Genomic DNA, 144,179 nt, shown 5'->3' with positions numbered 1-144,179 from the left:
TGACCCTAGACAGTGCAGGCTGTGCTGCCCCACCAGGGACAAGTAGTACAGGAGCTAGTCCCTTGTGTCTGAAGCTTTACAAAAAATAAACAACAGATTTCTCGAGCTTCCACAAACAGAATACACTAGCCAAATTTGGCCTCCATGATTCCAGTGCAATTCCACTGCCATCAGCAAAGAGTACAATTTGTACTGGGACAGCACCGTATCAGAGAACAAAGCTAACCCCTTGGTGTGGATATTTCAGTATAAATGCACTTTTAGATTGGATCTGATATATGTAAAATCCACCCTGACCTACATGATCGCCAATAAACTGCTAGGAATTCAGCAGCAAAAAGGAGTTCTCAGGAGAACAGCAAGTGAGTTCAGTTTGAAGTTAAAAAAGGTAGATGTGAAACTACTCATGAGGAAAGGGCTTATAAAAAGAACTGATGGCACATTCTAAATTAGTATTGGACAATTCATAAAAAGAAAATAGTTGTTTATTATACAAGTAACATTAAACACTCTATTAATGTTATCAATATTGTACAACACAATAAAATACTTTTTTTTTTCTGTTCTCAAGGTCTTGAGCAGAAAATAGGTCTGGTGGCTCAAACACATTTCTGGGAGACAAGAAGTCTGGATGTTGTTCCTGGTTTTGCACATATTTCCTGTTTTTCTTTTCACAAGCCACTCAACTGCTCTGTGCTACAGTTTACTCAGCTGTAAAATGGAGATGCTATTTCTCTAACTCATTACTAGAGCTTTTAAAATTTTTAGATGGGGGATATTAAAAATTTCTATTTCTGTGAAGTTGAAATGTTTTGCAAGAACATGTGCATTTCTTTGAAATTTCCCATTGTTCAATGAGAATTTGAAATGAAAATCTTAGGTATAATTTTTTTAAAGGAGAAAAATCACACTCTCTTTTCTTTCCCTCTCCATTCTTTTCCAGTGGGAGGGGGTAATACAAAAAGAAGAGGGGGAAAAAGTGTCTAATTTTCCCCCACTGTCATGAAACAAGGATTTCTGTCAAAGGAACAAATTATGAAAATCTTTGAACAAAATGAGAAATCAATTTCTTGATGTCTTTAATGAAGTATTTCCATTTTTTAAACCAGCTCTACTTACTATGTTTTGCAAACCATACTGGGACCCTTGGATGCAAGGTAATTTTAAATCATTATACTTAACCTATGTTACTGACTGGTTTCAAGTGAAGAAAAGAATTTTGATTTCTTAACAGTAAATTCATAGGGCAAAAATACATTATGAGTTATTCTCACTGCAATCACAATGATTTCAGTGGAATCGCACCAAGGATGGATTAGCCCAGTTGGGTTTTAAATTATACAAATTCCTCATGAAAAAGCATAATGCCTTGGAAGAAAGATAATTTGTAGGGATTTTGCCCTTGGTTACTGTGCTTATGCAACTAAGGGAAGAGAACAGAGAAAATCTCTCTTCTGTGGAAGACCTCAGTGTAATGTGGCTGGGAGACTGGCTCTTGTATTGGCCAAATACATACACTAGGACCCCAATGTGGCAGGTTTAATTGGTTTGAGGATAGGTTAAGCCTGAAACCCCCAGGCCTATGTGGTGAAGTGTACTACAGATGCTACTGGAAGGTCCATTTTGTTCCCTTTAAATGGAACAGTAAGATGCTCACTGAAAATTATGCAAACACAATATATCCATAGCTGCCCTTAATAAAAGGCACCCTCTACTCTTTCCCATTGCTTGGATGCAATAGGCCAGGTCAAAATTCAGCCCGAATATCATAATTCATTAGCTAAAGAGAAGTATAATACGATAACACATATAATGCCAGTGTTAAATTACAGATCCCTAAACATGCATTGCCTCAAAATGTAATTATTACTCCATTCATTAAGCAAAAGAGATGATACTAGCCAGGGATGCTGGAACAATTTGTATAGTGGAGATGCTGAGAGCCATTGAACCAAACTGTAAACCTTGTATTTAATAGAAACCACTTCAAGCCAGGGGATGCTGCAGCACCCCCTGCATCCCTAGTTTCAGAATCTATGATACTAGCTAGAATGAATAATAATGGTTTCATTAATAACAATATAGATTCTTAAAAGAAATATTGGAGTTATGTGTGTTAGTTTTTCAATTTTTAACAAGTAAATGGAATTCCTATTAATTACTTGAATTATAATATACTTCTCTATTCATTTGTTTAAAATGTGCCATTTCTGAGCTCTGTCTATACGGACATAATTGTATTATTGATGCACTTTGATACAATGTGAAAAATATAAACCTCCCAAACTCCATGAATATAAACATTTCCACCATACCTTCTTGCCAGGCAGGAAGTGTGTATTTGTTTGGAAACTACCTAGCATGTTTTGGGGCACTATCACAATCTCAATGACAATCCACTCAACCCTTCTTTGTGGAAAAAGCTCTAGGGAGAATCAATAGTCTTTAAAGCATCACGTGAAGGTCACCAAATCCAGAGTGTGGTAGATCAAAGGTTGATGTGTGTTCTGTAGTCTAGGACCAGGTCTACACTACAGACCAATATAATCACTTCACTCAGGGGTGTGAAAATCCACACCCCTGAGTCACATAATTATACTGACCTAACCCCCTGTGTTGATAGCACTAGGTGGATGACACAGCTTCTCTTGACATAGTTACCACCTCTCAGGGAAGTGGATTAACTACACCAACGTGAGAAGCTCTCCCGGTGGTGTAGCAGCATCCTCACTAAAGTGCTACAGCTTCACTGTATGTGAAGACAAGTGCTAGGTGTTCTCACTGACAACATTACTTTGAGTAACACAGATGATCATAACAGCCATAGTATCCTGCAGGAAGAGGTCTCTGGGCCAATGTCATTTAGCCTTCATAGATTAAAACCAACACCTTAAATTTCACTTAAGAATTAATTCATGGCCAGTTGAGAGCAAAAGTATAAAGCAGGGGTCGGCAGCCTTTAGCACATGGCCCATCAGGGTCAGGGCCGGCTCCAGCTTTTTTGTTGCCCCAAGCGGCGGAAAAAACCCCCACACTGATTGAGCTCCCGACGAAGTGCCCCCAAAGAAGAAGAGATGGAGTGAAGGACCCACCACTGAATTGCTGCCGAAGACTAACGCAGGGTGATTGATCAGCTGCCGAAGACCCAGCCATGCTGCCCCAATACCAGACGGAGTGCTGCCCCTTTCTATTGGCCGCTCCAGGCACCTTCTTCCTTCGCTGGTGTCTGGAGCCAGTCCTGATCAGGGTAATCCACTGGTGGGCTGTGAGACATTTTGTTAACATTGACCATCCACAGACCTGGTGCCCCGCAGCTCCCAGTGGCCGTGGTTCACCATTCCCGGCCAATGCCATGCCGCTCCCCGCAGCTCCCATTGACCGGGAACGGTGAACTGCGGCCACTGGGAACTGCGGGGAGCCAGGCCCGTGGATGGTCAATGTAAACAAAATGTCTTGTGGGCCGCCAGCAGATTACCCTGATGGGCTGCATGCCAAAGGCTGCCAACCCCTGCCCTATATAAATATTATATACAGCATATAAACTACTTCTACTTAACTTCTTACCCATTACTGTATTCCTTTGTGCTCCCAAAATTCCAATTTACTTAACTGAGGATTTGCAGTGTGCAAGGCTGGATCTGCAGTTTGTAAAGCATACGTTAATATTCAGATTTTAGACACACACACACACACACTGATTTTGATCAAATATAGCTAAAAGAGTTGTAACACAGACTAATTAAATCTTGTATGCATCCCTGAACAAATCTTAAAGGTACAACACCCTGAGGAACAGAGTTCCTACTAGAAATGCTGACAGAGCCTTATGAACAAGCATAATTACTTCAAATATATTAAGCAAATACCTTTAATCAACAGCTGAATGGTAGTATGCTGTGCTAATTATTTCTGGTAGATGATGAGAAGACTGATTGCAGTTTCCTAATTAGCTTGCTTTTCCCCCCTTCAGTAAGTTTCTTATCACTTACATATTTCCTTATTGTGATAATTATTATCTTCCTGCTCTGTCAATATTTTTGAGTCATGAAACTTAAGAAGTCTATAACATACTTCTTAACCTCAGTGAAGAATTACACAATCCCTATTAAAACAAGACTTTCTCTGCCCCACCCCCCAAAAAAAGGATTTTAATGGAAACATTGGAAGGTGCAATGTTCTCTTCTGACCTGGGCATAGGCAGGAAATGGTTTTCCCATCCAGTGAACATTTTCAAGATTTCAGAAAGCTTTCCCATGATGCACTGGGATGAAACAGACCTTCTGACATTTTTCACGAAAAATGGGAGACAAGACAGCAGCACCCACCCCAGAACAACAAATAGTGTGGTGGATAGGGCACTCATGAGATACTTGGTTCAAGTCCCTGCTCCAAATCAGGAAGAGCAGACATTTTAACCTGGGTCTCTCATATCCTAGGTGACTGCTCTATCTCCCAAGTTATTATCTATTTTGATATGAGGCTGTTTCTTTTTTACTAGAAATTCTATCCTGGACCTGAGAAACTGTTCTAATAAAAGTTTCCTCAAAATAAACCTTTTCCCGTAAGAAGCATTGTGTAAGACAAATTGGCATTTAGTTCAGAAAAATTGTTTCATCAAATAATTCCCAACCAGCATTAGTTCTGCTCTATTAATTTTTGTTGTGGTGTTTCCAAAAAAGACTCATATTGCATTTTCAATGCAGATGGTGTATTACATAGTATGAAAGTGTGATTGGGCACACTGATTGGAAAAAGTACCCTTTTAATTGGCTAGTTTGATCCTGATGATGCGGTCATAGGCAATAGCTATAAAGTTACTCTCATTTGAACAGCCGGGGCCGCTTAACTAAACACCTCCACAGAAAATATTGTATGTCTATTATGTTAAATGGGGGTGGGGAAAATACTGAGGAGGTAAGGGCACAGAAATTAAAGAACACTGCAGATATGGGGAGCGAAGCAAGAAAGTTGGGGATAGATGAGTAGGAGAAGAGTTTTTAACTACACCCTTTCTCGAGGGACCAGTTTTTGGCCTCTTCAACAATTTTAATTCACTAGACGCATTTATTGTTCCAAATTTAGTTTCTCTGAAACAAAGTTTGATGTTTTGGGGATCACACAGACTAGTAAGGGGTTCTGTCACCACCTGTCTTGTATCTTAGGTGGTATTTGTGCTGTGTAGTTATGATTCAGATCTGACAACAGTAGCCAGCCCACAAGCATAAGGTCTCCCCGGCTCTCACCTGCCCAGAGTGACACCAACAGCCCTCTCCGTCCCAAGTCTCCCCAAATATGTTCTCCCAAGTTCCTAATGACTAGACACTCAGATCATTCCCTCTGGTTCATCACCCCTGAAAGTGTGAAACCAGCAGTTAGCACTCCCTTTTCATACACACTCCACACAAATTGCAAGCCAGAGAGCTGCTTGAGATTTTTTTTTTTTTAGTTTTATATAATGGAAAATCTACAGATTCAAAGATGATATAGTAAGGGAAAGCAAACACCTAAAAGTTACACAGAAAACAAACATAAAGATACACCCTCAGGATTTACACTTCCATATTAGAAAAAATCCCTTTTCTAATAAGAATTACCTATTGCCTTTGAACGGTTTTCCAGAATACCCTCTGGCTATAGGAGGGATCCAGTGCTCACAGACAGCCCACATCCTCAAGACAGGCCCCTAAATTCTGGGTAAAAACCTCAGTTGCAAGCTTGCCTTTAATTACTTTCCCATTTTTTCCTCTCTTAGGGCTTGTCTACACTATCAAGCTTACAACGGAACTGTAGTACCAATGCAGCTGTGACGCTGTAAGATGACTGGATGCTCTATGCCGACAAGAGAAGCTCTCTCAACATAGCACTGTCCACACTGGCACTTCTATCAGTGTAACTTATGTCGCTCATGGGAATAGGGGGTTCCTCACACCCCTGAACAACCTAAGTGTTGCTGACTTAAGTTGTAGTGTAGACATGGCTCCAGTGTCTGTGTAGACACTGCATTACTTACATCGGCTGTTGGCTGTCAGCCCCAAATGGGACTGATATCTGGAGCCCTCTCCCCTCAACCATGTCAGCTGAGTGCCAGGCTCAAAACTGCCCTCCTCCCAGCTATCACTCATAGGGCTGCCGGACTCCAGTTGTTGGTGTCCCCTCTTTAGTCAGTGAAAGCACTCCTGGTGATGATGCACGCCACAGATAGAAGGAGCAAGTGTGGACATGAACCACCACTTTAATTACTGCAGTGGCTGTATGTTGACTTATCTTTGTAGTGTAGACAAGCTCATGGTTAGTCAGTGTGGTGTAACTCCTTCCTGACTTGAAAGCCAGGATGTTCTTGTCAATTTTGACTTGTCTCAGTGTCTTTCCATTAGCTCTAATGGTCCATCATTGTCTTTTGCTGGGCTGGACAATAGATAGTTACCTGAAGTTAGGGTTTTTTTGTAAACAACTAGCTTGGGAACTGCTCCTCCCTGTCTGACTGCTCACGGCCCTGCTGTGAGATGGAGTTGAAGTTGCAGCACAGACTAGGAGCACAATATTCTATATACACAAATATATAAATTCATAACCACAGTCTGTCTACCTATCTCTCAATAACTACTGAGTTTAGAACATTCCAAGCTTTCTTAGAAGACCTCACTCAATATATCTTTGTTGTACAATAACACTGTATACAGTCAGTTCATTTAATGCTTATTTGGGGGGTGAAACCTTCTCCCCTTGGGGTGTCTGGACCTTGATTGTCACATAACGAAGTCTCTTACCAGGAACTACTTTTCCTAGTGGGAAGATACAAATGCCACCCACAGCTGGTTTAAAAATGCATTATTTTAAAGTAATAATCCAAACGTTAGTATCAATAAGCAACTCCAAGATACGTGAAATAGTCAGCTACCAGTGCACTTTTAGGGTGGCAGAAGGCACTTAAGCCTTCCACTTCATGCTTTACAACACTCCCAAGGAATGCAGCTCCATCTTATTTATGCATTCCTACTCACAGCTTATTGTTTAGTGTCATAAGTAAGGTTATAAGAAATTCCAATTTCTGTTATGTTGTGCTATTTCAAAATAAATGTCACCTTGACATAATCCTGTGAGGTGCTGAAATCCCTCAAACCCCAGCATAGAAGATGCAAAGAAAGATTTTAGGTTCACTTTCAACTCTGCAGTCCCTTTTTGTGCTTAATTTCTGACTTAATGTAGCATAGCAGTTTTGGATTGAGGGCCAGGGCAACTTTGGAAAGAGAGTCCACATTTGGAGGCAAGAAGGAAGTAGTCTAGAGTCAGGATTGCCACCTGGTAAATAAACATCCTGACTTTCACAATAAGAAAAAAATCAAGCTAATCCCATTTCAAATCAAGGCCAAAACAAGCCAGTCCCTAAGAACCCCAACACTCTATATGGCTAGATCCCCACAGCATGCAGTCTAGGACTGTGGTGGGCCTGCTGTGCACTCCTGACTCTCTCCCCCATTTCCCCTGCTTGCCCCCCTCCTTGCCCTTGCTTGCCAGGAGCCAGACAAAAAAAAAAAAAGAAGCTACAAGCCAAAAACTAGCCAACAAGCAACTCATAAACTAATTAAGTAAAAAACAAGCCCAATGTCTGTTTTTTTTTTCATGGGTTTGGCATGTCTGGACAGGATCCAAAGCCCATTGAAGTCAATGGGAGTCTTTCTATTGACTTGATGGACTTTCATTCTGGCCATAAGAAGGAGAGCTGGTTAAAAACTGTTGAACTAAATTCTTTTTCAGTGAAAAATGCCATTTTTTTTAAAACTAACATGTTTTCTGGAAACTTTCTCTGGTCCAGGATAGAAATGGGAAATTAAAAATTTTGGAATGTGTTCTGATGCAGATTTTGGATGTGTTCTGATGCAGAGCAAAAATGATATCCTATAAAAGTTTTCACAAAAAAGTGAGACACCAATAGGTTGATGGTTATAGCACTCGCCTGGTATGTGGGCAGCCCAGATTCAAGTCCCCCCTGTGTCTGATTTAGAACAGGCCCTTGAACCTGTAGCACCAACATTCTAGTGCCCTAACTTCCATGATACTGGCTGGCTGGGGATATATCATTCAATTGTTGGGATGGTGTGGGGAGGTTGGACAAAAGTTCAAAAGCTTTCACTTTTGTTCCAGATCAGAACACATTTCAAAAACTCAAATATTTTCATAAAACAAAATTCTTGTTTTCTGGCTTGCCCGACTAAGAAGACAAGTGACATAACAACGATGGTGGTGGTGGTGGGGAGAGAATCAAATATATACATATCAGCAATTTAATTAAAAATAAAATACCAACAAAACCCATCTGAATCTCAATCCATCTTTTAATAGGATAACTTTCATAGACATTATGACAGAGATGGGTCTTGAGCAGAGATCTGAAGAAAGAGAGGGTAATGTGGGTATTAGGGATGCTGGAAAGGAAAAGTTTACCATCATTAAGATGAGAGATGACTCTAGGGACTGGACAGGAGTTTTGGTTATTTGGTTAGAAAGGAGAGGTTGTATCTTAGAAACATTATAGAGGAAGAAGTGGCAAGATTTGGACATAATCTGACTGTGTGGGATGAGAGAGAGAGTCAAATTGTGGCAGATTGATTTGGTAATTTATAAGGGAGTGAAGAAAAGATTTTGCTTAGGCTTTCCTATTCTCCACCTTTTCCTCTGTTCCTTCAAAACTGACTTTATTTACTCAGCATTTCACCATTGGCCTGCTAAACCGAGGGTTGTGAGTTCAATCCTTCAGGTGGCCATTTAGGGATCTGGGGCAAAAATCTCTCTTGGGCTTGGTCCTGCTTTGAGCAGGGGGTTGGACTAGATGACCTTTTGATGTCCCTTCCAACCCTAATAATCTATGATTTGAAACATAATACATTCTTTAAGAGGCTGCAGTTATACTAGTACATACTTGTCTGATACTTCACTTGACTCTTGGAAAATCTTGTGGTCTTTCTAGGTTCCATTTAGCAATGCATCATGTGCAGCTACTCTTCCAGTTCCATCTACACCTACAACTAGGCCTGTGACATTCACTGTGATATCTCTTGTCCTTCACTGTTGGTAGTCCATTGCTGACGATGATGTTGTCTCAATTCTCATCTATGGCTACCTTTATGACTCTGAAGTCCAAACCCTAATGCACAGAGTCGGCCGCATTGAGTGCATGGGAAGTCTATATTTATACTGTTTGATGATTCAGCTCTATGGAGCCTTTCACATGTAGCCCAGAGACTATTTTGTCGATCCCGCTCAAACCTGTTATATGCTGATATTGTTAGATACCGCCAGTGAGTCCTGTTCTGAGCCATTTGCTCAAGCTCTTTGAGGTTGATGCCCCATTGAAGACTGCCTTTCAGTTTATCTTTGAAGTGCTCATATGGACAATACTTCTTTCTTTTGCCCCGCCTCAGCTCACCATATAAGAGCTGTTTTGGGAGACGGTGGTCTTCCATTCTGATGACATGTCTGGTCCACTTAAGTTGTGCTCTCAATAGCATTTCTTGAATGGTAGTTGTGTTTGTTCTCTGAAGAACCTTAATATTGGTCACTCTGTCCTGCCAGTGAATGCGTATTATTTAACAGAGGAAGAACATATGAAGTTGCTCAAGCTGTTTAATGTGCTGCATATAAACAGTCCACATCTCAGATCCATACAGGAGAGAGGTTAGATCCACTGCACTATAGATCTTCAATTTTATATAGAGATGGATGATGTGTTGGTTAAGGACTTTTGTTCAGAGTCAGTCAAAGGCCAAGATGGCTTTACTGATTAGGGAGGCAATTTCCTTATCAAGGAAAACCAACACTCGAGATGGTGCTGTCCAAATACTTGAACTGATCCACAGTGTTTATCTGTATGTCTTGTATGAAAGTGGCTGGTGCTGGGGCATTGGAAAGAGGTGCTTGTTGGAACAAGACCTCTGACTTACTGACACTGATGATGAGACCAAAGAGGTGGAGAAACCCATCAACAATGACCTGAAGTAACCATGTCTATGGACCATCAAGGAGCAGTCATCCACAAAAAGTGCCTCAATGAGAAATCTCTCCAGCGTCTTGGTCTTAGCATTGAGTCTTTGACAGGGCTGCCCAGAGGATTCAGGGGGCCTGGGGCAAAGTGGGAGAGCTGCGGTGCTTATACTCACCTAGCAGCGGTCCGGGTCTTTGGTGGCATTTCAGCAGTGGGGGGGCCTCATCAGTCTTCAGCAGCATTGAAGGGCCCCCCACTGCCGAAATGCCGGCCCAAGACCCGGACCGCCGCCGGGCCAGGGCTTGCGGGGCCCCTGTGGGGCCCGGGACCTGAGCCAAATTGCCCCACTTGCCCCCCCCAGGCTGCCCTGGTCTTTGAAGATCAAAGAGGGAACTATCGAGTTGATAATAGATGTATATCCCCTGATCCAAATCCATTGTGGTATGGCTGAGGACACAGGCAAAGAGCAAATTGAACAGTACTGGAGCAAGTACGCAGCCTTGCTTCACTACATTCAAGATTTTGAATGTGTCAGAAGTGTCACCATTGGAGAGCACTTGCAATGTCATATGGTCATGGAACAGATGGATGATTTGTATGAACCTTCTTGGGCAGCCCAGTTTATGGAGAACAGCCCATAGACCCTCTCTGTTGACTGTATCAAAAGCTTTGGTCAAGTCAATGAAGACTGCATACAGGTCCATGTTCTGCTTTAAGCGTTTTTCCTGGACCTGCCTTACAATAAAAAAGTGTCTGTAGTATTATGACCTAGTCAGAAATCACACTGCACTTCTAGCAGACTCTCCACAGATATGTTTGCAATAAGTCTGTTCTGTAGAATACGAGCTAGTATTTTTCATGCTGTACAGAGGAGAGAAATGCCTCTGTAGTTTCCGCAGTCAGCTTTGCTGCCTTTGTTTTTGAACAGTGATACAATAATAGCATCTTTGAAGTCTTGTGTCATTTCTTCTTCCTCCCAAATGCTACTCAAGATATCATGAAACACCTTGATAGTCTTTGGGTCTGCTACTTTGTACAGTTCTGCTGGAATACAATCTTTTCCAGATGCTTTGCCAGAATTCAATCGTTTGGTGGCTTTTATGATTTCCACTGATGTAAAGAGGTTGTGATCTTCTTTTATGGGTTTCTTGGGTAATTGATCAAGGACACACCCATCAACTGTGGATGGAACTATTGAGTAGATATTGAAACGTTCAGCCCATCTCTGTATGATTCCCTCCTTGTCTTTGATGAGGGTTATGCCATCTGCTGACTTCAGGGGAGCGGTACCAGATTTAGATGGTCCATAGACTGCTTTGAGAGAGTCAAAGAACATCTTTACATTGTTTGTTTCTGTGTAATACTGAACTTCTGCAGCTTTCCTCTCTCAACACTTACCCTGCATTCTCCTCAGTTCAAACTGCAGCTTGCTCTGTCGGTACTTTAACCTATCTTTTCTTGAAATAGAAGTAAGATCATTCTGCCATTCAACAAATGCTTTCTGCTTGTCACTTAATAGTTTGGAAATGTCCTCATTTTTCTCATCGAACCAATCCTGAGGTACCCTTTTCTTTGGCCCCAGCACTGATTTAGCTATGTCAATAATCACATCTTTGAACTGGTTCCATTTTTCTGTTGGATTGCCAGTGATTGGTGGGCATGAAAAAAAAGTCACCAAGTGACTGCTGAATCTGCACCTGAATGTCGATGTTCTTGAGCTTTACTAAGCTGTAGTTTGTTATGTTGAGCTTGGGACACTTGTGATGTGAGGGGACTATCTGTCGGCATTCTGCGCACCATGCATGGCTCTAGTAACTCTGACATCATGGATGGCTCATTGATGGGTGGTAACTTAGTCGATCAGGTGCCATTGTTTGGACTGTGGATGCATCCATGTCATTTTATATTATCATTTTGCCTAAAGTTGGTGTTAGTGATGAGCAGACGATGCTCTGCATATTTGCTCAAGAGGAGGAGTCTGTTGCTGTTCATCTTTCCTACTCCATGTCATCCTATAAAACCTCTCCAGTCACTTCTGTCTCTAGCAATGCTAGCATTCAAGTCTCCCAGCAGAATGAGCTTGTCATATGCAGGACTTGGTCGGAGGATGGAGTCTGGGTCAAAGTAGAACTACTCCTTGCTTTCCTCTGTGCTAGTGAGTGTAGGTGCATAGGCACCGATGACAGTAACATGTTGTAAAGGATTCAGGGGAATCCTTGCTGGACATTAATTGGATGGGGATGGCTGTATCAGCACTCAGACTGATAAATGGGCCCCTACACTAGAGCTACAGCATAGAACATAGCTGATAGTCAATGACTTATTTCAGTCTTCAAGTAGATTTAAACATAGAAATGTGGAAATGGAATAAACCGGAGCCACTGTTTGATTTGCTCAAAAATGATCATTATGTTCATCTTTCCTTGAGTCCAGAAAATTACAAAATTCTGATAAAATAGTTAATTGTTCGTTGAAGAAAAATTTGTTTTTCCCCAAAAAGTATTTCCCAAGGTTGCCTGTGTAGTTTATAGAGTGAGTAGACAACCTACAGAACTGAGAAAACATACTAGACAGTTCCATCAATAATTGAAAGGGAATGGAGGGGAAGGTGCAGAGGAGAAAGAATATAGTTGTTAAAAATGCTAGAATAATTTTATTTAAAAAATACTTCAGGTTGTTTGGAGCCAAGTATTTCCAATTTATAATGAAAGGTGTGTTTCACATGATAGTTTTTATAAAGTCCAGGTCTCTTGGAAGAGCAGCCTTTAAATCCAATAGCAAATGAAAAAGCTTTGACAGATTTTGTAATCTATTTTTTTTTAAATTCCTTTGCTGTCTCTCTGACTCCTATACAGTACCTGAAAAATCTTTAGCTTGCCTTGTTTGGTGAGTGGAGTATAAAATGAAAAGCAAGCCACACTTTTTAATGTACAGCATAAGCAGAACAAAAGGCTTCCCTTTCAAATAGTCTTTAGAGTTTTGCAGAACCCCAGTAGGTTTCATTACATTGTGGATGAGTTTTGCTTATTGTGAGTCTAAATGAAAGCTCAAATCAGCCTCGCCCAAATTGATCAGAATCTTCAAGTTGAAAGCAAATTTGCCCATTAGCTTGTGTCTGTATAACTGAACCCACAGACTCTTCTACATTTCTGTTGCAGTGTTCTTTTACAGTCAGAACATCTATGCCTTTTCATAAAACATATATTAGCAGTCTTTGCATTTTTAGATAGTACAATATAATGGATCAGCTGGTTATAGAACAGAAAACAGTAACAATAGACTATTCTGTCAGTTCTTTAGGTACGTATTGTAGGGAATACTAAGAGGAAATCCCCAGATCGCTCATCCTCACAGCACAACAGCACAAGGGATATGAAACAAATGGCTTGGAATCAAGGAGGTGCAGTTAGTGCCCTCCCCCCAGCTTTCTGTGCCCAAGCTCTGTACAATGGGATGTTTTAAAATAACTTTTTCCCCTTGTTGGATGGAAGCACCTTCCCCAGCCTTTGTCTCCATTTGACCAATTAGTCTGTTCAGTTCTAAATTAATTTTAGAATGTCTGATCTAATAATGTTTACATTTGAGCGAGTGTCTAGAATATTGGGCACTTCACAGTCCCTATTATATATTCAGTTACTATGTTCTCATTATTGTTACCCTACAAGAGCTAAATTGAAACTGTGGGATTACTCCTTGTACCACCAAACTTAGCCTCTTCAGTTTGGTGTCAGCTTGTTTCCCAATCTACCTGACAGACAGTGCTCAGGATCTGTTTTGTTTTGTCTTGAATTTGTAACTCTCCTCCTCTCTGTGGCCAGTCTTTTCACAATACCAGTGTTGAACTGAACTGCTTCCCTTATTTTTTTTAACATTATTGCTGAGATCCCAGCAGCTTCCATTGACTTCAATACATAAATTTACACAACTCTGTGCGTGTGTGTGTGTAAAAATATATATGCGCAGTGTGGGCTTGTCTACATGATGCATTCATCCGCCCCCGGGGGGGTATAAATTCTAATGTGCACTAGCACATCATGCACTATCTGGCCTATGTGGACCCTGCTGGCACACACTAGGGAACATTTAGTGCATGTTAATGTAGTACTATTTGATATGCGACTATATTAATATATACAAGTGTACAGTCTGTGTATATAGATAGATAGATAAAGATATGGTGTCTTTGTGAATGGTCCTTACATGAATACACAGGATGGAGGATACTGGTTTTCACACTTCCCATAAAACCATTAGATGCGATTTTCAGTGATGGTCTAATTCCACTCCAATTGAAGTCAATGATAAAACTCTCATTGGGACCACAGTTAGGCCACCATTGAGTGCTTTTGAAAATCCCTCCCTTCAAAAGTTATCCAATACTCCAATATATGCTTGAGTCTAATATAAGCCAATTCATTTAGAGATTACATATTTATAAGTCCTGGATCAAGTTTTATTATTATTTATAATAGATATACAGCTGGATTGTAAAAAATGATATTCTTAAACCATAGTGGAGTGCTCACTTAATGGCTATAGCAGCAAGACAGAACAGCAGGACTAGATTAATCAAAATGCAATAAAATAAAACTAAAATTAAAGTCTAGAACTTACTAATATTTTTTTCAGAGAGAGTCTGTCCTTTAAGAACTTGTTTTGTATACTCTATCATTCTCCAACTACAGACATTCCCACTGCTGTGTTAGACATTAGCATAGACCCAGCTAGTGTCTATTTCTTTGTATGGAATAGCTTTGAAATGTATAGCACAGCCAGTGTAAATATATCCTCACTCTTATCCTCATTTGAAGATCCATGGCTGTAGAGGTAAATCCCTTTGATAGCTTATAGGAACTGCTTTGGAAGATGAGCGTGGTAACTTAAAAATATCATAGAGTGTGTATAAAACTGGACTCCAATAGATACTTCTCTATGGTGCTGCTTATGAGTCTTTTATAGGGCAGATGAAATAGGTAACAATGCCTCTGTGATATGGACCCCGACTAAATAACGTGACAAAATTGACTAAGGGCAGGCAAGTGAGCAGTATCCCTACAAATTCTAGTAAAGAGTCTGGTCATCCAGGCATGCACTGTCACTGAAGATCAATACTTCCTGAAGGTGATTCAAAGGATCATGAATGGAGACACCACAAAGAGAGAGATTAAATCTTTTCATTGTCAGCAGAAGGGTGAAAACAACCTGGAAGCTGTTCAGATGGCAAAAGAAAAAAGTCAATGACAGGATCTAGGGATGGAGAGAAAGGAACAGTACAGAGACCATTGATGTGTTTACTTTTAAAATAAGTTAGATGCTCAAAGATCATGATGATGAGCACAATATAAATGTCCAAAAAGGCAGATCTAGTAGCATTTTTTAGGTAGTCTTGTTATGGCTGACTTATCTACTGTCAGATTTAGTAGTGCAATTAACTGAACCATGCTAGGTTAAGATTGACTACTATATGTCATGAAAAATAGGCCACTCATCTTAGACCAGATATTTTCTGTGAAAGAATTCCATGAATCTCAGGCAGTGAGAAGTGTAAAGGGAAGGTTGCGACTAGTAGTACAGAGTTGCATTCAATGTACCTGAAATGGATTTTATTTTAGTTAAGATGAATGATGAATTAATTTTGCTTTGCAGAAGACTAGCTACTTGTTCTAGCCTGGAAAAAAGACATGCCCAATTTAACAGCTTCCTGTGTACAGCACCATTCGGGCCCTGAAGTGGCTGCCTATCCTACTGACAATATGACTCACATATGTGAAACACTGCCAATTAAGTGTGTCTTCCATTGGCACCCCTGGGAAAAGCCTGTGATCCACAGTGATATTCCCAGAGTCAAAGAAATTCTTCTGTTAAAGGTGATTTAAATTGTTTTCATTATGCATCAAACATCAGTAAACGTCCAATCAATTCAAAATCCAATTAAATTAGTTCCCTACCACTTATGGTCTTCCAAAAATCATAACATAGTTAAAAACTCTATTAATCAGACAGATCAGTTGCAGTTGAGCTACTAAATATCTGTGGGCCATAAAACTATCCTTCTGAGCAGAGCTAGTGCCTAATAAGTGAGAGTTATTTTAAGCAAAAATTCTACAGAGTGTTTGTTTAGGATGATAGATGAGCTGATGCTCCTAGGTATGAGGAATCTCAAAATAACTATGTTCCTTGGGGAAAACTCTTTTGTTAAGCCATTCTTCAATAATGAAATGAAGTACAATATTTTCTTCTTCTTTCCATGGGTATCTGAATTAAAACAAACACTTCTACAGAGAACATACATATACACGACTAAAGATGAACTATATATGTTATAGAATTGCTTGTAAGTAATATATGTATGTTATAGACATGTACATGTATATACTACAACGATATCTAGTCCATCCATCTAATATAATCTGCAAGATGTGACTATAATATAGCATGGTGAGCCATGAAATGTACTACTCACTTTCATTTCCCTAACAATGATCATACAAAGGGCACTCACATCCTTTTGTTGACCCCACACAAGGCCGAGTGGGTTAAATTAGGTGAATTAATCTGATAGGCTGCAGCTGAGGGAGAGTCAGGGATTGAAAGACTGAATCATAGTGGAGCCCAGCTGATTAGAAAGATGTGGATCTGGCATGAAGCGAAGAAATTGGCAGCAGACAGGAGCTGCAGGAAACATAGCCTGCAGTCAGTCCCTGGGGAAAGGAGGTGTGTTTAGAGCTACATAGTTAAGTAGTTTGCAGTTACTCCCTGGCAGGAGGGAATTTGGGCTAGTAAACTCAGAGAGGGGGAGCCAGAAAATGTAAGAAGGAGTCCATGGAAATAGCAACCGGGTCTGGAAGAAAGCATAGGGTCTCTGAACTGGAACCTGCAATAGAGGGCAGGCCTTGGTTCCCCTCCTAGCCACTAGGAAAAGTAATACCACCTGGGCCATGAAAGGGAGGCTATCATTTTGGATGGAGAGACTTTGTTACCCTGGAAGGGGGAAACATGATTAGAACCTAGCTGGAGTGCCAAATCACAAAGTGGGATCATGCTGAGTCCCAGAGAGTGGGAGAGCAGAAGGGGGTATCAGACCTGGAAAAAGCTAATCCCCAGAGTAACCAGGCACCCTAGCAGTGAGTGTCCTCTGTGACACCTTGCTTTGATCTTGTGAGTTATATGGTTATGTCTAACTCATGATACTATTACCTGTTTCCTTGCCTTTCTAACCCTAGTAAGGATTAATGGGAAATTATTTCTTGATAACTAACCAATGTTAGTGAGCATTATTAGCACATGCAAAATTATCATCGCAAAAGGGAGTCAGGGTTAAAGTCCCCTTCAAAAACCAGTCTTCTTTAGGCAAACTCTTCTACTGCTCATGTCTGATGCTATGTCATCATTCTAAAATGATTTTGTTAAGTAGCCGAAACTGAACCCCACTAAAGACCAAGCACTTGCAAAATTAGACCCTGTTCCTACAAACCTTACTCATGCAAACAGCCCCATTTACTTAATGGGTTGTAGTAGTGGGCCCTTAGCTCCTTTTTATTAGTAATTCAAGCAACAACAACAAAAATTAAACCCCCAGAAATTTCTAACTTAAAACATAAGAATATTTCCCCATAATGATGTCTCCAAGCATACCAGTTTTCAGCATTGGAAGTTTTATCCAAGAACTATAACACAGGTTTATCTTTAAATACATTTTCCTATCTATACTACTTCTGGCACACTGCTTTTACAGATATATACTGTATGTGGGATGAAATTCAACTCTGTATCTGTGTGAATGAGAGGAACTGTGATAGGTGAAACCTGCACGCGTGGTTTGCTTGTGTGAATTATTGAAGGAGCCACATAATTCAAAACTAGCAACTGAATGAAAGGCTGTGAAAATTAAAGACTTGTGGATGATAGCCCCTTTTAATTATTTGTAATTCAGTACCATGTAAGGGCTCAGTCAAAAATCAGGGCCACATTGTGCTGGGCATTGTAGAGAAATGCACTACATTGAGTTCCAGCTCCAGAGAATTTACGGTATATGGCCCTAATCCTGAAAACAGTTACACGTATGAATAAATTTAGAAACTTGTGTAGTTCCACTGACTTCACTGGCACTATTTAATGTAAGTAAAATTAAAGGCACATGTAAGGGCTGGTCCACACTAAGAAGGGGGGTCGAACTAGGGTATGCAAATTCAGCTACGTGAATAGCGTAGCTGAATTCGAAGTACCCTAGTTCGAACTACTCACCCGTCCAGACGCCGCGGAATCGAAGTCCGCGGCTCCAAGGTCGACTCCGCCACCGCCTTTTGCAGTGGTGGAGTACCAGAGTCGACCGCGGCGCTTCCGGAGTTCGAACTATCGCGTCCAGATTAGACGCGATAGTTCGAACTTCGAGAAGTCGAACTCACCGCGTCGACCCGGCTGGTAAGTGTAGACTAGCCCTAAGTGTTTGCAGGGTGGGGTGTGTGTTTAACAAAATGTGAAACAGATGAAAGAGAAAAAAGTAGGGAGTGGGAGCGAGGTAGCAGTAAACTCAGCATAATAAGCATTAGATTCAGCTTGCCATACTGGATAATAGAAAGCAGCACAACATGCAAAATAATATGTTTGATTGCTCTACAAGAAGGAAGAGTCACCACAATGGTGTACTTCCAGAATAATATGAAAATGTGCATCAATCAGAGACAGTTATGAATAATATAGGTCTGCAAGCCTACCAACATGTAGGCACCCTTTACTTAGGGTGACCAGACGGCAAATGTGAAAAATCAGGACGGGAGTGGGGGGTAATAGGAACCTATATAAGAAAAAGACCCAAAAATCAGGACTGTCTCTATAAAATCGGGACATCTGGTCACCCTACCTTTACTAGAGAAGCCTCTGAACTTTATTGGGAGTGTTCCAGGGGAAAAGCCTGTGTCCTGCAATCTGGCCTTAGAGACTTCAACTCCCATGATGCCTTGGGGAAGGAGGGAGAGACTTCCTCCTGCAGGGAGAGCAGGCATCACACTCCATTTTGTGAAAAGGAGTGAGATTTCTGCTGTGGGGCTCTGTCCATACCAGGAGCTGCTTCTAGGAAGCCAGAAGCTGCTGCTGAGAGCCTGCAGGGGCTTTGATTGAGCAAAGAGCCTCAGGGGCTGTTGGTGGCTTCACTGGAGCCAGGGCAGAGACTAATGCTGTGCCTGGAGCTGACTGAGTTGGGCCTGCAGTGAAGGACTGGGAGTAACCCCTACTCTGGTTTGGGAAAGTACTTGCAAGGAAGAGTCACAGCAAAGAGACTGAGTCTGAGGAGAGGCAGAGTGATCGTCTCACCGAACCAGGACCCAGAGCTGCTGACCTTTGGTGGAGCCAGCTCCTATCGTCAGAGGGGTTGTGCAGCTTGTTGCCTTGGCTGGACTGATACACAGAACCAACAGAGGGCTGTATCTAGCTTCAGATCTTCCAGCTCGCACACGCAAGGGTCCAGGACTCTGAAATACCAGAGGAGTGTACAATGCGGGGTGGGGTAAATGGTGGCAGTGTAAAGGCCAGTTTAATAAGTTTCATTTATTACTGGATATCATATTTGTTAATTGATTTTATTCAACTGACCCCTGTGGATTTAAATTAGTCGTGACATATAATCTTAGACGGTTATACCCTGTTTTTTTAAGTTGTTAAGTAGAGGTGTGTTAACTCCAATTTAAGTATATTGGATGTATATTATTTATAATTGGTATTTTGAGTTACACCCATGCCACAGATTATATTATTATTATTTAGTATTAGAATAGCTTTCTTCCTGGAGGTTCCCAAGTGTCACGGAGTCCCTGGGCGATGCTCTGGAATTGCTCCCCACAAAGCCAGTCAGGACTTTGGGGAGCCTCCTCTCCCTTGGAGCAGACTGTTCCCAGGGCAAGAAGCTCACACGGCTTCACCTCCTGGGTCTCTCCTTGGAGCATTTAGCATCCTCTGCCCCTCCGTGCGCTTCCCACAGCGAGCCCGCTCCGGCGGGGTCCTGGGGAAGCCACAGGGTCCTGCACCCCCACTTTGCAGTCAGACGTGACTCTTAGCCAGCCTGTAAAACAGAGGTTTATTCGATGACAGGAACAGGGTCTAAAACAGAGCTTGTAGATACAGCAAACCGGACCCCTCAGCCGGGTCCATTCTTGGGGGCAGTGAGCCAGACCCCCATGTCTGCACTTCACTCCTCGTCCCCAGCCAGCTCCAGACTAACTACCCCCTCCCGCCCCTCCTCTCTCCTCAGCTCCTTTCCTGGGCCAGGAGGTCACCTGATCTCTTTGTCTCCAACACCTTCAGCTGGCACCTTTGCAGAGGAGGGGCCCAGGCCATCAGTTGCTAGGAGACAGAATGTCAGGCCTTTAGGTGCACTGGCCCCTTCCTCTGCAGCAATCACACACCCTTCTCCCACCATCTAGATACTTAAGAACTGCAGAGGGGACACTGAGGCACCAACACAGTATTCAGAGAAAACATTAAGAACATTCCCAGTTCGTCACACCAAGGCACACCATTTAGTGTGTACAGGGGCCAGCCAGGTGGAGGCACCGCCAATTTTAAATTCCTTTAGGAGTAAAGGGACTGCAGCAGAGGGGTGAATAGAAGATTCCCACCTATCCAACAGCACCACTGGGATATTCAGGATCTTCTTTAATGTCAACAACGTTGGGCGCCCAGGCACACAGGTGAGTGTTGCCTGCTCCCAAGTAACCCAAGGAGCAAAGAGGGGTTACACACAAAATTCCAGTGCCCTGATCTGTTGGCTCAGAAATAATTATGCCTATAGTGTCTGTCTTTTGATATAGAGGTAAGATAGATCAATGAGTAGTTTCTAATAAAAGCATCATGTAGCATCACATCAGGCTACAACAACATAAACTAGAGCAGTACAAGACCCAAGAGTATGAGTTCCTGAGGGGGTTGTATAAGCCTTTTTCTGTTTAGGTTTGCATGGGTTTATACATCCTGAGTCTTGCTTTGAATTTCAAGTTTTAACTAACCCTGAAGTTCAATGTGAAAATCAGCCAAACTGCTTAATTTGTCCTGGTTTCTACCCTGGGCTCATCCAAAACTCAGATTTTGATGCAACTTAGTCTAGATAAATTGAAAGATTAGCAAATCTCAGTAAGACTTTCAGTACATGTCTTGAGTTTTAGGTTTGTTAAATTCAAATTTAGGCAAAACTTCCAGCTTTTATTATGAAAGCTTCTAATTATAACACAGATATATAGGGTAAGTGTACAAAGGAGGTGTCCCAAACTGTCTAAAAATATTCATGATTTGTTTTATTTTTGTGATGTAAGAAGTTTGAAATGGGTTGCAAGTTGCCATGAAATGAAATGAAGCTCTGTCTAAGGGTCAGAGTAACAGTGCTTGCAGATGATATCACCTTCTGATGTGACATACCAAGTTATGGTTCTGATTGAGACGAATGAGTCATTTTAGTGAAATATCTCTTGATCTCAGTTAATCATTTACACTGGCCGGCTGCACAATGTTTCATACGTTTACTGACTATACAGAGAAAAAGGTGCTTGTTTCATTTCTCTAGGTGCATAATGGATGAGAACTGAAATGATTCAGGTGGATGAACAGTCAAGGGCTGTTACTCTGTTGAAATATAGTATGGCTACCATGAAAGTAATAGAACAGGAACCCTGTGCCATTGTCCAAAGTTGGAATTTAAGCTTTAGTAAAATTCATAAAGTATATCAAGTGCTTTCTATAAAAGCAGACATAATTTAGTTATCTTCTATCAACCAACATAAATCAAGCTAGAAGTGCAGCTTCTTACTAATTTAACAATGTTTTGGTTCACATTATCTTATCTAAGCTTGTTTTTTAAAGGGACACTATCTACTTTGATAACCATCATATGTTATAAACCAGTGGTTTTCAACCTGGGGTCCGCAGACTATATTTAAGATTTCCGAAGGGGTCTGCACCTCCATTTGAAATTTGTTATGGGTCTGCAAGTGAAAAAAGTTTTTAAAACCACGGTTATAAACCAAACTATATCTGTATTTTCTGTAACTAGTAACATCTCAGATTATTAAAAATTAGAGAAATTTTAAAATTCAATTTGATTGCCACTATTTATGCTCTTTATTTTTGTCATTTTGTTTATTTTCCATGCAAATCACTGACATCAGTTTCACTTTTTATTATTGTCATTTTTCAGTTTCATTTTTTTTAGTTCAGCAAAGTCTGGGATTTGTATACTGCAGGGGCATTATTCAATATTAAAATTGACTAAACACAGAAGAAAAAAATGGCAATAGTTTCTGAAACCCTCACTCACATTAAATAGTACTGTACTCCAAGAATATTTCTAATAATTTCAGTCAGAGTACTTGTGGGGTTAGCTGCTATTCAGAGTATGGCTATCAGACAATGTCTTGTAGACATCAGTTGCAAAATTATTGTTCATAATATCCAAATAGCTAGTGACAGAAGCAAAAGCAGAACCCAGTTCTCTTCTTGAAAGCCGTTCAATCTTTAGCCTCTCCCTACTGATCAGATCTCTCATCTGTCCACACTGTTGACCGCCTGCTTTCACTGCCAATGATGCCAGCTGCAGTCACCTGCTAGCTTTCTTCTCCCACAAGCGTTTCTGTGTGCTTGTTTCCATGCTGCTCCTTGTGTGTGTGTGGAACTTTCCCTCAAAATCCATAAACTGACCACCGGACCCTCCAAATCTCTCTTGTGCCATGATGATGCCTATAAAACCCTGCCATCTGAAAATGGCTAGGCAGGTAGTGATTTGGGATTACTGCTTACTGTACCAAACATGCTCATTTCTGCAGTTACCTTATCTTCTCAATGAATCTGGTTCTTCCACCTGGTATCTCTTCTCAGACTGTATGCCCTCTGAGGCAAGGATTGTCTTTTCATTACTTCTCCGGACAATGCCAGAGATAATGGACCATAATCATTCATTAGGGCCAGTAGGTGCTATTGTAATACAAACAACAGATACTACTGCAGTCCCTGAGTCATAGGCCAGTGCTTTCTTTAACCACAGATCATTGTTGGCATAAAGTCCAAGGGAGATACACTCACTCCCCTATGCTAGGGCCATTCTGCATAGCTGGAACAGAATAAAAAGGCTACTAGAATTCCAGATCCAGTCAGGCATGTATTCTTCTGGCACAAACTTTATGCAAGTTAGGTAATGCAGCCGTATACTGGTCTTGCTTCCATCCCTTGTGTAGAAGATAGGTCAGAAGTAGGGCCCCAGGGTTGCCGAAAGTATGTCAGGAGGCCTCATCAATCCCCATAATAGCCCAGAATCAGAAGAATGCAAAAGTGTCCTGGTCACCTCCCCCTCCCTTTGCTGGGCAGCGCAAAATATACTGAGAAAGCGATGGGCCATAAAACTTGCTCAGTGTGACTTCTCACATACAAGCCTTGTCACTGGAAAATATGATATCTGAATTAAAACAAATAAAGAAACCTAATTATGGCAGTATGATTACAAATCACAAAGGGAAGGTAAAGAGTGCTTTGCAGAAGTAGGCTGAGATATCAGACCAGATGCTAAGGGATCTATACTCAGCCCAGATTATTTACTCTCTCCATAAATGAATTGTTAGTTGAAGTATATAGCTAATAGTAATACTTCTAATAATGCTAAATTATACTGGAATGAAACATATTAGGGAACACATTTAAATTGCATAAGGACCTAGAGTGCTCAGAAAACTGGGCAAGGTCCAATGGACTAAACACAGAATGTGGTAAGGATCTTCATCTGGACTCTGGATGCAAAGTTAAATACCTCTTATAACATCTATAAGGGCACCTCTTGTAAAGGGAAGTCAGAATAGCTTTTTACACAGCATTAGTAGGACTACTACAGGGCTGAATTCAGTTTTGAGTTCAACAAATCAGAAAGATGATAAACCAGAGAGCCTAATGAAAGGCTGAAAATTCCTTAAGGTTTCAAAGCATGTTCTATAGGGGTAGAGAATGGATTAGGCTCCATTTAGAATGGAGACAACAAATAAGGGTTATAGTGTAGTGATGACCTGCCAGAGAGGTGGAAAGGACTTTGCCTATATGTGGTGGCAGGATTAGTGGAGTGTTTAATAGGGTTGCAAGACAATGCAGTGATGGTGATAGTCTGAACCACGAATGGGAAATTTTGAGAAGTACATTAAAACAAACAAACCCTAACATTATGTGAAATGTGCAATAGAGCCATTCATTTATGAGATGAATTCAAGGAAGAAGCTGTATTTAATATGAAGAGAATTAGGTTAAGTAGAAAGTTTTGGTCTAACAGACACAAAAAAGCTTCCATAAAATAGAGGAAAACATTAAACTCAACAGATTTTATATAAATGTCAGATTCTAGTAACATAGCAGAGTCTATCCTGTATGTTCAGGCAGAAAGACAAGATGGAAGGTATGCAGTTTAATTAGGCTGAAACTGTAATTCCTCTGGGAACTATCCAGCAATAACTTGTACAGTGCATATCACAATTCCTTTCTTAATCTTTTCTAGCAGGTGGAAGGCTGCCATCAGCCTCCCCTTCCTCCCCACCTTGATCCCAATCCTTTGCTGGGACTTCACCACCCTCCCATCATACAAGGGTCAAGGGGCCGGGGAAAGTGGGTTGTCTCCTCACTTTGTTAGACATTTAAGAGCCTTAAACCTGTCCCCTCACTTTAGAGGATGCCTTCCCCTAAGTCCAACTCTGGTCTGTGAGAGAACTGGACCGCCTATGGAATGAATACCTGCATTGAACACCTGCCACTCAGTGACACCAGCACTTCGCTTGGCTGCCTCCCACTTTCCTCAGCTGGGTTCCCAGATATTCAACAGTTCCTCCCTAGTTTTGGCCAAAAATACATCTGCTTTCCCAGTTGGAGAGAGGGACCTCGTTGTCCCTGGAAGAGGTCAGGGTTCTGCCCTAAGGCTATCTGTGGCCTGATGAGTAAGTCAACTTCCTTGCAAAATCCTAAATTGTTTTCACCCAGGTGTATGAAAATCACTTCAGGTGGTTGCTTCCTGGCTGCCTCAGAGGGACTTCAGCTGGTCCCAGAACATGCCTCTCCTGTCAGCCCAGAACGGCTTTTCTTTTGACACCCAATGTGCACCTTCAAGTGAACTGGCCGCCCCCTCCCCTTTGAGACCAATGAACGATACTATGACTGAAGGCTGCAGTCACCCACTCATGTGATCTATTCACTTTATCCTGAAAGAAGGGATAACAGGGAAGAGTTTAGCACATTTATACCAATACCTTCCCCAACAGAGGCCTCTATACCTTTGTTTGCATTTGGATGCCACCATTGATAGGCATAACCTGTTGCATTCCTATTCCAAGACATGCTATGGATGTAACCACTCCAATCCTGAACAAATGGAATCCCACTTCACAGGGGGAACCTCAACACTATGTGCTCTTTGACATCACTGTAAACTGAAACTTTCTTTTATGAGGTAATTCCCTTCCCCAGAAGAGAGTGGTTTGGCACAGCAGACTTGAAACTAAGCAGGTCTGTACTGCTTTGACTGGGCAAATCCTAGCCTTCCCACACTCTTGTTGTACTCTTACTCACCTTGCCAGCCCTAATTGTTTCTCCTCTCTCTTTGCCCCTTGACACCTTCAGTGTGTCAGATCTCTCTCCCCCATCCCTATTGCAGATCCCTAAACTCCAAGCCCTCTCTGAATCCTTCCTTTCTGACTCCTTATCAGCTCTGATCAAGACCACCCCCTGCAATATCCTAACCAATGACTAGAGTTTTCGTATCCTTCTGCACAGTGTACAGCTCAATAAAAAACCTAGTTAACCTGTGATGTATAGTGACCCTGGTGTATAGTGACAAATTCTGAGAGGGCCCACCCTGAGCTCAAGTGGAGTGGAGTAAATACTCCCCTAGATGCAGTGGGACCAATGGCTTACCTGAGCCCCACTGGTCAACCCACCTGCTTAGGTGATGCATCCCTGTCATCTGTAACCTATCATTTAAATCAGCTTCTGAACAAATGACTGGAAGATAGCCAATATGATGCCAATTTTTAAAAAGGGCTCCGGAGGAGACCCTGGCAATTACAGGCTGGTAAGCCTGACTTCAGTACCAGGAAAACTGGATGAAACTATAATAAAGAACAAAATTGTCAGACACATAGATGAACATGGTTTGTTGGGGAAGAGTCAATGTGGTTTTTGTAAAGGGAAATCATGCCTCACCAATGTACTAGAATTCTTTGAGGGGGTCAACAAGCATGTGGAAAAGGGGGATCCAGTGGATATAGTGTATTTAGATTTTCAGAAAGCCTTTGACAAGGTCCCTCACCAAAGGCTCTGAAGCAAAGTAAGCAGTCATGGGATAAGAAGAAAGGTTCTCTTATGGATTGGTAACTGGTTAAAAGATAGGAAACAAGGGTCAGGATTAAATGGTCAATTTTCAGAATGGAGAGAGAGAAATAGTCTGTGCTGGGCCCGTCCTATTTAACATATTCATAAATGATCTGGAAAATGGGGTAAACAGTGAGGTGGAAAAATTTGCAGATGTTACAAAACTATGCAAGATAGTTAAGTCCCAGGCAGACTGCAAAGAGCTACAAAAGGATCTCACAAAACTGGGTGACTGGGCAACAAAATGGCAGATGAAACTCAGTGCAAAGTAATGCACATTGAAAAACATAATCCCAAATATACATATAAAATGATGGGGTCTAAATTTGCTGTTACCACTCAAGAAAGAGATCTTGGAGTCATTGTGGATAGTTCTCTGAAAACATCCACTCAATGTACAACAGCTGTCAAAAAAGTGAACAGAATGTTGGGAATCATTAAGGATAGGATAGATAATAAGACAGAAAATATCATATTGCCTCTATATAAATCCATGGTACACCCACATCTTGAATACTGCATACAGATGTGGTCGCCCCATCTCCAAAAATGTATATTGGACTTGGAAAAGGGCAAGAAAAATTATTAGGGTATGGAACAGCTGCCATATGAGGAGAGATTATTAAAACTTGGACTTTTCAGCTTGGAAAAGAAATGACTAAGGGCGGATATGATAGAGATCTATGAAATCATGACTGGTGTGGAGAAAGTAAATAAGGAAGTGTTATTTACTCCTTCTCATAACACAAGAACTAGGGGCCACTGAATGAAATTAATAGGTAGCAGGTTTAAAACAAACAAAAAAGTATTTTTCACACAATGCACAGTCAACCTGTGGAACTCCTTGACAGAGGATGTTATGAATGCCAAGATTATAACAGGGTTCAAAAAAGAACTCGATAAATTCATGGAGGATAGGTCCATCAATGGCTATTAGCCAGGATGGTCAGGGATGATGTCCCTAGCCTCTGTTTGCCAGAAGGTGGGAATGGGTGACAGGGAATAGATCGCTTGATGATTACCTGTTCTGTTTATTCCCTCTGGGGCATTGGCCACTGTTGGAAAACAGGATATTGGGCTAGATAATACTGACCCAGTATGGGCATTCTTATGTTCTTATGTTTTTGTGCTCAGCCCCAAGGAGAAGGGAGACTCTTAAAGGAGCCACTACCCCTTTTTCACACCAGTCCTGTATAGCAGGTGACATTGACCCGGTATTGCTCCACAGTGCCAGTGTCCCCAGTACAAGTGATTGGCTGTTTGAAGGTAGATAGTATTGCTGTGTGACTCTAGCACAGAACCATCTCACAGAGTGGAACTCTTGGTGCTCCAAAGTCTCAAAGTGAATGTCCTGAAGCACATCCTGTTTTGTCTGTCAGATATGGATGATCTTCCTGTAGACCTGAGATGTTTTACAACTTGAAGGAAATAGAGTTCATGCATGGCTGCCCATAAATGTAACAGCTATTGGTCAAGACAGTACATTATTCCCATATAGTTTAGGTGCAGTTATGCTACATGAACAAATTATTTAAATGTGAAAAATTGAGGTCTAACCTGAATTATTCCTTGGTGCTTCATAAACCTATCAGTAATTGATGGCTTGGGGATGTCAATTTGTGATCCTTTTAGATAAGGATGTGTGGAACCTTATTCCATGAAGAGGTTCTGTAAGTGAAAGTGAAAAGCCATATCTCTGAACAATACCACTGGTGGGAGGTTATGGAGGGCACAGTGTACAAGGAGAGAGATCCTGAGAGCATAGTTTTGGAGTGCTCCTAGTGTGGGCTGAGTGGGGCTCTTACCTCCTGAACATTGCTGTGAGCACAAAGAGGGATGCATTCCCAAAGAATATTGCTGACTTCCTATCTGCCCTCCTCTATTTACTACCTGCTCTCCTCTATTTGCTGAGCAGAAGCAGGGAATGTGTAAATAGAGGAGGGCAGGTAGGAAGAGAAGGGGGCCTCTTCAAATGTCTGGAATAGATAGTCTCCAAGCATATAGAGATTACTCATCACTAATCAAAAGAGGAGATTTCAGCTACCTGGAAATAAAGATGGGTACATGCATTTGGAGGAATGAATTAATCAATACATTTGTTGACACATTGTAGTTGCTCCCTTGCACAATATGTTCAAGAGGGAATTAGACAATAAATATGACTTCAGTGTGGTTTTGCACAAAACATAATACTGTGCTCTCTTCCTTCATTTATCAGATCTGATTTAATCCAAAATTTCCTGCATTTCATTTTCCTCTATCCCCTACTAGATTTTAGGAGAATGACTTTTTGAAGAATGCACGAAATGGTGGGTGAAAATAAATTAGATAAATTCATGGAAGAAAAGGAAATGGAAAGGTTCAAAGATAAGTCTTTGTATATCTAGAAGAGACTATGAATGGCATCAGATAAAAAGTGTAAAGTGATTAAATAAAGGTCAAGATATGTTAAACAAATGAAGTGCAAACTGTAATCAGCGGCTATAGTGTGAGATGTGTAATGCATCTGATAGAGCTGAGGAGAAGGGGAAAGATTACAAAACAAAGCTAAGAAAGGAGAAAGGGTAAACAGAGTGGTAAGAGAAGCACATGTAGTAAATATAAGCCTGCAGGAGACATCATATCTTCATATCTCAATGACTGTACTTTGACCCATCCCCAGTCGGGGATAGTGCAGATTATTTATTCCTTACGCCACCCAATCTTCAACCAAATTTCGCACCCCTTGATAATCTGTATGTTGTTCCCTGATAACCAGAAACGTCTATGCTTAAACTCTGTACCGTTCACTTTTTAAAAACATCATCTTAATATAAGCTTGCAGGAAAGGTGAAGATAAATAAGCCCCACACACACACTATAGAAGGAGCAACAAAAAAAGTGGGGACTCTAAAATATGGCAAGGATAATTAATTGATGGTGGAGGTAGACAAGATATTGCTTACAAAATTTATTTTTTCCCTTAGAGTTCACAAAAGAATATGAAAGAAGAGATGCCAAAAGCAATGTTAGAGACTATAACCAGGGAAGGCAGAAAGAATCCTGAGGAAAATCTGGATCATCTAATTGATGAATAAATAAGAATGGCTGAAAATAGTTAATCTTGCATCAGACAGGGTTCATCTACACTAGTATGGTGTGTTGCCAGTGGATCTGCATGGTTGTGGACCATTGGCTATGACTCGGCCGTATACTTGCCCTGCTTGTGCCATGTAATGAGAATCATAATGGAAACCTTCTGTCTGGTCTCTCAATGATTTCCCCTCCTCGCTCCTAGTTCAGTGGTACCATATCAATTCAACTGTACTTATGTATATAGGGAGCAGGATTAGTCCCTTAGGAAGTAAGGAATTCACTGTAAAAGAGCAGATAATAGAATACTTGGACAATTTCAGCATATACAAATCTGCCCTGTCCCCCATACCATACCTGGTCTCCTGAACACCTGGGATCTGCACTACACAAAGAGTGTCCACCTACATCTAGACTCTTTCTTCCTATCTCTTGTATCTCACCATGTCCCCAAACCTTACTGGTTCTGCTGCAACAAGGCACTCTACAACCACTGGGTGAGAAGGTAGGCTTTGACCCTAAGCAGCTAATGATGTATTGTAGCACGTTTTATACTTTCTTTCAAAACTCATATATAAATGGAGAGGCAACAGAAGATTGGAGGAAGTTTAGGCTGATCATCCTGGGAGGGGGGACTCCTGACACTGATATCTATCTTGTTGTGGAACACTTTCCCAAAGGAAATGATAGAGCTCTAATCATGTGGGAAATTTAAAGTCAGACTGGAAAAAAATACTTGAAAATGCATTGGAGGGAGAGCTATACATTGGCAGATGGGTGGACTGGATATCCCTACTATAATCAGTCTTTTCTTTCATGTATCTATGTGGGGTTGGAGAAGAGATTCACAGAGGAATTCACAGAGATGAATGGAGAGGAGTCTAAGACAGAGGAAAGGATGATTTGGTGAACAACAGACAGGAAGAGAATCAGTAGAAGAGGAAAGGAAAAAGATAGGGACCCTTGACACTCTTCCTTTGGGCTTATAAAATGTGTGAGAGAAAGGAAACAGTATAGGGAAAGGGGGGAAACAGGATGAGAAAATAAAATGCAAATTAAAAGATCTAAAATATTGGAAAAGGCCAAAGGAATAAGAAACTCAAAATTAAAAATAGATTAACAGGAGAAAATATATGTAATAGGAAAGAGATGGGAAGAAAGGAGTTTGTGAAAAATGATCAACAGTTTAAAACAAGCCAGTTGCACAATATATAGGGAACAGGGTCATTTTTTATTTTAATGTTACTGAATAGAACAAAGAAATTATTTTGATTAATATGGTTACTGAAATGAGACATACTATGTGTATTAGGAAATTGATTTGTAATATTCCGATTCTAACCTGTTGAGCTGGCCACTGTTGTATGTATTAGATGGAATAAAGGGCCTGTAATGTGGTATACCTGGCCCTCTGTGGCCCCCTGCTGGAGGCCCTGCAATCATACTACATCCTGCCCCAGGAAGGAAAGGAGGAGGTGGGGCCTCCAGGCCGGCCTAGAGAAGCCTCATGGAAGCAGCCAATCAAAGCCCAGCTGACTCAGATAAAAGCGTCTGAAGGGGATGAGCAGGTCAGTTCCTGGCTGGGACTAGAGGGGTCAGCAGGGGGCTGTTTTCTGGCCAAATGAGCTTGACTGGCAGCATTTACTGTACCTGCGAGAGGGAGGACCTGAAGACTCTAACCCTAAGGTAACTGGATGAAGGTAAAGGTACCAGATGGAAAGAGGTGCAGGGAAGGCAGTGGTTACTAATTAAAGGAAGCATGTCTGCTGTTTGTAGGGCCCCTGGTTTCCCCACACTGGAAAAGCAGTGTAAGCCCCAAGAAGGGGCATGAAGAAGCCAGAAAGAAAAGTACTGGCTTCTAAGGCCCCAGAGATGGGGCTGAAGACCCAGAGGAGGGCAGACTGTTTATTGAACTTTTTGCTACCTGGAAAGGGTTCTCTTTTGACTGTGTGACTTGGCTGGGGGCTGAGCCACTGGAGAGCTTCCTTGCAAGGTTGGCAACCTAGGGGTGTGCCAGAAGCAGGAAAAAAATTGCAGTACCACACCCATCTGCTAGGAGGTACTCAGAGATAAGTGCCCCCTATCACAAGGCCCAAAGACTCAAAGGTGTTACCATGACCCCATTACTGTCCAACATTAAACAGTTTTAAACAGAGACCTCAGCCTCCTTAATACAATGGCAAACTCTATAAAATTCATGCCAAAGGTTAGAAATGTATTGACTGAATCACACAAAAGGAAAAGAAGATGAGGAAAAGAGTATTGAAACTGAAATTGATTTATGTAAAATAAGCTTAATGAAAATCTGTCAAAGTCCCTTTTTGGAAGCAGTGAATATTGGTTAAAGTCTTTTATTCATTCAAATAGTCCTTCTTGATGGGGAAGAAAAGGGTTAGTTCTGTTGTTGAATTCTGAGTTGGGAATAATAGTCACTTTCTTGCTTCAGACAAAAGACAGACACAGAAGGAAGAGATGATAGGAGAGTTAAGATGGGGGAAAATATGGCTTTTGTTGATCTTCTCAAGATACAGGGTGGCTGGTCAGTCAAGGATGGATGTTTAGGGCTGACATGCTGGCTGCAACAACTGTTGCTCTGTCCCCTGGCTGGTCTCCTCAGTCAGGGTCATAATCTGGTTGGTCTGATCAGGTCCATCTCCTGCACTAGTGATTTTCAGTCCAAGCATAGCTGGAGGGGCTGTCTCATCACACACCATGCTGGTTCCATCCAGTGCAGGATCAGGAAGAGAAGGAGCGTGTGTGAGACTGACTGACTAGACAGGAAGAAGATGGGGGAGAGGGACAGAAAGGAGCACATGAGAGAGTGGAAAACAGAGCAGGATCTCACATGTATCAGGTTGGGATCCTCACTGGTCCAGTGATGATGGTCAAGCAGCCCCAGAGAAGTATCAATGTTTGGTGTCATCGCAACAATCCTCCCCCAAAGTCTTTTTGTGGTCCTTAAAAAAAAAAGGCAATGGGAGGAATAATCCATCCTTTCATTATTTTGTCCACCAATTAGGCCTAATTTCTGACACACCTGTTTTGGTTAATTAATTTTCAATCCTCTACTCCTCTTCTTTACCAGTCATAATCTTAAAACAGTCCCTGAGTGGTACCAGCAGTCCCTTTCTGTTTAAATTAAGTCAGTCTTTCTGTCTCTTCACATCTTTTCTTAGTTGTGAATAACAGATCATTGTAACAATTCATGAACCTTTACCATTTTTTCACTAGTTAGACTAGCAATTAAAGTAGGACTGCTAGGCCCCAGTTATAATACCACACAAGATGATTTGGTGTGTCTTAAAAAATGGGTAAAATCAATTAGGGATTTTGCTGCCACAAAATTAAAAGCTTATTTTTAGTGTTCATATTTACCAGGCTTAATAGAATCTCCCTGGATTCCCATGGGTACTTTGAAGGGAGGCCTGTTATGGCTTCTATTTCTCTCTGCTCCCACAACCCACCATTTTTTTATTATTGCTACTATTATTTTAAAGGAATCTTTTTTTTTTCCAGAGAATGGGGGAAAATAAAAAAGATGGCTTTTGTATTGAACTTTAACTGGTGGTAGCTCTCACAGGAATATAACTTGAAGAAACAGAGATTCTTATTGGTCTAATGCAGTGGTTCTTAACTTGGGGTGCATGCACGAGATGCGCTTTCTGGAGGTGCAAGACATGCCATATTTTTGTAGAAGGTAAATAATCGAAAACACAAATTAAGCACAGGCATTTAAGTACAACTACTTTGTTTCATCAAACCTATGTATTTATTAACATTATACATTTTTAATGATTACTGTAAAATATAAACAAAAATATATCTAGGTTTAAGTTGTACAAGAACATATTTTTTAGGTCTAAGGGGTACGAGAACATATTTTGATTTTTGATAAGGGGTGCAAGAACATATTTTAAGAATCAAAGGGGTGCAGGCTTCAGTAAAGGTTAAGAACCACTGATCTAATGTATCATTCACAGTGGGGATGTGTCTCACTTTTCTTTGATTTGTTTGGCAGCGGCAAACTGAACTTACCACAGGTGATTGTTTTCTACAAAACAAATATCCATTTCCTGTTTTGAAAAACATTAATTGAGCGTGGTTTGGAAATGACTCACAATCAGGGAGGGAAGTAGAATTGGACAAAAGGTCCCAGGTTTGGACCATCTGTGAAAGGTCACCAAATTAATATGCCATTTCTATTATGATTGCTGTAAGACTCTTTAGAACAGGTGTGTAATGCATCTTACAGTATTATTAAAGCAACTTTCCTGAACTCTGTACTTCTATCTAATTATACAGCATATAATCATAAAATTATTAAAGACCCTGCGTATCCAAGTAAACTTCCCTCCTTCCTAATACATATTCAACCTCTACTCCTAGAAAAATCAGTCTAAATAGATGAAATTTACATTGCCCTGAAAACAATGAAATCCATTAGCACGACGACATTGGCATAAAGAACAATGGTACTAATTTATGACCCTTCTTTCATACCTGGTACATTTTTGATTTCCCCCCCTCACCTCCATTTTTCTCCTCCCCTGGCAGTGTTGCATTAACTCTCTTCAGCACATGATCTTCAATACCTTTTCTGTCATACTATTATATGAACCGATTAAGCTAAATGGTTCTAGTCAACCATCGACATTGATTAACACTTGGCATATTTACTAAGTATACAACGCTTCCAAATTATAGTACTTTTAAATTTCAAAAAAGGCAATGGTTACTATTAGAAACCCATTACCGACTATCAACTTTCAGGTCATAGATGATAGATTTTCTGAAGCATCCCAGCTCTTTGGCCTCACCATCAGTCTCCAGAAGACAGAGGTCTTGTTCCAACCAGTGCCAGCCATCTTCATCCACGGCACACAGCTGAAAACTGTGGATCAGTTCACGCATTTCAACAGCACAATCTTGAGTGATGGTTCCCTTGATAAGGAAATTGCCTCCAGAATCAGTGAAGCCAGTCCGGCTCTTGGCCGACTTCAAATAAAAGTCCTTAACCAACACATTTGTCTCTCTATCAAATTAATGATCTACACGGCAGTGGTCCTAACATTTCTCTTGTATGGATGTGGGAAATGGACTCTTTATAGATGGCACATTAAGCAGCTTGAGTAATTTCACATGCACTCCCTCCACTCAATAATGAGCATTTGCTGGCAGGACAGAGTGACCAATATTAAGGTCCTTGAGGGAGCAAACACAACCAGCATTGAGGAAATGCTATTGAGAGTACACTATGGGGGGAGATCGATCTAAGTTAGGCAACTTCAGCTATGTGAATAACATAGCTGAAATCAATGTACTTAGATCTACTTACCGCGAGGTCCACACTGCGATATGTTGATGGGAGACACTCTCCTGTCGACTTCCCTGGTGGAGTACAGGAGTCGATGGGAGAACGATATGCAGTTGATTTAGCGGGTCTTCGCTGGATCCCTAAATCGACCACTGATGCATCAATTGCCACATGTCGATCCCCTGGTAAGTGTAAACAAGTGCTTAGGTGGACCACATATGTCATCCAAATGGAAGACCATCATCTCCCAAAACAGGTCTTGCATGGGGAGCTGAGTCAGGGCAAAAGAAAGAAGACTTGTCTGTATAAGTGCTTCAAAGATAACCTGAAGAACAGTCTCCAGTGAGCTGACATCAGCGTCAAAGAACTTGAGCAAATGGCTCAGAAAAGGACTCTCTGGCAGTTTCTGACAAGAACATCATGCAACAAGTTCAAGTGGGATTGATGAAATTGTCTCCAGGCTGCACACAGGCTAAAAGGGACCACAGAGCTGCATCATCGAACATCATAGATAAGGACTTGCCATGCCCTCAGTGCAACCGACTCTGTGCATCAGGGTTCAGATTTCAGAGGTGTATGCAGAGCCATAGATGAGAATTGAGACAATATTGTTCTCATGGTCAGCAATGGACTACCAACAACAACACAGATTACTGAATAATAATATGGAGTTTATCATATGCAAACTACCAGAAATACAAATGATCATATATCAAAATTTTAAATTCTGGAGTACTCAAATTGCAGTCTTGAAATTGTGGCAGGTAATCATAGCACTGAAAGTTCAGAACAGAGGGAAGGGGAAATCTTTGGTATATTAGGCTTAATTAGCCTGTGGAACTCATTGTCACACTACTATTGAAGCTATGAGCTTAGTAGGATTAAAAAAAGATTGGACTTTTATCTGGATAACAGGTATATTCATACTTAAATATTAGTCCCTATGAGCTTAACATAGGACTTCTTGCTGCTTTCTGGGGAGCAGCTGGTGGTAGCCCTTTTCAGAGAGGATACTCAACCAGATGGACCATTAATCTGATCCAGTATGGCAATGCTTATGTTTCTTTCCCCTTGGGGTAATTAACCCCTAGGGGAAGAGTCAGGGAGCTTGGTAGTAGGGAGCAGGCCTTCAGGAGAGTGCCTGAACTGAAAGTTTGTCTGCCTCCTGGTCAGGGAGGGTAGAAATGAGAAGAGAGGTTCTTAGTAGCCTCCCCCGTCAAACATTCACATAACTTCATCCTCAGTGTTAGTTGTAAATCAGCAACCACTGTTGTCAGATGTTTGGCTCCTCTGTATCCATCCCAGCTCTGTGCAGGTAGCTGGCACATCAGACCTTGAGCGAACCGCCTAATGAGCACAAGATCCATTGAAGTACAAAGGCACCTGGCCAGGTTTATTCTTGGCGAAGCATGGCAATAGCGCTTAGCAGACTCTACGAGGATACTACGACATGTATGCCTGTGACAATGGACGCAGCTCAGTGAATGGTGGGACTTTCCATTCCCCACTTGGCTGGTCAAAGACACTTCTTTTGAGATGCCATTTTATACACCAGTACAAACAAGTTACATATTGCCCCTCTGATGTGGTTAGTTACTGCCCTTTGATGTGGGTTCTTACCATCCATTACCTTGTACATGTTGGTTTGATCAGTATATCTCTATCAATAACACTGGTATCCTGACCTTATCTTTAGGAGGGGTCAATGTGTTCTCATTACCTTTGGGAAGAGGAATGTTTGTACCATACTTGGTATTGGGGTGTTCTGGTACCATCTTTCTGGAATGTGTTTGTGTAACTAGCCTATGCCTAGCCTTTCTTAGGAATGTGTGTGGTTTTTTGCAATACCAGCCCTGTTCTTGCCAGGTTTTATGAGCTTGCAAGCAGGCAGAGCCTGACTTCTGCTAACTTTGCTTCTTTGCTTTATATCAGCAAAGCTTGACCACTACTTCAGTTCAGGCCTTAGGCCTCACACCAGACTTCTCATACAAGGCCTTACGTCTCAGGCTCTCTTTCTACTACAACCACCAGAGTTGAACTGCAAGAACAATAGCTGTAATCACAGGCCAGATGCTGTGGTCCTTACTCAGCCACAGGGTATGGCCTCAGCTCTTATCCAAGCAAACTACCAGTGAAGTCTGAGAAATGTTTGACTAAGGAAAACCAACCAAACAAACAAAAAAATCCTCAGATTGTAAATTCTTTGGTGCTGAGGAATTTAGTGACTAGTACGGTAGTGCTCTTAGCCATGATTTGGGATCCTAGATGCTACCACAATACAGATAATAACAATCTGAAAAAGGGCCTCCGAATTTGTTCCATATAGAAAGGCAAATGAAGAACAATTTCTGACAATTCAGCTGGGGAAAGAGGCTCATGGAAAGAGACAGATGTAAATTGCTTTTTGCAATTTGCTGTAAAATCACTACCTTATTTAATTTTCATGATTCTAGCCAAAATGTGATTTGTTTCCCAAACAGTGCCAAGTTAGTTGCACAACCCTTGTTGCAATCAGAGCTGTTTAGCCAGTGAGCTGGACTGCAAAGCAGCAGCCGCATGGATAGTGGAGTAACTTAATATTCGCAGTGCATTAATCAGAGAAGAGAAACCTGGCTTGCAGTCATCTGTCGGGTGCAAAGAGGGGGATACCAACCAAAGACAGCATGAGAAGTACAGTGGAAATCTAGGAAGCTGATAGACTGCAGACATTTGGGGAGGGGGGAATATCACAGGGAAACACTTTTCTAAACTGTGATTTGTGATGCAAATCATGCAATTTTGAACTTTGGTAATTTTTATTTTAAAATCTATAACTGAATGAAAGCAAAACATGACACCAGTTTACATTCCTTTTTGTATTCTGCATTTGCTGTTTTCACAAGATAAATGTTAAGTAAAAACACCCAGTAGCACCAGTCAAGATTTTGCCCCCATCTTGTCCGGTGTTGCACAAGAAATAGAGATGGTGATTGTCCTGACAAGCATATAATTTACAAACTGTCAGTCACATATCTTTTTATATGGTATGTCCAGTTTGATTCACCACCTCATATCAGTCCTTCTTTGGGGTTCTGTAGAGGAATGACAGCTTCAGCTTCTAGTCTCAGCTCCACAAGGACTTGCCCGAGGGAAGTATGAATCAAGGCACTACCTGGATCTTTGTCCTCTCCATTCCCTGACCCCTAGTTTATGTTGTGCCAGCCAGCTATCCCAACTTTAAGGGTTTGTGGTAATTTGTTATATCTTTTTGAAAGTATTTTCCTTAACTATGTGGCTAGTGAGTATGGAGGAAATGGACTGGAGCCAGGACCATGGCTAAACATATGAATGTATCACATGTCTCTACTGCACTTGGAGTAACATTAGATAGCTTGAGTGAGTGTCTGTCTTCCTCAAAGTGTGTATGTCATCAAGCACACGTGAGCGAATTAATAGTGGAAGAGAAAAGGGGGAGAAAGAAAATGTGCTTGAATGTATGACAAAACTCTTACATATACATTTTCTGGAATGTTATACAGAAGATTAATTTTACTAATCCAAAAAGGAAGCAATAATTTCAATGGAATGCAGTTTTCTTTCCATGTACAGATACTTTATTAGAGCTGAATAAAGATACTACAAATGTTGATAAACAAGTTTTCTCATGCATCTCTCACAATCTACTACTGCAGGAATGGTTGAAATACCTGGGACCTTTTGTCATGAGTCACTTAGAAGAAAGATGGAAATATGAAGAGGGATTTCTTTAACATGCACACCTTATTATCAGCAATGTGGAGGCAGAAGCAGAAAATTGTGCTTGAAAGTTGTATTTGTTTAAATTACAAGTCTTTCCCCCATTCTTAATGCTCCATAGTGAATTAAAACTAAAGTTCACTGACCATTTTAAAAATGTTTCAAGAAATCCATTACACGGATTTCTTTTTTAACCTACTAGTTCTGCACTCATACTTTCACTGAGATGGAATTCCAGGGTTAGTGACTTTCTGAAAGTGAGAGTACAGGATTTTCCCAATACCAAAGGAGAAGAGTTTACCCCCGAACCAGTGATAGTCAGTGGGAAGGGCTATTTATTCAAAGAAATCCTATGCTGCTGCCATGCTTTTTGGAACCCTAGCTCCATGGCAGAGCCCTCCTGCTAAGAGCTCCCCTGAGGGTAACTAACTCTGGAATTTGTCCAGAATTTGTCCTATCCTGAGGGATAGGTTTTCCTGCATGGTCAGCCCTGAGTTGCTCTGTGCATCTGGTGGGGTGATGGTGTCAGTGAGAAGCATCTCCCCAAGTTCACCCCCTCTCATTCTCAGACTATCCATCCAGAACTGTGGAGCACATTTGGCAGAACTTCTCATGTTAAAAGGAAAGTGCTGTGGAGCCTACCCACACAGGATAGCTTGAGCCATTGCTCAGCTCTACTCACAAAAGCAGAGAGTATCATGGGACCTTAAAATATTTCCTCAATACTGTATATGGAAAACACATGTATTAGTAATTAGTTTCTTATATTCGTTTGTTAATCACTTACCTTTTTATATGCTATTTTTCCTCAAGCTCTGTTTGGATATTACTATAGGGCCTGAACCTGCAATGCTGAGCTTCCTCAAACACCACAGAATCGAGCATGCTAGTCAACCAGAAAAGACTCAAACACCTCACAAGATGGAGCACAGAGGGGCTGATTCCTGCTGCTATAGTGGGAGGAAGCCCCACAATAGGACAAAGGTGAAGTCTCTTCATGATGAAGGCGCAGCATAGGGCTAACATAGGTTCTACACTGAACCCCTATCTGATGGAGAAGGTGTGCTGGGGGATGATCAGGACAGGAAGACTCAAGCCCATAGCACTCTGGAGCTTCTGGGATGGGGAGCTGTAAGGAGTCTCCATAAGCTAGAGTAGCCTGAGGGTTCTGTGCCCCTTTTGGGCTGCCTGTATTGTGCTTCTCTGGAAGTGCAATGCAAAATCTGCCCTGTAGTTTTCAAGCTAATCTCCATGTTTAGAGTACATTTAAGGCCAAAGGGAAATTGCATTTTGCAGTAGTATACACCTCTCATTACATACTATGAGGCCTATCATCTCAATACTCAGGAAATTATGCACATAAATCTGTACACATTCTGAACAGACTAGACCCCTGTATTAGCAATTCACTGGTATTCAATTTCGTAGACAAAAGGCGAAAAAAAGAATATTAAAGTCATGCTGCATGTGACACTTATATTGCTCCCAGGCAACTGCAAAACTACATGTTCTTATCTGCAGCTTTTATTACTTTGCTGAAAGGTTAGTTTTGGCATTTGCTGAACTATTCTGTTTGCCTAGCCAAGTGTGGCTTCAAAAAAAGGATTAAATCAAAACTGACATTTTGTATACAAAACTAAGTCATACAATGCATCATTTTGTTTCTGTACTTTATCACAAAAAAACTGCACTTAAGTAGCATTAAGGCTTTGTTTTACAGATTGACTAAAGCATGAAAATCCAAAGGTAAGAATGATGTGCCATAATAAACTTTTTTTCCGGTGTGCCTAGGTGTTGCAGTATATGGTACACAACACCACAGACCAGTCTTTATTCCTTGCAGTGCACAACATTTTTAGAAGGTAAAACAGGAGAGATTTGATTCTATAAATCTATAAAGCTGTGTACTGAAGGTATGTGTATGCAGTTTTATAACCAATTATACGGATATGCATCAATGGACTTGCTGAAAGGTCGATTATTGACCAATCAAAGATGAAGCGGAAGAGAAGACTCCTGTACCTATTTAACCTGAATGGGATTACTTCTTCACTGTACCTGAACTCTGCTCCAGCTCAATGGAGGATCAAGCCCATTTAGGTTCAGGCTCCTCTGCAGAAAATGGATACTGATGAAGAGCTCACCACAGTTCCCTGATTCTTTGTCACCCAGCCCTGGAGTAGGTTAGTATTGCTCTCATGCAACTTTGACTCAATTTGTGTTGCTGCTATAAGGTCTCTCACAGACCTTTCATTCTTGGAGAATCGGGTAAAAATGAGCTTTGCTCAGTTACTTTCTCACCCATCTCTGCTCCTGACAACCCCCCTGCCTCCCCTTTTGAGGGAGGAATTCTCCAGGAATAATCCCAGTCATTTTTAAATTTGCTTAGTGACACAGTAAACTTGGCAGACTGGAGACTCTGGCCCAGATATGCTTCTTATATGACTTAAACTCAATCCTACTCTTTAGAAAAGATTGTATACAAGTGAAATCCAAAGCTATCTTCAGGTTTAGCTAAAAGTCTGATTCCATGAATATAACCATTTTGACTTCCCGCCCATTCTCTAAATTGACTCTTCTAAGTAACACCATTTCCTGTGACTATATATTTAAAAAATTACAAGCCACAGCCAGGGGAAAGATACGTGGGGAGGGGGGGTAAAGTTAGAAGTGATATGCATGGTGTTAAAAGTTACATATTGGGCAGTGGGAGTCAATATGTGTTAGGGAGTCAGAGTCTGAGGTGTAATTAACACGTCAAGGAACCAGAAAATAGTGTGTTTTATACAAATTTAAACTGGCTACATATGGCTTCAGCTGTGGCATCTGCACAACACTGGATGCAGGGTGGAAGATGAGAAGGTAAAATATTGTAAAGGCACGGATGATACAGAAGTAAAAAAGGGACTGGATCTTTTCCTCATAGCTCAAATGATAGACACCTCCTATGTATTGGCTAGAAACCATTGTGATTCTGGCAAGCCAGATGCCTGTTCTTGCCCAGGCTGCAGACATTAGATAAGAACTAACAACCTTGTAGCTGGAGACAGACCAGCTCACCTGACTTGGGTTTTTTTTGCTCAAAATACAGTAGAACCTCAGAGTTACGAACACCATGGAAATGGAAGTTGTTCGTAACTCTGAACAAAACATAATGGCTGTTCTTTCAAAAGTTTACAACTGAATATTGACTTAATACAGCTTTCAAACTTTACTATGCTGAAGAAAAATGCTGGTTTCCTTGTATTTTTTTAATAGTTTACGTTTTAACACAGTACTGTACTTGGTTCTTTAGTTTGTCTCTGCTGGCTCCCAGATTGCGTACTTCCTGTTCCAAAAGAGGTATGTGGTTAACTGGTCAGTTCGTAATTCTGGTGTTCATAATCTTGAGGTTCTACTGTAGGTATCAGTCTTATAAAAATTATTTATTGTTTAGACTCTGAGATTCTTGTAAGTTGCTGCATGCATTAATTTTACTTGTAATGTCTATATTCCATGCTATAAGGAAATATGTAAATTTTGCTTTATAACTTCAAAAATGTTTGTTATGAACTCAGGCATGGAAATCATTCCCTCCCCTGCCCTTCTAGAAATACTATCAAAATCAGATGGGACATCAAGAATCATTGCAGTACAGAGTATCAGAGGGGTAGCTGTGTTATTCTGGATCTGTAAAAAGCAACAATGAGTCCTGTGACACCTTAAAGACTAACATATGTACTGGAGCATAAGCTTTCGTGGGTGAATACCCACTTCGTCAGACTCATGCCTTCGTCAGTACAGAGGATTAGTTAATGGCTATTTGCAAGGAAGCTCATCCTGTGGGCTTGGAAACAGAATGAAGGAAATAAAGTCACAGAAAAAAATTCTATCTCTTTCATTGTTTTAACTCTGGAAGACTCTAAACTGAAGCCAGAGAACCCCAGGAACTGCCTCCCGGACCTGCCCTGAAAGACACTTTTTGAATTAACAGATCACTATAACTTTGTCACTCTTAAGGTTTAGCTGGTAACTCATTTCTGTTTATGTTTGCTTGCTTTAATAACTCATTTATTAACTTAGAAAAAGAAACCTCTAGATAATTTATTATAGCATTGACTACAGGCATTGTCTTTGGTGTAAGATCTAGGATTCCATTTGATCTGGGGTGAATGACTGGTCCGTTGGGGCTGGAAGCAACCTCAATGTGACGTGATTTTTTTTGGTGTAAGTGATTAAGTCCAGAGAGGCTGCTGCAGGGGCAGGTAGGCATGGGCACAGGGGACCCTGTCTGACTGGAACACAGATGATCACCCGAGGGAAGGTCAGCTAGGGAGGGACCTCACATTTAGGATGTTTCATTGTTTTGTATGACCTGTACTCTTCTGTGGGTTACATTATGAAGGATAAAAGTATGCAGATGCTAGACTGAACAAATTGTATGTGTATTGACTGCTTCACCACTGCTGAGTGCCCCTGAGAGACTTAAACTGCACACCTTTTTGGTGGAATTCTGGGCAAGAGGTGTGTTTAAATACTGGGGGATCTGAAGGATCAGAGCGGCTAGGCAGCTGGACAATGGGTTCCAGCACTTGGAGGGGGTGACAGATAGGTCTGTACCCTGAGAGTGTCTCTGGACCCTAAGATTGGGGCAGTGGGTGGACTCCATTCAGGCTTCAGGAGCCTAAAACACCTCTTGGATCCAGAGCACTGAAGCTTAGATTCCCCTCAAGCAGTCCTCATGGGTGGCCAGAGGATCTGGTCAGTAGACTCTGGGTCAAAGAATAAGGAAAGAGACGACATTTTTCCCCATGTGTCATTTGGGTAATACTGTATCCTTTTGGTCCTGCCATTTGCCCTTCATAATCCTCTGAGACAGGGTTAGGATACTATCTAGCCACTAATTCTCATTGGGCGGGATTGTAGTTCATGAGTGTAGCTTTAAAACAAGAGAACCTCTCTAAACTATATGCAATCCTAGCTACTACTCACTTCTACCCAGTAAGTAAAAAAAGACTTATGCTGTGGGCTAAGGGAACAGAATCAGCAAAACAATATTCATTAGTTACAAAGAGTCCAGCAGTGAACAGCCAACACAGTTCTTCCCTGGGGTGCCAAAAATGGACTCTTTACAAAGAGAAAAAGTTCTGAATACTTCAGTTCTCTGAAAAATGAATGTGCTCTAACAGTAAGCCTGAGAACAGAAGGTCAGTTGGGCAATTTGCAAATATCTTATAGATCTTACATAGCATCATAGAAATGTAGGGTTGGAAGAAACCTTGAAAGGTCTTTTAGTCCAGCCCCTTGTGCTGAGGCAGGACCAAGTAAACAATCTGTCAGAGATGGTCTAGGTTTATGCAACCCAGTGAACCCATTCCAATTAAAGTGACTCCACAGACTCCCTTGGAAGCCTATTTGAGAACTTATCTACTACTATAATTAGAAAGTTTTTCCATCATATCTAAGGCTAAATCTCCTTTTCTGAAGATTAAGCCAATTACTATTGTCCTACCTTCAGTGGACAGGGAGAACAATTGATCACTGTCCTGTTCATGACAGCCTTTAACATATCTGAAGACTATTATCAGGTCTCCTCTCCCCCAGTCTTGTTTTCTCAAGACTAAACATGCCCAGTTTTTTAAACTTTTTGCATCAGGTTTTCTAAACCTTTTATCATTAGTAGTGTATGGGTCTATGGTCAAATGTTGCCCCTGATCCTTAAGCTTCTGCCCACATGTCCACCATAAACCATTCCCCCAGAGTATTACTTCTGGGGTCAACGTTGGCACATTAACAGAAGCAAGGTGTGATATGTGACCCCCTCCAAGAACTCCTCCCACTGCCCTATACCAAATGGAATGGGTTTCAGTCCCCTAGAACCTCCATGAGAGGGGCTTTGACTAATCAGGGCAAGTTCTGGAGGCAGGGTGACCTGTCTGCAAAAAGGCCATGGGACACCTCTAAACTCCTCCCACCACCCTCAACCAATTGGTGTGGGTTTCACCGATAGACTCTTCTAGAAGGGAAATGTATACCAATCAGATTAGGAATAGCATGAGGGTGTACGCTGGAACCCTCAATCTCTGGAGCTCAATGATAGGCAAGTTGTAGATCCACTCAGAGGCCCCATTGCTGTATGGAAGAGGCCTTCTTGTTTGAAGAGCCTGTTTTTTTCTGAAATCATGGGAATGTTGAGGGGAAACATGGCATCCTTCATCACCTCCCATGAGAACTAAAGAATTAATTTTAACTCTGATGGTACTCGGTCACCTGCAGAGAAAGTGCAACAGCAGTGACAGTTCTGAGGAGGAAGGAGCTGCCAAGGGTAGTCCTTTGGTCCAGCTGTTGATAAATATGCCCAAACCTGACCCTGAGACCCAAACACTCATGAGGCAGACTGATAAGCATGATGCCCGGTCAGTGTCCACCTTCATGGAGGAAGGTGACCAGGCACGTCTGCTAGGAGCATAGCATGACTGCCAAACCCCCAGAAACACCAAAGAATTCTGACTCTGTTGCTCAGGAGGGGTTGAATAACGTGAATAGACGTTTTAGTATTGCTAAATAAACTGGGCCAGAATAAAAAACATCTCTCCATGGAAAGATAAAGGGGCTTTGTTTACAAAGGCTTGACGATTAATAGTTCTAACATGCTCAACTTAGTCAGGGTTTTCACCCAGACACACGTCATTCCTAGCAGTTGCACACCTAAAGGTTGGGATTTGTTTATGAATGCCATGGTGGAGCTGAATGTACCATCTTCCATCATGGGCAACACGGTCAACAGATGTTTTGGAATGCCTGAAGGCTTCTATCTGCCTAAGAACTTTATTCGGCTCTCCAAATCCACTGCTTAATATAACTATCCATTTTTTTGCTTCTTAAAAAGCAAAAATTGGCTAAAAGACCCAACTGTCTCAGTGTGTAATGTATCAGAGGGGTAGCCGTGTTAGTCTGGATCTGTAAAAATCAACAAAGAGTCCTGTGGCACCTTATAGACTAACAGATGTATTGGAGCATAAGCTTTTGTGGGTGAATACCCACTGCGTCTGACGAAGTGGGTATTCACCCACAAAAGCTTATGCTCCAATAAATCTGTTAGTCTATAAGGTGCCTGTCATAAACAGATAGTTAAGGGTTAAGGTCTCTTTTCCCTGGAAAGGGTTAACATGTAGTACCTGGTGACCACCTGACCAGAGGACCAATCAGAGATAAGATTTTTTCAAATCTCTGTGGAGGGAAGCCTTTGTCTGGGTGAGAACTGTTTTTGGATTTAACAGAGGACAGTCATGTCCCCAAGTTCTCCTGGAGTAGTTTCTACTAATTAATAGTGAGTATTAATTAGAAAGGTGAATTAGTCTTATGATTTGATTTCTACATTTGCAATTGTGTGTTTGCTAAAGGAAATGCTTTATTCCTGTTTGCTGATATTGCTTTTACTGAGAAAAGGGGGAGAGGGGATTCTCTCCAGAGATTGATAAGGTTATACCCTATGAGTGTCCAGCTTGGGCTCATAGAGATTCTGTATTTTTCTTTTTATTCTTTAATAAATTCTTTTCTTTTCTTTGGACTTGGTTAATTCCTTCCCTTGGGGAAATTCAGGGGAAGGGGAGGGGGAAGTGGGCTGCTTCCCTGTGTGTGTGAGATTCAAGGAGTTGAATCAGGGGGAGGGGGAAGGTTCCTCCTCTGTGAATTAATCTGTGTTCCCAAGGGGGGAAACAGGGGTGTCCCGGCCCACGGAATTGACCGGGTGGTGGCAGCCGAAGGGGAGACCTACCCTAGGATTTTGGGGTGGGGGAAGACATGCGGGTCCTCACTTTGAAACCGCCCAGTTTCAAGTGAGGGTAGACTCTGACATGGTGGCAGTGGTGTTTCGGACCCAGAGAGAGAGGCAAGGCTTTTCTACCAGAGGCACTCTGAGGCAGTTTCAGGGTTACAAGTATTTTCAGTTTTTGCAGGGCTTTCTGTTACAAAGCCTCCGGTGGAGAGGTACTGGCGTCCATTGTGATACAAGGTACCACTCAGGATTCCTGAGGTGGGGGGAAGTGCTCGCCAAAGTACATTCCCATCCAACAGGAAAAGCAGGTTTGGGGGTTGCAAAGAGAAACCCTCCAGCCAGGTTTTTTTTTCTCCCTGTGTCTTTTGAAAGGATCAGAAGACAGGAGAACACAAATCCCTAAGGAATAGACCAGATTTTTCTCAGGGGTACTGTTAGCAGCAGCCTTTCAGCTGGGCTGCTGAGTACAGCAACTCAGAGCACAGGCAGTTTACAGTTTCAGCCAGGTTGGCTGGAGGCAATTTAGTTTCCAACAGGCTTTGTTGGAAGCAGTTTTCTTCTGTTTGCTTGAGGCAGCTTGAGGAAAAGGCAAGTTTCAAGTAGACTCCTGACAGTGCCACAGGACTCTTTGTTGCTTTTTTCAGTGTGTAATGTTTTTCATGCTTAAAGATGGTAATGCTTAAAATATAAAATGTCTATATTTTTCAAAAAAATGTACTATCTATATATACTGCCTCTGAATTGGCTGTTGTAAAAACAAACAAAAACCTCCCACCAGACAGCAGTTGTCCTTAAACCCCCATAGGTGGGAGGTTATTGAGAAACATGATTATGAAAGTCATTGCAAGATAAACACATCTGGACTTGTTGAAATGTGTTTTGAGTGAGCCTAGACACACCTGAGATTTCACTTCTTTTTTTTTTAACACAAAATTCATCACCATCTGGTGATTTTGCACTAAGTTGTTTAAAATAAAGTTTTAAAATCTGGCCAAAATATAAAAACTTGCTACAATGATGTAAGAAAAGCATGCAGTAACAGCCACAGGTGACAGACCGGGGATCTTGTAACTGTTTAATGTGAACCACTGTTGGTAGCATTTTTGTTTAAAAAATTCATAATGCTTGTAGGAAAACATGCTGTTTGAGGGGGTACAAGCTGGTTCATTCTTCCATTTTGTTCTTATCCAAGGTCTTCTCATGAGATCTGTGTCTCAGGTCAGGCATGAGCAAAACCAGCTGATTTTTACCCCTCACAGGGCTACTGCCATGTAGGATCTTGAGAAAGGTGTAATTGAGCTGTTGAGAGATTTTCTGAGAAACAGCTGTACATCTGCCATACCACCACTTTTATAGTCCGTTTACCTGAGCAACTTCTTTGGAAAACCTCAAGCACCTTCCTCTTTGAACATGGGTGCTGGGTGGCCATCACAACCATCAGTCTGTCTCACAAGTGCTTGAGTCTTAGGTTCAGGTTCTGGAATATCCATCAGTGGCTGAGCTAAAGGGCTGCCCTCAGCAACACCCTCCTCAGAACTGTTGCTGATATAGTGCTTTCTCCAAAGGTGACCAAGTGCCCTCGGGGCTAAAATGAACTCCGTAGTTCTCACGTGGGTAATGAAGGAGGCCATGTTACCCCTCAGCATTTCCATGATTTCTGAAAAATTGCCTCTTGAAACAAAACAGCCTCTGCCATACAGCAATGAGGCTTCTGGGGGCAGGGCCGCCCAGAGGATTCCGGGGGCCCGGGGTCTTCGGCGGCGGGGGGCCCTTCCGTTCCTGGACCCGCCGCCGAAGTGCCCCGAAGACCCGCGGCAGGGGCCCCCCCGCTGCCGAATTACCGCCGAAGCTGGACCCGCCGCCGAAGCGCAGCCCGGTCTTCGGCGGTAATTCGGTGGCGGGGGGGGTCCCCGCCGCGGGCCTTCGGGGCACTTTGGCGGCAGGTCCCAGAACAGAAGGGGCCCCCGCCGCCGAAGACCGGGCTGCGCTTCGGTGGCGGCGGGTCCGGCCCCAGCCTCAGCCTCAGCCTCTTACCCGAGCGCGTCTCCGGCGGGGCCTGAGCTCCATCCCGCTCAGAGCCGCGTGGTGAGGGGGCGGGGCTGTGAGCTCCACGCCGAGCGGAGGCAGCTGCCCCGCCCCCTCCCCACGCCGCTCTGAGCGGGGCGGGGCTCAGGGGCTCGGCCGGAGACTCGGCGCTTGATGCGCTGAGGCTCCAGGAGAGGGGCGGAGGCGGGAGCCTCCGCTCTTCTCTTGGGGGCCCCTGCGGAGCCCGGGGCCCGGGGCAAATTGCCCCCTTTGCCCCCCCCTCTGGGCGGCCCTGTCTGGGGGTAGTGCTGCTGATCAGCCAACTGCTGAGCTCTAGATATCAAGGGTTCCGGCCTAGATACTTGTGCTATATCTATTCTGATTGGTACGTGTTTCCCTTCCATGAGGGCCTACAGAAGTGACATCAAAGCCGATTCATAGAGAGTGGTGGGAGGAGTTCTTAGAGAGATCATACCTTCTTGCGGATGGCTCACCCTGGAACTTTCCCTGATTGGTCAGACCTAGTCTTGGGGAGGTCCTGTGAGGCTGAAACACACTCCAATTGGTAGGGAGTGGTGGGAGGAGGTATTAGAGGGGTCACATGGCATCCCTTGCTTCTGGTCATGTGCCAATCTCAACCCCAAAAGTAATACCCCAAGGGAAATGCCTCTGGGGACAGGTGCAGTGGGGCCTTTGGGCTCAGGGGAAGGGTCAACAGTCAACTGATAGACTACTATCATTTCTTTTTTGTTGCTCTCCTCAGGATTCACTCCAGTTTGTCCACTTCTTAAAGTTTGGTGGCCAGAACTGGACACAGTACTCCAGCTGAGGCCTCTCCAGTGCCAAGTAGAGAGGGATAATTACCTCCTATATCTTACATACATATACTCCTGCAAATACACCCCAGGATTACATGTCTTTTTCACAGATAGATCACATTTACTCCTTCAATTTGAGATCCACTATAACTCCAGATCCTTTTCCACAGTGCTACCACCTAGCCAGTTTTTTTCCCATTTTATAGTTAGGAAAACAAATCAAATAAACAATTGCAAAGTACTATACTTATCTTTATTGAACTTCATCTTGTTCATTTCAGACCAGTTTTCTAACTTATCAGGGTCATTCTGAATTCTAATCCTATCATCCAAAGCACTTGCAAACCCTCCCAGTTTGGTGTCATCCACAAAAATTGTATAAGCATACTCTCCACTCCATCATCCAAGTCATTAGTGAAAATATTAAATAGTACTAGAGCCAAGACTGGCCCCTGTGGGACTCTGCTAGATACACTTTCCAGTTTGACAGATAACTACTCTGACTATGGTCTCTCAACCAGTCATGCACCCAACTTGTAACTTCATCTGGACCACATTCCTCTAGCTTACTTATCATGTGGAATTATGTCAAAAGCCTTATTAAAATCAAGATGTAGTATGTTTACCTCTTCCCCTTATCCACTAGGCCAGTAACACTATCCAAGAAGGAAATTAGGTGGTTTGGAATGATTTGTTCATGAGAAATCCATACTGGCTATTCCTTATAACCCTGTGATCCTCTAGATGCTTGCAAATTGATTGTTTAGTAGTTGATTGTTTCAGTATCTTTCCAGCTATCAAAGTTAGTCTGATTGCTCTATACTTTCCCTAGTCCTCTCCATTCCCCATGTTAAAGACAGATACTATGCTTGCCCTTCTCCATTCCTCTGGGACCTTACCCCTTTTCCAGAGTTTTAAAGATAATTGCTAATGGTTCTGAGATTGCTTCAGCTAGTTCCTTAAAGACCCTAGGATGAATTTCATCAGGCCTTGCTATATTGAATACATCCAACTTATCTAAATATTATTTAATTTGTTCTTTCCTTATTTTAGCTTGCATTCCTTTCCCATTGTTAATATTAATCATGTCGAATATCTGGTCACTATAAACCTTTTCATTGAAGACAGAAGCAAAAAGCCTTCTTGAGGTACTTGGTTATTAGCTGTCCTTCCTGACTAAGTAGAAGACTTACACTTTCCTTTGTCTTCTCTTGCTCCTAATATATTTTTTAAAAAATCTCTTACTTTTTATGTCCCTTGGTAGGTCCAACTCATTTTGTCTCTTAGGTTTTCTAACTTTGTCCCTACATGTTTGTGGTATTCTTTTGAACTCCTTCTTAGCAATTCATCCGTATTCCTACTTTTTGAAGAACTTTTTGATTTCCAGGTCATTAAGGAGCTCTTCATGGAGTCATATTGGCCTCTTGCCATTCTTCCTATCTTTCCTTCTCATCAGATTAGTTTGCAGTTGTGCTTTTAATAATGAGAAACACACAGTAGGGGAAGCTGCTGCTGCGCCTAGCCTACAGCACCTTTGACCTTCTCGCCTGCCTCATTGTCTGCAGTGCCAGTGGGCTGTGCCTGTGTGGGGTAAGGCGGGGGCACCTCCCATTGCTTCATACTCAGCAATGATGATTTCAGTATTAAATTGTTTCTTTAAAATTGTTTAAAACTTATACCCATATTAAATTACTTGTTTAAAATTGTTTAAAATGTCTGGCAAAAATTTCTTTTCCCTGGAACTTAACCCCACCTATTTACGTTAATTCATATGGGGAAATTGGATTCACTTAACATTGTTTCACTTAAAGTCGTATTTTTCAGGAACATGACTACAACGTTAAGTGAGGAGTTACTGTAATTGCAAATCTGAAGGTGGAAGGCAATTTATGTGAAAGTGATTATGAAATGATTGATTTCATGATTCTAAGGAAAGGAAGCAGTGAGAATAGCAGAATCAAGCCCAGAGTTCTTAAAGCATGGCAGACCTCTTGTGACCAATCAGAGCTGAGATGGGTCTGGAAACCACAGCCTTTAAAGTCTCCCAGGGCCCTGCCCCTGGGGTCTGTGTAGCGTGTGTGTTTTTTTTTCTTCTGGGAAAAAAACATGTTTAGACCATGTCTTGGCCTTATGTCAACCATGTTTAGACAAGGCATGTTTAGAGCATATGTCTGGGCCTTACCCCTAAAAAACAAGACAGGAGGTATAGTATCTTTTAAACAAGACTTTAAGCAAGTTGTTAAAGCAGCATAAGATTCACCATATGGTTACTAATAATAAAGGGAAGGATTATGGAGCAATTTAACATAAGTTTGAAATTTAAGACATGGTGGTATTTTATGATTCACAACATCTTTTATTATATCAATGCATTACTAGAGTTTATAAAGAGTTACAACCAAAGCTTTCACAAAACTATCCATACCAGGCCTGTTGTTGTTAACCCCCCAAATTATCTGAAGATACAGAAAACTATTTATGGGACACTTTTAAAATAAAGTTGACTGTGGCCCCTTTTTAGAAAAGGGGGCCAAAGGAGCTTTAGAAAGAGGTTATGAACAAATATTTATTGATGAAATGTTCATAGTGGATGAAGTCTCAACCAAGGACCAGAGGTTAAAAGATTATGAGGGTGAGACAGTTGCTGGCTCTTTACCTGGAGGATTATAACAGGACAGGATGGGATTTACAGGGTTGAAAAAGTTCAAACTGTGAAAGGAAAGGGGTAGAAAAAAGTGGTTTCTAGTGAAATGGTTGGGATTGCCCAATAAATTTAACAGTTGGGTAGAAGCCTCTCAAATCTGACATTTAGATGTAAAAGAAAACAATTACCCCTGCAATGGTGGTTGTGGGGGAATGAGTGACAGAGGCTTTTTACAGCAATTTACTGGACATGTACTACTCTGAGATTTTCCCCAGGGCAGACCAGCTCACACTTTAAAATACTGCTAGTTAAACCCTGGGAAGGTGGGGTTGATGGAAGTACAATGCCAGCACAGTTGGAACAGTGTCACCAAAGCACCGTTTTAAAATAACCTTTGGAGTGAAGAAATTGAGTTTCTTCCTATAATGTGGTTATTACTCATCCATACCCAAATTACTGGATCATATTCAGGTCAATTAGCCGTACGATCATCTGAACAATTACTAGATCGTATGATTAGTTGATCTGAACCACTGTGTGTGGTCATGGATACAGTGCTGTGTGCAGAAAAATTATACTTAAATCCTCAGCTGGCACTTACATATTTTCTACCAGCAGGGACCTTGCCAGTATTAGGGGATTGTTCCTCAATCAGTGTAAAAGAAAAATTGCCTTCTCAGCAGACATCAGAGGGTTTCAACGCTTTGTATTTGTACCCTGACATTACAGAACACCAGATGTGTGGGACTTTTCTGTACCACTACTACACTGCGTCCCCATCCACAGAAGGAACAAGAAGTTTGTAACCATCTTGTATGACCAACCACATTATATCTCTGTGAGTAAATGCCACATTACCACCATCATCATCACTGAAATAAAGACAGACTAGAAGAGCCACATCTCTTTTCGCTTTGGCAAGATGATTATCAAGCTGCAACCTGAGCTCCCAGAGAGTGGAGATGTTAAACAGAAAAATGCTATGGTGACCCTAAAAAAATTACAGGGACTCTACTTTCTACAGCAGCTATTTCAAGTCTGGGCTGGATGTGTCCTCCCTGAATATCACAGGGCACCAGCAATGTAAGGGACTGGTGTGGGAGTTAGTATCCCTCTTTTGAGAAGACTAGAGATTATTAAACCTCACATAAAAGCAGCTGCCCAGAAATAGCCAAAGATAAAACAGGCCATATCTCCTGAGCTGTCCTGAGTAGGGTGGGTAATCCAGCTGCACTGGAGAGATCAGGGCTTAGGTATATTAAAAGAAGGAAATCCCATTGCACCTATGACACAGGGGACCCCAAGCCCTTTATTTTAAAGGTTTTTGATACACAGGGCCAGCCATAAGACAAAGACTAAGAGGAAACTGGGTAGAAAAAGAAGATGGTCTTCACCTGGTAAAAAAGATATTTTAATAAACATGGATGAAATGTTTCTGTGGATCTGAAGAAAGCACAAAATCCAAACTAGACCTCTCATGCAGAACAGCATACACAAAAGTACATACATTGAGGTGGCACCTCTATCAGCCATTAGTCTAACCCGCTTGACTTTTTATATCTGGGAATGGCATAGATTATATGGATCTAAAAAACATGTTACTGTTCCTTTAAAAGAAGACTGAACCAATTCCACCAGGGTGACCAAGGTAGGTCTGGTGAATTACTCTATGGCCTCAATTTTGAGCCACTTGGGTGTCACATTGGGAGATCATTTCATAAGCCAGAACAACAACTGTTGCCCTTGTAGGGCCTTTATAGATTCAGTGCTCAGCTACAGCATGGACATCCTCACCACACAATTTTACGCTGGCCAGAGAACACAAAACAACAGAACTGGACAGTGAGAACCAAGGGTTTGAGACAGTCGAACCTGACAGCCCAGGGCAAAAATATACAGGGGTTGGAGCATCAACCCAACCTCTTTTTTCAGGAAAACATGTTGAAAGGAGTGGGTATGAAAATTAAACTGATATGCAGTAAAGATACATTCTGCTTAATCATAGAATCAGAAGATTAGGGTTGGAAGAGATCTCAGGAGGTCATCTAGTCCAAGCCCCTGCTCAAAGCAGGACCCAACTAAATCATCCCAGCCAGGGCTTTGTCAAGCTGGGCCTTAAAAACCCTCTAAGGATAGAGATTCCACCATCTCCCTCAGTAACCCATTCCAGTGCTTCACTACCCTCCTAGTGAAATAGTGTTTCCTAATATCCAACCTAGACCTTCCGCACTACAACTTGAGACCATTGCTCCTTGTTCTGATATCTGCCACCACTGAGAACAGCCTAGCTCCATCCTCTTTGGAACCTCCCTTCAGGTAATTGAAAGTTGCTATCAAATCCCCCCTCACTCTTCTCTTCTGCAGACTAACTAAGCCCAGTTCCCTCAGCGTCTCCTCAGAAGTCATGTGCCCCAGCCTCCTAATCATTTTTGTTGCCCTCCACTATACTCCCTCCAATTTGTCCAGATCCTTTCTGTAGTGGGGGCCCAGATGCGGCCTCACCAGTGCCGAATAGAGGGGAATAATCACTTCCCTTGATCTGCTGGCAATGCTCTTACTAATGAAGCCCAATATGCCATTAACCTCTTGGCAACAAGGGCACACGGTTGACTCATATCCAGCTTTTTGTCCACTGTAATCCCCAGGTCCTTTTCTGCAGAACTAATGCTTAGCCAGTCGGTCCCCAGCCTGTAGCAGTGCATGGGATTCTTCCATCCTAAGTGCAGGACTCCACACTTGTCCTTGTTGAACCTCATAAGCTTTATTTTGGCCCAGTCCTCCAATTTGTCTAGGACATTCTGCTCCCTATCCCTACTCTCCAGCTTATCTACCTCTCCCCGCAGCTTAGTGTCCTCCATGAACTTGCTAAGGGTGCAATGCATCCCATCATCCCAATCATTAATGAAGATGATGAACAAAACTGGCCCCAGGACAGACCCCTGGGGCACTCTGCTTGATACTGGCTGCTAACTAGACATCAAACCATTGATCACTACCTGTTGAGCCCAATGATCTAGCCAGCTTTTCAATCCACCGCTTTCCCCATATCCACAGAGCCAGTTATCTCATCATAGAAGGCAATCAGGTTGGTCAGGCATGACTTGCCCTGGGTGAATCCATGTTAACTGTTCCTGATTATCTTCCTCTCCTCCAAGTGCTTCTAAATGCTGAGATGGTCTGACCAACCACTTTAATCTTCAGGTTATAGCCATATCCCTTTTTGTGAAGAAAGTGTGAGTAGCCTCCCAGTGTCCAACTGGGCTAGATGGAGGCCCTGCTTACCACCAATGCTAAATAGCCCATGAACCAGGTGAACGTGGTTAGCATTCCTGCATAGTCATATCAGTAACCAGGAGACTCTGTTCATGAGGCAGTTACTCAATTTGATTCTCATTGAGTTTGTGGATAATGATTCTGTTAGTGCAAACTATGCTATAAACCCCTTCAACTTTAGACATTATTATATAAATTATGTGACCCAATATGGGGATGGTGAAGAGATATGGCTAAGCCTCTGCAACCAGACTTTGAGACTGAGCATATGAGAATACTTGAATTTGGTACTGATGGCTGGCAAACATATGAAAGATCACTCTCTTAATCAACCTATAAGAGTTTTCAGTGTTACACCTCATTTGCCTTTGACCTGTCTCCCAAACAGGAATGTGCCAATCACTATTCCCTGATTAAAACTGGGAACCTGAGAGTAGGCAGACATTTGTGTGAAGTTTTTAACAGTGACTGTCAGCATGATTGTGGGGTTGTTTGTTTGTTTGTTTTTTGACACTATCTCAGATAAATCAGAGGAGAAACATCCTGTTTGACTATATGAGTATATGAACATTGTACATCTAGCAGATTTTATCAGAGAACTGTTACACAAAAGAGACTCTCTTAGATATGTTCCCTTGTGAGTGATTTCAAGGTGTCAGGCTTTCTCACACCTCCTAATTTGCTGGTCAACAACCCCTACACACATACCCAACTGGGCGAACATTGGCTTGCCTTGTACTGTGATTGTGTTTTTCCTAGAAACATTATGATTTTTATAAACAAAAGATAACATCGTATTTCTCACAAGACAATTACAAGATCTTCCCTCTCTTTCACCTGCAGATATAACTACGTGTTTTTCTTACACCACTACAGCAAGGATTTATCTTTGGAATAGATAACTCTTCTAATCATCGATTTTTGTACAAAATGACTGGATGGTGATGGATTTTGTAATAAATAAAACAACTTCTTGGGCATGTCTAGACCCACTCATAACCTATTTTCACATGCCCAGACATGGTTCCTGCAGTGACTTTCATAAACACGTTTCTCAATAAAGCACCTCCTGTGGGGTTTGAAGACAATTGGTGTCTGGTGTTTGTCTTTTAACACTGGCTAGTTCAGAGAGATAACACATAGAGAGTACAGTTCTTGAAAAGAGTAGAAATATTTTCTTTAACGCAAAACATAAGTTTTAAAGCCTGAAGAACGTTACACACTGAGTCATTCAGGTCTATTAGTCAGTTTTTGCTTTTTTAGGAGGCAAAAAGGGATGTGATAGTGGTGTTTTTTGATCGTGCCCTGTGTCTGAGGATGTTCCAAAAGATTTGTTAATGCTGGAGCCACTGATAGAAGATGGTATGTTCAGTTCAGCTGTGGCATTCCTGAAAGCATCCCAGCCTTTAGATGTGCATTTATTAGGAGTAGAATGAGCCTGTGTGACAGCCCTCTCTAAACTGAGCGTGTTAGAGCCATTAACATCTGAACCTTTGTATGTGAAAGCCCCTTTATCATTCCAAGAAGAAATTCCTTTATCCCAGCCCAATTTATTTAGCAATTTGAGTGCCTTTTTCTTATAGCACCCTATTCACATTGTCCAACACCTCCTGAATAGTCTCAAAATGCTTTGGTGTTTCTGGGGGTTTGCTCTGCTCCTGTTCCAGTAGAAACTGACTTATTTTTCCCTTTATCCACATTCCCCTACCTCAAATACATTAGGTATTTTTGAAGCACAGTGATATAAAGTTTAGCCTTTTTGTGATCAGATAAATCTGTCTTTTGGAGAATATCCTCATGTCAGTGTCTACTAAGAGAGTCTGTGTGGTTCTGATATCTTCTTCCACTAGTGGGGGAGCCCTCAATTGCTCTAACTGGTGGCTAGAAACCAGGTACATTCTTTTTCTGCATCCTCAGTTACCAGAGGGATAACAAAACTTAACAGAAGGCCAATTTAACACCCCCCAGCCTGCTTCACCAAATGCTTCTGTCTTTTTCAAAGCCCTCTTTATTACAGTTTTAATAAAATGTGCATCTTTTTCAGCACACACACTTGATTCTGTGTCAAAGGTATATTTCCCTTTAAAGTATTGAGAGCTATTTCTGAGATGGCTGCTACTAAATTAAAGGCTATACTCCGTTCTGCCTGTCTCTGCTGTGGGGGTGATTTGCTAAGTAGCTTTATAGAGGCCAGGTTTCTCTGCTCACAACTAGACATACTTTTGGTGGCAGATGTGGTTGTTAGAGGGGCCTGCCAATAAATCATCTTTTTTACACTTAAAACGAAAGTATAATAGCCAGTCTAGAAGGAAAAGCCCTGTTATTAATCTGAAAGCATCTGCGGAGGGAGGGGTAGGAACATTTAAATCCACCACGAGATATTTGTAAGGCTTTCTGGGTATCCCCAAAAGCTTTGGGGGGCCTTTCTGCATATATTTGCCATCTCAAGATTGAGATCTGTAACTTATTTCTGTTTTTTGTTTTTTTTTAAACACCAAGTATTTTTGTGTTTCAGTTAATCATTGGTCTCTTTTCCCTGAAAGAATGCAGTCTATATTCAGGTTTCTGTGTTGCACCTATTCGGTAAAGTCCTTTCTCAATTTCATCACTTTCACCAGCAAAGTCCATCAAATAATCTACAGCAGTGGTTCTCAAAGCCAGTCTGCCGCTTGTTCAGGGAAAGCCCCTGGCAGGCCAGACCAGTTTGTTTACCTGCCGCATTCGCAGGTTCAGCCGATCGCGGCTCCTACTGGCCACGGTTCACCACTCCAGGTCAATGGGGGCTGTGAGAAGGGCGGCCAGCACATCCCTCAGCCCGCGCTGCTTCCCGCAGCCCTCATTGTCCTGGAGCGGTAAACCACGGCCAGTGGGAGCCACCATTGGCCAAACCTGCGGACGCGGCAGGTAAACAAACTGGCCCAGCCCGCCAAGGGCTTTCCCTGAACAAGCGGCGGACCGGCTTTGAGAACCACTGATCTACAATAATCGTTTACTTTATTGATTGAAAACAAGTGATGATTAAAATGATAGTGATAAAAGGATATTTACAACAACTATAACACCAAACAACATTATCAGGTTTGTTTTCATGTTCAGCAGTACAGTGGTGCAGCTGTGTTGCTGTATTGCAGGAGAAACTCTTCTGTCAACAAAGCACTGTCTACACATGGGGGTTAGGTCAGTATAACTACGTCACTCAGGGGTGTGGATTTTTCACACCCCTGAGCGTCGAAGTTATAGTTATATAGACTATACTGTAGACCTGGCCTCAGGCATAAGAAAACATTCTATTGACATTTTATAACAGGATTATTATAAAGAAACTTTCCCCACAGCTAATTGGTCCCATGAGAATAGCTGAAAAGGAGTGTTTCTAACACTCTACCTTGAATGGTCCCTTAGAATATGTGCTCACTGCTTATGCTAAACAATCTGTTTCACCTTGCATTAAGCTGTGATGCTCGGCGTATCATTCCCAGACCTGAAGAAGAGCTCTGTGTAGCTCGAAAGTTTGTCAGTCTCACTAACACAAATTGGTCCAGTAAAAGATATTACCTCATCCTCCTTTTCTCTCTAATATTTTAACTTTGGCAATTCCAAAACATTTTGAGCTGATCCAATTTGTCAAAGGATTTTAAGGTGTCCAACAGGGTATTCCCTGGTTTCATTTGCAAACAAGTACAGGCTGGTACAATCATAATAATGGATTCACTCACTTGCCTCAGGTTTATAATATAGACAGATGGTGTTAGTCCTACCCCCAAAAAGAGCACCTCTGGGCATCAGACATTTTGGCAGCTCCCAGGAGGTTGCAGCCTTCCTAAATTCTACACAGCTGCTTCCACCAATACCCTCCCATTCATGTTCCCACAGGGTTATGATTACATACACCCAACTATTGAGAAAGTCTGCCTTAAACTGGTAGTAAAGTTATCCCAATGTTTCCCAATGAGAAGTTTCTGCACCTTTTCACAGTAGTATATGGCACAATCATGGAAAAATTCAAAAGCTATGGGTTTGCCATCAATGATTGTGTAAACATTCAGAAAGTAGGGGCCCTCTTGAAGCTCTCCAAACTGAGTATGTATATTTTCTTTCTGGGTTATATACATAAGCAACTGAATAGCTGCGTAGAATAACTTTCTGCCTATAGTAGTTGTCACCTTTAAGCTTATTAGTTTGCCACCCTGAGCTATTATATCTACATCCAGCTTCTCAAATAACACTGCTCTACAGCCAAAATGCTTCTGAAATAAATGTAGTCAAACTTTACTAATTCTGGGTCACTGAGAATGAAAATGATGCTTAAAATTGTTGATTGGCTCTAGTTTTCAAGTTATGCTATTGGGTCAGTATATAGACCCTTGACTTGGGAATAGCGGAGGATAAGTGAGTTATAAAGGGAAGGGATCTCAATTTAAACCAGAAATGACTAAAATACATCTTTGACTGGATCTATGAATAAATCTATTACTGGGTTTGGACAGTACTTGCTTTTTAGGCAAAACAATGAATGATGCAATCTGAAGCTGGTATTGCATCATACATGATATGAATTTCATCATATTATTCCTAGAAGTCATGGATGATGCAATCATAACGAAGCTTACATCACTCTGCTGAACAAATTGCCCTATATCAGCTCTAGAAATCATACAGTGTCGTGCTCTCTTATTTGTCAGTGTTTGATTTTGCAAAGGGACACATTTCTGTTTAGCCAGAGTGAGCAGAGATGCCTCGTACTTGTGTGAACACTGCAGATAACTTCTGCTATGTTTGTGGTGAAGTGACTTTTGCATCACAAAAGCACAGTATAACCACTATGGTTAAGAAAGCCTATCACCGTTATTTTGGCTGCAAAATTGGAGATCAGGACAAGAGGTGGGCCCCACACATATGCTGCAACACTTGTGCAACAAATCTTCGCCAGTGGTTGAACAGGAAAAGGAAATCTATGCCTTTTGCAGTGCCAATGATTTGGAGAGAGCCAACAGATCATACCAGCAATTGTTACTTCTGCATGGTGCCTCCAGTTGGGAAAGGTGTGTCAAAGAAGAAAAAGTGGACTGTGCATTATCCAAACATTCCATCAGCTATACACGCCCAGTACCCCACGGAGAAGGACTGCCGGTTCCTGATGCACCAGAATCATTCTCACTTGAGTCAGATGAGGAAGAGGAAGAGGATGAAACTTCTGGTCCTGAACCATCAATGTCACAGGACCCACATTTTCTCCCATCCTCCTCCTCTGAACCACACCTCATAACACAAGGTGAACTGAATGACCTTGTCAGGGATTTGGAACTACCCAAGAGTAAGGCAGAGCTGTTGGGCTCCAGACTACAGCAGTGGAATCTCCTGGCAGGTGATGTTAGGGTTTCCATGTTCCGTGACCGTCAAAAGGATCTTGTCCCATTCTTCTTCATGGAAGGTGATCTTGTAGCCTGCAACAACATCGATGGTGTGATGGCAGCCTCAACATCGTTCATGATCCAGATGAGTGGAGACTGTTCATTGATTCATCGAAGACGAGTCTTAAAGCTGTTTTACTGCATAATGGCAATGTTTTGCCATCAATTCCAGTTGGTCATGCAGTCCATATGAAGGAAACCTATGACAACATGAAACAACTTTTGAGGTGCATAAACTATGACCAACATCAGTGGCAGCTTTGTGGCGATTTGAAGGTTGTTGCTCTCTTGCTTGGTCTGCAGACTGGATTCACAAAGTACTGCTGTTTTCTCTGCGAATGGGATAGTCGTGCAAGAGATTCCCACTACATCAAGAAAGATTGGCCACTCCGACAGTCATTGGAGCCTGGGAGGAAAAGTGCTCAGCATCCACCACTTGTTGAATCAAGGAAGATTTTGTTACCACCCTTACACATCAAGCTGGGTCTGATGAAGAACTTTGTCAAGGCCATTGACAAAACACAAGCAGCTTTCAAGTACCTCCGTGGAAAATTTCCAAGGTTAAATGAAGCTAAGCTAAAGGAAGGTGTCTTTGTTGGTCCTCAGATTCATGAACTTCTTCGAGATGATGCATTTGACCATGCACTGCGTGGCAAGGAAAAGATGGCATGGAAAGCCTTCCAGTTAATGGCAATAAATTTTCTCGGAAACAACAAGGCAGACAACTACAGGTTGTTGGTGGAAAACCTCCTCTAGGCATACAAAAGCCTTGGTTGCAACATGTCACTAAAGATACATTTTTTGCACTCTCATCTAGATTTTTTTCCACCGAACTGCGGAGCAGTGAGCGACGAGCACGGCGAGCGATTTCACCAGGACATTGCAACAATGGAGAAACGCTATGAGGGCAAATGGAGCCCATCAATGCTTGCAGACTATTGCTGGACAGTGACAAGAGATGCTCCATTTAATGAATACAAGAGACAAGCCAAGAAGCGCTGAGTAGACACTGAATAGGACTAAACTATGTCCATAATAGTTTTTTGCCTTTTGTTTCATAATAAATTTTATTTATATAACCCTTTTGCTGATTTTTAACGTGTTACATAAACAGGACAGGTGAAATATTATCATGTAAAGCAACCATAAACACATGAAAAGACCTAGGTTTACAATTTATGATTAAAACTCTATCTACACAATATACATAGACATAAAATGTAAAAACTTAAATATCTTAGAAACAGTAGCCAATCAGTTGTTTTAATTGTCATATTTGAATTCAGCACATCAAAATACATAATAAATAGCAGATTTTATCTCTGAAGCAGATGACTTCTCAAAAATTGTAGACCAGTGTATTTAAGCAATCAATTTGCAAACATCTAGAAGATAATAATGTGATAAGTAACAGTTAGCATGGATTTGTCAAGAACAAGTCATGTGAAACTAACCTGATCGCTTTTTTTTTTTGGAAAGGGTAACAAGCCTTGTGGCAGGGGGGAAGCGGTAGACATGGTATATCTTGACTTTAGTAAATCTTTTGGTACTGTCTCACATGACCTTCTCATAAACAAAGTAGGGAAATGCAACCTAGATGGAGCTACCATAAGGTGGGTGCATAACTGGTTGGAGTAGTTATGAGTGGTTCACAGTCAGGCTGGAAGGGCATAACAAGTGGGATCCCGCAGGGATCAATTCTGGGTCCGGTTCTATTCAATATCTTCATCAATGATTTAGATAATGGCATAGAGAGTACACTGATAAAGTTTGTGGATGATACCAAGCTGGGAGGGGTTGCAAGTCCTTTGGAGGATAGGATTAAAATTCAAAATGATCTGGACTAACTTGAGAAATGATCTGAAGTAAATAGGATGGAATTCAATAAGGACAAAGGCAAAGTACTTCATTTAGGAATGAATAATCAGCTGCACACATACAAAATGGGAAATGAGTGACTGCCTAGGAAGGAGTACTGTGGAAAGGGATCTGGGGTCATAGTGGATCACAAACTAAATATGAGTCACTAGTGTAACACTGTTGCAAAAAAAGCGAACATCATTCTGGGATATATTAGCAGGAGTGTTGTAAGCAAGACACAAGAAGTAATTCTTCTACTCTACTCCGTGCTGATTAGACTTCAGCTGGAGTATTGTGTCCAGTTCTGGGTGCCGCATTTCAGGAAAGATGTGGACAAATTGGAGAAAGTCCAGAGAAGAGCAACAAAAATGAGTAAATGTCTAGAAAACATGACCTATGAGGGAAGATTGAAAAAAATGGGTTTGTTTAGTCTGGAAAAGAGAAGACTGAGAGGGAACATGATAACAGTTGTCAAGTACATAAAAGGTTGTTACAAGGAGGAGGGAGAAGAATTGTTCTTCTTAACCTCTGGGGATAGGACAAGAAGCAATGGGCTTAAATTGCAGCAAGGGAGGTTTAAGTTGGACATTATGAAAAACTTCCTAACTGTCAGGGTGGTTAAGCACTGGAATAAATTGCCTAAGGAGGTTGTGGAATCTCCATCATTGGAGATTTTTAAGAGCCGGTTAGACAAATAAGATACCAGTCAGGAATGGTGTAGATAAAACTTAGTCCTGCCATGAGTTCAGGGGGCTGGACTAAATGACCTCTCGAGGTCCCTTTCATTCCTATGATTCTATGATTCTCCATCAATTGTCTAACAGTCAAGTAGGAGGCATAACTTTTGGCATTGTGTTCTATAAAGAAATACCCCCAAAATCACTTAGTGACGAAGGTTTTAACAAAATCCAAAACACATTCTTCACCCTTACGCTCCCACGAGCTCTTTCTTTCCGTCAAGACACATGGGAAAAAATATAATTAGAGATGTGCACCCCGGTCTCCTCCATGCACTCCATCATAAAAAATAAATATAATTTTATGATTTTGGGGGGAGATGGTGGTCTAACACTCTCCATGTAGCATAGGTGCCATTCTAGATCACTGCGGATATCAGCATCACACTGTTTATAAATACTGTCCTTTACAGTTGTGGTCTTTGTCCACCTAGAACCAACATTTATCACACAACAATTTAGACTGGCAGTCAACTTTACCCTTGATCACTAGGTCTCTGTGGGTATGTCCACTACAATTAAAAACCCATGGCTGGCCAGTGCTAGTTCAGACCAGCCTTTGGCATGGGCAGCAAGGTGATGGCTCAGGGCCACCATTCTAAGTGGGGCATCTCTTTTTCCCGCTGCTCTGCTCTACTGCCATCTGCAGCCACAGCTGCTCTTGTCCCCTGCCTTGGAGCCACCCCTAGCCAAGCTGCTACCAGGAGTCTTCTGTCTGCTGTGCAGAGCAGCGGTAGGGGATGCTGATGTTGGGGTTCCCCCTTCCTGTGCCCTCCTCCACCATGTACCCAATTACCATTGAACTAGTATTGGGGGACAGAGGTCAGGAGTACGAACTGCTGGTGACTGCTGCTGTCTGAACAAGCCTTCAGACTTGTGAGTGCAGCTCTGATTAAAGTGACAGGGCTCTGTCTCCCACACACACACAGTCTCTCATACTCCCCCAACACTCTCTCTCTCTCTCTCGCACACACACACACACTGTCTTTCTCACACTCTCCCAAAACACAAACTCTGTCTCTCTCACATAAACTCCCCCAACACACACACAATCTCTCTCTCTCACACACACATACACACACTCTGTCTCTCTCACACACACGCTTTGCCTCTCACACTCCCCACGTTCCCCCAACACGCACTGTCTCTCTCTCTCACACACACAGACACACACTCCCCCAACACACATACTCACCCCCCTACACACACACATTTCTGTTGTTGTTGTTATTACTTCTTGGTACTTCCTCCAATGCACATATATTCTCTGTAATTTTATTCTTTCAAAGTTGTTAAGGATTAGAGTACTATTATTTTAGTTATTTTGACTGGTCTGTGCATTTCATAAATTTATTTCTCTCTTATGCTTAAATTTAATTCCTCCAGTATTGAGTCCTAAAATGCCTAACCTGTCCTGGCTGGAGTAATTATCATTATTACTTTTATTATCAAATTGTGCTTTGTCGTTCATTATTTAAAGTACTACAATCAAATAATAGTATCCTTCTAGAATGCAACTTTAGCTTATACTCACCTTAACGGTGCCAGTTTTAAAAACATTAGCTAAACACATAACTTTAGACACTGGGAAGATGAAGGTTGCTTATTTTCAAATTGTATTTTTAGTTAGAGCTAAAATAACTTAAAATTTGTATGAAAATAAATGCAGTTCCAAGTCTGATACCAATAGAAATGATGGAGTCAAATGTTAGTGAGTCATGTACATGATTGTGATTAGTAAACATAAATGCCAAAGTAATTAGAAAAATAAATTCCCTTTCTTAATAAAAGAGGAAAAAACCCTTAATCACATAGGCTAAAATTAAGTATGTTTTTAGTGGAGTGAAAAACAATTGACTAAAATAGAGTAGACAATGGCAATAATACAGAGTGTGTCTGTTAGAGGAAAGTAAGCAGATTTTAAGCAGATTTTATTTATTTTTATTTTCTTTACTAAAGATAGTGTACAACATATCAAACCTGTGTTTCTGATATGTGTATTAAAGCTCCAGAACTGATATCTCAAGGCTTGGGATTGGGAATATCTTGTTATATTATCTCCTGATTGTTCTAAATTTACATATAAACTTAAAATGTGGCTTTAATTGGCATTTGTATATATTTTTTCTTTCTTATATAACAATTAGATACAGTGCTCTTGTCAGCTAATTCCTAAGTTATTACCTGCAAAAAACCCTAGAGTTTTCAGGTGCCTAAGTAGTCCTTGGAATCACAGTTAAAGTTTCCTCTCACCCCCCGAAAGCTGACATGGTGCCCCTGGTGAGACAGGAGTGGCCAGATGGCTGCATGTGGGCTGTGGGCTCTAGCAAGATGCAGCCCCCATGTGACAGCACAAAGCCCGCCTTGAGCCACTTGCTGATAGCCAAGCACCACAAACCACAGCAGCAGTGCAGAAGTAAGGATGGCAATACACCATATACCATGACATCCTTATTTCTGTGCTGCTGCTGGCGATGGCGTTGCCTTCAGAGTTGGGTGCCTGGCCAGCAGCTGCAGCTATTAGGCTGCCCTTCCAGCACTTAATTTGTGCCAAGGTTCAGCTCTGGCACCTCTTTCAACACAAACTAAACACTAGGGGAAGCAGCAGGGTCCGGAGGTGATGGGGGGTGAGGATGGGAAGCTCAGGGAACCCATGGTGGCCAGGGGTGGTGGGGGGATGCCAAAATACAAGTTTGCCCAGGCTGCCATTTTCCCTCAGGCTGGTCCCATCTGACTCAGGCTAAGTAGCTGTTTAATTAATGTGTAGACATTTTGGCTTGGGCTGGAACTCAGGCTCTGGGACCCCACAAAAATCCTCCCAAGATCATAATGGAACAAATAGATAAGGACCATTGGGATTTAGACCTACTTTGTATTGAGAGACATTCCATTTTATTAATCTGGACATGCTTGAGTCATTCACATAGATGCTGGAGGATGTTCACAGAGATATGCAACAAGTGCTGCTAATGTCCAGATAGATTTGAATAATTTTGTATAGCTCTGTTTGGTGGGGGGGAGGGGGTGAATTGAATGATCCACTGTATTCAGTAAGGAGATAAAGGGGGCCCATGAATGTGGATTATTTCTTAGACTAGATCGGTAATCTTTAATTAAGTAAAGATGAGATAATGGGGGATTACTGTGGCAGTTATAAAAAAAAGTGATGGAATGCACAGAGTAATATCTATCCCTTATAGCTGGATCACAGCTCGTAAGAGGAGGGGTTTAGTGGACTTAAATAACGACAGCAATAATTTGTGTTTTGCAGGCAGCCTTGTGGCAGTTATGGACACAGAAACCCACTTATGATACATTGTTAGATGAGGTGAGAAAGTTATACAAGAAACTAGGCTCTTCAGATCAGAAAAAAGATCATGTTCAGTGATGTGGCCTTGTTTGAACAGTGCTTAGCAGTTACCATTAAGAGGGTGCTATACAATCAAAAGGGTGAATGTGGACAATTTAAAACTAAGGAACCTGTTTATCCGAAAACATTTGTATATTGTTGCATGATCATCATTATTATGGAGTCCTGAACATAAAAAATTTGTATGGTGCCAGGTATTTTTTGAGTTTTGTTTTACTGTGTCTAGCTATCAGAAGTCATAATTGCCATTTTCAATGCTGACTGTATTTGATAGTGGGGTTTATAGATGTGTTGGATGCTAACCAGTAGTAGGGGTTTTTAGATTCTGAGAGTGTTTAGAGAGACACAGGTATGTCTGCACTGCAATTAGACACCCACAGCTAGCCTGTGCCAGCAGACTCAGGCTTGTGCGGCTCGGGCTAGCAGGCTGTTTAACTGTGGTGCATACATTCAGGCTTGGGCTGCAGTTTTCTCTTTCTAGAAGGTTGTCAACAGCTTCTTTTTGTGAATGGATATCATCCCACACTGCACCCTTTCTGGACCCAAGGTCTTCAGGGTCAGACAGCATTTGTAAGCCTCTGTTAAACTGCCATTTTGTAGGTTGTCACCCCTAGAGGCCCTCAGTTTTTTCCCCTCAACAGCAGCCAGTTTGTTTTAACCACACCCTTAATTTTTCCCCCCACAAGCCACCTACTCCCCAATACCCTTAAATTGTCTTCCCCACAATGGTTGTGCACCTGTGTTCTTCCCCCAACCCAGGCCCTTCTCAAACTACGCACAGTTCTGTTAATATTCAAACCCCTTTTCCATCATTTTCTCTGCAGTCTCAATACCCACAGCTAATCACTTGTTTAGAGCTGCAGGCTAACCCTTGAAAAACATTCACATTTTTTAAAGACAAATGATATCTTTTGCCCTCTGAAGATGGTTTTGTCTTAGAAAGTACAACTCCAAATGAAACTAAAAACTATCTATCACGTCTCCCTTCAAAGCAGTGTAATCCTCACAAAAAGCATTATTTGTCTCTAATCCTGAAGAGACCATATTTCACCAAACAGTTCATAAGGATACTGTTGTAATGTGTGATCTTTCAGTTCTTGGTTTTTTATTCACAATCCTTAAAGCATATGCCTTGTTTTTTGAATCTTTGCATTTTCACTCTTTTTGGTTTTTTTGAGGGCTTGATGTAGTGTGGACTACTGAGGAACTAGAGCTGTGTTTATCGATTTTTTTGGCTTTTTGTTTTTTAATCAGATTCTTCTGTTTTGTCCATGGACTTGATGTATTTTTGTGTTGGAAGGTCCTGATTCTCCGGTTGAGTTCTTCCTTTGCTTTATGATGTTGTTAAGGGTTTCAGAGTGGATTCCCAGTTTTTTGGAGATTGCAATAGTGATGGCTTCATTATGTCATCATTAAGAGAGTTGCTCAGGTCTGATTAGGAAACAGAAGTTCCAATTTAGAATAAAATATCTGCTTACCCAGAGGTACATGTTTCTTCTGTTTTCCCCCAACTGCCTTTGACTTAATGAAAAAGCAAAATTTTAGCTAGTATTGTTCCCGAAATCCTTTGTTTACACAAATACTCATACAGCTTGTTTAAAACTAGCTTTTTCAAAGCGGTATTAAACATATGCATAGTTAAAATTAAAATTAAGTTTTCCTAGCTCTGGTGAATTACAGGTTGAAGTTTCTGTTTCTGTGCTAAATAGACCACACTGCAATAAAGAAACATCATTGGTAAGGACAGTATACCCAGATAGTTATTCAGAGTTATAAAATAAACATTTTAGCTCCTGCAGTCCAGCAGCAGCCATTCTCTCCAGGATGATTTCTCTTGTAAAGACCGTCTCTAAAAAAAGCTCTGGTTTTTAGTCTCATATCTACCTCTTTGTTTCAAATCAAACTTCAATACCTATATTTAGCAGGTTGTTTTGAACACTACTGCTCTGAATTGATGGATACATGAGGAATTTACGCACCCACCCCCTTCCCAAACATTCCCTGTTGTGGTCTAGGAGTGAAGATGTATGGGCTGCTTTTAGTTAACTTTTAGTTAAAATATATTTTTCTATTTCAATTAAAAATAGAGCACTGCAGAGTCTTTTTACAGTGTTAAACAGTAAATCATCATACACAATCCTGAATGCTACTGAAACCCCACTTCTGACTAGGAATCTTGCAGCTGAGAGTGAATGTTTTTGTGCTTAAAGTTTTTTTGTTTTAAAATAAAAATGGTAGCACACCATCACAGTAAACAACCCTCAAATACCCTCCACTTTGAACTGTATGATAGCCTGGAGTTGTACTTATTTTTACAAAAAGAGTAGAGGTTTGTGGCTCCTTACAGCATTCCAACTTTGGGTTAGACCAGGGTTACTTTTGAAAATAAGCTTTTATTGTCATGACTTTTTGAATTGTCAGCGAGATTTACCAATGGCATTTTACAGCTCCCTAAGGTTTTCATTTAATATTTTTCAGAACTCATCACTCATTTGTGTGTGTCTCTCTGCTCACTTAAGGCTGAAGTGATCTAACCTAATTACCAATTATTTTTTAGCCATGACAAGGCATAATATATCTAACCTTGATGGGGTGTTAAGGGATCCTGGGCATCTGTTTACATCTCCCCTATTGTTCACATGATCATTGGAGGCCATAGAGCTACCCAGGGCATTTCAGAGGAGGGCAGTTAAACCAAGGATCCCAGTTCAGTCCAATGGGTTTGAGTCAGATTTATTGTTCTCAGGCACATGGCGCAGAACTGCATGTTTTATAAAGCTATAAAAAGTTTGTTTTATTTTAAACACCAGTATTTTATTTCCATTGGATTCTTCTATGAACATTTCAGTGTTTTGCTGTAAAATAGGTCTCCTTTCTTAAAGACACAGTAGCAAAGTTCTCACAAACTAGTTATATTTAAAAGACAGAGAGGCCTTGAAAGTACCAGGGTGGCTGCTTCAAACCCCCATTTTATTTTAAGGCCTTATAACAGAAACACAGATAGCTATGGAGCAGTAACAAGCCATTGTGTCTACACCTTTCCTGTAAACACTCTTGTCTTTATATTTCCTTCTGTCAACTATATGGGGCGGCAAGCCTCAGGGGGCGCTCTGCCGGTCCCCGCGAGGGCGGCAGGCAGGTTGCCTTTGGCGGCATGCCTGTGGAGGGTCTGCTGGTCCCGCAGCTTCGGCGGACCTCCCGCAGGCTGCCGCTGAATCCGTGGGACTGGGGACCTCCCGCAGGCAAGCTGCTGAAGGCAGCCTGCCTGCCGTGCTTGGGGCGGCAAAATACCTAGAGCCACCCCTGACTATATAGATTTTTAGTGCTGGAGATATGTACTCCTTTGTTTTACATTTTATTTGGAATTTTTCACTTTTTACTTTTCATGTATTACTAGGTTACACTCAGGTTTAATTTTGAAAATAAAATATTTTTAAACTTTTGAGAACTCTTGCAGTTTTCTTTACAGGTGCCAGAGCACCATTGGAGCTAAAACAAATTCCATGGCTCTCACAGGGCCAATGTTTCCTTCTCCACGTTTCCACGATTTTTTAAAATGTGCTTTTAAAACAAGATGGCATCTTTAATATCAAGGGCTTGAGGGCTTCCAGGTCAATGCTACCAAACAACCAACAGCCAAGAGTTAGAGGCCAGGTTTCCAGCCTACATACTCTCTCTGGTTGGCTTGGGGCATGAATATAAAGACATAAGAATGGCCATATTGAGTTAGACAAATGGTCCATATAGCCCAGTATCCAGTCTTCTGACAGTGACTGATACCAGATGCTTCAGAGGGAATGACCAAAACACAGCAATGTATTGAGTGTCATCCAGCCCCAGCTTTTGGCAGTCAGAAGTGTAGGGACACCCAGAGCATGGTTTGTAACCCTGATCATCTTAGCTCATAGATCCATCATGGCTATTAGCCATGAATTTACCTAATTCCTTTTGAAGCTAGTTATACTTCTGCCTTTATAATATCCCATGGCAATGAGTTCCACAGGTTGACTGTGTGTTGTATGAAGCAGTACTTCCTTATGTTTGTTTTAAAACTGCTGCCTATTAATTTTGTTGGATGATCTCTAGTTCTTGTGTTATGTGAAGGGATAAACAACACTTTCTTATTCACGTTCTCCACACATTCAAGAGTGTATAAACCTCTATCATATCCCCCTCAGCTGTCTGATTTCCAAGCAGAACAGTCCCCCTTTTTTTTCTCTCTCTCTCCTCATATGGAAGCTGACCCATACCTCTAATCACTTTTGTTGCCTTTCTCTGTACTTTTTCCAATTCTCATATCTTTTTTGAGAAGGGGCAACCAGAACTGCATGCAGCATTCAAGGTATCAGCGTGCCATGGATTTATATTGTAGCATTATGATATTTACTGTTTTATTATCTATGCCTTTCCTAATGGTTCCTAGCATTTTACCCTAGGTTTTTTGACTGCTGCTGTACATTGAGCAGATGTTTTCAGAAAACTATCTATGATGATGCCAAGATCTTTCTTGAGTGGTAACAGCTAATTTAGATCACATCATTTTGTATGTATAGTTGGGATTATGTTTTCCCAATGTGAATTACTTTGCATTTATCAACATTGAATTTCATCTGTCATTTTGTTGCCCAGTCACCCAGTTTTGTGGGATGCTGTTGTAACTCTTAGTTAAGTCTAAAATTGATTGCAATCTCAGTAATCTGCAAATCTGACAACTTCACTGTTTTCTCCTTTTTCCAGATCATTTATGAATGTGTTGAACAGTGTTTGTCCAAGGACAGACCCTAGGGTGAACCTGCTTTTTTCCTCTCTCCATTGTGAAAACTGTCCTTTATTCCTACCTTTTGTTTCTTGTCTTTTAACCAGTTCTTGATCCATGAGAGGACCTTCTTTCTTATCCCATGACTGCCTCCTTTGCTTAAGAGCCATTGGTGAGGGACCATATCAAAGGCTTTCTAAAGTCCAAGTACACTATATCTACTGGATCACCCTTGCTCATGTGCTTATTGACCTCCTCAAAGAATTCTAATAGATTGGTGAGGTATGATTTCCCTTTACAAAAGCAGCGATGACTCTGCCCTACCATAATATGTTCATTTATATGTCTGATAATGTTGTTGTTTACTATAGATTTTAAACAGTATGTCTGGTATTGAATTTAGGCTTACTGGCCTGTAATTGCCAGGATCTCTTCTGGAGTCTTTTTTTAAAAATCAGCATTATATTAGCTATCCTCCTGTCAGCTGGTACAAAGGCTGATTTAAGCAATAGATTTTGTTTGTAGTTTGGCAATGTCATATTTGAGTTTCCTCAGAACTCTGGGGGGAATACTATCTGATCCTGGTGACTCATTACTGTTTAATTTATGAATTTATTCCAAAATCACCACTATTGACATTTCAATCTGGGACAGTTCCTTAGATTTGTCACCTAAAAAGAATGACTCAGGTATGGGAATCTTCTTCGCATCTTCTGCAGTGAAGACTGATGCGAAGAATTTGATTAGCTTCTCCATGGTGGGCTTATCTTGTCTGAGTGCTCCTTTAGCACCTCAATCATCCAGTGGCGCCACTGACTGTTTGGCAGGTTTCCTGATTCTGATGTACTTAAAAAAAATTGCTGTCTTTTTTGTTTTCTGGTAGTTGCTCTTGAAATTCATTTTTGGCCTGCCTAATTATACTTTTATACTTGACTTGCTGGAGTTCATGCTTCTTTCTATGTTTCACAGTAGAATTTGATTATCGATTTTTTAAAGATGTTCTTTTTTCTCTCTTACTGCCATGGTTGCATTATTTTGGTCTTCTTACTTTTATTTTTCCTTAAGTTTTATTATTAATAATTATTACTTATTATTACTTGTTATTATTATTATTATTATTATTATTTATTTGGGGTACACAAATAGTTTGAGCCTCTATTATGGTGTTTTTAATGTTTCCATGCAGCTTGCAGGCATTTCACTCTTGTGACTGTTCCTTTCAATTTCTGTGTAACTAGCCACCTCATTTTTGTGTAGTTTCCTGTTCCGAAGTAAAATGTTGCTGTGGGGGGTTTCTTTATTACTTCACCCTGATAAGGGTGTTAAATTTAATTACATTATGGTTGCTACTACTGAACGGTTCAGCTATATTCACCTCTTGGACCAAATCCTGTGCGCCACTAAATCAAGTATAGCCTCTCCTCTTGTGGGTTCCAGGACTAGCTGCTCCAAAAAACAGTCATTAATAGTGTCTAGAAATTTGATCTCTGCATCCTATCCTTAAGTGACATGTTCCCTTTCACTCTGGGGACAGTTGAAATCCCCTATAATTATTGGGTTGTCTGGTTTTGTAGCCTCTCTAATCTCCCTGAGCATTTTAACAATCACCATCACCATCCTGTTAAATGTTACATGCCAGGAACATCTTTCCATTTTGGTTTAAGTGGAGCCCATCCTTCCTGTATAGGCTCCCCTTCCCGAAAAGTCCTTTCCCTCCCCCAGTTACTAATAAACTTAAAACCTTCCTCCCTACACCAGCATCTCATCCAAGCATTGAGATGCTGCAATTCTGCCTGTCTAACTGGCCTTGAGTATGGCACTAAAAGCATTTCAGAGAATGCTACCCTGGAGGTCCTGGACTTTAATCTCTTACCTAGCAGCCTAAATTTTGCTTCCAGGACTTCTTTCCTGCCTTCCCCTATGTCATTGGTACCTACATGTACCACTATCCCCAGCTCCTCCCTAGCACTGTACCTAAGACTGTCTAGATGTCTTGAAAGATCTGTAACCATTACCCCAGCAGAAAATTCACCATGCAATTTTCCCAGCATTACAGACCCAACTATCTATATTTCTAATAATTGAAACCCCCATTACTATTATCTGTCTCTTCCTAATAACAGGGACCCCTTTAAGTGGAGAGAGATCTTCAGTGTGAGATGATACCATTACATCATCTGTAAGGTGGAGGTCCTACTGCCCACAAGGCACCACCAATTCGCTCATGTTCCTGATTGGGCCCACACAGAGGCCTAGACTGAGACCAGTTGGTAGAGGGGAGCACGGGCAGGCCACAGAAGTCATGGCTCACCCTTGAAAAGTAAAAGCAGACACACGTGGCGCAGGCCCCAGAAGTGAGGGCTCAGGAAACATTGAGGCCTGTGTTTTCTGGACTGATGGGTCAAGGGGAAAGGTGACACTACCACCAGAAGTTTTGCCTGTGCCCTACAGTGCATGCTCAATGGGCAGGTCTTAAATCATAGCTCTCTTAGTGCCATTCCCTGACTAATCAGCACCAAACCATGTGAACAGAGTTTGACAGTGGAGTTGTGAAAATTTGACAGCTTGTGTACTCCTAAACTACTCCTTTATTCAAGGTTTCCTCACAAACTGTAATTATTTGAACCACACATCAGCCAGTGAGGTACTGCAAATTTTACAGCTGTGCAAAAGATGATTGTATCCTATCTATGCTCTGTTTTCCCCATTATTTCATGTTAACAAAGACTTTTTACCCTTCAAAATGAAAACCTTAATTAAAGGCAAATAAAGGCTGGGTCTTTTTCGACTAATAACCATTGGAATTAATAAACCTAAAACCAAATAACCAGTGCATTCTCTAGATATTTTAACACATTTTTATGTTGGTGATTACTCACTAGTAAACTAAAGTCATTGTATAAATTCGGAGTACTTCTGATTTTTCAGTTGTAAATAAATCTAGGGCTGGTATTTTTTTGTCAGTATCATGTGCTGAAAATTATTTTGAACAAGTAGATAGTGTTTTGTCAGTCACTATGTCATTAAAACTGGACTAGAGAGAACCCCTTTTAAATGACCCAATAAAGGAATAAATGTACAGCTTAATGTGAAAGACAATGAAAAACTGACCTTTTCAATAGAGAGGGTTAGTTAAATTAACATGTATTACTTGTGTTTTACTCAAGCCAATTGAGTTATTTGATCAAATATGTTTTTCATTTAAGTAGTTCTGCTCTCCCACCCAGCTTTGTTAGACCTTGTCAAGAAATTGGAGGAGGCTTTTTTTTTTCTTTTTTTGTCAAAAGCAAAATGTTTCATGGAAATGTATCAGGAATGCTGTCAGGAAGGTGTCTCAGATCCATGATGGAATTTGAAGCGGGGGATGGGGGGGAGATGAGAGAGGAGAGAAGGCCAATAAAATGGTAATCAGGGCATTCATCTGGGAAGTGGGAGAGACAGGTTCAAGTCCCTGCTCCAGATCAGGGAAAGTGCCGTACCACCAGGCTCTTGACTATTCTGGGGTGGGTTGGTCCTTTCATGTGTGTGAAGAGTTTTGAAAGGTCTCACTTTGAAAAGCTCTCATTTCTTCTGTTTGGTCATGCACTGGAATGAAAACCAATCAGGAAACCTTGAATTTTTTCTCTACACAGAATTGTTGTTTTCCAGCCAGCCCTACTCTTTATGTCACTGACTTAAATGGGTACAGAGTTAGGCCCGATTTTCAAATCGTTTGTGTAAGTTTTCCACTTGTGAATGGATGTATCCAACATTCTTGCTAGCACACTGTCTGTTCAAGTGGAGGTCTGAGTATTACTGTAAAGAATATTCATTCCCCAAACATCCAGACAATATGCAGGTTTATGAGCATGGTCAAAACAACCATTCAGAATATAAACAAATGCTTAAGAACATTATTTAACCAGTTCTCCTGTGTACCAAACCAAAATCTGGAATAATAGAGCCCTCTTTAAAGAGCACTAGTTAAAGGCATAGTTTTGTTAAGTCTTTGAGCAATGAGAAGATGCATTTAACAGAATTCGTTGCCCTGTAAAACATAGCTTGTTTATCTAGCCAGTTAACACTAAAGCAGCAAAACTTGAAATGACTAACATTATGATATATTTGCCATAATATTTAAGGTGGTGGGGCCAAACATGAGAGAGATAGGACTTTGATATTAGTATAGAGGTATTAGCATGTTTTCCTCATAACATGGCACAAGTATTAAGCACAAGGAGCCTTTATATGTATTACTTAGTAATAATGTATATATGTACTTAAATTTATATCACCCAAGTGGGCTTTCAACTACAAATAAATGCTTTTATTTTCCAACCTGTTCAGATAAATGTGCTACACTAGAAATAAATCACAAATTCCCACTCAACCATTTATTACAGCAGTAGAAAATGATTATAATATTCTTGGTCAAAAGGGACATCAATCAGCACTAAAAAATTTCCATAATGATGAGTGCATGCACTGTTGTTATAGCTGTGTTGGTCCCAAGGTATTAGAGAGACGAGGTTGGTCAGTTAATATCTTTTATTGGCCCAACTTCTGGTGGGGAGAGAGAGACAAGCTTTCAAGCTTACAGAAGTTCTAAATCTTGTCTCACTCACCAATAGATGTTTGGTCCAATAAGATGTTATTTCACCCACCTTGTCTCCATAGTCTGTTAGTCTATAAGGTGCCACAGGACTCTTTGCTGCTTTTACAGATCCAGACTAACATGGCTACCCCTCTGATACTTGTCTCCATAGTGAGTTCTTTCACTGAAGAAACAGGAAACTGTTCTTTGGCAAAGATCCTAGCACCTCAGATGTAGTCTGGGATGAACAGTTCTCTGTGCATATGGCCTGATCCAAAGCATATTGAAGTTAATGGAATCTTTCCATGAGTCCATGGGCTTTGACTCAAGCCTTAGGCTCCTAAAACAATGTTACAAAAAAGAATGCTAAGAAAGCTGCTTGCATTGATGGATGAAACCCATTTCCCATTTTTTTAAGAAGGTGGCTTTCTTTCTCTTTTGCAGTGTAGAACAGCTTTGTTATATACCGTCTGATTTTCTGTGACCAGCTAGGTACCACTGAGCCAGATAGTGGCTCAGCCTTCTCAGGTACACATAGGGGAGAGAGGGGAAAATGACAAAAAGTACCTCTATCCATTTTGCCCAGAAGCCAACCACAATGTGGTTAGGAAACAAAATGACTTCTCTAGGCCAGTGCGACCATCAGCAGCAGTAGAGCAGAGTCATGGGTGAGACCTCCTCCTCCCCACCCCCCTTTCCAGCTTTTCAGGTGCCGGGTGAGGGGGTAGCATCTCTTTAAAATGTGGTGGAGATGCCACTGCAGTTTGCACTCCAAGGAACCCCAGAAAGAAATTGTTCAGCTTTGACTCAGGCTTCTCTCATGCACAGAAAATAAGCATGAAATACAAGTGGTAGCCCTGGTGTCCATAGATGAGTATACAACAAGTCATGGAAATTACATGAAATTTCCAGATGATCATGTTTTGATTTTTCTTTGTATATTATTGTCGCTGCGTTGTTCATTCCTTTTGTTTAACTGAAAACAGATTTTTTCCTCCTGAGATAAGTCCCAGAAGCATTATCAAACTTATTGATAGGTTAGGCGGGAATCTAATCTCTTTTGTTCTTTCCTACACAGGATTAAGCTGCATTTCCAAAACACAGAGTTTGCTCTGGCAATCTCAGCAAAGCAGTGAAAGGCTAAGTGGAGACAGATCCTGAACTATCTTCTCACCATGGTGATGGATGCTCCCTCCAGACCCATGTGATGGCACAACACTATGGGAAAGCTTGCACTGTCACTGCTTTTTTGATGAATAACTATGTTTTTTTTCCTCTTTGGCAAATCAGTTTGGATCCTTTCACAGGAACTAAATTCACACAAACAGGTAGCTTTCCAGGAGAGAAGTCAAGAGAGGGAGGGGCCTGTCAAGGAGGGTACTGAGGGAGTTTTAATGATTGAGATTATCTTTAAACAAACTACCTAACCTTTGTGTGTGACTTGATCCAATTCTCTGAAGCTTTTTGGACAAGTAAATACAAACTCCTAATATTGCTGAAACAAACCTCTCCTAGTGATGTTGTTTAGAACAGGAATGTCAAACTAATTTGGAAGACTGGGCTGGATTCCATCTTGAAGTATGATTTACAGGCCAGGATCTAAATGTGGGACTTCATACTCCTCTCAATCTCCTATTGTCACTGCAAACCTTCCACTGGGATTAAGTGGTGAATACAGACTTAATGTAGCAAGTACTTTTATTTGTTCCATCCTTTATTCAGTATCACTCAGTGAGGCATGTCTCCCCTTTAGGGAACCACTTCTTCTGGCCTGTGTCTTTTCCTGCCACATCTTCTTTAGTCTGTGTTTCTCTCCCAGTTGGCCACTGTGGTCCTAACCCACTAGTCTTTCTGGGCCCTTATATTTGGGTTCTTCCCACAGCAGTTTTAGGAGAACCCAGGCTCTTTATCTAAAAGTCCTCTAATCCCAATTCTCAAGGGAACAAGGGAAAGGAAACTAAATTAAACCAAGAATAGCACCGGCTGGATTTTCCAGCCATCTGTCCTACAACTCTATGCTCACTAAAGGTAACTGAAGGTAGTGGATTCCCTGCTGTGTGCCTCTCTGGAAGCTGGAGGTGAAAGGTCTGTCCTCCCTCACCAGGCTGGGGCTTTCTGAACTGAGCGTCTCCCTTTTACATCTCATCCTCCAAATTGACATGCCTTGCAGGCATGGTAGGATGGGGGTTGCCTGAGCCCAAAGTGCCTCTTTAACTCCTTCATGCGTGGTGGAGGGTTTGTACATACTGTCACACTGAGTATGTCAGTCAGGACACATCAGCACATCATGCTGGCTGGATCCAGGTCATAGGCCTTATGTTTGAATACAAGACACATATTTGTATTTTTAAATTCTAAAGCGTCATACAGACATTACAGGCTAACTTCTACCCTTACTTACAACCTGTGCATCCCCAGGGAAATCAAGGGCAGCATTTGACCTTCAGTATTCCTTACCAACCAACAAGAAAATCAAGTAATTATCAGATTTGAAAAGTAAGGATGTGGGAGTTGCCCTCAATTTAAAAAAAAAAAAAGAAGAGCAAAAGAGAGAGCAAATGAATTGGTCCAGAAGAATGAATTATACATAGCCTGTAAAATGTAATTAAATACAGGAAAGCTGGGTATATAAATTAAGCTGAGCACTCATGCAAGCAAATACTTACATACAGTAGTTTTCTGGATTTATTCAGCTGTTGATATCTACTAGCTGAACTGATATTATTTAATTAAAATAATACCCATTACCTTTTATAATTGTGTGTGGTAAGAAATTACACTTTCTGACAAAACTGCTCCATCTGCAGCATGTAAGATTCTTAACTTTCCCAATGAGTCAGCCATCCTTTCCTTATTTCCTCTTCTCAAAAAGTTATTCAAAGAAAGTTTTCTGGAAAAGTGACTGCAACCTTTTCTCTCAATCTTGTCCTCAGTAAATGACTTAACAAGCATCGAGCAAATGAATCCACTTTCTGGAAGGTATCTGCGGAGTAGGAATGTGGCAGCTGCACAAATATAGCTTTTCACAGTTTTCAGCGAAGAGGAAACAGATCATCAAAACTTGAATGCTTCATTTTATAATGATGTTTCATATTGTGCTACTTTGAAAAGGGAAGTGCCTCTTGACAAAGTATAAAAAGCCTCCAACACTGACAGCTGATGTAAACAAAAAAGTCTTCTCCCAGGACAAGCTGAAAAGTGTGAGGCTCGTTCTCAAGCTCCTACTTCTCTAGGTTAATGTGAACAATAATGAGCATAATGACAGCTCACAAGATTAGTTTTGAAACAATTCTTTGATGCCACTTTCCAGGGAAATCATGAAGTTTTTTACCCCAAAGAAGCCTGCCAGAAGTTTCACACACCATATTAGGAGCAAAATAGAAAGTGTGATGCCTTCTGTTTGATACTAAAGGCAACGCGCTGATGGAGAGCCCTGTTCACACATGAAGCAGCAAAGAGCTGCAAAATGGTCAGAAACAGTTCCAAGACACCATAAATCCTAGGAACTATGTCTTGGTGCCATGGCCAAAGGTAAATGGAGTTGCTCATAGAACTTACACTAGGGATGAGGGACAGGGCATGGAGCACCTGCTCGGCTCATACACAACCAGCACTACAGTCTTTGGGCAACAGGAGCAGCTGTGGTTCTGTGATGGAATATATAAACCTCTGTTTTGAAGGCTTCCAAAGTGCAGCTTCAGATATCAGGGGAATATGGGTTCTTCACCTGAGATGCTCCTTCCTTAGAGCAAGTAGTCAAGAGGGGTGAGGAGTAGGCAGAGCCATGGCTTCCCCTTGTCCCTGCCCGCAGGTATATGGGATCTTGGGGGGCAATTACCACACAGGTGGGGTGCCAATTAATTTCTTTATTAAAGGAAAAAGGAAGTGGTGAGAATTTAACAATGAAATACGATGGGATGGGGTGTTTACAATAGACAATGATGGGGGGGTTCTTCTTATTGAACAGTGTAGGGAGTTCTAACAGTGGGGTACAGTAAGTGGGGTTCAGCACAATAGGATACAGTAAAGCAACTCAACTTTATATAGGAACAACTTTAGATACAGTGTGGAATGCAAAATGTACCCAAAAGAAATGCAAAGTAAAATGGTAGCTTCAATGCAAATACAAGGTATATCAGAAAAATGGAGGCAACCAATGGGGTGTTATAACCACAAGTAAAATCTGAATCACAGTGCAATGATACAATATGGGTGATAAGTGAAATTATGCAATGTAACAGTATAAAAGAAAATTAATGATTTAAGCTGTGAGGCTGTGATAGCAGATAATCTGCAAGAGTGTACCTAAAGGCTGGGTCGAGAAACAGGAGTGGGGAGGGGGGTGAATGATCAGTGGCAACTGATGAGAGGAGAGTGCAGCTGCAAGCAGCGAGAGACTCTGAAGCCCTGCGGGGTGAAGCCCAGAGCAATCTTCAGGAGCCTGCGGGCTGGACGTATGGGAGACAAGAGCAGCTGGAGCGCACTTAAGGGGAGTCTGGGAGCAGCAAGAGGGGCGGGTGCTGAACGTGCAAGCGATGGGAAGGCACGTGGAGAATGGGGGAGATGGCTGAGGGAAGAAACAGGTTGCAGCAGCGGAGAGCACTTCAGGGAAGCTGCGGAGCAGCGGGGTGAAGACAAACGGAGCAGTGTGATGGTGATCTTCGGTAGGGGAGGGGCAGCGGAGAAGCGGGAGCACGAACACAGGGGATACAGGGAGACGCAGCAGAGAAGTGTAAAGAAGGGCTAGAGGGAGGTTTAAGCAACAAGCGGACACCCCCCCAAAAAAAGGAAAGAAGCGGCAAAGGGTTTGGGAAGTCACACAGGGGGAGAAGCAGCAAGGGGTTTGGGAAGTTCGGAGGGTGATGCAGACGCGGGGGAAAAAGCAGCAAAGGGTTACAACAGGGAGACACGGAGAAGTACACAGAGGGGGAGATTGGAGCGGGGGAAAAACAGACACGGGAAAGTTCAGGGAGAGATCGGCACAGCGGGAAGACGAATTCAAACAGCAAAAAACCTTATCTATCGTCTAACTTAATTAAACTTATATAAAATGACAAGCAGCTTATACAAAGTAACAAAACAGGTACAGAATACAACCAGTCAATGGCTTTTTAAAATCTATCTTAACCAACGACTAGGCAAAACAACAAATATCACAATTCTAAGCAAAACTATAACAAGCAACTATACGGAGCAACAAAACAGCAAACTATAGCAAGGCAGGTGAAACTTACAAGCGCTACAATCTTAGCAAACTATGACTTATTAGACTAAAAAGCAAAACCTATGGTGCACCTTATGCTATGGGGAAGTTACAGAGGGCAGAGTGGTATGTGCCCAGGATACAGCTCCCAAGGCAGCCCCCAAGGAAGCCAAGGGATGGTGGCTGCAGCAGTGGATACGGCTGAAAACAGTGAGCCCCGAAGCAAAGCCCACTGGAGCAGAGCTTAGCGGCAGCACAAACTTATTTTTAGCGGCAAAGCGCCGCGGAGTTTGAGAGGTTTTAAGACACAGACCAAGTTTAGCTTGAGTCTGTGTGCTGGGGAAACAGAGCCAGCAGCTAAAATAATAAAATAAAAGTTAGAAAGTTTCACAGAGGGATTCTTACCAGTTCCCAAGGCAGCAGCAAAGGCAGAAGCAGCAACAACATCAGAAGAAGCAAGGAGGACTCGGTACGGTCTCGATAATCAGGAGGTCTTTCAGGCAGCAATTCGTTCTTCATGGGGGGGGTTTAAAAACGGGGGTACGCTCAAAAATAAAACGAGAGCGGAGAAAGGACCCCCCCAGAACCCCTGGCTGATCAGACCAGGCAGCAATGCAGGAACCTTTCTGATGTTTGTTTCAAAATGCCTGTTTTTTAAAGACAAACTCAGGCATTTTCCCGCCAGTAATCCTGATAGGCTCCCTCTGTCACAGGGGAGGAGACACAGGGAAAAACTGCAGGTGAGCACAGAGACGTGCCTGGGCAGAGTCCTGGACAATAGGTGTGAGTTCACACCTCAGGACTCAAAAGCACATGAGGCCTATGACTCATGCCCAGGATCTCAAAAACACATTAGGTCTTGCAGCTCTGGACATTGCCTACCCTACACAAAGCCCAGGTTTAACAAGGTGATAACAGGACCAACCCTTTGAACAAGACAGTGGTCCCACTTAGCACGCAGCACAAGTGGCCATCCCTTTGAGAAGGGCAATGGCTCTTGGTGAATGACTTAAGGGGCCCTCCCTTTGAGAAGGGCAGTGGCCCTGGTAAACAACTTAACAGCCAGGGAGGGGCGGCCACAGGAGGAGAACTAAAACAAAATGGAGTAAGGGGACAGCTGTAAGAAACAAAATGGAATAGGGGGAAAGCTGTAACAGACATCCCTATGTGCAGGTCTGTGGTTAGTCACCAAATTCAGGACCAACTAAGTGAATGATAAAGAATTAAAGCCTGGATCCAGCAAAGGATTTAATCACATGCTTAATTTTCAGCATGAGTGATCATAGTGACACCAAAGGGACTACTCACATGTTTAAGTGCTTTGTTGGAACCAAGGTCTAAAATTGTGGCAATTGCATTTAGTGGCTCATAGATCCTGGAAAGGTGGCAGATTAACAATCCGCATCAATCTCCTCAAATTTCCTTTGTTTTTTATTTGACTGGGTTTAGTTTTCTCAAAAATGAATGCTAAGCATGACAAACCTAATTATAACATTATAAATAAATGACAAACACTAACACAATGCTCTCTCCTTAAATTGTCCAGGTTCCATCCTCTTCTTTTTGTTACTTAAGTTTAATCATGCATCCCACAGCCTAGACAGAACTGAGATAAAAGGACATTATATCACTCTTTATACTTATCTTTTATATGAAGGTGAAACAGAAATAAATGTTTCAGTACTTGTGAAAACAGATTGATTGACTGGAGTAAAGTAAAATGACTCCTGCTTTTGAGGTTTGCATCTTGGAGCTTTCTTCCTGACAACTTTTAAAGACCACACATCCTGGGCCTCCCCAAAGGAATCACGCAGCCATGCTAAATGAGCATTAGATGCTTTGGGTATGGCAGACCACACCTAATTTCCTCTACTTGTAAATAATATTCTGCTACTAGGAGTGAAGAAAAGTTTTGTTGCTGTTGGTAGTAGTTTTATTTTATGTTGTTTTTCTAACCCAGTTGATAAGTCTGGAATAAACAAACAACTATGTCCTTGATAGGTGAGCTCCCTCTCAATATAGCTATGTTTATCACCCCCATAATCACGTACACAAATGTGGTACAACTGTTGTCTTTTGGCCACTCTAGTATTCTGGTGTCGGTACATGCTGATCTAGTCTCATCCCTTTCTCATTTATCCTTTAGCAAGCACACAGAGTTTTGCAAAGTTTTACTGGCAAAATCCTCCAGTACTCCACTTCTTGCTTCATCTTGAACCTTTTTTTTTTTTTGGAACATTTTCCACATCATGTTTCAACTCCTTGGAAGTTAAGGCCCTGATCCTGCAAATACTTATGCTTTATTTTACACGCATGAGTGTAGTCAGTGGGACTACTCACATGTTCAAAGTTAAGCAGATGCATAAATGTTTGTAGGCTTGGGGCCTAAAATAATGATTACAGCAAGTCTTTTGTTTGCTTTTGTTTCCTTGGCTCTTTACCTCAAGCTGTAGCAGCTCGAGCTTTTAGCTCTGGAAATCCTCAGGTCTGCCCCTGGTGTGTCAGACAAGATAGTGGTCATCAAATAAATTTCAGGTTGGGTGCAGAGGGAGACCAGTAATACATACTTGCCAGTGGGTTATATTATCCAAAGCACTGTCTTTGGTCCTACTAGCCTAATTCCACTGAGGAAGAATAAGACAATTGCCTTTATTTTTTAATGATATTAAAATTTCAGTTTGAACCAGAAATGTTTTTATGCCTTCCAGGCATGCTTTCTGCTAGATACTGAATAATATGCATGTCATCAATAAAACAACAACCAACAGCAGACTCATAAAAACATAACTTGGTTTTGGTTACTCTGTGTGCCCCCTCTACTCTCTCTTTTTCAGCAGCTCCTCACATTGCTGCTTCTTCAAGGCAGGGGAATCTAACTCTAGGATCAGGTGCAGGGGAAAGAGGCAGGAACCACCTGTTTGACTTCCTCTCCCATATCTCTCCAAGTTATAGGACAAAAGCTTCTCTCTGGATCAGCAGCATCTCACAAGATCAGGCCATTGTGGTTCAAGATCCATTGGTCCTACACATACTTCTCACAACATGTGGTGTTTCTTCATCCAATTCACGAAATGCCCCAACAACTATGTGGGTCAAACCAGACAATCACTATGCTATCAAATGAACTCACACAGAAAAATGATAAAAGACAAACCACGCTATCACCTGTGGGTGAAAACTTTTCACAAAGTGATCACTCTATATCTGACCTCTAAGTCCTCGTCTTCAAAAGAAACCTACACAGCACCTTCACAAATGATTGTGGGATCCTAAATTCATAATTTTACTAGACTCTAAAAATAATGAACTGAATAGGGACACTGGATTTATGGCTTATTACAACAATCTGCAACACACTAACCACCCTCCCAGCTTTTTTTCACCCTTCTTTCCCCCATATGACTGGAGGGATGTTAATTGGCCATGTTATCTTGAATAGTACCTTGAAATATGTGTTAACAACTTATGCTAAACAATTTGTTCTATGCTGTATAGTTCTAACATTCTGGGTACATTTCCTAGACCTGAAGAAGAGCTCTGTATAAGCTTGAAAGCTTGTCTCTCTCACCAACAGAAGTTGGTCCAATAAAAGATATTACCTCACCAACCTTGCATCTCTCATAATTGTCTTTTGGAAGTCTAAAAATAATAAGTATAATTAACATAATAGCTCTCTCTCCAGCTGAGAATCTAATTTCTCAACAATAATATTTTTCAGGTGGAAAAATTAGAATGAAATAAAATAATTCTTTTTCAGAACCATTTTGCAAAGTGAGGATGGTAAAGTTTGACTGCATTTTCTAATCTGCTGTGATTCTCTCCCTTTCCCAACTGTAATTCACTCTTCTTTCCTCCTTGCATTGACATCTCAGACTGAAAATTGAGTAGGTTGCATGTAATTGTTTCTTAACATATATATGCTGGTCTTTCACCAGCGATATCTTTTCATCTTAAGACATATGCTTTGAAACATTTATCCTTAAACTTGCATTTGGCATTTGAGAGCCCATTTTCCATACACAGTGGTCAATGCTCTGGCCCCAATCCTGCAAATTTAAGCACATATATAATTTAAGCATACCGAAATCCCATTTAGAGTTAAGCATGTGCATAAATATTTGTATAGTAATTCAAAAATTTGAATATTTAGAGCATTGCAGTCAATTCACTGAGACGTTTCCCTGTAGAAACAGAAAAATGTCACTTAATTGCAACATGCTAATTATTTGCCTTTCAGTTCCAACTATTCCAGGTCACTTTTGCAACATAGTGAACATTTCAACTCTTTTTGGACATTCTTATAGCTGCTTCCACAGTTGTACTCAGATGTGCAAATGCAAATCAAGCCTCTCATGTTAACAGTTTAATTCCTATGCAAATAAATGCAAACAATTAAATAGACTCACACAAATGCCTATGCTACCCTTAAGCAAAGAAACAATCATACTCCAATACTGTATTTTTTTAAGTTTGTCCTCAGAAGAAGCATAGGGGTTTGTGAGGGGTGGAGGGACGACACCTCACTCTTAGGATACTCTCTTGGCCCTGGAAAACACAAACCAGGAAGGAGACTTATACACTGCAGCCTGCAAATACATTGAATCATTTAAGTCCATTGCATAAGGGAGTAAGTCCTCAGGCTGTTTCTGTATTGTATTTCCAACTGACAGCAAACCTGACCTACAATGATGTGTTGATCTGGAAGCATAACAGCAAACAGAAGTATTCCCCAAGGAACCAAGGATGCACTTTTGTTTGATAGAGGAGAAAAAGCTCCAACTGACATGCAGACATTTCACTTTCCTATTACAGAAGATGATAAGCTTGTTCATGGCAAGATACAGAAATCACTAGAACTTTTTCCTTTTCCTGCCTCTCACATTAGCTTTTACAAAATTGGTGAGGGGAAAAAAAGTGAAACTAGTGGAAAAACCTTCAGTGATGTACATACAGATTTGAAATGTAACGGAGCACAGCACTACAACCATTGCCAGTGCATGTGGTATTTTTCATAGATAAGGACAGTTATGACCATTATAAATGTGTGGCATGTGAATGACCTACAACAGTCCATTATAAAGTATTTGCAGATAATACAAATTATCTGTTTCTCCTGGGTGCATAATGCGCTAATTACTTTCAGATCAGTCCTGGCACTTGCATTCTTGTTATGCTGAAATTTGTCAAGTAGAGTAGCACATTATAAAATAGCTTGCTGCAGCATTCACCCTTGTAACAGTTTGTAATCCACTAGAATGCTTCTCTTTCCAACCAGATACCCACAGTCAATATAGACTGAACAAACACTTATTTCCAGTATATTATGGCTGGTACCAACTGAGTGGACATGAAGATGACTGTGCTATTTCAGTGCATGTTACGCTTGAGGGCAGCTATAATGTTTTCTAGAATCAGAAACAGAAGCTTACAAAAATGAGTAAAGACGTCTTACTCCCAATTTAGGAATCCAAACACTAATTAGAGAAATACTAAAAAATAAACAGCTCATTGCAATAAAGACTTTTAAATATAGTTTATTTAACTTTACAAGTTACAATATAATTTAATGTTGTTGGCCCATAATGATTTTTGGAAAATTATATAATAGCTCATAAAAATGACATGTCTTTTTGTTTATTTTTTTTCTCCCTTTGTGTGTTAGGAACTTTGTTTCAAATAATGCTTTATAAATAATTGATACTCTGGGTTATGCAAGGTGCTAAGGTAATAAGGAAATGAATCACAAATATACTGCAAAATTCTTAGTCTGAGATAGCGTAGGAAGTTGACTCATGCTTAACTATCATATTAGTAGCTTCTGTGTAGAAAAATGAATGCAACCTCATCAATGATATGAAAGCAAACTGTAATATGAATATCTCTAATGAAAACATAACAGTAGAGGTAGTATACAGTGTCCCTTGGAATAAATAGCTGCTCTACTTCTGCATGGTATATTACTTCACTCTTTGACTGTCCATTCATTATAACTAGAAGCACTCAGGTTTCCTGGCATGACTAACAGCAGCAGGGAGTCTGACCTTTGATTGAAAGCCACAGCACAAAGGAGAGGAAATAGACTTTATGGCCCATCACCCATTTATAGCGAATATGGTTTATAACTGTATATTTGTGACCATTATTTTGAGGCTCTTTTTTGATATATGATTAGTTTTCCCTTCACAAAGCAATGTCAAGTTTGGTAGAAAATAGGGCTGTCTAATGATTAAAACAATCATGATTAATCTCACGATTAATCACACTGTTAAAGAATAATAGAATACCATTTATTTAAATAGTTTTGGACATTTTCTACATTTTCAAATATATTGATTTCAATTACAACACAGACTACATAGTGTACAGTGCTCACATTATATTGATTTTTTATTACAAATATTTGCACTGTAAAAAATAAAATAGTATTTTTCAATTCACCTAGTACAAGTAGGGCTGCCCAGAGGATTCAGGGGGCCTGGGGTCTTCGGCAGCGGGGGGCCCCCGCCGCTGAATTGCCGCCAAAGACCCGGCACTTCGGCGGTGGGTCCCGGGGCAGAAGGACCCCCCCGCCGCTGAATTGCCACTGAAGACATGGAGCGGAAGAAGCTCTGGGGGCCCGGGCCCTGCGAGAGTTTTCCGGGGCTCCCGGAGCGAGTGAAGGACCCCACTCCAGGGGCCCCAAAAAACTCTCGTAGGGGCCCCTGCAGGGCCCGGGGCCTGGGGCATATTGCCCCACTTGTTCCCTTCCCCGGGCGGCCCTGATTACAAGTACTGTAGTGTAATCTCTTTATCATGAAAGTTGAACTTACAAATGTAGAATGATGTACAAAAATTACTGCATTCAAAAATAAAACAACGTAAAACTTCAGAACCTACAAGTCCACTCAGTCCTACTTTTTGTTCAGCCAATCACTCAGACAAACAAGTTTGTTTACATTTGCAGGAGATAATGCTGCCCAATTCTTGTTTACAATATCATCTGAAAGTGAGAATAGGTGTTCGCATGGCACTGTAATAGCTGGCATCACAAGATATTTATGTGCCAGATGCACGAAAGATTCATATGTCCCTTCATGCTTCAACCACCATTCCAGAGGACATGTGTCCATGCTGATAACCATTTTTGCTCAATAACCATCCAAAGCATTGAGGACCAACGAATGTTCATTTTTATCATCTGAGTCAGATGCCATCAGCAGAAGGTTGATTTTCTTCTTTGGTGGTTCAGGTTCTGTAATTTCTGTATCGGAGTGTTGCTCTTTTAAGACTTCTGAAAGCATGCTCCACACCTCATCTCTCAGATTTTGGAAGGCACTTCAGATTCTTAAACTTTGGGTTGAGTGCTGTAGCTATCTTTAGAAATCTCACATTGGCACCTTCTTTGCATTTTGTGAAATCTGCACTGAACGTATTCTTAAAAGAAACAACATGTGCTGGATCATCATCTGAGACTGCTATAACATGAAATATATGGCAGAATGCAGGTAAAACAGAGTAGGAGACATACAATTCTCCCCCAAGGAGTTCAGCCACAAATTTAATTAATGCATTATTTTTTTAATGAGCATCATCAGCATGAAAGCATGTCCTCTGGAACTGTGGCCAAAGCATGAAGGGGCATATGAATGTTTAGCATATCTGGCATGTAAATATCTTGCAATGCCAGCTACAAAAGTGCCATTGAAATGCCTATTCTCACTTTCAGGTGACATTATAAATAAGTAGCGGGCAGTATTATCTCCTGTAAATGTAAACAAACTTGTTTGTTTTAGCGATTGGCCGAACAAGTAGTAGGACTGAGTGGACTTGTGGATCTAAAGTTTTACATTGTTTTGTTTTTGAATGCAGTTATGTAACTAAAAAAATTCTACATTTGTAAGTTGCACTTTCACCATTAAGATATTGCACTAGAGTACTTATATGAGGTCAATTGAAAAATGCTATTTCTTTTGTTTGCCACTTTTACAGTGCAAATATTTGTAATAAAAATAATAATATAAAGTGAGCACTGTCTACTTTGTATACTATGTTGTAATTAAAATAAGTATATTTGAAAATGTAGAAAAAATCCAAAATATTTAATGCATTTAAATTGGTATCCTTTTGTTTAACAGTGCGATTAAAACTATGATTCAGCGTGAATAATTTTTTAACCATGATAATTTTTTTGAGTTAATCAGGTGAGTTATTTGTGATTAATCAAAAGTCCTAGTAGAAAACAATTGCCTGATAGTGAAGCTGAGTATGGAATAAACTTTGCCCCAACTGCTGATCAAATGCAGCAGTCACAGAAGCAAGAATATCTTTGCATCTATGCAGCTTCTGTTCATCTTCCGGCTGTAGCCATGCTCACACTCCTTCCCCAGCTGGCTTTGCTGCTTACATTGTCCCTGCCTACCACCATTTGTCCTGGTGGTGGTGTCAGGCACAATGTCCTTTTTGCACGGCTTGGAGAGTGTGCTATTGTGCACCTTTTTGGACTGCAGTGCATGGTCCTGTGCTCTGCATAAAGGTGAATCACTGAGACTGTTGTCATCAGGTGCTGATCCTATGTCTTAAGCCTGGTCTACACTAGGCGTTTAAACCAGTTTTAGGAGCGTAAAACCAATTTAACGCCACACCCGTCCACACTGAGAGGCCCTTTATATCGATATAAAGGGCTCTTTAAACCGGTTTCTGTACTCCTCCCTAACGAGAGGAGTAGCGCTAGTATCGGTATTACCATATCGGATTAGGTTTAGTGTAGCCGCAAATCGACAGTATTGGCCTCCGGGCGGTATCCCACAGTGCACCACTGACCGCTCTGGACAGCAATCTGAACTCGGATGCAGTGGCCAGGTAGACAGGAAAAGACCCGCGAACTTTTGAATATTTCCTGTTTGCCCAGCATGGAGCTCCAATCAGCACGGGTGGCGATGCAGTCCGAAATCAAAATTAAAAAAAGAGCTCCAGCATGGACCATGCGGATGTGATCGCAGTAAGGGCAGGTAAATCTGTTCTATCAGTGCTCCGTTACAGAAGACGAAATTCAAAATCATTTTAAAAAAATCTCCAGACAGACGCCATAGCAGGGACTCAGCGCACTGCTGCGTGACAAGCGTAACAGAAAGCCAAAGAATCAAATGGACGCTCATGGACTGGAGGACTCAAGCTATCTCACAGTTCCTGCAGTATCCGAAAAGCATTTGCATTCTTGGCTGAGCTCCAAATGCTTCTAGGGTCAAAAACAGTGTCCGCGGTGGGTCAGGGCATAGCTCGGCAATTTACACACACCCCCACCCACCCCCAGAAGTGAAAGGGAAAACAATCCTCTCTTGACTCTTTTACATGTCACCCTATCTTTACTGAATGCTGCAGATAGACGTGATGCTGCAGCACTCAACACCAACATCCTTGCCCCCCCCCCGCCATGGGTGGCTGATGGTGCAGTAAGACTGATACCCATCGTCATCATCAGCCGATTAGCACATGGGGCAGTGCAAAAGGACTGGTAACCATGCCGACTAGCATCCGTTAGGTCTATCAAGGGCGCCTGGCCCTAATTTTTCTTGGTAGATGGTGCAGTATGGCTGGTAACTGTCTTCATCATAGCAACAGGGGGCTGAGCTCCATCAGCCCCCACCCTTCATGTGTAAAGAAAAGATTCAATTGCCCCTGGACTAGCAGCGCGATGCTGGGCTCCTCTCCTCCACATTTCTTAATGTCCTGTCTGGACTATCATAGCAGCTGGAGGCTGCCTTCCACTCATTTCTCACTAACAAGTCACTGTGTCTTATTCCTGCATTCTTTATTACTTCATCACACAAGTGGGAGGACAATGCTACGGTAGCCCGGGAAGGCTGGGGGAAGAATGGAATCAACAGGTGGGGTTGTTGCAGGAGCACCCCCTGTGAATAGCATACAGCTCATAATTTCTGCTGGATCTGACAGAGAGCAGCTGTGCTCTCTGGTTCTATGATACAGTGGTTCTCTAGTACACTTGCCCAAATTCTAGACAGGACTGATTCTATTTTTATATACCAAAAAGGAGGGATTGACTCAGGGAGTCATTCCCAATTTTGACTTTTGCGCCCCTGGCTAAGAGCAGCCAGGGGCACTTATGACAGCAACAGATGGTGCAGTGCAAAAGGACTGGTAACCATGATCATCTTTTTACCAATTTATGGATTGGTAGATGGTACAGTATGGCTGGTAACGATCTCTGCTGTCATGCAAAAGCAAAAGCATGCTGCTGTGTAGCGCTGCTGAATCGCCTCTGTCAGCGGCATCTAGTACACATACGGTGACAGTCACAAAAGGCAAAACAGGCTCCATGATTGCCATGCTATGGCATCTGCCAGGGCAATCCAGGGAAAAAAGCCACGAAATGCTTGTCTGCCGTTGCTTTCCCAGAGGAAGGAGTGACTGACGACATTTACCCAGAACCACCCGCGACAATGATTTTTGCCCCATCTCAACCCGGAAATTCCAAGGCGCGGGGGAGGCTGCGGGAACTATGGGATAGCTACGGAATAGCTACCCACAGTGCAACGCTCCAGAAGTCGATGCTAGCCTCCGACCGTGGACGCACAGCACCGGTTTAATGTGTTTAGTGTGGCCGCGCGCACTCGATTTTATACAATCTGTTTTACAAAACCGATTTATGCAAATTCGGAATAGTCCCGTAGTGTAGACGTACACTTAGTATCTGTCTACATCTGTCTACAGAGATAGCGGGACACTCCCCAGACTGCTTAGGGCCTACCTCACTGGGCCCCATGTGGTCTTTAAGCCCCTTGAGTCTGCAAATAGCCCAGGCACTGACCAGGATTCCTGGGCACACTCTTGGGGTGCAGATCCTCTGTCTAACACTCTCTTCGGAGACTTGGGACCCCACAGTCCAACTGCCTAACACCTAGGAGCTGTGCTGATCCCTCAGACTACACTGTATATTAAGCATACCCTCTCCCATAACTCCAGCTGTGCGGGTGCTCTGGGTTTATAGTTTAACTTTTCAGGGGAACATAACATTGAAAGTCAATAGACACATAGACAGACTTTGCACAGGACTCTAAACATCATTGCTCATTACCTAGCAGTTTGATTTAATTATTTAGCAAGAGATGCCAAACTGAGCCACAGTTTCTGCCTTTAACTATTAGCAGAAGAATGCATTCAGCTGAACATAGGAAGAGGATCATCTATCAGCTTCAGCTTCACTATTTTACCAAATCCTTTGCATTGGCAGATATTGCATTATACAACACCCAGCAGCAGAGTTATCACACTGTGAACAAGAGAGAGACGGGATGTCAATCCTGACTTCCTTACTTCCAGTCAGACCCACTAACATTTTTTCAAGTTGTGTGAGATTTCCTTTACAGTGTAGTTATCTTGCTGTCAGAAAACTGACTGTAAAAATATCACTGGAGGAGGATCTTCTCAGCAACTTCCATATCAACTTTCTTCACTTCACAAGTTGGTTTATTTTTATTTGTTCACACCATGACAAAGCTCAACCTGGGATCTGAAAATTCAGTGTTCTTTTTTTCCCACATCACTGGTTATGAAAGTTTGAATCCAGTTTCTGTCACCTTTTATACTTGTGCAGTCTCATTAATGGCAGTGAAGTGGCATAGTATAAATGAGCGCTGAATTTGAGCCTTCTGTAGTTATTATAACTAGAGCTGGATAAAACAAAATGGAAGTGGGGGGATTTTGAAAAAAAGTCTTTGGTGATTCTCCCATTTTGCAAAAAATCAAAATTAGAAATTGCATCAAATTTTTGAGAACTGAAACATTTCAACCTGCTCTAGTTAGTTAACTTTATTTCTGGTTAATTTCAGCCAGCTCACTTTCAACTGATCATTCTTTTGGTGATGCATAAGATAGGAAGAAATTCACTTCAGTCTTCCATAGCAGCAATGGCTTTCGGTACTAATGTATATATTGACTAAGATATCCTTCCTAAATCTGTAACGATGAACTGCTCAAAATGCCTGATAAGTAAAGACCTTCTGTCATTAGTACTTTAAGTACTGTGCTAAGGCATATGTGACATGGGATATTTCGTAATGTTATACTCAGATCGAGGTCAATATATGACCCTTAGTAACTATGATGTAGTGTGAATAAAGAGGTCGTTCCTTCTCCCCCTCTATAAAATCTTTAAATTCCTAATGACACTTTTTTTGGGGGGGGCGGGGGGATCACTATCATTATGTCCTTCACGCTTAAGAAAAAAATCCTGGACTGCTTTCTTATTTTATCATCTATTTCTCTAAACTGTTTGCAAAATCCTTGGCATTTGAAAGACGACTTTTCTCAAGCGTTAAATCTTTATTTTTAAAGGCCATGGAGGGTTTGAACCTTGATCTCTCTATGGAGCATTTCATGCTAGCTCTACAGAGTTTTCGTTTCTGCAGAAGTCCATGTTGATCTGGTACACAGCTGACAATAGTTTTTTTCTGACCTCTTCAATCCTTTCACTTTTTCTGACAGCCAACGTATGGGGTTTGGGAGTCAGAAAGGGAGAGAAATGGAAGGGAAGTCAGACAAAAGGTTTATTGTGACTAAATATACTCGGAGATAGGTCTGTAAATAGAAATGAAACCTTCATTCCCTTCACATACTGTTGATAATATGTTGTGACATCACTTCCAGAAACAGTTCCCTCACTATTATTTCTTGTTTTTTTCCTTTGGAAATAAGTGACATAGTGGCAGAGTCACTGAAATTTCAGAATTCCAGAATGTTTTACAAAGTGCATCACACCTCACACGTGCAAAGGCCAGAATGCTGGTGCACAGTGTGCACATAAATTATCAAAATAAAAATGGGATAAAATAGCTTTTAAAATAAGAAAGTGCAGCTGCCAAACACTATAGGCACAGGCAAATGGGCAAGTGAGGGACTAGGTAACTGATTGTACCTGGGCAGCTGACAGAGGCAATAGCATTTCCAGAAACCCCAGGCACCAGCATGATGCAAATGGAATCAGGGTTTTTGACAGAGTAACAGGATCAGGACAAGGGAGGCTCTCCAGCTGTTCTGTGCCTAATCAGCTCCTGGCCATATTGAGCCTGAACAAGGATCAGTTTTCTTTCTCAGCCATTGGGAAAGAGGGTTCCTTTGGAAATCACTGCCAGATGTGAGGTAAACAGAACAAGATACATCCACAACAATTAAAATAAACTTAAAAGCACAAACAAAAATAAACACTTGTGTTTCCTCCTGCAGCCCCGCCACACCCATGTATGGTAGTGCTTACCTTGGTAGGTGGTATTTGTTGGGTTCAGACAGAATGAGAGAAGCCCAAGAGCAGAGTGAGCACCAGTGAGTATTTTATTGTGAACCCTTTAAATTTACGGGGAAGGTCCTTTATGAGTAGAACTGGGAGCTATATTTGGGTCCATTTTTATCTTAAGGCAATATGTGAAATGCAACTATATTAAACTCATAAGCAGTGTTTTGTGGGGGACCAAGGAGGCAGCGAGAAGTAGGAAAAATATCCAATAGCCTTTAACGATTGTATAGGACTAGAAACCTCCTCAGTGTCTGGAGCATTAGCCTGCTAAACCCAGGGTTGTGACTTCAATACTTGAGGGGGCCACTTAGGGATCTGGGGCAAAATCAGTACTTGGTCCTGCTTGTGAAAGCAGGGAGCTGGACTCAATGACCCTTCGGGGTCCCTTCCAGTTCCAGGAGATAGGTATATCTCCATTATTTATTGTATATATTATTATTTATGAACACCCTCAGTAGATTATAAGCTTTGTAATGATACCTTACAAGAGACCTTTTGCCTAAAGCATATCCCAGTTACATTATATTCACACTCATTAGCATTTTTCCATAAAACATATGGAGTGCAACATCACAGGTTTAATGCAGTTTTACTATTCACTTCAAATACAGACCTTTAGCTAATTTGGATGAATTTTCCTGGAAGTCCCCATGTAGACAAGCCCATCGACTAAATCCCGAGGCATGGGATCCATGAAGGTACTTAGATGATTAAACCCCAGCTTTAGAAGCCTCAGTCTCTGATTTAGGTATCTAGCTCCCTGTTTTGGTTCCACCGAAATCCATAATACTCCTGCCAAATGCTGTGTGTTCCTAAACTCATTTGGGACCTAAATTTTTCAAGATAAAAACTCCCTAGTCACTTATGTTTCTGCTTTCGGGGATGCATACTGCTGCCTCTCTCTAGGCATTCAGACACGTGTCTCCCACGTAAGCCCCAGAGCAACTCATGAGCCAAGGGAAGAAAGGCATTTGGCCGCTAAAGTTGCATACAGGACCAATCTGATAGGTGGCCTTGGAGCCACCCATTTAAAATCTGGCCAGAAGACGAGGAGGTGGTGCCCATTCTATAACTTTTAGCTAGTAGTTAGAGCAGTCCCCTGGAGACCCATTCATTGTATAGGAAACCTAGGCACTTAACTCAGCTTTGTGGATCACAGTGTTGTTTATGTGATTTTTCCAAGTGCTTAACAGTTAGGTGCTGTGATGCTAGGTGTTGCAATGCCTAAGTCCCTTCATGGATCCCATCCAATGTCCTTAACTCAGCCGTTATACACTCCTGTTAAAAAAATTCCTCTGATCTCCATAGGAATTTGCCTGAATAAGAATTGAGAAGGGAAAAACTGGAAGACTTAGGACTTGCAGTAGATCTCCACTCCGCCTGCTTGGTGACAGGCTGCTGTCCAAAGCCTATTGTCTTACTAAAACCATATACAAAGGCAAAGTACTAACATTTGGGAATCTCATATTTACCATTCTCATTCTTTTAAGATTTACTGCAAGAATTTGTGCTATCTGTAAAAATCCTCTTATTCACTTGAATAGAAAATGGAGTTATAACACAATATCATGGTGTGCTGAATTACATGGTCTCTTATCAGAACCCCCATGATGACCATATAAAAGCAATCACCATGAAATTTACTGTTCTTTACTGTATTCTATTTGTCTTTTGACCCAATATCTAACTGGCTTCATTGTGTAATAGAAAATTCGAGACATTGACTTGAAAGAATTCAAGTTAGCAGTTTGAAATTATACCATGTTATGTTCTAGCTAACCAAGGAGTTGCTTGCTAATCCCAAAGATTTTGAGTGGACTACTGTGACACACTCTACCTCAAAGGAGCCCCCTGTTACTTCCATATTCATCATTCATATATGTTTGTGATATTTCATACAAAGCATGCGATGAAAGATATCATATGCAAGGTCTCGATACTTTAAATGACTGCTTCATGGAGCAGCTGGTACAGGAACCCACAAGGGGAGAGGCAACTCTAGATTTAATCCTGAGTGGAGCACAGGAGCTGGTCCAAGAGGTAGCTATAGCAGGACCGCTTGCAAATAGTGACCATAATAGAATAACATTTAACATTCCTGTGGTGGGAAGAACATCTCAACAGCCCAACACTGTGGCATTTAATTTCAAAAGGGGAAACTATACAAAAATGAGGGGGTTAGTTAAACAAAAGTTAAAAGGTACAGTGACTAAAGTGAAATCCCTGCAAGCTGCATGGGCACTTTTTAAAGACACCATAATAGAGGCCCAACTTCAGTGTATACCCCAAATTAAGAAACACGGTAAAAGAACTAAGAAAGAGCCACCATGGATTAACAACCATGTAAAAGAAGCAATGAGAGATAAAAAGATTTCCTTTAAAAAGTGGAAGTCAAATCCTAGTGAGGCAAATAGAAAGGAGCATAAACTGCCAAATTAAGTGCAAGAGTGTAATAAGAAAAGCCAAAGAGGAGTTTGAAGAAAGGCTAGCCAAAAACTCCAAAGGTAATAACAAAATGTTTTTTAAGTACATCAGAAACAAGAAGCCTGCTAAACAACCAGTGGGACCCCTTGACGATCGAAATACAAAAGGAGCGCTTAAAGACGATAAAGTCATGGCAGAGAAACTAAATGGATTCTTTGCTTCAGTCTTCACGGCTGAGGATGTTGGGGAGATTCCCAAACCTGAGCTGGCTTTTGTAGGTGACAAATCTGAGGAACTGTCACAGATTGAAGTGTCACTAGAGGAGGTTTTGGAATTAATTGATAAACTCAACATTAACAAGTCACCGGGACCCGATGGCATTCACCCAAGAGTTCTGAAAGAACTCAAATGTGAAGTTGCGGAACTATTAACAAAGGTTTGTAACCTGTTCTTTAAATTGGCTTTGGTACCCAATGACTGGAAGTTAGCTAATGTAACGCCAATATTTAAAAAAGCCTCTAGAGGTGATCCCAGCAATTACAGACCGGTAAGTCTAACATTGGTACCGGGCAAATTAGTCGAACAATAGTTAAGAATAAAATTGTCAGACACATAGAAAAACATAAACTGTTGAGCAATAGTCAACATGGTTTCAGTAAAGAGAAATCGTGTCTTACTAATCTATTAGAGTTCTTTGAAGGGGTCAACAAACATGTGGACAAGGGGGATCCAATGGACATTGTGTACTTAGATTTCCAGAAAGCCTTTGACAAGGTCTCTCACCAAAGGCTCTTACGTAAATTAAGCTGTCATGGGATAAAAGGGAAGGTCCTTTCATGGATTGAGAACTGGTTCAAAGACAGGGAACAAAGGGTAGGAATTAATGGTAAATTCTCAGAATGGAGTGGGGTAACTAGCGGTGTTCCCCAAGGGTCAGTCCTAGGACCAATCCAATTCAATTTATTCATAAATGATCTGGAGAAAGGGGTAAACAATGAGGTGGCAAAGTTTGCAGATGATACTAAACTACTCAAGATAGTTAAAACCAAAGCAGATTGTGAAGAACTTCGAAAAGATCTCACAAAACTAAGTGATTCGACCACAAAATGGAAAATGAAATTTAATGTGGATAAATGTAAAGTAATGCACATTGGAAAAAATAACCCCAACTATACATACAATATGATGGGGGCTAATTTAGCTACAACGAGTCAGGAAAAAGATCTTGCAGTCATCGTGGATAGTTCTCTGAAGATGTCCACGCAGTGTGCAGAGGCTGTCAAAAAAGCAAACAGGATGTTAGGAATCATTAAAAAGGGGATAGAGAATAAGACTGAGAATATATTATTGCCCTTATATAAATCCATGGTACGCCCACATCTTGAATACTGTGTATAGGTGTGGTCTCCTCACCTCAAAAAAGATATTCTAGCACTAGAAAAGGTTCAGAAAAGGGCAACTAAAATGATTAGGGGTTTGGAGAGGGTCCCATATGAGGAAAGATTAAAGAGGCTAGGACTCTTCAGCTTGGAAAAGAGAAGACTAAGGGGGGATATGTTAGAGGGATATAAAATCATGAGTGATGTTGAGAAAGTGGATAAAGAAAAGTTATTTACTTATTCCCATAATACAAGAACTAGGGGTCACCAAATGAAATTAATAGGCAGCAAGTTTAAAACAAATAAAAGGAAGTTCTTCTTCACGCAGCGCACAGTCAACTTGTGGAAGTCCTTACCTGAAGAGGTTGTGAAGGCTAGGACTATAACAGTGTTTAAAAGAGACCTGGATAAATTCATGGTGGTTAAGTCCATAAATGGCTATTAGCCAGGATGGGTAAAGAATGGAGTCCCTAGCCTCTGTTCGTCAGAGGATGGAGATGGATGGCAGGAGACAGATCACTTGATCATTGCCTGTTAGGTTCACTCCCTCTGGGGCACCTGGCATTGGCTACTGGGCTAGATGGACCTTTGGTCTGACCCGGTACGGCCGTTCTTATGTTCTTCTTATGTCACGATCTGTCAAAACCTATTGTTCTGTCAAAAAATGTATATCCTTAGTGTGTATGAAGTTATGAGATTTTGCTGTCTGTTTGCTATTGAAATATATTGTGAATGTGGGAATCACCCACTGCTAGTTCTCCAATGATAACAAAGGAGGAGACCCACACCCAGGCTGATATTAAACAACCATTAATCATCAGGAGAACTGTAAACAAGGTATTTACAATTCTATAAGAGAATTGTGCAAGCAAGGGGGATTGCTCAACTCTGTGACTCAACAAGGCCCACCAGGACATGTCTGGGCTACTATTTTCCAGGCACATGGACTGAGGGTATAAAATAAAGGACAGTGGCATCATGCAATCACCTCTCTCCTCCCCCACCTATGCTGAAGGCAACAAGAATGCTGGGAAGACAAGGACTTTGAACTAAGGAGACTGGTCCCAGGCTGAGATGGAAAGTCAGCCTGTGTATTAAGAACTGTAACCTACCTGCAACATCCAGTGGGCTGAAAAAAACTGCTTGATCCAAATACTGCTTACTTTTTATAATTATCTCTGACCTTTATGCCTTCCACTTATACTTCAAATCTATCTTTCTGCAGTTAATAAACGTATTTTAATATTTTATTCTTACAGTAAGTTTGTCTAAAGTGCTTGTAAAATCTGCTCAGGTTATACAGGCTGATGCATGTCCACTTTCTTTGATGAAGTGGTGGACTAGTTAATACGTTTTCACTGTTCAAGAGAAGGTCTTAAGCAGTGTAAGATGATATATTTCTGAGGTGCAAGGCTGGGTTTCTGGGAGATTTGCTAGTACTTCCCAGAGTATAGTTCATGAGTGCCTTAGAGAGTATTCATGCACGTTAGCTGGGTGTACCCCTGCATGCTGGTGGCTGAGTGATAACAGTGCCTGAAGGGGTTTGCTGCTTGTCACTGGCAAAGCATAGTGAGAGACAGTCCAGGCTGGAAAGTTAAGGGGGCACAGTGGTCCGACAGTTCCAGGTTGTACCCTGGAGATCCTGTCAATAATATATACTATTCAAGGCTCATCTTTATTATGTGGTCTCAAAGTGATTGCTGTCTTCCAGGATAGTAGCTAAAATTCCATATCCAATTAAATTCAGTGAGTGAGTTTTGCTACCCTTGAATTGAAGCTAATAATTAATAAAGTTGTATTTAAAAAAAACACTCTACTAGTTCTATTAAATAAATTTAGTTTTCGCAATCAATAAATCTGTAAAGCCCTCCAGACCCTTAAGAATTATAGTTATATATGAATCAGTATATTTTATATTACAATAGGACAAGTCCCCTTGTCATCTGCATGAAATAGGTATACATACTTTAGAGTTTTCTAGAAGCTTTTCTCAATCACAGTGTGCAGTGTATATCAGAGCACACAATACTTAGTATTACTCTTTTAAAATCTGCTTGGGTGTTTATTATTTACTGGACCCACATTTCTGTGTGCCTTCGGTATAGTTGAAAATCCTTGTAACAACTGTGGCATGTTCCTTGGGCATATACCAGTTAGAACTTATGCACCATATGCCAATTCAGAATGGTGATGTAAATACATGACAAGCCATCTGCACTAAACTACCAATTAAAGATACATTTTAACACGCAAGGCAAATTGTCATTATAGCTATCATTTTATTACTTTCTTCAAGAACACTTTGCATAAGATGTTTGTTTTGAAAAGTGGTCAGTTATATGTATTTATACTGGTAAAAAGTATTTATTTAAGAGAAATATAAGTTCTCTTATATCCCTAAAAATAAAAAGGTGATTCCAGGGACTGGAATCAAAATGAATTTAGTTAGCTTAAAAGACAACCTTTCATCTCTTGATGCACCATCTCTATTACAATAACTGTCAGGTTTTTTCTGCCAACTGGTCTTTCAGGTCCATAATACTGTCTTCTAAATCTATGGCATGGTCAATTTCCCAGCAATTCTCATAGGATGGTATGTTCCCCAGGATACTCATAAACTAGCAGTTAACAGAGTCTCAGGCCTTCTTATTGGTCAATTCTGTCTGAAGTAAAATACTGGCTTTTAAATGCATGCCCTTAGTCACACCCCTTACAACTTATGGTCATGTTCCATTTGGGAGGTTTGTGAGTTGGGGTCTTCATCCCACCGCTTTTGTACCCCATGGGAGGGGTAAGGAGTGAGGTTGTGCTCTGGCCAAGGCCAGGCCTTTCTTCAGCTTTTAGTGTTTCTCATGCCTCCCCCACTCTCCCGCAACCTCCCCTCCTAACTGGTTGCTTGACCTTGCCTTGAAATAAGGAGCTGAGGCAGTCTTTAGGTGTGTGCGCATATATTACATTCCCACCATGCCCAGTAACACGTTAATTGTTCTATCCCTTATCTCCTCCCATTGTACTAAAAGCCCCATCTGGTTGTGGGAAATGCAACACACAGTGTCTTTGTTCATTGTTCTTCACACATATTAGTATAAGATATAAAAGTATTAAAAAGTCAAACCCAGAATTCTATCTCAGGCTGACAAACAAGCCTATATGCTAACAGTCATTATATGATTTTATTCTCCTTGCCTGATACCCACACACAAAGCAGTTACAGCCAGCTGATTAAACCTGGATTCATACAAATTGGCCATGAGATGCATAGGGAGAAGACATTAATTAAAAGTGAAAAACATAAGTAATATTATGTTCTCTCAAAAAAGTGTTCATGTTCCCCCAAAAGCCAGAAAACACATCTAGTTGCCAGACTACCTCAAAACAGTTGCCTGTCCTGACCTGTCTCCTCAGGGTTCCCACAGAAATAACTAGCTTATCTATTGCTCGGTCATTCTTAGAGGTACCTTCTTCTCTGCTAGCTGCTAATAGTCCACCTGGGCCTCTCTTATTTAATTCTAGCTGGAACTGTCTGTGCCAATGGCACTTAGTTACAGACCGTGGTTATCTGTGAACGTAAACCACTTCTAAGTTATTACAGAAGGGGAGACACATTCTGATGGGTCTCAGATCAATCAGATATTTTGAGACTAGCACAGGGTCCAAATAAAAATAAATCACTGAAATATGTAAAAAAAAAAATTAACAACATTCCTTTTGCTCTGGGGCAAAGTCTACAAAACAAACTGTTACAGTGATGTGAAAGTAAGAGAAAAGGAACAACAGGTAAGCCTCATTCACACTTTGTCCATATTATAGTCCTACTGAGTGTATTCACACTAGGAAAAAATCCCTGAGTAGAAAAAAATACAGTTAAAATATAGCTTGGATATTGTAGTGAGGAGGGACCTTATAAAAACCTGATAAACAAACCTATCCATTGTGTAGTAAAGAAAAAGGAATGCAAGGCCTATCCTTGTCCCTTTAGAAAAATCTGCTGTCATGGCTACTTAAGCATAAAAAGAGAAAATGGCAAGCAATCCCTTCAATGTTTTGTTTTACCTTCATAGCTCTTTCCTTGAATAAACAAAAAAGGAAGATGACAACAAAAACTCTAATGTAGAAGACCATCCTGTAACACAGGGTTTTGAGAACATGTTATGGAGAAGAAACAGTTCCCACAAGAAAAGGTATAACAACATCATTGGCAATAAGCAAGAAATACAGCTAAACAAGAACAATCTCCATCTGCAAATAATCACTTATCCAAATAATCAGTTATAACTAGTATAACTAAAATGTATCACACACACACACACTTTGGATTTGCTGTAATTTAAAGCAGTGCATTCAAGTATGTTATTGAAATGTAAACAACATGGAATCATACAAAACTTTAGCAGATATTAATTTTTTCTACTCATACATCAGCATCCAAAATGAACACATAGCTGCAACCGAAATGAGCATTAGAGCACAAACTTTTTTCTCACAGTTTTATTGGCATGTTGTATCTGCCAATATGTGTGTGAATGTTGATGCAATGTTCCGTCAGGAATCATGTGTGCAAGTATAAGAGTTACATATATGTAAAATGTCAAAACTTGATTTATTATTATACATATCAATGTATATGTTTATGAGCTATAGATTGTATTTCCTTTGACTTTTAAAAAAATAAATAATCCTATTCTTGTTTCAGGGAATATGCAGAAATAGCTCCACAAACTGCAGAATGGTTATTTATACAATGTAATGGCTCATCTACATGCATGTGCATAGTCCAATTAAACTAAGTGGGACTACCCATCTGTATAAAGATACTCATGTGTAAGTGTTTACAATATCAGGACCTATGTAGGTAGGTGAGTCATTCCATTAACCATCAAAGCTCTCTGTTTGTACGGTATCTTGCTTGTTTGTGTTCATAGGAGAAAAGGTTTCATGCCTCACCTCACTTGCACATTGGCACATAGTAAAGAGGTCTATTTAACTCCTAAGTCTTTACAAATTCCACTTTCAGTAACTCAGGAAGATGTGAAAGTTCTATAAAGTCTTTTAGGGTTCTTGTGACCAGAGTTCTGGAACTTAAAAAAAAATCTGTTTGAAGTCCCTTCACCACTGGCTAAGATTTTTTTGAATCTGCCACATATTAAGAAATGGCATCATTAGGAGGATTCATCTGAAAATTGGATCTTCCATTAGGCATTTCATCAAAATATAATTCGCAATTTTTTTCTTTTGACATTTAGAGAAAATGTGGAGATGTCGTCCCTTCTCTTCATTTTCCCACTCCTCTCAGTGCTCATGTAACTGAAAGACCAGTCAGCTAGAACTCCTTAATTGCACTTCATTCACAATCTGGAAAATTCTAGGTTTATTTATTTATTTATCTAACTTTTAGGCCTCTAAGAAAACATTGGCATGCCCCCAAAATTATGTAGCGGGTTTATGATGCTTAGCAAGGATTATATCTTCACCTGTGAAATTAGTTTAGCAGTTGAGAGCCCTACAGTAAAGAATGAAATCCAATTTTCCAAAATGAAATATGTTGCATCGCTCAATGGAGGTGGACTGAAAAGATGATATTCAGACTGCATTTCTACAGCATGAACAGTAAAGCTGAAGCTTTATCAGAATGTCTGTTGCGAGTCTACATTCCCAAAATTCAGGCCCCTGAGGTGACATATTCGCTATTGTCTTTCTTGCTTTATATTATCCTACATTGAAATTCCACATATCCCTCTATTTATTACCAATATGTGACATAATTGTGATGGCTTGGATCACAGAAACCCCCTTGGCAACTGCCACCTGATGTGCTGAGACTACCTCTGAGCCCACTTTCCCTGGCAGTTTGGGACTTCAATGACCTGCCTGATTGTGCCAGACACGTTAGCCTGCTACAAACACAGACCCAGGTCTGAACCATGTCCCCTCAAAGCTGCAGGCTTAACTGAAAACAGCTTAAGAAGTGCTCCTGTCTCCTGCACTCAGATACCCAACTCCCAATGGGATCCAAACCCCAAATAAATCCATTTTACCCTGTATAAAGCTTATACAGGATAAGTGCATAAATTGTTCGCCCTCTATAACACTGATAGAGAGATATGCACAGCCTCCTTCTAGTCTGGGTCCAGCAATCACTTACAACCCTGTGGTTACTGTCCTTTGTTCCAGTTTCTTTCAGATATCTTTTGGGGGTGGAGAGGCTATCTCTTGAGCTATCTGAAGACAAAATGGAGGGGTCTCCCAGGGCTTTATATAGTTTCTCTCCAGTGGCTGGACCCCGCTCCCCCCCGTGTAGAATCCCAGCTACAAGATGGAGTCTTGGAATCACATGGGCAAGTCACATGTCCATGCATGACTTAGTCCCTTACAGGCCACATTCCCAGGATGTGGACTGGCGTCTATCAAAGTCTATTGTCAGCTGAAGTGTTTCTAGAATGGGCACTTACTGAGAATAGTCTTTTCTCAAGAAGCTGACCAAATGCTTAACTGAGGCTACTTAAAATCAAACAAGTACACAGCCAATATTCATAACTTCGAATACAAAAACGATACATGCATACAAATAGGATGAATCTATTCAGTAGATCATAACCTCTGCAGAGATATGTTACATGGTATATGTAGCATAAAACATATTCCAGTTATGTCATATTTACATTCATAAGCATATTTCTATAAAGCATTATGGGGTGCAACATCACAATAATTTCTGGAAGTGCCACTTTCCAGAAGTTGGTAATATAATAAAAACATGGCTACTTCCACTAATTTAGCGCATCCCCCACTAAGTAAACTTCTATTGGGGATGGGAAGCATCTGTGTTATTGGCTCACGCCTCCAATCTACCTTCTTCATTTTAATGGTATTACCAGGGAAGTTACTGGGACAGGGGGGAATCACGTGTACCACATGTTGTTACAGTGTAACTAATAATAAACTCTGCATTATAATTTCTATATTCTGCAATGGCATAGATTTAGACATTCACCAAAGGGTGTTTTATACTGGGTTTTAACATTTTGAAATAAAAGAAAATCAAAAGCATACTTTTACAAATGAAGTTACTGTTACCCCATGAATACTTTGCCTATGTAATTAGCGCTGTAGTCCAAATCTCCTGAAATTGTCTGTGGTATGAAAACTGTGTTCCGTGGAACCCAGATCTAGTTGTACCATGTTGTGCTAGTTATGGTATTTCCCTGAGAATTACCACTACAATTATAGCTAATGTTACTACAGTTAATTATATCATACTGTGCTTCATGAACAAGTTTCCTTAAAATACTGATTTATTATCCAAGCACAGAGGCATGGTTGTTATTTAAGATCTAACTTGCCTCATTGGTCACATTTGGAAGCTCTTCCTACAGCAAGACACAATTGTTGTTTAAGATCTAACTTGCCTCGCTGGTCACATTTGGAAGCTGTTTCTGTCTGTTCTGACTCTATTGCCTGCCTGGTAAATAATGCTCTGGCTCCCTTGAAATTGCTTCTGCTTCTCTGCATTCTCTGTGGACTCCTCTGGAATTAAACTAGGCTCTTGCTTTTTTCCTAGTTTTAATTAAAACACTGAACTATGGGGTAACATTTTTTCAGTTCAGCTGCCTTCTTTGTCTGCTTATTTAGGTTACTTGAAAAGTTAATGAAATCCCTAATAGCAGGAGCAGAACAAGGCATATGGTAAAGTGACATTCTAACTCTGCTTTGCCATCAGGGTGAGGAATATGAAAATCATGACATCTATAGATGCAAAAGAACATCCAATTGCCTACAAAACAGGGTGTGCTAGAGCGTACAAGTGTAAATCGATAATATCTGTCATTGCACTTTCTGCCATAATGAAGGAAGGTTTCAGTGTATCTTATTAACTGTAAACAAAAACAATATTACAGAGGCACTGGGCATGCTGCTAGAATTAAGACTCTCTCTGAATTCTGATACTATCCCTCTCCATTTTTACTGTTTTTTAGCTCAGCAGTACAGAATTTGTTCTGGGTTATAATTTATCATAAAGGTTTTAGTGTTCATTTTGGCAACGTTTCTTTCTCTTTCATTTTTGTATAAATTATGGCTAGACTATCAGCTAAAATGTGTGGCCTTGTGCCTGAATATCTTTTCTTTAGTGAGGAAGCTAAAACAATAATATTACTCCAATGTAGTTCTAATCACTGGATTCCAATGTCATGTATAGTATATTTTGAGTGAACGTGCAACAGCGAAACCCCCTTTGGTAAACCTAAAGTCTCACCTTTAGTGCTGGTGTCACTTTTTTCCCCACAAAAAAGATTTCCTGATGAGCAGTGACTATTTTTTTAAAGTCAATTTTTCTCAAAATATTCCATCTTTGACATTTTTCATTTCTTGTTAAAATTTCAATGATGCTTTTTTGGTTTTATTTCTAATCGAATTTTTTTTTATAAAAATTGGGTTAGAAATTAGTACTGAACACATTCATATACCAACAATTCAGCTTAGAATAAATAGACGTAAATAAAATGACAATAAAAATGTCTATTCAAAACGAAATCAATTCAAATATTATGGAATTGTTTTCAAAACCAATATATAGGTTCACTGTGAATGCTGCAAAACAAACAATTTCTTTTTTATTATATATATAAAATATAAAGAGGAACTGATCTCAGAACTAACAATTCATAGTGGCTTAGATACAAATGATCATGGCTGGATCACATTTACCATGTGAACGCAGAATAAAGTCCAGATGGGTAATATATGTATATATATAGATGGTGCACTAATAGGACCAGTTTCACAAAGCTGAAAACATTTATGAGCCAAATCATCTGAGAGGAAGAATTTAATCAGAAAAATGTGAATGATAATATGGAATCATTTAAGAATATCTTACTAGAAGTCCAAAAATCTGCAAACGAGGAAGAAGGCTGTATTGGTTTAAAAAACCAAGCTGGTTTATAGGGGAAGTGAAGGAAGCTATGAAAAATAAAGTTACATAGATAAAACAAATGGAAGAAAAGGGAAGCTTATAGTAATTAATATACTGTAAATCAGAAGTTAGGAATTATAGAAAATTACAGAAAGTTGTCCCTCATCACAGGGAGAAATCTATGGCTAGCAGAGATAAGGACAATAAGAAGGTGTTTTTAAAAATATTAGTAACAAAAAGAATCCCGACAAAGGTATTATTTCATCACTAGAATGGAATGGAAATGGTAGAATTAACAATAATAATGCAGAAAAGGCAAAAGTGTTCAATATATATTTCTGTTCTGGATATGGGGAAAAACAATCTCCTCATATGGTGATACTAACAATCTTTCCATTCCACTAGTATCTCTTGAGGATGTAAAATAGCAGCTAGTAAAGTCAGTCATTTCAGGTCCAGAAAACTTGCATCCAAGAGTTTTAAAAGAGCTGGCTGAGATGCTCACTTTACCATGAATTTTGATTTTCAATAAGTCTTGAAGCACTGGGAAAGTTCCAGAAGAGTGGAAAAGCTAAAGTTTTGTCAATTTGTAAAAAAAGATAAATGGGATGACCTGGGTAATTACAGACCTCTCGGCCTAACATTGATCCCAGGCAAGATAGTGGAGCAGGTGATAACAGGACTCGCTTAATAAAGAATTAAAAGAGGATACTGCAAATAATGCAAATAAACATGGGTTTATAGAAAATAGATCCTGTCAAACTAATTTGATATTTTTTTTGATAAGATTACAAGTTTGGCTGATAAAGGTAATAGTGTTGATATAATATACTTAAGTTTGGTACCAGTGGACATTTTGATTAAAAAACTAGAATGATATAAAACTAACATAGCACACATTACATACATAAATACTTGACTAATTGATAGGTCTCAAAATGTAATTGTAAATGGAAAATTGTCATTGAGCATGTGTTTTTCTAGTGGGGTCCCACAAGGCTTGTTTCTTGGCCCTATGCTAGTTAACATTTTTATCAATGACCATGAGAATTACTAAATGATTAGAAATTATGCCTTATAGGGATAGGCTCAAAGAGTTCAATCTATTAGTTTAACAAATAGAAGTTAAGGCATGACTTGGTTACAGTCTAACTCCAATAGGACTTAGGTGCCCGTCTAAGTGCTTTGGAAAATTCCACTAGGCACTTAAATACATTTTAAAAATCTGATCCTGTGAGCTGAAATGTTCATGCTGAGCACATATCAAACACCTTCTGATCTGCATTCGTTCCCTCTTCTAGAACTGGTTGGGAATTTTTTAACAGAACATTTTTTTGTTGAAAAATGTCCATTTGTCAAAACCAAAACTTTTCATGGAACCATATCAGTTTTAATGGCCCAGGAAGGAATTTCTGGAGAAGGGGAAAGAGACAAATGCAGGTTGACAACCCTCATCATTTGTGGTTAGCAAGTAGCTCAATGAATATATAATTATTAATATAAAATGGAATAGGAAAGGACAGAGAGAGACAAATTCAGAGGAGGGACTTGAACCTGATGTCCCACAGTCAAGGTAAGTGTCCTAAACATTCAGCTATTCATGGGTCTCTGCTGGGTCTCTCTCTTTTTCTGTTTTTTTCATGAAAAACTTTGGAGGGTTACATTCTTATGCAGACCAAAAGCAAACTCTGGAACCTCAATTTCTTCTTCGAGTAGATGCAGCTGTGTATTCCACTTATGTGTGTGTGCCCATTGCACCAGAGCCAGAGAATTTGTGTGCCCATTGCACCAGAGCCAGAGAATTTGTCTTGCAGTATCCGGAGAGGGGTAGTGCTCACACCTTATGGCCATAGCACCTCCACTGGCTATATGAGGTGCCACCATGCTGACCTCCCTTCATTACCTTCTTACCACCCATTGCTAGAGCCAGAGTTTTGTGTGTGTTTTTACCTCACATTCCTCTATTTACTGATGTTGGAGAAAAACTCAGTTCTCACTTTTTGTTTGGGTGCAGCAAAATCAAACACTTTATTTATTCTCAAGCAATTGCAAAGAGAGAGGGAGTGCCCTAGGACACAGGGTCGCCCCAGTCCTGGATAGGTCTCTCAACAGGTAAACAATTACAGCAAGCATTTATACCTTTTGTTACAGACAATAATAAGCAAAAGCTGCATTTTGTTTATACATAGACCATCCTGCTATCTTATTTTTCTCACTTCTATTTAGACGCCAGTCTACATATTTCATTATCAGTACAAGGTCTCAACAATTTCTCACACAGTTCTTTCCCACTCGCCTCACACAATCCTCGCTTCTACAAATCTCGCGTTATTAGGGTTACAGCTAACCTGACTCTTGCTAACAGACTGTCATGCATTAAGATCCCCTACAAATCCTTGTCAGTTCTTTCTCTACTTCCACACTGACTTTGTTCTCTAATTGTATATAGTTAATACCCCTGCTATAGTCAGTTAGACTTAATGTTAGTTAGTTGTTTAAGTTTTCCCTGGAGGTGTCTTCACCAGGGTTTAAACATTACCCATCATGTCAGGGGGCAATTCCCTGAAAATGATCTGCACACAAAGTGCTTGCTATGTCTAGGCGAAGCCCACATCAAGGAATGGTGTTCTATGTGCAGACCATTCACCAAACAGACTCAAGTGGTGAAGGATCTTTGTCTGAAGCAGCTTCTGCTTCAGGACCGAGGCCCTTGTCAGTTTGAGGTTGCCCTTGGGTCGAAGAGTGCATCCTGGAGGTGACGCCTCTCTAAAGAGACAGAGGAGTCATTCCCCATTGAATGCGCCAAGAAAAAGGTCATATAAAAGGTCATATAAATCTGACCAAAGCCATTCCAGGTACGGTCGGGACTCATCTCTCTCCCCTAGAAGAAGCACTGGATGAATGCTACTGTGCAGGATGAATCAATCCTGTCAACTACACCCTGCAGGATGGTGAGAGATCCCGTATAGTTGACTCTGGTTCTGGCCCAAGGGCATCCGTTGACTCGAGTACTGACAAGGTGAAGCCTCCACCCAGCAGCATATCAGGCAACAGCAGAGATCTTCTGTCTTTCTGTCCCAACTTCTCCGAGAACTTTGCCAGGGCTGTGTATTTTATATCTATGTTTGCTGGCTGCGCCACTGAACCTATGAGTCTGTCGGTGCCACACCCTGATGCTTCTCTTCCTCAGGCAGTGGAAATGGGTCCAGTGCCAGGCTCCATGGCACCAGGGAGCTCCTCGGCACCAGGAACTTGGGTATCCCTACAGCTGGTGCCACCAGAGTTGCCAAGGGCAGCAGTCAGCACCTTCCACTTTGACACTGTCAGTTACTTTGGTAACAATGCTCTCAGATGGATACTGACTTGGATTCATCAGGAACTTCAGGTTTTGGGTCCCAAACTAGGAGAATGGATGTATTTAAAATGTCAGTTTTAAAGGTATATTAAAGGTAATAATATAGTAAGCTACATGGAAGTCTGACAAAGGTTGACCAATTAATTTACCGAGCAGTAGATCTGTAGGGGTACCCATGACAAAAGTATGCATGATGTAATTTACATATTAATGACCGAATATAGCAGGCATGATCCTTCCTAAAGATGACCATTATTTAAAAATAAATAAATACATAAAAATTGAAAGAGCTGACAACTCCTCTCAGGCAGTCAGTACACTTGAGACATGTCTTGTACCTCATTTGTAACTGTTGCTAAAGTACTAAGGAGAGATAGACTTTGCACACTAACAAGGGATAATTCATATGGATGTTTCCTTTGGTATTCAGAAATAAAAGCAATAACAATAACAAATTACATTGTGTGGTACCCTTTTTGTGGAGTTCTTTTACTCCTTGTAGAGCTATCTTCTCTAAAATACATGTTTTATAAGCTAGCAAGAATAAAGGAAATTTAATTTAAAATAAACAAAGTAATTTAGGAGAACAAGGGCAGCAGAAAGTAATATAAACCCTAGATTCTGAATCTCAAATAATTGAGGAAAAGTCTATGTCAATGTCTGATTTCAATTTCTTCTGCTCTAATGATTTTTTTCTTTTTCTTTTTGTATTGGAAAAATTATATTTTCTTTCACCACCTCTGTGTTGGCTTCCAATTTAACTGCCTCTTTACAAGAAGCTTTTGGTTACTAATAAATGCTCTATTCTTCAACTCCAAAGGCCTTGACTGCCATTATACTAATCAGGTGACCTGGCCCAAAGCCACCACCCATGTGTTCCAAGGAAGCAAGGTGGTAGTTTGCAGCAAGTTTCAATGGCTCCACTCCTTGGCTCCAGTGAGCCAGAGGGGAGATGGGGTTGCAGCCACAATGTTGTCCAAGCAGCATGGCTGATCAGCCTACAGTTCTGGCTCCTCCCACACTCTGGCTGCACTCAGGATTCAGGCTTTGTCTCTCCAATTCCCTTCTGCCTTGTTCAGTTGAAGTGAAAGGAGCCTCACATACCTATTTGGAGAAAGTCCAGTTATGGGTCTGGTGTTCAACTGCATGCAAAACTGATGAGCAAGGGGGGTTCACTATTCAACCTGAGCAAACTGCTGACTGAAAAGGTTGAAAAAAAAATCTCCCTCTGCTTCTTTTATGGTCAGCCGCCAGGGAACATGTTTTCTAATCCAAATAACTGTCTCTTGAAGGGAAAGCTGGAGACAGAGGCAGCTGCAGGTAGGTTACAGCAGGCAGGGAGACAGAAAAAAAATCATCAGGTGCATCAGGATGTAACTAAATGGCACATTTTGTGGCATAAATTCTGATTTCTGTGACAACTTGGAAATGACTGGTTTTATGACTCTAGAATGTTGAAGCTCACTGGGCGTGGCTATAGTACGTAATAGTTCTATAGCTGTTGGGGGGGTTGGATAATGGGGGTTCACTATTATCCTTTCAAGGAAACTGTCACTACTACTTCTCTTTCATTATGTATCATTTTCTAGTCCTTTTTTATGCTAGTCTCCCATATATATTTTTTTCATTATTTAGTATTATTTATATTCATATCATTCCTTTTTCATTAGGTAGTCTTCTTTCTTCTCTTCATTTAAACCTTTTCCACTTTTACTGAATGTTTTCTCCACTCTCTTCCCTTTGTATTTCTCTCTACACCACACTTTCATTGCTCTTTCTACCTGCATCTTTGTCGTCCCTTCTCACAGGGCCGGCTCCAGACCCCAGCGCGCCAAGCAGGCGCGTGGGGCGGCATTTTATCGGCAGGGCGGCATTTGGCTCCGGCGGACCTCCCGCAGTCATGCCTGCGGGAGGTCCACCGGAGCCCCGGGATGAGCGGACTTGCCGCAGGCATGACTGCAGAGGGTGCGCTGGTCCCGCTGCTCGGACGGAGCTCCCGCAGGCATGCCTGCGGATGCTCCACCGGAGCTGCGGGACCACTGCACGGTCCGCAGGCACTTCTGCCCCGGCCGCGGGACCGGGGAAGGGCGACATAAGCGGCGCGGCGCACCGCCCTGCTTGGGGCGGCGGATTTTCTAGAGCCGCCCCTGCCTTCTCACACTCCGCCACAGAATAATAGAAACATAGGATTCTATAAAAACAACAAGGAGTACTTGTGGCACCTTAGAGACTAACAAATTTATCTGGGCATAAGCTTTCATGGGCTGAAACACACTTCATCAGATGCATGGGATTCAATGCTGATCAATGGTGCAAGAAGGTGTGTGGGTTACTCTTGGACTTGTTTGCTCGACTTTGAATCTCTGGTGAGCAGCTTCCTGAGGATCTTGCTATGTCTGAGATAATGAATCAATATCCCATTGTTGTGGGGTAGGTACATCCCATCCCAGGGTGTTAGGTCACATAGGATTAGATGGAAGGGCAAAGGTGATTCTGTGGCCGGTCAGGTCCTACATTGATGAGCCTTACTGTAACATGGGGTAATATTTCTGAGTGACTAGTGTCAATAAGCAGTCCTTACTATCAGGGCAGCATTGCCCAATGGCCAGAGTCAGTGAAGTAGCCCACCTCTGTGGGACTGTGCAGCCAGTTGGCCCATTGGGGGAGTGGGGCAACACTCAGGGGGGTGTGGCACCCTGGGTAAGGGGACTCAGGCCCTCCCTGCTCCTCCAAACCCCCACCCAGGGCCACCATGGGAGTGCTCACCACCAAGTCATTGGGGTTCCTCCCAAAGCACGCTGATCAGTCCCTTGGTTCACTCACCGGCAAAGAGTTCGAGTCCCCTGGGCTGCTTCTTACCCTTTCCCCCTTGTCAAAACTCTCTGGGGTTCTCAAATGGCCAGGCCCATGCCAGTGCCATCCTTACTATGGGCTCATTGGGCAGCCTGGTATCTCCAGTCAGGAGCCCTGTGAACCATAGTCAGGGTTTGTAGCAACTCCCTGCAGGGAGCTTACAGCCTATGTCCTTCACCATCAGCAGCCTCTCCAGACTGAGCTGGGCTGCTGCCTTTTATTTGCTGTCTCCAGGCTGAGCATGCCCAGCAGGGTTGGAGGGGCGTGGCTTCCTCAGACTGCAAAGCAGAGTTAACCCTTTCAGGACTGGTGTGGGGTAGGTTCGCCCTGTCATACACATATAGGCTTTATTACTGTGTGAACTGGCTGTTTTTATGGCACTATGAAAATCCTTTTTTGATTTTTCTGAGTGTGTAATAGACTCTTAGCATGACTGTTATTGGTTCCACAGTACTTTAAAAGAATGCCAAAGACCATGAGTGTAAGCATCTGGCACATTGCCTGCTAGATATTTTGAAACACAACATTAAATGGTCTGCATCTTACAGTATCTCTAGGTCTAATGTCACATACCCACATCACATACAATGACATTCTCAATTTTTAAAGATAATTTCTGTTAAAAATTTTTTGGGGGGAGGGAGAGAATAACATTCAGAATGCCTTTGTATTTTCAATGTTTTTAATTTTCTATCTTTATTATAATGATTATATCAAAAGAGAAAACAAATGATTGGAGGATATATTAAATTGCATCAGTTAACATGGATTGTGGCTTGTTATGTGTATAGCATCCAAGCAGTGCTGACACTCTTGTATGCATACTTTAGCATGCTCAAGCAACAGTGATGCTGGAAGCATTTTAAGCAGCATATAGGCAATGGCGACAATGGGAGTATTGAGAGAAGCACGCGAAAGCACAAGCACATCTGCAGCATAATTGCAGATCAGGCAATCAGCTAAGTCAAAAGTATTGTGGCTGTTTATTTTGTGGGTGACTTTTGGGGTCACGAGGACAAGTATGTTTTATCCTGCCCAGCGCAGTATATAGCTTCAATAATGCTGCTCAAAGAAAATGAGCTGAGTCTGAGAATGGGGCGGTTTAACACAGGATCCAGTTTTCAAATGTCTTTGTTTTTGTATAATTTTGATATTACACATTTTAAATTGCATTGTTAAAACACCAAGGGCATTGGATGAAGACTTAATTATTGGATAAACTGAAATATTTAAATGTATATAACTATTTCCTATTAGTTGCACATAAGATTGTAACTTTATATTGATAATTCGGTAAAAGGATGTAAACATGTGAGCGCAAAAATAACATCTGGGCCACAAATTCATATCTTGTCTAACTCCACAAAAGTTAATGCTAATATATGTGTTTTTCCGATGAGATTTTTGTATTCTGTGAAATGTAATTTACCATGTTTCCTTTGTTTTTCTTTCCCTTTCTTGATGTGAAGTGCTCTTTTATATCTTCCCTTTCTGGTCTTTGACTCAATGGGCCAGATCCTCAGATGGTGATAATCAACATAGCTCCACTGACTTCAGTGGAGTAGAGCCCACTAACACCAGCTGAGGACCTGGATCCCTGTGTTAGGCTAAAAATTTTAATTTTACTATATTTATTATTTTGTTTACCTTCCTGGCTGTTTCTCCATCCCCCTTTCTTTGTTCATCTTTTTTTTCTGTTCAACATTTTTTTCTGTTTTTTCCTCTTCCTTTCCATGCTATTCTGTTTTTCTCCCTCATCCACCCTTTTATCCCCATGTTCCTTGTCTTTTCCACACCATTCATCATCATGTTTCACCATCTCACTTCTCACTCTTCCTCCTTCTTCAATTGTCCCTGTGTTTTCTGCTCTTTTCTGTTTCTTTTTCCTTCTCAGTCTCATCAGCTTCTTTTCTTCTCCTAGTTGTTCCACTTTCTGCTGTCTTTCAAAGAGTAGTAGTCCATGATTAACCTGTCTGTTCTTTGCTCACTTGCAAGTGGGGCTCATTGGCCAGACCTTCTTTCCTTCCTTCCTTCCTCAACCAAATGTTGACAGGGAGGAGAGGAGAACTGTGCTCTTTGTCAGACACTAACCTGAGCTAACCAAGTATCAACAGATCATCTGTGGACCCTTTAGTTTGCTCCTTCTGGATTTTAGCAGGTGGTAGCGGTAGCAGCAGCAGCAGCACTTTCAGAATGTGGCTCACATCTCATGTCTCTTCTGAAAGTTAGCAGGGAATGGGTATTGAGCAGAAAGTATGTCCCATAATAAAAGTGTGGGTCTCTTAAATAGCCAGTTTCTACTAGAGAGCACTCCCTAGGGACTATCTCCTACTCTATCTTTGTGCTATCTCTAGCCCAAGGGGGCTCCATTCTCAGTTGACTGCTAAGGACCAACATAATAAACATTAAATAATGACAGTGTGGGATTATTTCCCAGAGTACAGTTTTTAGTGCTGTGCTGAATTTATTTTAAACAGCTCAAGCAATATAATAGCTTTCTGTGCCAGGAAGTTCCTTTTATAAATGTAACCCATATCGCCTTCTACCATCCTAAACAATTCTTCTACATTCTTGAGGTTAATGGTGGAGATTTTCAACGGCACAAAAGGTGCTTATCTCACTGAAAGTCACCCATGCATTCTAATAGACAAATATCTCTTCCCCCTTAGTTACCGTTTAGCTTTTGTTCTCTTTGACCTAATTTAATTAATCAAACACTCTAATTATTTGTGTTGGTCTTCTCTGGACTCCCTCCAGTATCTCCATATCTCTGTAGTGATGGCATCCCTAAAAATGGATGCCAGAGCCAGCTACAGAGATCGCTATTAAGATTATGAGATGTAATATTTGAAACTAGAGCTAGTCATCACATTCTGAAAGTATGAAAATTCACAACAATTTTTTAATTAAAGATTTTCACCAAAGTTGATCCACTCTCTTTGAAAGGAGTTAGCATTTTGCTAGGTGTTCCTTTTTAGAGCTAATAGGACAACTCTGATATTTTGAAATTTCATGAAAAAACTGAAATAGTTTATGAAATAATTACCGGTACTTATTTCTCGCTTTCCAACCTACTCTATTCCTTATCTCTTTAAAATATTGTGGGCTTAGTGGTTAAATATTCTTGTTTGTTTCGGTAAGCCAAAATATATTGGCTTGCAATAGCTGAACACAAAGCAGTTATTTCAAAATTTTGTTCAATTAGCTCAATACTCAATCTGTAAAACTGAGTATTTATAGGAAAAGATAAATAACATTAAAGCTTTTCAGTCTGGATTCCTAAATCCATCAAGAAATATACATTAATGATAATGTTCTTTTGCTGTCAGTTACTATTATCCTGTTAAAAATCATATAGCAATTTTTGTAGCCCATGTTATGTCTGATTGTGGAGTTTATAATGAGACAAAAGGGCACTTTCTTATATGCTCTGAACAAAGACTATCCCTCCTTAATTGACATTTTCCCCCTTCAGGAAAGTAAGGGGTTTGGCATTTTGACTAGTAGTTTTACAGATAAGACCCTATTGAAACGATTGGCTGAATCTAGTATTTTTTAATGCAAACAGTGTATCCTGGCTTGCAATGAATTTTATTTTATCTATGTAGTTAGAAAGTTAGTTATAATTAACCTTGAAAAGGCAAAATATGACAAGACAATGATTTTTATATTGTGATATTGCTAGAGGATGAACCATTCCCTGTAAATTTAAGACCCCAGCCTGAGTTCTGTAATGTGAAAACATCTAGTGAAGTCAAGAAACTCAGATTTGCACCTATTTTTTTCATTAATTCTCCTGCTCATGGAGCATAGAGTGGCCACTTTGGATCACCCATTTCCAGAGAGACGAGTTTCCTGCCACTGGTGCAGCCTGCTTTATATTAAGTCTGATGCAGGACAGGCCAAACATCCCTCCAACATGTGCAAGGTTGTCCACAAGGGTCTCTCCATCCAACTAATGTTGGATCAATCACATAAAGCTGGGGGGCTGATGTGGACTCCAGAACAGGCCAAGACATGTGAACCATCATTGAGTCACTGGGAAGACATTGGAAGCTGATTGATCCGATACCTACATCAGGGATCAGCAACCTTTGGCACATGGGCCGTGAGGGAAATCCACTGGCGTTCTGAGATGGTTTGTCTACCTGCAGCGTCTGCAGGTTTGGCTGATCACAGCTCCCACTGGGTGCGGCTCACTGTTTCAGGCTAATGGGAGCTCCGGGAAGTGGTGTGAGCCCAAAGGACATTCTGGCCGCCGCTTTCCGCAGCCCCCATTGGCCTTAAATGGTGAACTGTGGCCAGTGAGAGCTGTGATCAGCCGAACCTGTGGACGCTGCAGGTAAACAAACCATCCCGGTCTGCCAGTGGATTTCCCTGATGGGCCACATGCCAAAGGTTGCCGATCCCTGACCTACATCATAATCTGCAATGTGATGAAACCACCATATGCTTTCAATACATTCATGTAAAAAATGTCTACCTAGCTAATCTTAGTTGATATGTGCATTGATGACATAGAGGGTTCCAAAGAAGATGACATAGAGGGTTCCATAACCTTGCTGATTCAGTGTTTAATGTTATCAAGGAAACTGCCCTCCTTGGTGACAACAGAGCCAAATTCCTCAAATGAGTTGATAAATTCAACTTTTTGTCCATCAATTATGATGGTTAAGGTTAAAGGTCCATCAGCCACTTCAGTCAGTTTGGTCTTCTTCCAGCTGAAATGAAGACCAAAATTATTTGCTTCTTCCATAAATATATTCATGGTATTGATAAGATTAGTTTGCAAATATACCTGTCAGCCACATACTCCAGGTCTGTTATGCAGAAGTCATGCAGTACCGCCACAAGTATTCAGCTTACATCATACAGTCAATAACAGTGTTGAACAGACTGGGACAGTCAAGCATCCTTTGCAGATGTCACTATTGCACTTAAACCAGTTGGACATCCTAGTACCTAAATAGACACAATTCTCACTTTTGTGGTGTATTTCTACAAGAGCGATAAGGAGCTTGCCAGGCATGCCAGCAGCTTGTAGACAGAGCCAAAGGGAATGATGATCAAGAGAATCAAACACAACTTTTATATCAGTAATGTCTATATACATCTCATCATTCCTGGGCCAAAACTCTTCTGTCAGGATCCTGAACTCAATCATCTCCTTACCTGTTTCTGAAGAGGAGCATGGCCTTAGTTGGTTCCTCCAGTACTTGCACCAGGAAGTTGTCCCCAACACTCTCCAAAAAATTCCTGGATTATCTGTGCACTTCTGTATTGCTCTCCCAGCAGATGTCAGGGTGACTGAAGTCCCCCCATGAGAACCAGGGCCTGTGATCTGAAAACTTCTGTTAGTTGTCCGAAGAAAGCCTTGTCTACCTCATTCTCCTGGTCTGATGGTGTATAGCAGATGCCCATCACAACATTACCCTTCTTGCTCTTGCCTCTAAACTTAGCCCAAAGACTCTTAACAGGCTTTTCTCCAGTTTCATATTGGAGCTCTGAGCAATCATACCGCTCCCTTACATACAGTGCAACTCCTCCACCTTTTCTCCCCCTCCTGTCCTTCCTGAACAGTTTATACCCATCCATGACAGTGCTCCACTCATGTGAGTTACCCCACAAAGTCTCTGTTATTCCAGTCACATGATAGTTCCTTGACTGTGCCAGGACTTCCAAGTCTTCCTGCTTGTTTCTCAGGCTTCTTGTGTTTGTGTACAGGCACCTATTATAACTAGCCAATTGCCCTAATTTCTCAGTATGAATCAGGAGGCCTCCCCTGTTGCACCCTCCTCCTTGCGTTTCCTCCCAGTATCCCACTTCCCCACTTACCTCAGGGGTTAGGTCTCCATCCCCCAGCAAACCTAGTTTAAAGCCCTCCTCACTAGGTTAGCAAGCCTGCTGTGAAGATGCTCTTCCCTCTCTTCGTTAAGTGGATCCCATTTCTTCCTAGCAATCCTTCTTGCTGGAACAACGTCCTGTGGTTGAAGAATCCAAAGCCCTCCCCCCAACACCACCTGTGCAACCACGCATTTACTTCCATAATTCAACAGTCCCTCCCTGGGCCTTTTCCTACAACAGGGAGGCTGGATGAGAACACGACTTTCATCTCAAACTCCTTTATCCTTCTTCCCAGAGCCACGTAGTCTGCAGTGACCCACTCAAGGTCATTCTTGGTAGTATCATAGGTGCCCACATGGAGAAGTAGGAAGGGGTAGTGGTCCAAGGGCTTGATGAGTCTCAGCAGACACTGTCACATCCTGAATTCTAGCTCCAGACAAGCAAGACACTTCTCAAGTTTCCCAGTCTGGACAGCGGATGGATGACTCCGTACCCCTTAGAAGGGAGTCCCCGACCACCACCACCCATCTACTCCTCTTGGGAGTGGTGGTCATGGAACTTCCATCCCTAGGACAGTGCATCCCATTCCTTCCAGATGATGCTGTCTCCTTCTGATCCCTTCCCTCAGATTACTCTTCCAAACCATTCTCCGCCATAGTACCTGTGCAGAGAGCCTGAAAACTGTTTCTTACCTCTATCTGCATTGGGGGTACATGGGTTCTCCTCTTTCTTCTTCTGGAGGTCACATGTTGCCAGTTTTCTTCCCCATTCTGTTCTGCCCTCTCTGATTCTTCAGCATGCTGTGATTGCAGTACCAAATGCTGACTTCTATCCAGAAAGTCTTCATTTTCTCTGATGCAAAGCAGGGTTGTTACTTGGTTCTCTAGTCTTTTAACTTTCTCTTCCAATATGTGCAAGGATTTGTTCAATGGACTGATTTTAAGGTACACAGTTCTTTATAAATAGCACTGTAGTCATTTCTGGCCAGTGCAGTTTCCATTGATTGAGTCTTATTTGCTGAAAAATCACATGGTTCTACTTTAAGACTCTGTTATACAAGGCACTGAGATGTCAGTATTCTTGGTTGTTCCCTTTTAAGTGAGCCACATGTCATTTTCTATGAAGTTCAGAGTGTAGGGCTGTGACACATTTTCTCCAGCACTTCATTGGCAGCATCCATAATAGAAAACAAGAAATAGTCCCAAATATTGTTGGTTTTCTAGTGTTTAAAGTTTTCATCTGCAGATTTCAGCCTGGTATTCCATTTTGACAGCAGCATCAATCATGTGCTGTACGTCTAAGCAACTAATGGAAGGCTTGATTTGAGTTGCCTTTAACTTCAGTTTCACCATGACCACAAGCAATATGTGGACAATATTGCCATTTTCAGCACTCTGAACACCTGATAGTGATGTATACAGCATCTCTGGCAATTAGCTATAAGAATGTGATCTAGTGCCTTGCAGGTTCATTCAACATTCAAATACCAAGTTAATGCATGTATCTTCTTCCATTGGAAATCGGTGTCAGAAACATGAAATCCACTTGAAGCAAAAAGCTTGAGCAGTAGCTCACCGTTATCACTTGTGGTCACATGCAGAAAGAAATGCCCAGTGCTTTCCAGCCAGCTGTTCTAGCATCAGCTCCCAGCATGGCACTGGCATTGCTTAGCACAGTGATAATGGTGTGAGCGGATAGTCTGATGATGATGTCCTACATGGCTAATGCATATTTTTCAATAGCCTCTTCATTGCTGAGGTTAATGGTGGGTAAGCAGCAATGATGATGATGTTGCCATGTCTATGAGAAAGTCTTGCCACCATATGTTTGAGAATGGGAGACCAGCTTATGAGGGCTTTATGAGCTAAGCTTAACAAGGCCAAGGCAACACTGCTGAGGCCACCATGGCCAACATCCTCACCACTAGGGCATGACCATGCATGATAGCCATTAATAACCATGTCACTGCTCCAACAGGTCTCAGAGAATCCTGCCACAAAATCATGAGTCTATCATTTGGTGAGGAGGTGTGTTCGGGTTCCAGTCCGATGAATGTTTCATGTGCAGTTCATAGCAGCAAAAGCTGTGCAGGTTCCCCAGCAACAGTGGGAGATCCGGGTGTGTCTGCTAGTTGCCATGCTAGGCAGACTAAGTTTAGCAGGAGAGATGGAAGCCATGACTAGGGGAAATTGTGCTCCATGAAATGCTCACCACAACAGGAGCTCCATGAGAATAATGTCCACTGCCACCCACAACTACAATGCAGATTCAATGCAAATTATGATTTGACCTGGGCATTGTTCCTGAAAGCTACAAAAGCAAAAATCATACATTCTCTAACACTGAACATCTTAACAAGCAAAAATCACATCATCCATGTTTTGAAATAAATCCTAGGACATGTTTGGAGGATATTACTGAAAACAAGATTGTAAATGCATATACTGGAAGTAATTTGGACACAAGTTACTGTTTCTATTTAATGGAAGAATGGAAAATACTGGAAAGATGAACTATTTTGTGAGTGAAGTTTTGGGTTGTGTCTCTTTTGTAGCTCATGTAGAAATGTGGAGTTTCCAATTTAATTTTTAAATAAAGTATTAGGTTATGTTTTGAGTTTGAAATGATATTATCTCCAGTGTATTTCATCTAGAACAGAATGATGTTAATCTGAAGCTGTCTTTTAAACTGCAAAACTGTTTGGAATTTCAGTACTAGATTGATTAGTTAAAAGAAAATACCAGAGAAAAATAACCCATAGAAGTCTTTAAAAGACCAGTGTTGGAGCTAAAATTTAATTCCCCATAGATGATATGATTTTCATTAAATCCATTATTATCTTAAATTAATAAAAGATGGAAAAGTATATCAGAGGTTTACAATTTTTTTTCTGCTGTTTAATCATATATTAAACTATATTATTACTTGTATAGAACAAGCCTTTAGCCTTTGATCATTTTGTACTGTAGAAATTCTCTATACCAGTGGTTCCCAAACTTTAACAACCTGTGAACCCCTTTCACTAAAATGTCAAGTCTCGCGAACCCCCTCCTAAAAATGAATATTTCCAGGGATTTTCTCCTTTTCCTGAGTATAAATTATAAAAGCAATGATCTTGGAAATATAAAATTTGTTTTTATGACATGCTTACTACACACTATTTATGATTAATTATTATTTATCATTACAGTATTTTAATACATTATGAAAATGGGAACACTCTTCCAAGATTTCACTTTCATAGCTTGTATCACTTTGAATAAGCCTGTTATAAGACAAGGCTCCTATGTTTCAACAAGGAGTGTCAGATGTGAAACAGCATGAAGGTATTTAAGAAGCCAACTCAAAAAGTTCTTCTTACACAAGCATTCAGGTCTTGAGCAGTCCAGGCAAACAACACACGTTACAACAAAGCTTAAACTTGTTCTTCAAAATAATTTAAAAAACAATACTAGCTGCCTATTTAATTTTAAAAACAGCAAAAATTCCCACCTCCCTTTCCATTTCTTATAAGGAGTCTTGAAGTTTAAATCTCCTCAGTGTGATAGAGATGCTTGCTTTGATCTGCGTAGCTCTTGGAAGTCCAGGGGCTCTGGGCTGCTGGCTCCAGGCTGCCCAGGGTCCCTAGGGACAGCTCTGTCTGCCATTAGGGATTTTTTTCCTGAGAACCCCCTCTAACATTTTGTGAACCCCAGTTTGGGAACCACTGCTCTATAGAATTGCCATATTGGACCGTTAAGATAGGGACAAAATCAGTTTTATTTACCTCACAAAATGTTCACATTAATATGATGCTAACTACACTTCATACACAACCTGTTATTTTTTAACCATCTCATTGGCATATCAACTATCTATTTTCCTGACATCTGGAGATCTCCACTATTTAAAGCTAGCTTTGTATATTTGTTCCTCCTTCATGCTTATTATTATGCATTTGTACAACTCCCAGCACTATGAGCTACCTGGTGCTGGGTTCTGTAATAAAAACAGCAACCCTTTGTCTGAGTTTATGATTTCACATTCTGTTCTTCTGCATTTGTCCCTCCTTTACCTGTGACAATAATGCATACAGAAAAAATATGCATTGATCAGTGAAGGAGCACAAATGAATACTTGGTACACAGAGTGGCTTCCAGACAAAAAAAGTCTTTTGACAGGTTTTGAGCTGGTATTGGAATATGTCTTTTACAGTGTAAATTAATGTGCAATTAGCATATCTCAGCATAGGAACAAACTGTAGATACCTTTCATGCAAAGGTCTCAAAGCTTACTGCATGCTTCACAAAAGTTCGGGATTATGAAAGGAAATTTTAAGAGCCACGGTTTGCTTTCTGATTTTTTTCACAGTTGGTTATCGCCAGGGCTTTCTGGAAAACAAGAATTCTTTTTTTTGTGAAAAATTTAAAGGTTTCAACATTTGTTTTTATTCTATAGCACAACAAAAAACAGGTTACTGGTTAGGGCTTTTAGTTGGGAAGACCCAGATTCAACATCCTGCTATGTTTGAGTCAGAAATGTGATTTGAACCCGGGTTCCCCCATGTTTGAAGTGACAGCCCTAACAGCTGTTCTACTGGTTCATCTGAAGTAGGGTGTTCTTTTCCTCACACTTGAAGATTTGGGATTTTCTGATGAAAACTTCCCAACCAGCCATAATTATCACAAACTTATCTACCACCGCTATATCTATATCTGGGGAGAGGGGAGGAGAATTAATCATTCAATAGCTATTCAAACTCAGCCTTCTGTCAGTGAATGGTGTTTAATCTAAAGAGCCAACAATAAGAATATATCATGTATTTCATATGAGTTAACAAGTGAATAGAAGAAAGTCTTCTCATGTTCTGTGAAAACCATATATTTTGAGGTAGGAGTGTGGGCTGGCAGTCAAACCACCTTGACCTACGATCCCCTCCAAAGTAGTTTGGGCTTGTATGGGAGACCTCAGAAGCAAACTCAGATCTGAACTCAGGTTTCCAGTTATGAAAGATAAGTGCATAATTTGCCACCAAACCATCAATTTTACTAGTCCTGTTCAGAAGCCAACTGTTTCACAGCAGCTGATATGATGGCAACATTGAAGAGGTCATTGTACACCCCTAGAAAGGCAAATAAATGTGCAGTAATGACGGGGAAAAAAAGCTCTTTTTCCTTTTTCCAAAGCTATAGAGCTGTTTTGTCACTCTCTGTCTAAAACAGATGATGATGATCAGAAGAGGGAGACAAGGATAAGGGAGAACTCATCTCTGTGTTCCTATTCTATGTTTGAATATCAGTCCTGAGTGATAAATTATATCCAGATTAAATCTAATTATCCCCGTCATTTTGCTGATAGTCTTTACTTGTTTACTAAAAAGAACATGCAGAAGAAAGCACAGTAGATATAAGGGGAAAAAACCCCAGAGCTGCAGCAAGCTGTTTGACAGAGATTCAAACTCTAAGTTGTCTCTCTAAGGCTTGTTTGGAAGAAGCTTACAAACTCCCTGCCATTTGCCCATTAGGCTCAGCATGAAAAGCTAGTCTGAAAGCTGCCAATATTTTATGTTTACATTTGGAGACTGAGCTGTTTCATTGGAAAGTCAGTTTGGTCAGGGAAAACAAAGCATACTGTTAAGCTTACAACAATAACAATTTATCCATCTTTGTTCCCTTTGGAGATTTCACCTTTGTATCTAATTATTCGCTCTTCATAGGTTCATGAAAATTTTTAAAGGAAAAAACACTTTAAAAGCCATATATATTTTAATAGAGTATTGTGTTTTTGTTCAAACTTACAGGGCTTTAACCATTTAGTATGCCATCGTTGAGTGACAGTGGACAGACTATTACCCCCACATGGTCTATGGATATACAGAGTATAATATCTTACATTGAAATAGTGAAATATTAATTGGAGCAGGGACTTAAATCTGGATCTCCCATATCCGAGGTGAGAGCTTTAACCACTAGGCTATATAGTCAATCTCTCTGTGTTCTAGGGAATATTTAATTATTTTTTCACAGTGGAACAGCTGCAACAAGAGACAGGGAGTGAAACCCACCCTAACCCCTGGGCTGTTAGCTATTCTGCAGTGTGCCTCTCTCTCATTCTTCTTTTTTTTTTCTTCCAAAAAGGGCTCAGTGTCATCCTAATGTGGAATGGGAAAAAATTTGAAATCTCAAAGTTTTGCAGGACAAGAAAACTATTTCCTGCCCAGCACTACTTGGGTGCCTTAAGGCTGATTGACTTTAAATGAGACTTAGGCTCCTAAGTCACATAGTCACTTTTGAAATTTTTACTCTTGATCCAGGGTACTTTACCCATTGCTGAAATGCAACTCTCTCCGGTGAGAGAGATGATAGAAGTTGTTTCACTGAACACAGTAGTACTAGATGACCATTTTGGAACTGATAGGCAGTTCAATTCAAATGGGAATTTAGGTAAGCAGTATATTAATATTCAAGTAGATATTTCACCAGAGCACCTGGGGTTAAAACCTTTTGCAAAAAGTAAACCTCTTTTATCTTTGTCTGGCAATGACTTTGGTAGCTAGCTGAATATACACATTGTAATGTCAGGGTGTGGTTCCAAGGCGGAAGTCCAAGTAGGAGCACGAGCACAGCTACAAGTGGGATCGAAAACATTACAGGCCGCAGGTTATAACCCACATGGGAAATAGGTGTCCAGAACCTCACAATGGTGTCTAAGAGCACAAGTCTATCCAATATATTGTACAACATGAATTGCGGAATCAATGGAACTGACTGGAATACAGAGTTCTATATTTTAATGCCGGCACCTCTGAACAATGACTGCTGAAACTGTATTTTGCAATCTGGCAAGATTAAGGCCACAGGGTTTATATGCAAATGATGATCACTAATCTAGTTTTCCTCATTCTCCCTGAGTTCAACATTTCAGGACTGAGGTTATGAATGACAAAATAGATATGAAATGAGGAAAAGAGCTACATCATACTGTACATAATGGTGCTAATTCACAGGCTTAACGTTAGCTTCCAAAAAGAAATGATGAACCCATTTGGCACTATTGTGAATGCCAAAAGTATTTCTGAAGCAGTCCCATTCAGCATTAATTAACTATGATCATTATTTTAAAGTGTTCCCTGTCATTTCTTTCTGTACTAGTCATTTTTTCCTTGGTGTTATTTCATTTTCAGATGGCACATTCTGTATTTATTTCTCTTGCTAATTTGAATTTCTTATTCTAATTGGGTTAACTCATTTTCTAACTGTTTTTAAAGGGAAAAACTAATTTAAATTGAGTTGTTATTAAATGAAAATATTTTCATTATACATTTACTTTGTAGTCACTGGAAATTATGCAAAGATAGCACAGTATCTTATTCTACAAACTGACCAGAATTCTGACCTTATAAGTGAAAGTTTTCAGAATTGTCACACACATCAATTAATAGTGTTTAAGCAGCATATGCCCCTATTCTGGTCAGCAGTAAGATAAGCAGTAAGATAAGACTCAACCACTCCCCATGCCGTGCAGAAAATGTTTGTCAATATAGGAGGGTGATGGGGCACCCTCGCCCCACACTGGACTGGGAAGGGTTAACCCTACATTGTGGGCTAAGGAAGCCATATCCCCTCAACTCTGCTGGGCATGCTCCAAATGCACCAATATAAAAGGGAGTAGTTCATCTCAGTTGGGGCTGGCTGCTGGAGAGGAAGGATGCATGCTGCTGGCTCCAACCAAGGAACCGTTGAAGCAAGACGCTGTGCGAGCTGGTGTGGTGGTGTGGCCCCCTTCCTGACTGAGGCTACTTGGCCACTGGGCCCTACTGCCCTGTGCATGAGGGCGAATCCAGGGACTATGGCCACTGGGCCCTACTGCCCTGTGCATGGGGGCGAATCCAGGGACTGTGGCCACTGGGCCCTACTGCCCTGTGCATGGGGGTGAATCCAGGGACTGTGGCCACTGGGCCCTACTGCCCTGTGTGTGGGGGTGAATCTGGGGACTGTGGCCATGAGGCCCTACTGCCCTGCCAAGAGGGGGGGAATCTACTGAATCTGACCATTGGGCCATACTTCCCCACTAAGCAGGGCTAATACATTGATTTTGGCCATTTGACCTCATTGCCCTGCTAACAGAGGCGAGTATATTGACTCTGGTTATGGAGACGTAGATGGAGGTGATGCACAACTTGTGCCTACACCCTAAGGGAGTTGGGGTGCACTTGCCTCACACTGGATGGGGTCCCCCCAACCCTGTCACAAAGAACCGCTGCTGAGTCAGGAAGTTTAGGTTCAGGATCATTACAGTGGAATCCTTCCTTGGGTGCAGAATGTGCTTTTGGATATTATTGCAGAGATCATATGGAACAGACTCTCTGGGCTTGTTTGAGAAGGCGAAGGGGCAGAGAAAGCTCCCAACCTACATTCCCCCCTTTTTTAATGGAAATCTTCCTGTGGATACCAATGTGTGGCATCCTGCACAATTTAGGTTGATTGGCATAAAGTCTTCATAAAATAATAGTCTTTAAAATTTGAAGTTGAGTCATTTAGAATTGGCTTTTTAATAGAGCAGTACGTCTTAATTCAGCAAAAATTTGCTTAGGTGCTGTCTCAGTTCTGCCAAAACTTTGAAGGTCTTGAAATTCAAATTCAGCTCCAGAACACAGTCTTTGTAACCATCGAGTATTCACCACCCCTTTTCAGGCTACTAGAAAAGCCTCCAGGGAGCACGACCCTTTTCCAGGGTTTTCTTGAAGAGTGTCTGAGGGAAAGGGAATATGACCGGTAAGAGAGAGGAGATGGTCTTGTAAGGGCAGTTGGGAGTTTGTGAAGAAATTGGGATTGAGCTCCCTCTTGCCCTTATTACTGACACAACTGAAACTGTCATTCAGATTCTGGCAAGACCTGGAGGAAAGGGATGGGATAGTCAAGGAGCTCACAAATGCGGGAGATTGGCAGGGAGCAGGAAGAGCTGAGAGGTCTCTCCCAGAACATGTCTGCTTTCTTTGATGTGGTGGCAGTGTTTTTCAGGGAAAGAGATATGCAGCAGCTCCCTCTGACCAACTCCAAAAGGACTGGAAAGAAAGATCTTTGGCAGGGGAGAACATTTTTTGACCTAAACCTTTTTTCTTCAAAAAATGGATATTTGGTGACACTGAAACATTAAATGCATTTGTGTCAATTTCACCAAATTATTTTGGTAGGGAAAAAAAACAACCCAAAATTGAAATGCTTTGTTTGATATTTTCAAGATAAAATGTTGCAATGTTTTGATTTGAAAAGATTTTTAAGTTTCACTTTGAAATTTGAATTGTATTTTAAATAATCCAAAATATTTAAATGGTCAAAATAGAAATGAAACATTTCATTTGACCTGAAACAATTATTTTAATTTTAATTTTTCAGAATTGCCAGCAAATTGAAAAAAGCCATTACTTGCCCAGCTTTAAGTACAGTTTTTTCTTTTTGCTTCACTGCCAAAGATCCTTCTTCATAAAAGGCAAACCCAACAGCTGAGATCCAAACATTCCTGAATTTAGGAGGTTCAAAATACAGATCAAAATATTGTTGGTTGAGTCATTCTCTTGTGTTCTATTTTAATATCTTATTGATCCTTTGTTTTAATTCTGCATTTACTAAGTTAACTAATAGGCTTTTATAGAGAAAAATGTGCTTGTAGAATTATACCAGAAACTATCATTGTTCAGAGGCATCTGTTGCATTAAAATATAGAATATTGTAACGCAGTCAGCTCTACAATGCCTCTTAATATATAGCATGTTGTTCAACATATGGGGTAGACTTGGGATGTGATACAAGTCTCTTAATCACCATTTTGAGGTTTCTTTGAGATTCAGCTGGTTTCTATTTGCTGCCAGGAGAAAGGAACACATCTTCTTTACATTAAATGCTGTGGTCAGATTATCTCTTTGTTGTTTTTAAGAAAAATAGGGTTGTATACAAGATTTCTGCCTTTTTGGTAGAACATATATCAGATCAAGATGACACAAATGTGGGTGGAAACAATGTTTGCTACTCTTAAATAATTTTCAACTAAATTGTTTACCTTCCATTGCTGGCAGTATATTTTCAGCCATTAAAGCAAATCCAAAGTCACTTAGACCCATTGTTTAGGGCTGAAAATGTAAAGCATATATAAAGTGAATGTTACTTATTATATACAAAAGGCCACTTTAATGCAATGTTAAAATAAATACATTTCAGTAGTAAGACTAGAAGTTCTACCTTAACTCTTCCTATAGTTCATATGAATTACAGTGGTTGTTAATTACACAATCACATATGTCTCAAATACAGTATCAGATACTACTTTTTATGGTCCTAGGATTCTTGGATCCCGATATTTTACCAAGGAGAAGGTGAATCACTGTTCTATTATCCATGCAGAGAGAAATCACTTAAATCAATGCTACTGCACAGTAGTTTAGTTACAATCAGTTACACTAGATTTTTATTATGCTGAATGTCAACTTAAGACACCTTTCAACCATCACGTATGCTCAGTCTAAGAACACGTGATTCTATAGTGGTATAATAAAATATGATGAAATAAATGCTTTTGAAGAACTTTGTCAGATTATGCATGAAACCTAAAAGTGAAGTTGATACACTTCTGATGTAATCTCTACCAATGTAATCCATCTACTTTAATAAAATACCCTTTCTTCATCCTTCAGAATTTATTTGCCTGTTCTATCATGACAGAATCTTGAGCTATTCAAACAAGTTCCGCTCTTTCACTCTTTCTTTTATTGGAAAGTTCTGTTATTTAACGTTTCTTTCAGACATGCTTTATGGCAGTTTGGCCATTCTGAAGCCCTGCTTTCCTTTTGTGACATTTATAGAATTTTTAATCTGGGCAAAAGTTCACCTATTTTCACCCGCATATTTACATAACTAGTTATGCAACCAGCTTCTCAAATCTTCCTCAAATTGAATCTTTTATATCATGGTATGTATCAGATTATAGTAACCCAAGGAAAAATGTTTGAAATACCCTTTCAACAAACTGCAGCTCTTATAGTAACCATAGAAACAAGACTAAAAAGTAGATATAGCCTGAGAATTTGGTGTTCTCTATAATGGGAGTCAGTAGTATTAAACACAGGACATTAGACAATACAGACACCTGCCCTATTTCATGTCACACAGTAACAACCAAGCTAATGGGTTATTTTGCAATATTATCTCCCTATCTTCATCTCTCTTAATCCATTTTCTTATTTAAATAAATTTCTTTCAGAAAGACATTTGTCTTACATTTTGATAACTAGAAAACAGCATTGCAAGACAGAATTTAAAATTACTGTCCTGATCCCTTAGTCTTTAAGCATGCACAACACCCGTTTAATACAGAGGAACAGATTTTCAGCCAATGAATTCAAGGATCTGGCAAGGAGAGTTTTGCCTGCACAAGGACTAAAGACTCCTGGGAAAGAACATATTTTTTTTTAAGTGGAGTACTCTCTGGTAGGGTGGAACAATTTAAACCATTGATTTAAATCACTCGACTCTTAAAGTTTTTTATTTAAGTTAGGGTGAGGCTTTGTAAACTAATTTGAAAGTTTGTGCTACCTCAGATTAAAATTGATAATGAACTAAATTCTAAATACAGTGGGGTTGATGTATAGTGGGGTTTTGTTTTTGTTGTTTGGTGGGTTTTTTGTTTGTTTGTTTTTACATGCCACTATTGGTAGAATACCATATTTCAACTTTACAAAATTGATATACCAGGCAAAATACAATGTATTGAAAATTAAGGCCTTGATATGGCAAACTATGAAGCAGGTATGTAATTTTACTAACCTGAATAGTCCCACTGATTTCAATGGTACTACTCAAGTTAAACATTTGCATGACATTTTATAAAAGCCATAAAATCTTTGTTACTTCAAAACAAAATTTCTTAACAATAAAAAGTTATTAGACTTTCAATATAGTAACTAACTTGTAGTGAAAAAAATTATATCCAGGGCAAAAATATTAAGGGCTGGTACTTTCCATTAGCACTGGAGTGACTTGCCATTTACCTCAAATAACAAATCTTGCTGTAGGAGTATAACGTGGACAAATCACTTCAGCATTTTTGACCTGTGGAGTTCAATATATTGGTAAATGGAGTTGGGTGCAAATATATCAAGGACTACTTGTTAGATCTGGTCGAAAATCAAACCTCTGTCCCATGTAAAATTCTAATATTTTGGCATTTGTGTTCATCCTGAATTGGAATGCAAAGTTGAAATATCTAATTTTTAAGTAGAATGAAAAGTTCTGAAATATTTTGAATTTTAGGAATGTAGAAACATTTTGCTTTGACATGTTTTCAATCACACATTCCTAACTCAAAATGTTGCTGTTGCTGAACTCATAGGAATTGTAGTTCAGGTGCCCCATGTTTTCCTTCTGCAATATGCATCCGATCCCCACAACCAGGCTATAGCTCCCACTACACACCATGGCAGTTTACCAAGAGGGGAAAAACTGGTGCATCATAAGGGAGGTATCCTGATCAGCGACCCTAGCCTATAGAAACAAATGGGGAGATGAAGCACCTGAACTCAATAGGTCCATCAACAACTATTAGCCAATATGGTCAGGAACACAACCTTATGCACTGGGTGTCCCTAAACCTTGCATTGCTAGAAGCTGGGCCTGTATGATAGGATGGATCACTTGATAAATTGCCCTGTTCCATTCACTCCCTCTGAAGCACCTGGCACTGATCATTGTCAGAAAACAGGATAGTGGACTATGTGGACCTTTGGTCTGACCTAGTATGGCCATTCTTATGGTCTTACCTACAGTTCCCATATGGAAGCTCAGGTGGACACATTAGTGCTCAACTGAAACATTTCAATTTGATTTGACAAATCAAAATGTTTTTATTTGGGTCAACAGAAAATTGAAAATCCAGCAAAAATGAAATTTTCATGTGGAAAGTTTTGATTATGGAGAAACTACATTTTCCATGAAAAATCTGACAGAAAATTCCCAACGAGCTCTACTATTTTCTTATCAAATTTGTGTTTCAAGCTTGTAATGTTCTCACACAGGGATGTGTATGAGCCTCCGGATTTCTCTTTTTGGAATAGATTAAGTCTGAAAATTTTCAGTAGAAGAAAAAACTCTAAGAATTTGAAATTGTATTACTAGATAAGAAACAAGTGCAAAATATCCTTTTTAGTGATTTAAGACTATAAAACAGCTAAAATTAAGGAACTAGCAATATGTAAAAAAAACCTCTGGTTTTAAATTTAAAATTTATTTATTTTATTGTAATCGTGAGTTTTATTTATTCTCTTGTCTGGTCTCCTCCAATATGGGGCCATGTTCTTCTGGTCTGAGTATGACATATCTAGGATGCTGGAAGAAGACAAATGTTGCTGGAACTGGTACTTCTGATAGTTCTACAAAGTTTTTGAAGAAATCTGTTTCTCAATAGGTGTGGGTCTGATTCTGGGTCAGTTACATGTTGAGCTGGGTAAATATTTTCAGCCAAAACATCTAATCTTGATATAAAAATTACCAATGATGGAGAATTCAATGGTTAATTTTCCTTACTGTGAAAACTTTGCATCTTATTTCCAATCTGAACTTGTCTAGCTTCAACTTCCTACCATTAGGTCTTGTTTTACCTTTGTCTGCTAGATTGAAAAGCCCATTATTAAATGTGTTCCCATGTAGGTTCTTACAGATTGCGATCAAGTCACCCTTACCCTACTTTTTGTTAAATTAAATAGTTTGAGCTCCTTGAGTCTATCACTATAAGGCATGTTTTCTCATCCTTTAATAATTCTTGTGTCTCTTCTATGACCCTTTATCAAACAGTTCTAGGAGTCTTTATTTTTGCAGCAGTGATTGTGCCAAAGAGGAAGTAACTTTTAGCTTCTTTAATAGTAGCATATATCTGTAGGGTCATTGTGAGCTGTTTATGGCCCAGGGACCTAAATTAATTTACATGATAGGCAGGATTAATTTTAAAACTTTTATTTGCACTTCTTAGAATTGTATGACAGATTCTGTTCCCATTTATTTTCGCAACATCCTGGGGTATATTTTTGTATTAGTTGTTAGTAGCATATGTTTTTGTTTGTAGTACCAATGTGCCTTGTACCACATATTTCTTTAAATAAACATTTAAAAAGTTAAGTTACTTTTAAATATCAAAATGCTGATGATTTTTGGCAAAGGTATAGGCTGCATCAGTTTTCAAAGCCTTCAAACTTGTTGCCGCTCTCTTGGCAAAGGCTGCTTCTAATTGCCTCATGAAGGAAATGGTCATAGACAAGATCTTGTTATATTTTAGGATCCCTAAGCCAGACATATACCCTGATCATAGGCTCTCTAGAAACTATATATTTACTCTCTAAAAACTATATATTTCCTTCTGGCTGCGTGAATGTTTTTTCTGCACAACAATATCAGCATCCCCTTGTTTTGTACTTGCATTGCTAGGTGTAATGTGTAGCCCTCTTTCTTCAGCATTTTTTTCTGACACTTCATCTTTACACATCTGTTCACTGTGTATGTCACTTTGCGACAGTGTTGCCTACTCTGTACTTTGAGCTCCACACCGTGTGAATAGGAATTGTCTCAAGAAAACTATTTGAATTAGAGAAGTGAGTATCACTGGCACTAGCAATAACCGTAGTGGAATTTTTTTAAATCAAGTCCTTGATATAGCATTCGTTGGGAAACGGCATCATTCCTATAAGTGCTAGTTCTTTGTCAGAGTACTGCTTTATTTGCAGTCAAAATTATAGGTGGAGAAACTTTTCCGCCCCTTTTGCCCCACCTCCATGCCCGATCTCTACCTACTTCAGAGTGGGGGGAAGAAGGGCTCTTGGGCAGATGAGCCTGCCCCTTCCTTCCCAGAACCTCAGTGAGTCTGACTGATCTCTCACACACATGGAAACGGTGTGGGGAGGGCATTTATCAGCATATGATAATAGGAAGCTTGGGTAAGTATTGGGAGGAGGCTGACTGCCTGACACAAGTGTTGCCTCCCGTTGTTCTCTGGGAGGAAGTTGCAGCGTTGCCAGCCTCAGGTGCGCCAAAATCATGAGTCAGGCCTCAAAACACCATGATATTAGTGTACAAATCAAGAGCTTAAAAATTGAGCATTCCTTTTCTTTGCCTTCTGGGTTGTGAATGTTCTGAGTGCACTTGGATCACACTTTCAAGCTTTTTTCCACAAACACAAGAGTTAGAATTTTATAAAAAATGAAAAACTAATAAAATAACACAACTCTGAGAGCTGAGGCTTCAAGAAAAACACCAAATTTCATGATTTGGCAACACTGGTATTATAGTTAGAAATTCTAACTTGGTAGTGACCTTGTGTATCACTGGTATTACAATGACATTGCTTTCTCTGGCCCCTTAAATCCCCTTCCAGATTTTCACTGAGATGTTGGCTTTTATTCATTTGTCAAACCAATATTGTTGGAACTCTTGCTCCTCTGTCAGCTCTAGAAAGCTGATGTTGCCTAGAAACCCTAAGCTCTAAGTAACTTCTCATCTGCATTCCTTCATCTTTCTCATTTGCCTCTCTACAAACAGGCTGAGCTTTTCCCTTTTTGGTTCACGACAGAATGTTCTTTGTATATCCTGTCTCAGAAGCTCACTTTTCTTCTGCAATATAGAAAAAAATATTTTCATTATATTCATAAAGGATTTAAAAAATACATGGTAATACATTTTCCCATACTTAAAATATTGTGATTTCTCTAAAATTGGCCCCTTTATAACATGTGCCAACATGATATAATGAAAACACATATATTTAGTTTGAAGTCTCCTTGGGGCAGACACTTTGTCTAGAACAAGGGCACGGAGCATTCATTTGTTATATGGCTTTTTCTTCCCAGACTTCTTTTTAAAATTAGTCTAATTAGGTTCCTGAGTCCCTTCAGATTAAATATTGGTGTCCTTTCTATCAGCCCTCTATCTTCTGCAATATTACACAACACTTTTTACTCACGGTATAATGGACATTTGAATACAAATTATTCTCCTGCTCTCTTAACGAGGCTCATAGCAGCACATGTACAAATATTTTATTCTTCAGAGCAATTGTAGAAGAATGACCTTGTAATTATGCATGGTTTCTCATTATACCTAATGACAGAAAGCAGGGAATTTTATTTTCTAGTCCATAGGGTTGTAGATATGCTTTTGCTCTCTCTCCTGAGGACTGCAATGAAAGAAATGCTGCATGTAAATAGAGATGCAGAAAAAGTATGCACCCGAAGCAAAACTGGGAAATGATGACTGTCTTCTGTAATGATACCCATAGGTACATATGTGACTATGGGCACCCCTGTATTCATACCCTACACACTACTGCAATTATATTTGTGCAAAATACGCATTGCGTGGTCTCATAAAAGCTAATAACACACTGGTTATTAATATCATTGTAAATGCATGTGTTAATGATCTACATGAAGTTATGAATTCCCTCTGTATGATTTTACTTGAACATGTTTAAGACAAGACAGCCTAGCCTAGGTAAAGCCTAGCCTTGTTCTAGACAAAGGCATGTGGATTTACCTCAATTTACATACTAGCAGTAAACAAATGGGGGTTCTCCTGTTCCTGAACTCAAGAAACAAACAATTAACATGGTTCCGGCACCTGTGAGAGACAGGCGACTGGATCTCCAGGAGGCCTTCCTGACTTGTAAGACAAAGTCATTCCTTTGAGGGTATAAGGAAACAGAAAGACTCCAACTTTATCCTATACCATCTCTATCCTATAGACAAAGAATCCAGGAGATTTGATCCCTGTGATGGGTCCTAGCCAGACCAGCCTGTAAAAAGCTGGAAAGGAGAGTGTGGGTGAGAGAAACACTGTGTTCACAAGGGTATCTTGCTAGATTCAAATGTGTGTGTTCACTTATTTGCTTGTAACCATCTCTACCTTATCTATTGTACTTGGTATCACTTAATCCATGGTCTTTTGTTAATGAACTTGTTTTGCTTTCATTATAAATCATCAGTGCTGTGTAAGTTCAGTATAGTGTGTGCTTCTAGAAAGCTCACAGGTTGGAATATTTTACTGTAAAGGCAGTGAACCTAACACTTTCTTTGTGAGTCCAGAGAGAGGGACCGGATCATTTTGGAGCAAATTTGGGACTTCAAGGGTACTATGGTCTTACTGCAAGGAGTAACCAGGTTGAGCAAACCCCCAGTGATGCATGTAGGCTGCTGACAGACTGCTGGGGTCAGAGCTCTGGATCTAAGTTGCAGAGCCACAGGAGACTCAGGGTTACAAGGCAGGCAGTGATTGAGCCACTTACTGGCCTGGGTGAACTCCAAAATGTCACATCCCACTATTAGGCAATGCAATTCTTCAACTTTCCTGGCCATGATACCTACAAAACACATGACAATGGCTAGACAACTTATGTGTCGTGAGCTCTGCTTAGAATCATCTCACTGTTACATTGTGCTTTCCCTGTCTATTTTTAATGCATCAGTAGTTGTCTATCTTATATTAAGACTGTAAGTTCTTCGGGGCAGTCTTGCATTGCCTGATACGTTGGGGCCTGAGCCCAAGTGGGGACTCTAGGCACTATTAGAATACAAACAATTCTAATATTAGCATCGTTTGTAGAGATGTTTATGAAAGATTGCCATTTGGAGATGTTTCCTCAAAGGGACAGTGTTGTGAGTGTGGGAATTTGGAGTTGTGCCCTGGAGGCAGGGGTTGGAAGCACCACATGGCTGTGCAGCAATTTACCGCAGTAGCTTTTCAGTTTGTTTTATTGAAGTTTATTATTCCTTTCTCATTCACTGCTTTGTTATTTAATGAACCCCAAGATCATTACATGGTATCAGAAGTGGTGAATGAGAAGGAAACTGCAGTCATTTTGAAGTTAACTCTTGTGTTTGCAACTGAAAGCAGAGACAAAGGGAGACAGGAGAGAAGCATGTAGGGCACCAGTCACAGAGGCACCATGGCATTTGCATGTATTTGGTGAGCACACTAGTAGCTTGACTAGCTTAAGAAGATGGGGGAGAGCCAAAAATGGATGTTACAACCTCCTTTGAGTCTGCAATTGTCAGGCAATGTTGCAGAGAACTGGAAAAAATTCAAACAGATTTGAATTGTGCTCAGTTGCTATATCCAATGCTTCTTCCCCAAGAATGAATATACTTTAAGTTGGAAGAAGGTGAAAGCACGAAGATAAGTAAATTGAGGAATACTGCATGCCAGAGAGGAATGAAACCTTTGAGAGACACACATTTTTTACATTCATGCAAAAATTTGACACCATAGAGCCATATGTCACAGAATTAAAGAAAATCAATGAAACCTGTGTCTTTGAGCTGACAGTTTCTGGTCAGAGATAACGCATTGTTTTTTATGCCACAAATGATTCTAAGAGAGACTGCTCCATGAAGGAGACTTAACTTTAGAAAAAGCTTTCCAAATATGAAGGGCAGCAGAAATTGAAAGAACAATCCAAAGAGTTGAATTCACCATCAGGAGTTATCCATGTGCTACGTACAAAAGAATATAGCAAGAATAGGTCAAATTAATGAGTGGAACCACTTGCTATGAAAACCACCTCTGGGAGAAGACTGGGTATAGACAATCATCTGGAAGGTGTGGATCCCAGCGTGGCCCCAAACAGTGCGGTGCTTTTGGGAAACTGTCATAAATGTGAGGAAAACAATCATTTTGTAAAAGGCTGCAGAAAAGAACTGCTACAGAAGACCCACAAGGATCATTTAAGAATTGAGAAATGCAAACAACAAGCACAAGAGGTGCTGTATTGGCCACAGACCAATCACCACATCACTCATGCAGTAGGAAACTGTTTTTCATGCTTGAAATACAAGCCATGCCAACAAGCAAAGCCACTGAGACCTCCTCCAGTTCCACAAAGATCGGCACTGACTTATTTACCTGGCAATCAAAGGATTGATTATTAGCAGTTTATTATTCATTGTATTCAGAAATTTTCACACTGCACAGTACTAATAGTAAGTCAGTGATACACAGCATGAAGGGAATCTTCTCCAGATATGGAATTCCAGATGAAGTCTTTAGCGATAATGGACTGCAGTTTTCTAGTGCAGATTTTAGGCAATGTGCCATAGATTGAGATTTTCATCACAAAAATCAAATCCAAACTACCTCCAATTAAATGGAATTGTGGAAAGGTCTTTGTGGATAGAACAATATGAAAGACTCTTGACAGTGGGGGAGCGTTAGTGTTTTTACCAAAGTACGCTTCTGGAGAATGGCTTTTCTCCAGTTCAGTTGTTAATGGGAAGAAGAATGGGATCTAATTTACCAATTATTGACAACTTGCTAAAATCTCATAACAATGAAACCATACAGAAGATGAAAGAACATCAGAAGTGGAAGCAGAAATATTGTTTTGACAAAAAGCCCTATGATTTCTCCTCTCTTAACCCTGGTTATAGAGCATGCCTGAGGAATATCACCTCTAATACTTGGGGCCAGAGAGGTAACATTCATGAACAGCTGCATCCAAGGTCTTATGTAGTCCAGACATAATCAAAGGGATCTACAAGTAATCCCAGAAAGTTCCAACACACTGACAGCTGAGGTGGACTCTTGCATTTCCCATCTGACTGATCATCAATGCACAAAGGATAAACTATCAAGGAAGAAAAGAACAACTCAGACTGTAATGAAAGGCTGATACTGAGAATATCAGAGTGGAAGATTAAACATTCTGAAAGACTCATAGAGACTTGCTAACCTGTCTGGAGAAGGGATATTTGCAGGGCCGGCTCCAGGCACCAGCGCAGCAAGCAGGTGCCTGGGGTGGCTAATGGAAAGGGGTGGCACGTACAGCTCTTCACCGGCAATTCTGCGGTGGGTCCCTCAGTCCCTCTTAGGGGAAGGACCTGCAGCCAAAGAATGAAGCGGCGGGGTACAGCTGCCATCGAAGTACTGCTGATCACAGCTTTTTTTCCCCCGCCACTTGGGAGCCGGCCCTGGATATTTGAGGTAACTGAGTGCTAAAGACTCCCTAGAGAGTGATGTGCTGGTAACCGCTTCTCTCTAGGTAGTTGACACATTGGTTTATGGAAATCTACAAGATGGGTTGAGAATTTAATATATGTGTTATTAGATCATTAGTTGTTAACTCTTATATAGTGCTACGTCTATACTACCCGCTGGATCGGCGAGTAGTGTTCAATGTATCGGGGATCGTCTGGACACGATAAATTGATCCGCTAATTGACATCCGTACTCCACCTCGGCAGGAGGAGTAAGCAGAGTTGACGGGGGAGCCGCAGCAGCTGAAGTTGCGTATCTTAATTCAACCCCCCCCCCGCTAGTGTAGCCCAGGTGCGCCAAAATCATGAGTTAGCCTTTTTGACCGCTCCCATGCATCGTCATGAATATGACCAAGTATCACTTTAGAAAGGGTTTCAGGCAGACACAATGATTTGAAGGACAAGACCATCCCATTTTGGAATAGACACATTTTTAATGCATGTGAGCTGGACTAAAGCAATGCCTGGCAAAGGAGTTTCACAGAGTATGTTTCAGTAAGTAAAATTCATATGGAATAGTTTATTTTTAGTCAAATTACAGAGCTTTATTCAAAACAAGTGCAAAAACAAGTTGCATAGGGAATATGCAAATAGTAATGCCTGCATTTCTTAAATAGGCTTACATTTGTGTATAGCTAGAAAATAATTGGAATATTGTTACTCTGTGTGCATTAAGTTAAATTGTATGATTTAACTGTTGGGAATGAATAGGTAACAAGGTTCTGGGCACATCTGAGATATTAAATATTAGTTACAATAAAGTATTCATTTTGTAATCTATGGGATTAAGAAGAGGGAAGCATTTAAAAGCACTCTGACTCTATTTGCTGTAGCAGCACTTTTTTATTTTACAACAGAGTCTTCCATCTGTGTGATAATGAAATGACAGTTTTATAAATATATTACTGATATGAATTTAGGAGAATTTAATAAATATTTTGAATAGTTTTTTTGGAACTGGCCTTTGGTTAATTTTCTGCTTTTACTAATAATATTTATAATATATATACAAGACAATACAAATCTATACTGAGTACAAGTGTATGTTGATTATCTGAGCCCAAGTTATCTGAATTTCATATAATCAAAAATTCAGACATGTTCCTGAATCTGTAATTCATTTTGAATTCATTCATATAGAAATGAACTTTCTTCATCCATAACAACACGGGCCAGATTGTCAGCAGGTATAAACATGTATAGCTCCATTCACTTCAACTGAGTCATATTAATTTATATCAGATGAGAATCTGGCCCCATTTATCCAGAAGCTGCAGGTAATGGGAACTAAATCATATGTCTGATTGGTCAGATCAAGGCTCCATATAGCCTAGTATACTGTCTCCAACAGTGGCCAGTACTAGGGCTTCTAGAGTGTGGGGGAGGGCAGAACAGGGCAGTTTGGGTATTTCACCCATCTGATCCAGCTTCTGGCAGTCAGAAGTTTAGCATGCTCCCAAGTAGGGGGTTGCATCCCTGACCATGTTGGCTAACAGCCACAGATGGATCAAACCTGCATGAAATTATCTAGTTTTTTTTTAATCCATTATACTTTTGGCCATCACAACTTCCCATGGCAATGAGTTCCACAGATTAATTGTGTGCTGTGGGAAAAAGGAATTCCTTTTGTTTGCACTAAATCTGTTGCCTATTAATTTCATTGGGTAACCCCTGGTTTTTGTATTGTAAAAAAGGGTAAATCACATTTCTGTATTCACTTTCTGCACATTCATGATTTTATAGACCTCTATCATATCCCCCCTTAGATGTCTCTTTTCTAAGATAATATCTCTAATCTTTTTTGATCTCTTCTTGTATGGAAGCTATTCCATAGCCTTGATCATCTTTGTTGCCATTCTCTGAACCTTTCAGTTCCATTACATTCTTTTGGAGATGGGATAATCAGAACTGGACACTATTCAAGGTGTGAGCATATCAAGGATTTATATAGTGGCATTATGATATTTTCTATCTTATTTAGAATCCCTTTCCTAATAGTTCCTAATATTCTGTTAGCCTTTTTGACCGCTCCCATGCATCGAGCTGAAGTGTTCAGTGAACTATTCAGTGACTTCAGGATCTTTCTTTAGTATCCACAGCTAATTTAGAACCCATTGTTATGTACCCCAGTAGTGGGGATTATGTTTTCCAATGTATATTACTCTGCATTTATCAATATTAAATTTCATTTCCCATTTTGTTGCCCAGTTACCCAGTTTAATGAGAACCCTTTGTAACTCTTTTCAGTCAGATTTGAACCTAACATCTTGAATAATTTTGTATCGTCTGCGAACTTTGCCACTTTGTCACTGTTCACTCGCTTTCCCAGATAATTAATTAATATGTTGAACAGCATTGGTCCCAGGACAGATCCTTAGGGGACCCTGCTATTTACCTCTCTCCATTGTGAAAACTGACCATTTGTCCCTACCCTTCGTTTCCTATCTATTAACCAGTTACTGATCCATGAGATGACCTTCCCTCTTATCACAAGACTACTTACTTTGCTTAAGAGCCTTTGGTGTGAGATCTTGTCAAAGGCTTTCTGAAAGACCAGGTACACACTATGTCTAGTGGATCGCCATTGTCCACATGCTTGTTGATTCCAGTAAAGATTTCTAATAGATTGGTGAGGCATGATTACCCTTTACAAAAACTGTACATATTGTGTTCATCTACATGTCTGATAATTCTGTTCTTTAGTAAAGTTTCAATTCATTTGCCTGGTACAGAGGTTAGGCTTATCAGCTTGTAATCACCTCTGTGGCTCATTTCTAAAATTTGTGTTACACTAGCTACCTTCCAGTTATCTGGAGGCTTGTTTCAGCAATAGGTTATGCACTATGGTGAGTAGTTCCTGGTGACACTACTGCTTATCAATTTGTTCTAAAACCTCTTCTATTGACATTTTAGTGTGGGAAAGTATTTAATAAAGAAACTAGGGAAATACAACCTAGATGGAGCTACAATAAGGTGGGTGCATAATTGGTTGGAAAAACATTCCCAGAGAGTAGTTATCAGTGGTTCACAATCAAGCTGGAAGGGCATATAGGATGGGGTCCTGCAGGAATCCGTTCTGGGTCCAGTACTCCATTAAAGAAGGAACAATCAGTTGCACACATACAAAATGGGAAATGACTGCTTAGGAAGGAGTACCACAGAAAGGGATCTGGGGGTCATAGTGGATCACAAGCTAAAAATGAATCAGAGTGTAACACCGTTGCAAAAAAAAAAAGCAAACATCATTCTGGGATGTATTAGCAGGAGTGTTGTAAGCAAGACAGAATAAGTCTTCCACTCAACTCCACACTGATTAGGCCTCAGCTGGAGTATTGTGCAGTTCTGGGCACCAAATTTCAGGGAAGATGTGGATAAATTGGAGATAGTCCAGAGAAGAGCAACAAAATTAAACCATAATTAAAGGTCTAGAAAGTGTAACCTATGAGGGAAGATTGAAGAAATTAGGCTTGTTTAGTCTGGAGAAGAGACGACTGAGGGGGAACATGATAACAGTTGTCAAGTACATAAAAAGGTTGTTATAAGGAGGGAGAAAAATTATTCTCAACCTCTGAGGATAGGAGAAGAAGCAATGGACTTAAATTGAAGCAAGGGCAGTTTCAATTGGACATTAGGGAAAAACTTCCTGTCAGGGTGGTTAAGCTCTGGAGTAAATTTGTCCTGGGAAGTTATGGAATCTCCATCATTGGCAATTTAAGAGCATGTTAGACAAACATCAGTCAGGGACCGTCTGGATAATACTTAGTCCTGCCATGAGCACAGAGGACTGGACTAGATGACCTCTTGAGGCCCCTTCCAGTCCAATGATTCGATGAATCAGATTTGTCACCCAAAAAGATAGCTCTGATGTGGGTATCTCCCCCACATCCTCTGTAGTGAAGACCAATGCAAAGAATTCATTTAGCGTCTGTGCAATGGCTTTGCTTTCCTTGAGGGCTCCTTTAACACCTCCTTTAACACTTGTTATGGGCCACTGAGGGCTAAAACTTTGCACTTCATACTTTTACTCAGCAAAATAATGAAACACAGAAAATTAAGGATTTAGTTTCTGTGTCTGTATTGTCAGATGACAAGCACCCAAGTTGATTTTATTTATTTAATTAGTGAATGGGAGTTGAAGTCACCCAATGAAGGGATTATTTAACTTCAGCTTCAGCTTCCATTGACTAATTAGAGTTCATGACAGTTTAAAATAAGCACTCAGCACTTCACAGGAAATGGTCCATTATTACTTTTATTATAGACAGCTGAGAAGACTGCATAATAATAAAATCAAGGCCTAATCTTGCAAATGGCAGTAGACTCAAATCACAGATTTGTTCGAACAAGAGTATTGTGCTATGAGGAATCTCCAGCTGTGAAAATTTCTGATTAAACCATACTTTTATTAAAAGTGGACACAACTTAAAGACATAAATAAACATGCTTGATATTGCACATTTTTAAGTTACGTGCATAAGACCAAGCAGATGGAAGACAAAAGCATGATATAAAAAACCTTGCATTTATTTGATACAACTGGCTATGTATAATGCTGTTGTAACATATAAAGCTATCCATCTGCTCCAATGCTGTCTTTCTTAGAGTTGTAGACAGTATAATTGTGAATCACTTGTTTAATAACTGAAACTTGGCTGTAACAGTGGCTGACATTACCATATTCGCAAAGACTTTTTGCATAACTTGAAAGACAAGGAAGTCCTCAACTGTCCCTAAAAATAATGCATGGTCTGCTAGAAAACAGTGATGAGACTGCCTCTAAACATGTTTCAACAATAGGTTACGTACTACAGTTAGGCATTCTGCAATTTCATATTTGACTTCTTTCAGAATTCTTAGGTGTATACAATCTGGTACTGGTGACACTTCTCTTTATCATTTTGTTCTAAAACATCTTCTACTGACTCTAATAGGCCAGTCAGATCACCAGGACAGTTTGAAGAGATAAGGATGTCTCATCCCCTGCCAGTGACATAATAAGTGCTCAAAGAGAGAGCTTTCACAAAATCCTACAGTCCTTATCTCAGCCCTACTCCCCCTGAAAAGTTTTGTCTGAGTAAAATCTGCAGGGTTTGCCCAGAATTTTTATGTAAGGAATAATCTTCACTAAATATTCTTTCACTGAAGCTAATGTTTTCTGGTAACAAGGCTTACATAAAGTCCTACTAATCCTAGCTT

Source organism: Mauremys mutica, chromosome 2, assembly GCF_020497125.1.
Source record: "Mauremys mutica isolate MM-2020 ecotype Southern chromosome 2, ASM2049712v1, whole genome shotgun sequence".
NCBI lineage: Eukaryota > Metazoa > Chordata > Testudines > Geoemydidae > Mauremys > Mauremys mutica.
Note: the sequence above shows the minus strand (reverse complement) of the source record.